The sequence below is a fragment of the Antechinus flavipes genome, chromosome 5, assembly GCF_016432865.1.
Source record: "Antechinus flavipes isolate AdamAnt ecotype Samford, QLD, Australia chromosome 5, AdamAnt_v2, whole genome shotgun sequence".
NCBI lineage: Eukaryota > Metazoa > Chordata > Mammalia > Dasyuromorphia > Dasyuridae > Antechinus > Antechinus flavipes.
In genome coordinates, this window is record NC_067402.1 from 296,143,544 (window position 1) to 296,280,289 (window position 136,746).

Sequence of the window (136,746 nt, forward strand, 5' to 3'; positions counted from 1 at the left end):
TTTTTTTCAAATTTGTTCATCTTATTGGAACTCTCCATGGTGGATTCACTTTTCCCCTTATTTGCTCATTGAATTTTAGTCTTTCATTGAGAGCTCAAACCTCTATGACATGGATTCATAACATCTTCATTGATGGGTTTTACTTTTCATTTGAATTTCGGGGCACATTTTCACTTTCCTTCGGGCTTTTTTGAGCTCCATTAAGAGACTATACTTTACTAGTTATTGTCTCAGTTTCTCATTCTTGTAAGATTTGATAAGAATTTCAAAATATCTAAATGTCTCTGAGGTTTAATCTTCATTCTTTTATTGTTGACTTTTGGACTAGGTTTTTTCCCCAAGTTTTAAATTTTATTTTAAACTTAAATACAAAATAAGAAACAAAACATTGCCATGTTCATAGCAGAATCTAAAAGAGGATTCAATATAAAACAATAAATTCCCATTTCAAGAAAACCTATATAATAAATATTACACATTGTTGCTGATCAGCTTTATTTGCATCCTTGTAGGTTTTCTTTTGTTTTCTACTGTGCACTTTGGACTTTATTTTCCACCTCCATCATCCCTCCCCGCCCAAGAAGGCTACAATTAAGTGCGTGTGAGTATATAGAGATATAGAAACATGCATATATATGTAACCGTACTATACTTATTTCCACTTTTTATCTATTTCTCTGAAGAATAACATCTTCCTTCATAGGCCCAAGTTTTTCCATGTTTTCCTAAATCAACCAGCTCATCATTTCCTACAACACAGCAATATTCCAACACAATCACATTCTATCTGAGAGACTGTCTCTGGAAGCTTCTCCTCTAGCTTTCTGCATTCCTGCTACATAAGCTTTATTTAAACAAGAAAATTTTAATTTAAAATAATCAAGAATGTCCATTTACACTTCAACAATAATCTCATCTTATAATATAGTTTAAGATCAAAAACTATAAATCTGATTCCTTTACAATCTACCACCCCCTACACACATACTGGTTTCTTTGAAGTCCTTGACCTTTTGTTCTTCCAAATGAACTTTATTATTTTTTCTAACTCAGATAATTTTTTAATAATTTAATTCAGATGGCATTATATGAATAGATTAGTTACATAGTTAGGTAAATTGCTCTCTCTCTTTTTAAATCATATTATCTACCCATGAAAAATAAACATTACTTCAATTATTTAAATTTTTTTATTTGTATAAAAAGTGTTTTATGCTTATGTTTGTATATTTCCTGTGTCTGTTTTGGCAGGTACACCCTCAAGTATTTTATATTGTTTCGTTACCTTAAATAGTCTAAAACAATATTGAATAATAGGGCTGACATACAGTGTAGTTTCCCTAATTTTTCCTCTTTTGATTAAATCTATTTTCATTTTAAATGTGACTGAGATATACTATTTTAAAAAATATATTTTTTTACCATTTTTTTTTTTTTTACAAATTTGAGTTCTAAATTCTCTCCCTGCCAACTTCATTTCCCCCATCCTTTGAAAAGGCAAGCAATATATCAATTATATGTGTGAAGTCATACAAAACATAACCCTTCAATCAGCCTTTTCTGGAGGGGGGAGGAAGGTCAGGCAGGAAAAACAAAGTAAAAAAAAAATGCTTCAATCGGCATTCAGAGCTCATCAGTTCTCTCTCTGGGGGCAGATAACATTTTTCATCATGGGGTCTTTGGAACTATCTTGGATCATTGTATTGGGGAGCAGAGCTAAGTCATTCACAGCTGATCACCATATACTATTGCTATTACTGTGTACAATAATCTGATTCTGATCTCTTTACTTTGCATCAAGTCACATGAGTCTTCCTAGGTTTTTCTGAAATCACTCTACTTGTCATTTCTTGTACCATCACAATTATACTACAATTTATTTGGCAGTTCTTCAGTTGATGAGCATCCTGTTTCTAGTTTTCTGTCACCACAAAAAGAGTTGCTACCAATATCTTTGTAACCTGTAGTTCCTTTTCTTTGAACTCTTTGAGCTCTGGGATACAAAGCTTGCAGTGCTATTGCCGAGTCAAAGGGGATTATGGTGGAGTTTTAGCTTAATTTTCTTCCTCTTGAAACTTTTGCTACCACCTTCATGTCTTTGCAATAGCAAGCTCTTATGTCTGGAACACTCTCTTTTCTAACCTCTCAATCAAATTGTTAAATGACTTGGGTGATGACATGGAAAAATAGAACACTGTATTGGAGTCAGGAAAACCAGGCGGGAATCCCACTCCAGCACTTATTAGCTGGGCAAATCACTGAACTTCTCTAAAACTCAGTCTGTAAAACGGGATTAATAATACTCCTGGTACCTACCTTGCCAAGATTGTGTGAGGATCAATCACCAATTAATAAGAAATTATTAAGTACCTACTATGTGCCAGGCACTGTAGAAAGGAAATAAGGCATATAATATTGTTCAAAGTGTTGCATAAAAGGCACTTATTAATGTTATTATTGTCCCTCAGCAAAGAATAGAGCATATATAACCCAGAAGTTCAGAGCCAGATGATATCTTTGTGATCATCTGGTCCAAATATCTCATTGTACAGAAGGGAAGGGACTTGTCCAAAGTTACCCATCCAGTCAATTAACGGCATAGTCAGGACTTGAAGCCAGATCTCCTGACCCCTACACCCAAGTTCATTCTATGATACTCTGCTGTGTCTCAAGGAAATAACAATGACCCAAGTCTAAAGTGTTAGAGTCATGACGTCTATTCTCTTGCTTGGTCTCTACAATTGCCTGATGGGTTGAGAAGATGGAAAAGATGGGCCTTCCTGATCACATTTTGAAGAGGAGGAAGCTGAGGGTCAGGTCAGTGAAAGTCAACTGCCCAAGAACAAAATCTAGTAGGTCTTATAGGTCTTGAATCTGTCTTTCCATATCTATCCTTCACTGAAGTCACTGGACAAGCTTATGAGACTTTTCTGGAGATTAAATGTGAAAACTCACCAGGGAACAAATGCTAAATAAGACATTTAATATCTTTGGTGGTTGCTTTTTTCCAAATGGACAGAAAGCTGACATAATTCATATAGTTCACTTAAGGGAGAAATGAGCACAGTAACAAATCTAAGGGATGAAAATGTGTCCTTCAAATATCTATTTTCAAATATGGCTGGTCTTAAGGTGTGAGTGGGATATGAAAAGGAAGAGTACCAGAACTTTGCACAGGATAATCAAGAAGGCTCAGATGATGTTTCACTTGGGAGAGAATACAATACTCCATAGATGCATGTAATGTTGGAGCTGGAAGGAATGTTAGAACATAGAACACTACAACATACAATGTTAAAACTGAGTGGGACCCTAGAACACGGAATGTCAGAGCTGGGCGTAACAGCAGAAGGACATAGAATATCAGAGATGTGAAGGGCCTTTAACTATAGACCATAATAATGGAGATAGAAGAGAGTTTAGAGACCATTGAGTCCATGTGTCTCCTCAAATAGTCGAGGTCCCACAAGGCACCACTCGAGAGCTGAAGATGTTCTCATAGAAATCAATCATCAGTTCTGTGAACAGGTTAAGAGGCACCAGGGCGTTGAGGGACGAAGCTCCGTTGGATGGCCAGATTAAGTTCAGCCCAAAGACACAAGCCAGATTGGAGCCCGTCATTTTATTAAAGATGCTCTCCCGGGATACCTAGGAAAGAGCACAAATGAGAACATAATATGGCACTCCAAAGATTGAGGCTTCTTTTACCCACCCCCTCTCCCAAACTCTGTTCAAAACCCACTTCTGCCGAGAAGCCCCCCCCAGTCCTGAGCTGGCTCTTCACTCTTCAAGTAGTCATTAACATTCAGCATGTTTGTTTCAGTCTGTTGTCCCCCACCCTACCACCATAAGCTCCCTGCAGACAGGCCCAGATTGGACTGAGTTACAGACAAGGGCTTTACATATCAGACTTCTTATTGCAAGGGTCCCCCGAGTCCCTACTTGGGACTGAGACAGTTGGGAAGGCACTAGTACAGCTCAAGCCCCCAGCCAGCAGTGCTGAAAAGAGAGCCTTGGCAAAAGGAAAGAGGAGGAAGAGAGGAAAGGAAAAGGAGGAGAACACTGTGAAGGGACAGAGAGACAACAGAAACAGGGACAGAGAGATAGAAAAATGCCTTGCACATAATAGGTGAAACAGTGGTTCAACTGTGGAAGAGACCTAAGAGACAGACAGACAGAAGAGAGGGCAGAAAATGATGGGGAAGAAAGAAGAAGTAGATGAGGAATGGAAAAGCAAAAGGAGGAGGGGATAAAGGGTTCAGAGAACAGAGGAAGGAGGATGAGAGAGGGCTAGGGGAGGCAGGGAAAAACCTCAGCTTTCCTTCCTGGGAGACGTTTCTGTCTAGTTCCTATAAGGGGTGGGTGAGGCAGTGATAGAAAATCATTTAGAACAAGTCTGTCTCCCTGTATCTCTCTCCCCTCTCTCTCTTCCTCCCTCCTCCCCCTCCTTTTCTCCCCATATTGTCTCTGCTCCAAATCAAATGCTACAGAAGAATGTTCCCAGAACACCTCGGCTTTGCCCCTCTGGTCTTTGCCCCAGCCAGGAATACCCACTTCCCTCTACTCACCACATGCAGGAAGCCCATGAGGTATTTGAGAACGGCATAATTGTGCTCTGGAAGGCCTCTGACAATCTCTTTGCAGCGGGTCACCCGCAGGCTGCTCTCTACATCTGGAGGGCCAAGAGGGCCGGGAAGTCAGTCAACGAGTATTAAGTATTAGGTGGGCCAGGCAGCCATGAAGCCTGGTCAGTTGATGTCACAAGTAGCAGGACTCAAAGCCTATGTTCAACCACGGCCTACATGGGTGCCCACAACATTCTACAGCCTCTCCAGGACATTTACTCCATTCAAGTTCTCTGGAGTCTTACAATAGTCCTTGGAAGTGGCTCAAGAGAAGCTCCCCCCACAATGTTAAAAGGAAGCCCAATAATTGGCAAAGACAGAATCTAAGTCGGTCAGCTAAGGTACCGTTGGGAAAGGATGGATGATGGGCTATGAACACACTTCTAGAAAACAGTTTGGCAGAAACACGGCACAGACCAGTATCTCACACTATATACCCAGACAAGGTTGAAATGGGCACATGATTTAGACATAGAGGGTGATACTATAAGCAAATTAGGAAAGCAAGGGATAGCTAACCTGTCAGAGTTTTAGAGAAGGGAAGAATTTGTGACCAAAGAAGAAATAGGCTATATTATAAAGTACAAAATGGATCATTACAATTATATTAAATTTAAAAGATTTTGCAAAAACAAAAACAATGCATCCAAGATTAGAAGGGAAGCAGAAAGCTGGGAAATAATATTTTATAGCCAATATGTTTGACAAAGACTCCACTTCTAAGATATCTGGAGAACTAAAATAAATATATAATATACGGATACATTATATATAATATATATTACACATAATGTATATTATAGATTTTATATATATATACATATATATGTATATACATATATATATGTATATTATATATATATATATATGGATACGAGTCAGTTCTTCAATTATAAATGGCCAGAGGACCTGAACAATTTCAAATGAACAGATGAAGCAATTATAGTCATATAAAAAAATGCTCTAAATTATTATTAATTAGAGAAATGCAAATTAAAACAACTCTGAGGTACCACTACATACCTCTAGATTGGCTAAGATGACAGGAAAAGATAATGATAAATGCTGGAGAGGATATGAGAAAACTAATACATTGTTGGTAGAGTTGTGAACTGATACAACCATTCTGAAGAGTGATATGGAACTATACCCAAAGAGCTATTAAATTGTGCATACCTTTTGATCCAGCAGTGCTATTACTGGGTCCATATCCTGAAGACATCATAAAAGAGGGGAAAGGAACCACATGTGCAAAAATGTTTGTAGCAGCACTTTTTATGGTGACAAAGAATCGGAAAATGAATGGAAGCCCATCAGTTGGGGGATGGCTGAATAAGTTTTGGTATATGAATGTAATGGAATATTATTGTTCTATAAGAAATGAACAGGCTGATTTCAGAAAAACCTGGACTTACATGAACTGATGCTGAGTGAAGGGAGCAGAACCAGGAGAACACTGTACACAGTAACAGAAAAATTATGTGATCAATTATGATAAACTTAGTACTTCTCAGCAATATAGTGATTCAAGACAATTCCAACAAATTTTGACTGGAAAATGCCATCCACATTAAGAGAGAGAAGTATGGAGATTGAATGTAGATTGATAAGTACTATGTTCACTTTTTTTTTTTTTTTTTTGCTTTTGCTTTTTTTCTTGTGGTTTTTCCCTTTTGATTTTTTCTTTCACGTGGAAATGTTTAAATGAATATATATATATATATACAACCTATATCAGATTGCTTGCTAGTGTGGAGAGGGGGAAGAAAAAAAAAACTGGAACTGAAAATCTTACAAAAATGAAAGTTGAAAACCATCTTTACATGTAATTGGAAAAATAATATATGATTAAGAAGTAATTTAAAAAGAAAAAAGAAAATGCTCCTAAACTCACAGGATACCGAGTTGGGGAGGGGGTTTTATCTCCAGCTCCTTGATAATCTTAGACCTGTCTCAGTTTGTTGGCTCTAAAATTTCTGCTTGATCTCATCTTTTCTCCTGCTCTTTGAATCTCATTGCTGTGGGGGGACCTTGTAGAAGGCCCCCTTGGAGTCAGACAAAGATAGGCTAGGAAAGGTCCTGAGACCCTTCATCCCCCAAACTGCACCCCCAGCTTTGTATCTGTCTTACATTTACCCCTCTGTGCATTTACTGTCTCTTGAAGGCAACAACTGGCTCCCTTTGCTGTTGGGTTCCCCAAAACCCAACAAAGGACAAGGAAATGGAGTCTGAAGAAAGAAGAAAGAGGGATATTTAGCTTTAAAGAGACAAACTTGGAAAGGAGGATGATGTAGTCAACTAAATGAAGGCAGCAGCTGCAGGGAAGAATCGCAAAGAACCCACAGTTTGATCCCTGACATGGGCCCCTGGATCACATTTGTCCCAGTGTGAAGCAGGGACCAACCAGCCCAGCCCATGAAGGCCTGACGTCCATCTGGGGCTGCCCCCAGGCAGTACTCACTGATGATTCCCAGAATCTGTTCATAGGCTTCGAAGGTCAGCAGTGGCTGGGGCAGCTCTCGAAGGAATGTCTTCAGGATGATGGCTGGGACATGGATATCATTGTAATCATCAAAATTCACCGGCTTTCCTACAGGACAAAAGAAGCCAAAATCCCATTGAGGTGGCTCCTCCCAAAATAGCCATCGTCCCTCCAAACTGGGTCACTTGACAAATAACATCAAGAACCCTCAGTCAATCTTCCCCTAGTAGGGGACCTTGACTAAGCCCTTTGGCTGGCCCTCAGCCAAAAGGAGACTACACTGGCCATCTTGGTCTAGTGCCACAATCTCCACTCTCACTTCTCTGTCCTTTCTCTCCAACTGCATCTCAAGAAGAAGCCAGCTCAATCCCAAATCATGCTCAGCTTCTGGATCCCTAACCCCTTGTCCTCTCACCTTCCTTCTGTCTTATCCCCTCAAGTTATTATCACTCATACTTCCTTTTTTTTTGCCAAATATCACAAACTTTGTATTCACTGCCTCCTCTTCCTCTCTCCTCATCCACCTTCAACTTCCTGCAGTCTGGCTGACACCATCATCACCTAAGGGAATCTGCCTTTTCCTAAGTTAGCACAATCTCATAATTACAAAATGTGACAGGTTTTTCCCCTTGGTCCTCATCCTCCTGGACCTGCCTTTTGTAAGTGGGACTGAGAACCACCTCTCTTCCAAAATACTCTCTGCTCTGGATTTTCATTACATGTCTTTCTCTTGGTTCTCTTCCTTCTTGACCACTTCTCACTAGGCTGATGGGTTGGCCACCTCATGGAGCACTTCCTATCCCTTTGCCATTCAGAAGGGTTAGAGCCCAAATTTGTCTCCGTGTCACTTCCCTCAGATGGATTCTGCCTCCTGGGACTAAGCACAGAGTCTAATCTCTCTTTCACTTAAAATCCCTCTGAGAACTTGAGATGTCTTCTCCCAGACAGGTTAACCAGTCCCCCTGCTCCAGCCACCACAGGTCCCAGAGCTTGGGATTGTGTCCGCTGGGGAAGATGGAGGAGGGATACTCACCTTGGTTATACAGTCTCTGGATTTCTTTGATAGTCTGAACACTGGCTGACCGACGGAAAAGGCCCTCGGAGCGGAGGCCTGGGGGGAGAAGACTACTGGAGTGAAGGGAATGGTCACACCTTCTTGCCCACAACCCTGCTGGTGACTGGCTAAGAAGGAATCTGAGGTCCAGAAGGGATTCTGGGGTAGTTGCTTTATCCTTAAGACTGACTAGAACAAGGATGAAGCAGGACCCAGCAGGATCAAGAAAGGTACCTACCGTAACAGGAGGCTAGTAGTGACAAGGAGTCCAATGGCCTCAGAAGGGCTGCTAAATGTTAGCAGAGCTCAGCATGATTAGTCATTATTTTGGACCAATAACCATAATCTAACCATCCTCTGGGGGTGCTGAGGCAAGATACCCTGAGAATCAAGGGACTATGACACCTTTCTCAGCCAGAATGTCACAAAGTCACAAAAAGAGTGACCTTTTGTGGAGGGTCCTCCTCCTACCAGGATAGACCCTGCTCCTATAGATCTTGGATAAACCCCCCAGGGTGACCCACCCAATTCTCTGGAGGCTTCCCTCAGTCCATGGTCCCAGTGTAGTGGAGGAGCCAGTCTTAGAGTCAAATAATAATAATAACAACAACAATAACAGTAAACATTTTAAAGCTGGCAAAACAATTTACAAATATCACCTATTTTGTTCTTCATAACAACCATGGGAGGTAAATGCTGCCATTATTATCTCCATTTTACAGATGAGGAAACTGAGGCAGACAGAGATAAAATGACCCATTGAGGTAGCTAATAAGAATCTGAGGCTGTATTTGAATTCAGATCTTCCTGATCTGAGGCCCAGGACTCTATCCATTGTACTCCCCTGTCTGAGGAGGACATGGATGCAAATCTATCTCTCCCCTGGACTAGCTGTGTGACCCTTGGCAGACCCCTTCGGTACCCTCAAGGACTCTAGCAGCAAAGCAGGGGGGTGACTTGTGAGGGTAGAAGGGGTTTCCTTACTGTACAGAGGGAATTCTAGGGGAGTTCCATCACTCTGGGCAGGCACATTCAGGGTGCTAAGCAGTGGACCACCCCAGTGCCACAAGGCTTCTCGTAGGTACAGTGGGAGTGGCTCTGGATGGAGGGGCAAAGCCCAACCCTCTGTGACCTAGGGCCAGCCATACCCCTTCTTTCTCCAGGGTTTCTCAGACTGAGCTGTCTTCCCTGCGGGCCATCCCTCTGCCAGAATCTAGGAGGATCATCCCCTGTGGGGCCACAGCTGATCGATCTCTCTACAGCCCTGTGCTGATGCAGGTACCACCACAGCAACCACTCCACTGTCACCACCTTTCTCCCTCTCTGGGCACAAAATGAGTTTAACTGTTTAATCATGGACGTTAATGGCACAAGGGCCCAGCAAGCCATTTCTTGGGAAAGGGTCCTCCGGCAGAGACCAGGGGCTAGGAACTGGCGATCCAGGGACAAAAACTCCTGCCACATAGAAGGGGTTCAACATATGTGGCATTTGGAAATCCCTGAGGTCAGTAGATCCTAAAGTCCATCTGACCTATGGCCCAGAAATGAGCATGATTAGTCATTGTTACGGAGTAATAACCACAACCTAATTTTCCTCTGGGGATCCTAAGGTAGGACATTCTAAGAATCAAAGGGACCATGATGCCTTCCTCAGCCAGAATGTCACAAGTCACATAGCGTTAGTGGTTCCCTCCAGTGCTCTCCCAAAGCTGGAAGGGCCCCTATCATCATTGACCCAGACCTTTAGGCAGGAGTTTATTGGAAGAGGGGACCCTAAATCTTCTTGGGATGAGGGAATTGTCCATCTGGGATGAGCCCAAAGCTTTGGGATCAGTGAGGCTGGGGAAGAATAGGAGAGTCTGGGAGACCGAGAGGAGGCAGGCAAATGCCTAAGGGGGGCTGTTTAATGAGAGATGCCTTTCTTGCTCTGGATCCTGGCAAATCACAGAGATCATCCTATGTCAGGGGTGATCTGCTCAGAGATTTCTTCAAATCCCTATCTGCAAGGGAACGGGGTGAGGATCACTGTCCAGCTTTCCCCCTGCCACAGATTCTCCATGGGCTGAAATTTCATCTCGTGCTGTCATCCCCTGTACTAAGCTCCCTCCCAGCTCTGACACCTCCAGGTCAGAAGCACTGACCAGGACTCTTCTCAGCTCTGACATTCTCTATACTATATCCTAAAGTCCTTCCAGCTCTTTCATTGCTGACCTGCTAGAGCCCAAAATGAAAACGTCTCAGCACTTGTGACCTTTTTCACAACCATATCAAGTGTTTCTGGCACCGAGTCACACATCAGGATGCAATATATAGTTATGGCTTCCAGACGTTACGTGCCAGTCACTCTAATGTGTGTCTCCTTTCTTTTGGGGACAATCTAGTCTCTGTGTGGGGACCTGAGCGACACAGCTGTGCAGGAGGGCAGGGGCACCCTTTCCAAGAGGCAGTAGTTTCTGGCAGAAGACCCAGGACCCGAGCTCTGCTTGAACTTGCCTGATGAGCATTTTCAGAGACTTCCCAAGACCACAAAACCCGGAGCTGACAAAGCCTGAATTTTAATTTATGGAAGAGAAGAAAAAAGCTTGGACCTGGATCCAGACACAGTGACTGTGTGACTTTGGGGAAACCACTCCCCTTGTGCCCTCAGCTGCCTCCTCTGTAAACAATCCTCTGGACTGGATGGTTTCTAAGGTCCCTTTCAGCTTTAAGTCTATGGTCCTCCAAACCTTCCTTGAGCCTCAGTTTCCTTCTTTGTAGAAGAGGAACATATCCCCCACATATCCCTTGGGGTTGCTGCTAAGTCTGGAGGCTTTGGGGAGTAGCCACGAATGTTCCACTTTTTTTTCCTGCTGTGACCACACTGGATTCTGGTTCCTCAGTTCCTTTGGGGGCTCACTGCTTTGCCTTAACACTCACCTTTGTCCTTCAGATAGGTCACAGTCTCCTTCATGACTGGTGGGATGAGCTCACCTTTATTTTTGTCTCTGATGCTGGAAAGGAGAGAGGAAAAGGTCCATTTTTTGGGCAGAACTAGGGAAATGAAACAGGAAGAGGTACATCCCTCCACCCTGCCCACTCATCCCTAGACCCTCAAAAGAAATGCATGACAGAAGGAAGAGTTTACAGATGTGAACTGCACCATGGCGTGAGAATGGCGAGGTGGATTGGGAGACAGGAAGACGGATCTTCCTGACTGGTATACATTATATGAGACCTGTCATGGTGTGGTGGATTGGGAGACAGAGGCAAGAGTCACATCCTGACTACTGTGTGCCATGTTCCTTAGGACAACTTACCCACACTCAGCTAATGGCCACAACCTAACCTCACCAATCTGGTCCGTATGTGCTAAACCTCTGCAGATATTCAGAGATTCAGAGGCACCTATTACTCTCATTATAACCATCTCCAATAATAATCCCCAAAGGCACAGAACAGTGCTGAATCCAGAATCAAAGACCAAAGGTCAAAACCTCTGAGTTCTAGTCTCAAACTCAAACAAACCACTGGACACTCCATTTTTTCCCACTATAAGATGCCTGCTCAATCTCCCTTCCAGGGACTTATGAACATTGAGACCCATGATGAAGATGAAGACTAGGAAGGTGTTATACATGTGGGAAAGGGTCAGTGCATTTATCATTATGAGTCCCTTGTCAGTTTTACAAAGGACTCAGAAGGTTATGCTAGCCCAGTGAAGATCAGATGGATTAAGGAGACAATGACTCAATGGGAAGCCCACAAGGCCCAGAAGTTGGGGCTCTCGGGCTGTGACTCTTGGCTCCGACATATCAAATGGAACATGTGTATTGAGAGGAGATCAACTCATTCTTCCAGATGCATGAGGTTCAACTCAAATAGAATTGGGGGCCACTGACTCAAAACAAAGGATCTCAGTGGCTACATTTAAAATAATCTTATTGATGTTTTATTCCCCCTTTTTGTTAAATATTTCCCAATTACATTTGGATCTGGTTTGAGCCCCACTCAGGAGTGCTGGGGGGGCTGCAAGCAACGTGTTTAACACTCTGAGCTGGATGGATGCTCCAAGAGGGTGGAGACCACACATTCAACACAGCATATGCTCCCAAGGATCCGGCCATGGTAGGAATAATACTTCCTAATAACAATAGTAACAACAATAGCAGTCAGGTATAGAACATTTGAAGATGTGCAAAGTGCTTGTCCTTATGGTAACCTTGGGAGCTAACTGAGTCATAGCGCCTTTAAGTAAGGATGACACAGCTCGTAAACCTTTGAGGTCACATTTGAACTTGTCTTCCTGACCCCCGGCCCAATACTCTGTACACTATGATACTCCCTAGCTGCCCAGAAACAACAGGAACAATCTGTTAAGATCTTACCCTAAGCAGCCAAAGGAGGCCAAGCTAGTTTTCTTAAAAGGTAATGAGCACCAGCTCTGGAGTCAGGAAGACCTGAGTTCAAATTCAGCCTTTGACACTTGATGCTTACTAACCATGTGGTCCTAGTCAAATCACTTAACCCCAAATGCCTTACAAAAGAAAAAGGTAATAAAATTGTCCCCAAGGCATAAGTGGCCCAGGGATAATGACCGTCCAGGCTCAGCGTAGTCAGGAGCTCCTTCCTCCCTCAGAGTTTTGACTTAAACACCAACAGCCAGATGGAGGCAAGCAGGCAGCTCCCAGCTGAGCCAAAGCAGCATCTGGTGAGAACCCCAACTCCCTGCGATGTCTGGTGACCACAGAATGGTAACCGCACGAGCCTCGCATTTTGCTCCACTCCTGAGCCAGAACCATGCTAGAAGCCCCACCTGGTTCCCAGCTAGACCCAACAAACAGTCCTTTGCAATTCAGCTCCAAGCCCAGATCAGAGGGTACCCGGATGAGCCTCTTGGCTCAGAGTTTAGGGCTCCTTCCAGTGCTCTGCTCCTCCCCAAGGGGAAGAGGGATGGGGGCCGACAGGGAAGGGAGCCCTTCTGACCGATTCGGGCCCCCTAGGAGGCAGGATCAAACAGAAAGCTGCCGCCCAAACTTCTACCCGTAGGCAAACGAGACAAATCGGCTCCTTGCGTCTGCTGCCCCTGACCCGGCCAGTCCTGCGGTGGCTACTGGGGAGGCCAGCGGCTATGAGGAAAGCAAAGGAGGAGATCGTACTTGGAAGACCAGCTCGGACCAGCTGGAGGATCCAGAGCTCATGAGCCCCTCTCCAATGCCGTCCAAACTTCTCAGACCAAGAAAGGGGCCATGGCTGCATAGGAGCCAGAGCCAGAGCTTCCCCCAGAAAGAGCCTTGATTGAGATACATTGTAGCCTGCCCCATCCATGTGCCATAATCCAGTTTAAATCTCATAACATTGTAGCAGCAGATCAGAACTCCCATCCAGAACAGGGACAGAAAAGTACCGAAAGATCCGCCTTTATTTCAGGGGAAAGCTCACAGTTTTTTCTTTCACTGACTGCTCTATCTTTCCACTCTTTGGATCAGTTTTCAGGAACGGCGTTGGATCAAACAAGACTCCAGCAGTTGACAGGGCTGTGTGTGGACAAGGAACTGGGACCAATTCCCTGCTTGGTCTCTTCATGCCATGGACACGTCACTTAACACCCCCTGGGCACCAGCATGGCTCACCTGGCTGGAGAGGGGGCTCCCTGCAGTTCTGGGTGTGTGAACCCTGGATTTCCACCATGTTCACGTCATGAAATGTAATTATAGATATGTAATATCTACTCAAAGCCTGTCCAGCTTGGTCATCTTCCAGCTCCGGGGACTTGCTGGAGCTTGAGCTGCTGCTGGCCTGGAAGGTCTGTGCAATCTAAAGTAGCCTCCAAGCCTTAAAGGAAGCCCTGAAAAAGAACAGTGGAAGGCAGCATGGAAAGGAGTGGTAGGGAAGGCTGAATGTGGAGTTCGAATCCCAGCTCTGCCTCTCACTGGCCCTGTACCCTTTCTGGCCCTCAGTTTTCTCACGGATGCGAAAAGGTTAGCCTAGATGGGCTCTGAATCCCATTCCAGCTCCAAACCTGCTCCTCATTGTTCCAATCTCCCCTTATCCGTGAAGCTTTCCTGACCCTCTGGCTAATACTAAGAGTCCTCCTCTGACCTTACACTGCCCTTTGTTTCCTCTCTGTGTTCCCTGGGCAACTCAGCACTTATTAAGCACTTACTGCATTCCAGCCGTTGTGGTTATTGTTTTGTCTTCTCATTAGCATATGAGCTCCAGAAGAAGAGGATGGTCATATCTGGTCCAAACTCTGTCTCCCCTCCACTCTCCAACCCTGCCTCTGCACACAGTCAGCACTTAATCAGTGTGTGTTTTCTTCCTGATTTTGTCACACTGCACCCTCAGAGTTCTGCACCCAGATTTACAGGAGACGGCACCATTTCACCAATTTCGTCTAAGATTTAAAGTTAACTAGCAGCAATTATAAGGCCACTGATTCTCCTAATTGTTGTTTCCCTTACATCTCTTAATTGCTTCTCTTAGACAGCTAACTCAACCAGCAACACAGTGTCATCTTCCATTAGCACCATTGAGGTGATTGCAATTATTGCTCACTCCTCCTGCCAGAGGCTTGGGAAAGGGGAAATGAATGGCTTGGAAAGGGGAAATGAATGGTGTTTGGGAAGACCATTAATTAATCCTCTCCTTTGGTGTGATAAGATCAAGCTGTCCCCAGGTCTAGAGAACCAAGAGGGCTGATATCCTATCTTGGGGACCTTGCTCTTATAACCAGAAGATGGAGTTGCAAGACAAGCAGAGTTTTATATTAGACTTGAGGGCATTTGTAACTCTTCAGCTGCAATGACTACCTCATAATGAGTTCCTTAACTAGGAAGTGGCTGGAAGTTCCGCTACTTTACCCTAAGCAGCTTTCATGGCTCCTCCTGCACCTCTGTCTGAAGATACACTTCATGCTGGTAGCCTTAGGCACAGCAGCTACTATTCCAGTATAAACAGGACTAGTTGGAAGGCAAATGCTCCCATTTTAAAGATGAGGAAAAAGAAGGTCAGGAGCTAAGCTGTCACAGTAGTTTCCATCCAGTTTCCTATTTAGTTCTGCTCTTTAAATCTCAGTTGCTTTGATCTCAGTGGCAGGGAGAGTCATCTAGTTCAAGTCTAGCCCATGATGCAATTTCTTTTCCCAACATTTAAGACAAGTGGCCACCCAGCCTCCATTTAAATCACAGAACATGGATTTGGGATTTCTTCAGAGAGCAATTACTTCATTTTACAGATGTAGAAACTAGGCACAGAATAGGCAGGGACATAAAGAGATAAACTTATTTGTCTGATGTTATGAAGAGATAAGGAATAGAGCTGGGATTTCATATTTGGACCAGTTTCTTTGACCCTAAATTCACCAGTATTATATCGCAAGCTTCTTAATCACAGGTTTGATTTTACACACACACACACACACACACACACACACACACACACACACACTTATCAATTACTATTATATATTCATATTATATATGTGTGTGTGTGTGTATGTATACACACATATCTAATTGGCAAGTATTACATGCTATTATACACATACCTATGGATATAAAATCTCCTCTCCCAGGACTCTATATACTGTATATATGTACTGTCACTTTAAGAGACAATAGAATTTTGAAGCATATCAATTTAACTACCTCTCCTGGGGATTCAGTGGGGAATGTTTGAATTTTTACTCTGAGGAACTTGTGAAGAGACAGATTTTTAATTGTTACCTCTAAAGAGGTTGAGTTTAGCTGTTCCCTGAAAAGAACTAAAGATAACGTCCTTTTGAAGAGTTAAATTTGTGCTAGACAAGATAGAAAGAACTTATTTCCTGAAAGGACTGAGTTTAGCCTTTATATTGCAAATAAATAAAAATATTCTTAAAAGAATATAACTGCCACCCTCACAGCTGAATGATGGGGCAGTTTCAGAATAAAGGAGAAGTCAGTTTCTGGATGTAATCTTTCTCATAGCTACCACATAAAAAATTGTGTTGTTTACATTTTAAATTAATTATATTGATGGTGGTTTTGATATCTTTAAGCCTCAGGAGATGGAGATTTTCATATATAGAGAGAGACGTTACCTACTCTTTTTTTTTTTTTTTTAGAAAAGAGTTTTTTTTTCAGTTCATTAAATGAAAAATAACATGGGTTGGGGGCTCAGAGCTAATTGTTTAATAATAGCCATACTGCAAACTTAGCAATTAATAATAAAATATTCAGTTAGATTTATAAGCAAAATATATCAAACCTTTAAAGAACAACCAATCCTAATACTACACAAATTGAAAAAAGGAAAAACAAAGCGTCACAAAGATTATATGCCTACACTGTATATATCCTATTGCATCTGGGGTCATTTCCAGTCATCCTTAACAATATATGGCCACTAGACCCAGATGACTCCACAGGGGAAATGAAACAGGTGACCTTGCAGGGCCCTCTCTTACTTAAATTTAATTAACTTGCATGGTACAGCATCACCTCACGATTTCAGGGTTCTCTTCTAGAGCAAAGGACAAATCACAACAATATTATATGCCAAGACCAAAAATTTATAGCAGAAATGCAGGGCTGCTTCAGTATTATGAAAACTATTTATAGAATTGATCATGTTAATAATAAAAGCATCAAGAGTCATATATCATACCAATAGATAATAGGAAAAGTTTTTTGACAAATTTTAACCTCCATTACTTTTTTAAAAAACACAACAAAACATTAGAAAGCATAGGAATAAAAGGAACTTTTCCTTAAGATAATAAGTAGTATCTATCTAAAATTAGGAACCAACATTATCTATAACTTAGATAAACTAGAGGTCTTTCCAGTAAGATCAGGAATAAAATAAAGGTACCCATTCTCACCATTACCATTCAATATGGTGCCAGCAAGAAGACAAGAAAAAAAAATGTGCAGGAATAAGGAATAGGCCATGAGGAAACAACAGCATCATTTTTTTGCAGATGATATGATGTTTTAGCTAGAGAACCTTAAAGAATAAGCAAAAAAAAAAAAAAACCAACTAAGTGGACAATCAACAACTTCAGCAAAATTATGGGGAAAAAACAGCAAACTATAATACAAATTCAGCACAAAATGCTTTCTTTGGAATTGATAACCCTTTATAACACATCTTCTTCCTATCTTTCAGTCTTCTCCCATCTTACTCCCCACCTTGTGAAGTCACCTTGTGACTCCAACGTCCAACAAAATTCTATCTCTGGCCATCCCCTATGCCTGAAATGCTTTTCCTTTTCATCTTACCTCCTGAGTCCCTGATATCCTTTAAGACCCAACTAAAATCCACTCTTTACAAGAAGCCTTTTCCAATGATCTTAATTCTAGAGCCATTCCTCTGTTTATCTTCTATTTATCTTCTATAACTTGTTTATAAAAAATTGTTTGCATATTCTCTTTCCCTTCAGAATGTGAACTCTTTTTCGCCTTTCTTCGTATCTCCAGCTCTTAATACTATTCCTGATACATAGAAGGTGCTTTGGTTATTGACTGATGGGCTGGAAGGTCTCAAAGGCCAGACAATAAGAGCTGTATTCAGCATGGAGCAACTGAAGGTATTTGAGTGGAAAAACAATGTTACCAGGACTCTGCCTAATAAAATTGACTTTACACAAATTGACAGAGATGAGAGACAGAGACTCTAAATCCTATCCATCCCTGACTAGGATGATGTTGATGATGGACAAGAATGAGACCCCTCAAGATAATGGAAATGCACGCTGGAAACTGGAAATGGCCGAGTTTGGATCTAGGAGAGAGGGAAGAAAGAAGCTTGTTCTCCCAACAGCCAAGTGGGTGTGGAGCCAGACTCTCTTCCTTTTTATCAGGAAGTTATACCCTCCTGGGAGGAGAGGACAGTGAAAAAGGCAGGGGTTTTCCAAAGCAATCCCAATAGACTTTGGACAGAATATGCCATCTGAATCCAGAAAAAAGAATTAAGGAGACTGAATGCTCTTTTCACTTCTTGGTGTTTCCCTTTTGCTCTGATTGATCTCCCCACGTGATTCATAAAACAATGTGTATTTAAAATTTTTCTTAAATGTATTAGGGAAAAAAAGAAAGGCATCTTTCTGATGAGGGACTAGTCAGTCTCTCCCGGGTGAGCACCCAGGGATGGGGTGTCCCCTACTTCCCTGAGCACTCTGGGGAACACTAGGATAGCTCTCCTGACCAGAAAGGCTTCCTTTCAGTCCTATGTGCTTTCCAATGTGCCACCCCTATCGATGTAAGCACAGGTACTTGCATGCACAAACAGCACACCCAATACCACTGACTTTGATTATCCAACTAAATAACAAACATTTATTAAGCTCCTACCATGTGCTAGTACTTGTGTCCAGTAGATTATACTATTCTTCCAGCATTTATGAAGCATCTACTGTGAGCAGAGCTCTGTGCTGAGAGGCTTAAAAGAGGTCTGTTTCTGCCAAGTCACTCCCTGGCTGGAGAGTGGATTATCAGCAGATCCGTTTTGTAAGGAAGGATATTGAGACCCACTGAGGCAATGGCACTGGCCAAAGTTAATCACGGGATTTTGAGCTTGGAGGGGCTTTCACATGAGCCAATTCCTTCATTTTACAAGAGAGGGAACTAAGCTTTGTTCACAGAATGGGAGCTTTGGCTAACAGCGGGTATCAGAGCTCCTGCCCTCAGTGAGCTTCTGGTCTAGTAAAGAAAGAAGGTGGCAGGCAGGCAGGAAGCCCCATGATCTGGTGATTAGAAAGAGGCCCATCTTTGGGGGAAGGAAACCAGGGAAGACTTCCTGGAAGTGATGAGCTTGAAAGGCCCATCCCTGATGACCTCCGATACACAGACATTCAGAAATTTAAGGAAAACAGAAAAATGAGCAATTCTTTGGCTTACTATTTCAGGCTAACACCAAACTGTTGGGTGGGCAGTGGAGGACGAGGGGGAGGCGTCTTCACTGAGGGCGGCGGGCGGCCCAGCCTCATGTTCTGCAGCTTTTCATCATGTCTGGGGATAGAACAAAGATCCTGTCATCGATAGCACCCACAGATGGCCCCAGAGCTCCCCCCTCCACTCGAAGTGGCAGAAGTTCCCAGAGCTCCCCCAAGCTCTGAAGTCGAGACTCACAGAACAAGAGGGAGAGGTGGATGCCAAGAGCTGGGCACGCCATCTCCCATCTTCGGGCTTGGAATGCCCTCTCCCTCCTCCCAGAAAAGGCCTCCCAGAACCTTTGGCTTCCTTCAAGACTCAGTTCCAGGGACACCTCCCACAAGAGCGTTCCCTGATTCCTTGAGTTGTTGAAGCTTCTTAAAGGTCTTCAACATTGTAATCAATGTCCCCACCATCACCATGACCACTATCACCTTCATTGTCAATGTCCCCATCATCATTTCTCCAACTCACCGAATAACCTCTGGAGGAATCATTAGTTGGTCATACTTGAGATGCTGCCTTAGCTCACTTAAGTAGTTGCAATATGTCACCTTTTTTCCAAACTTGTGGCTATAAAAAGGAAAGGATCAGGGTTAAGAAGAGGTATCTTTGGTGGGGTGAGGATGACTGCGGGAAGTCAGCTCAAGTTTCTGTATCTTATAGCACCCAAGTCCTGTCAAGATCAAGAAAAAAGCCACTACCACTATCATCCCATTTTATAGAGGAAGAAATTGAGGCTTTCAGAGGGGAATGGACTTGAATTCACACTAAATCCACACAGCTGAGATTCCTAGATCTCTGGGGCCATTGTGGTTACTGAGCCACAGAAAGGGCACCAACGTGGGCAGAGCAGGAGGGGCTGCCTTCCATAGTCAAGTTCCCTGACAACTTCATGTCAACAAAACCAAATCAACAAACTCTTTGAAAATCACTTCACACCTGAGAGGAGGCCACTTGGGAGTCAGGAGCATTGTGGGAAGCCAGAATAAGACCAGGGTGATGAAGGACTGATACTGGACACCCTCGGAGCAGATAGGTCACTTTAGCGAGAACTGACTGCACCTGTATCCTGTCAGGAACCAGTCAGTCAACTAACATTTATTAAGCACTAACTATATACCAGGCACCATGTACTAAGGACACAAAAAAAGGTAAAATTGCCCTCAAGAAAGTCACAACTGAAGAGTAAGACCATGGAGAAGCAGGTACAATTTCCACAGAGATGGGAGGGGATATGAAAAAAGGAAGGTACTAGCATCTGGGAGAGCATATGAAGGAAGAGGAAGAGCTTGGCCCTCCCCTTAAGGAGCCCACATTCTGGCAGTCAGCCCCATCCTTCAGCAAAGGACCACCTTTGTGCCTCAGTTTTCTCCTCTGGAAGATGGGGGTGAAAATACTTGCATTAAGAACTGGAGACCGAGCTAGGTGGAGCTGAGAATCTCCCTTTAACATCTCTGCTGAGGGACAGGTGCTAAGGAGGGTCTGCCCTGGAATAGCTGGCGGCCCCATGTGGAGGTGGAGTTGTCAGCTAACAAGGGGGGGGGAGAAAGCCAGGATGATCTGGAGGCTACAGACCCAGGAACCAGGTGAATAACGTCTCCTCGGGAGGAATGTGTCAGGTCAGAAGATGGAGCTTACAACAGAGAAGAGAAAAGGGGCTGAACCAGGCCACGTCAGGAAGGATTTTTCAGGAGAAGCCAGGACAAGAGGCTCACGCCTGACAGCAGGCTAGAGATCAAGATCACCCCTGTCCGCCGCCCTCTCCCACATACACAGAAAACCAAAAGCGTCCTGCTGCCCCTTCGGGAAACACTACAACTTTCCCGCTCTCTCGGGGATTGCAGGGATAAACTTACTAACGCATGACTTTGAACAAGGTGAACCTCAGTGTCCCTGTCTGTACAATCAGGGGATGATGGACAGCTGGCTACCTTGGTCTCTCCCAGGCCTGGTCTGTGACCTAACGTGGGCCTCAGTTCCCCCTCTAGCTGGCCTTTGGTCTAGCTCTTGGACTCTCACACCAGATGTGAACCAGAGGAGCCAACTAGTGGCAAACTCCCGAAGGATAGAGACTGTTTCCACCTTGCACACAGCATAAGGCTAATAAATGCTTAGTGAAGAGAGCGAACTTTTCTTCCTTTCCATGCCCATGCCCACCCATTAACTAGCTTTCAACAGGAGCAGCCAATTGGTGGGCGCTGCCTCCCTCTAGTGGAGGAAATGGAATCCAGTGTCTCAGCTGTGACCAGAGCCCTTTGCAGGGCTTTCCACTCCAGTCCCCTCAAACAGCACCGTGGGGAGGTGACCCCGCCATCCGGGGAGCCCACGTGCAGAGCTGGAAGGGCCCTCAGGACACCGAGCACAGGGGCTACGACTTGGAGCCGGGCCCTCTGAACCCAGAAGTTCTTCCCGCCTCACAGATCTGAGGTCAAACCCTCGGAGACCTTTCCCAGACCTGATCTAGAGTCTCTGCTCTGGCTTCCAGCCAAAGTCGGGTAGCTCGCCACCTCCCCATAGTCCCCTCACTTTTTTTTTGCCATTATCTCTCCTGGCTTGGGGGGCTCTGCCTCTGGGACAAGGAAAGAGACCAGCCCCTCCTCCATCGCACGGCCCTTTGTCAATGAGTTTTCCTTCAAGGAGCTAACCGAGGAGAGGCGAAGTACAGAGCTACAAATGATAGAAGAGAGGAAGAGGAAAGGACCAGGGAGAGCGCCGTGGGACACATGCCTCTTCAACTTTCAAACCCCTGAACCCGATTGATTTCCTACCCATTGACAAGATAGCTACATTCATGGCTCCGATACCAAATGGGGCCCCATATTGTTCTTAGCGACACACTGCCCTCCTCCCCACACACCTGTACCCACCCCTCCTCTCTGAAAATCACACCTCCTTCAGCAACCTTTGCCTTAGCTTTTAAATGTTCTTAAGTCAATTCATGTCTTGGTAGCAGAACAGTTGGGATCCTGGGATTGAGAACTCGCCATGCCTGTTTCTATAGTACGTGACTGTGAGTGTGAGTGTGTGTGTGTGTGTGTGTGTGTGTGTGTGAGAGAGAGAGAGAGAGAGAGAGAGAGAGAGAGAAACAGACAGACAGACAGAGACAAAGAGAGACGAAGACAAAGAGAGATAGACAGAGACAGAGAAATAGAGACAAAGAGAGGGGGGGAGACTCTCCTTGATAAAATCTCCTTGAGAGTCTGCATTATTTCCTTTTCCCCCATTACTTTATCCCGGTGTGCAGCACATATCTGGCACACAAGAGATGCTTAATAAGTGCTTATTGAAACATGAATGGATTACAGAAAGGGTGAAGAAGCACAACATATTAAGAGTCCAGGGACTGAAAGGGGAAAGCCCGATGGGAACCCCAAAAGGGAAAGGGATTTGCTCAGCATCATCAAGTAAAGAATAGGAAGAGTCAGCACTTGAAGCCAGGTCTCCTGGATTTTAAACCAAGGGTGTTTTCTCTGGGTGGCGGCTGCCCCCAGCTGCAGAGCCTAAAAACCAGAATAAACCAAAGTAAGCAGAAAGCAGCTCTCCCTTGTGATTCATGTGCAGCTGCTTCCAATCCCAGCCACTAGGGAGCAACGCCGGACTTATCCGGCAAAGGTGGACAGTAATGTCCATTCATTCTGCTACAAGCCTGTGGCGCCATTAGGTTCTGCTGGGGGTCCCACTGGGAGCAGGACAAATGCGAGGATGTGAGATACGAGGACACAAGGGAGGCTCTGGGGAGACTTTTTCTTGGGGCAACGGCATTGCCTATGATCCCAACAGAAAGAGCCCAACCGGCAGCCCCAGGGATGGAGACGCACCTAATGAGGGGCTTGAAAATGGCCCACAGGATCTTGATGAAGTTGGTAGGATGCACAACATAAAGGGCTTTCAAGTTCTTCTTGTACCTGTTGGAGGAAACACAGAGGGATGTGAGTACTCCGATGGGGGCTCTTCTGTGAAAGCACCTACACAGACAGGAAGGAGTCTGTCCCGGGCTTCCGTAAGAGACCCACAAGGGCGAGTCCAGACTCTAGGCTCTGGACTCCTGGGGCAACAAGGCTTCGGCTAGTGGGAATCAGTGAGTCACCGTCCTGCCCGCCCACATGGTGGGCAGCATAAAAAGAACCCCGAACACCCCCAAGTCATCCTGTGGCTCTGGACAAGACTCTTCAGTTAGGAGCAATCTCCCCCCAGCCAAGTTGGATCTGCCACAGTCCCCCCCGCCCGGCCAAGACTAGCCCCCACACGTACTTCCGGCCAAATTCTTTGTAGGCGCTCTGGAGCCAGTTGAAAGACGGCTTGTTGCGGCTCGTCAGCCCGTAGTGGAAGTAGACGATGGTGTAGTCGTTCTCGACGTACTGGTCAAGGGTGTACTTCAGGTATCTGGCCAGGGTACGAGGAGAGACGGGATGGTGGAATCAACTCACCATGTTCCCCCACACACACACCCCAACTGCAAAGATCTCCCTCCCATAGGCGTCCAAAAGCTATCAGAAAACTCAGCAGGGGAGTATCTTGCAGGAGACAACTCAGTTCCACTTAGGACCCAAAAAATCAGTCCGAGTGGAAGCCCGGATGGGCAGGAGAGATCCGAGGTACGGAGCAGAGACTGAAATGCACACAGGAGAGTGCCGGCTGCTACGGCTCCCTCGGCTGTAAGACCCATGAAGGCAAGACTAGCAGCTTTGGGAGACTTATTTCTACCAGGTTCCAGCACAGATCTTGGTATACAGCAGGCACTTCATAAATGCTTGCTAAATCCTGTGTTACTCGGCAATGGGAGCATCTAGGATAGCGACCTCTCTCGAAGAAGGCAGGAGACACAAGAGAGGCAGAGCGGGCAGATTTACCCCAGAAGGCGGCTGTGGTTGAGCTCGTGAGAGGGGGGCATTCGGCAGCAGCTGAAGGTGATGACTCGTCTTCCTGAGTTATCGTCCCCTGCAGAGCCAAAAGAAGATCTGTGGATCAGAGTGGAGCTGGGAAGCCTGAGCTTGTCCCTGAGGGAGCCTCCTTACCCTGCTCACCGGGGCCCCAGGGAGGATCTCAGTGACACGGCTTCTGGCTTGTGCACACCCCAGACGGGGGCAGGGATCCAGGTGGGAATGTGACCTGAGTGACGCTGGCAAAGCCGGCCCAACTCTGCTAAGCCCGCTCTTCCAGGACTGGGGGTGTCTGTCCTTTCCTTCCGGCCCCAAGGCCGGGGCACTGAGGGGAGGAAGAGGAGCACACAACTGCGGAAGCTCAGTGTCTTTATCTGAAAAGGGGGGACAATGAGAGCTGCCCTAATTATCCTGGACGTGGGGTGAAGGATAAATGACATCAGAATCCAAGTGCTTTGGCAACAGGACAGAGAGACCTTGGCACAAGGGCTTCCAAGGTCGGCACCAAAGTGTCAAGGACGAGAACTTAACCAGGGCCTTTTGTGCGCCAGACACTGAGCCGGGCTCTGGAAGGGAAGCACAGAGGACGAAGCTCCGTGTTCTCAGAAAGGGAACAAGTGACTGGGGAGACAGCAGGGGCTCTGCAGGGAGCTATGAACATACACATACGTGTGCGTGTGTATGTAGAAACACATCCATGTGCATGCACAGGCATCTAAAGACATGAAAGGAAGAGAAATAAAAGAAAGGCAGAGAATAAAACCTCATTCAATTCAAGTGGGTTCGAAGGAAGAAAAAGAGGGAAGAAGGAAGAAAGGGAAGGAAGGAAGGAAGAAGGAAAGGAGGGAGGGAGGAAGAAGAGAAAGAAAAGAGGAGGAAGAGGAACAAGAGGAAGAAGAGAGGCAAGGCAGGAACAGAGCTGGCTGGCTCGGAGGTCCTCCCAGCCTGCCCTGTCTGGCCTTGGGGGATTTCCCATGGGGCCCCAAGCTCCCACTTCTTGGACCCTGCCTTCACTGAGGGTGGGGACTCTGTTGTACCCGAATGCTCTGGCTCTGCTTATGGCCTATAACATGCTGCTTGTGGACTGGCCAAACTCTTGCTTCTCTACAGCGGCGAGAGTCTAGCTTTTCTCTGACTCAATGATTCTGGGAGGCCCCTCCAGCCCACCTACCATCAGTGGGCTCCAAAGATGAACTGGCCATCCCTCGGCGCCCCAGGGCAGCCCACTGCCCAACTTCCCGGTGATCGGCTCTGGGTGGCACTCACGCCCAGGCCGAGGAGGCACCTCTCCTGGGCAGCATCTCACCTCAACCCAGAGAATGCCGTTTGGGATAAAGGGGCATCCTGGAGCCACTCCCCTGTACCCCAGCAGTCACCATTCATCCCCATCCCCCGGGTCAATGATGACGGAGGCGTCCCTTGTGCACAGCAGCCAGCACCTGCACCGAAAGGTGGCCGGAGAAGATTCAGCCCTCTCACATTTCATCTGAGACCTGGGGGAGCCAGGCTGGGCAGGACCTGAGCCAGCAGCCACAGCAGGTGAGGAGGCCGGGGAGGGGAGCAGAGGGGGAATACAACCGGGTGCTCAGCTGGGTAGGAGAAGTGGGACAGGGTCTTGCCCTGAATGTGCCCTCTGGAGGCAGCAGGCCCTGAAGGGCGCTTGGACTCCCATCCAGGCCAGCTAGTTAGGAGACTCTCTCCACTGCACTGAGTCTCAGCCAGTTTCTTCCTCTGGGAGAGGGGTCTGACTCACACTCAGTACTGTTGTTAAAGGACCACAGGAGGGAATTTTTAAACACCCAGAATTGGTGGGTCTGGGGGTGGCTGGGTGAGGTTTGGGGGAGCTGGTGGGGCTGGCTGAATTGCCTTTTTCTCTACTTCAGGTAATCAGGGGTCTGGAGAGGGTGCATTTGCAGAGGAATAGGATATAAGAGAGAAAGAATTGGGGACCCTGGCTCCCCATGGAAGTTGGGTAGCCCTCAATCTCCATGGGATCATGTAACTGTCAGGGTGGGCCTTTCCTCCTTCCAGGACACAAATGGAAAACTCTTCTTCCTGCCAGACTTATAATGACTGTCTGCACTCCCGACCCAATTCATCTCCCAGCGACTCCCCCGGTGGAGAGAGGAGGGGAGGGAGGCGTTTAAGGTAGGCCTTGGGGTCCATGAGGTCCCCCCTCAGAAACTTCCCGACATGGCAGAGCCAGCCAAGATCCACCAAGCCCCTGGGGGTGGTTTAGAGGGAAACATTCAGAGAAGGGGATTTTAGTATGGGGCTGCTTCTGGCCTCTGCACTTGGGGAGCTCTTCTCATGGAAACGCCTTCCCCGAACATAGGATAATTTATCTCTCAGACTTGTGGAGGAGGAAGAAATTTGTGACCAAAGAGGAACTAGAGACCCCATTACTGATCACAAAGTAAAAAATTTTGATTACATCAAATTAAAAAGCCTTTGTACAAACAAAACGAATGCAAACAAGATTAGAGGAGAAGCAACAAACTGGGAAAACATCTTCACAGTTCAAAGTTCTGATAAAGGCCTCATTTCCAAAATATATAGAGAATTGACTCTATATTTATAAGAAATCAAGCCATTCTCCAACTGATAAATGGTCAAAGGATATGAACAGACAATTCTCAAATGATGAAATTGAAACAATTTCCACTCATATGAAAGAGTGTTCCATCACTGTAGATCAGAGAAATGCAAATGAAGACAACTCCGAGATACCACTACACACCTGTCAGATTGGCTAGAATGACAGGAAAAAATAATGATGAATGTTGGAGGGGATGCGGGAAAACTGGGACACTGATGCATTGTGGGTGGAGTTGTGAACGAATCCAACCATTCTGGAGAGCAATCTGGAACTATGCCCAAAAAGTTATCAAAACTGTGCATACCCTTTGATCCAGCAGTGTTTCTATTGGGCTTATATCCCAAAGAAATACTAAAGAAGGGAAAGGGACCTGTATGTGCCAAAATGTTTGCGGCTGCCCTGTTTGTAGTGGCCAGAAGCTGGAAAATGAATGGATGCCCATCCACTGGAGAATGGCTGGGTAAATTGTGGTATAGGAAACTCCTTCCCCAGGGACCCACCAGCCCCTGCTGAAAGCCTCCTAAAGCCCTGAGGCCCTCCTGGGGTCAGGGCACCAGCCTCCCAACCTCACTGAAACCCCATATACCTGCTAACTGGAGGATCCCATGCCGGGCCACATCATAGTAGGGATGGTCCCTGCCCAGGGCCGAGTCTTCACAGGCTGGGGTGGGCAAAAGCGACATCCTTGGCACTCCTAAAACGGAGGCTTCCTCATCTTTCCGTAATTCTGCAGCAAGAAATAAGCCTTGAAGGGTGGAAAGCTTCTGGAAGCAGAGGTCCTGGAAAGGACCATAAGCTCCACCACCCACCCCCATAGAAAGGAGGTAGAGACCCCATTCCAGATCTCAGGACTACTGCCCAGGGAAGGGAGGCACTGAGATAATCCTCATCCCGGGCATCTCTCCAGGATCTCCTGCACATGGATGCTTGCAGAGCATTCTGCACCATGGCCTCTTAAGGGATCCTGCCAGGGTTGAACCCTGGTCCTCAGGTTCCAAATTCAAGCTCTTTCCACTGTCTCTTTCTTGGGGCCCACCTGAAGAAGGATGGGTAAGTCAGGTAACAGGGAAGGCTAACCCAGCGTGCAGCGTGATGCAACATGGAGACAAAAAAGCAACCGAAAAACTCTCTGGTTGGCCCGTGCCGACCACGTGACCCTTTCCCAGATGAAGCAAGGGGGGTTTTCAGGCACCACCAGTCCTGGGAAGCCACTGATGACTGTTTAAGAGGCTTTTGAACATCCCTATGTCTGTGTCCAGGGGCAGGAGCATCCGTGACTAGAGAAGAGCTCCCTGGACTGGAAACTCCCTGAGGCCCAAGCGCTGCATTTTATCCAGACTACATGTCTCTCAGAGATCAGGGCTCAGCCAGGAGCACAGCATACAACAGGTGCCTCCTAAATGCTGGCTTAATTTGCTGAGTTCCATTGAATAGGCCTCTTAGGCAATCTCATGGGAGGATGAAGACCTGGGTTTGAGTTTCTGCTCTGGGCTAGACCCTCCCTTCTCTGACTCTGTTTCCCTTATCTCTAAAATGGGCAGAGAAGCCAAAGCTATCCCTTGGGAAAGAATGAGAGCTCCCTCCTATAAGTCCTGGCCCCATGGTTCCCATCAGGCACTCGGGGGATAGAAAACAGCAGAATGATACAGGTTCTGATGCTTATACCTGTCTGGGACGGTGGCCCTAGAACCTTCCAGGACACTGAGTGAAATAGAATCAGGGGCATTTACCAATCTCTGCTAATGCTTCCAAGTCAGTCCCCGACATGTTTTCAGCAGGAACCAGTCCAGCTTGGAGGCTGGAAGTGGAGCACAGGAGTCCTTCCTGGTCATCAGATCGCCTCTCATCGGGCAGCTCTAGAAAAGAAGCACATGGCCCATGAGGATCTAAGAAAACCGTGGGATCCCGGCTCTAGAGCTGGAAGGAAGGCTCCTGGGGGAGTCCCCTTAGTCCAATCCCTCCTTTTACAGGGGAGGACCCTGAGGCCAGAAATAACTTGCTGCAAGTCCCAGCTCTAATTCACATCCACTGACTTCAACCAAATTTCAATGTCCTCAGAACCTTGGCCGAAACTCTTAAAAGCTGAATATAGCATCAAAGTGCTCTCGACAGAAGCCTGATTAACACCTCCCGGGCTGGGATTGCTATTGGACTTCATCATCCAGCAGAAATGGGCTCTGCCACCCAATTAGAATTGTTAGGCCACCTGAAAGACATGACCAATTAAAAAAGAACCTCGATAGGGTTCAAGAATTTTGAAAAAAAAAAAAACAGCTGGGATCTTTTAGAATCGGAGGACAGAGCAGAACAAGAAATTATTCCCTTGGGGAACCAGTCTAGCACCTCTGATTCTGCAGGCCTGAGAAGCTCAGCATGCCCAAGGCTGGGACCACTTAGCTTTTGAAAGTACACTTGCAGGTACAGAGGAGAATAGTGGGAAGACTGGGAGAGAGGGAGGGAACACAGACCAAGTGACAAGGCCATTATATCACTTACTTAAAAGGAAGAAAATAGAATTTGCCTACTAGACAGACCCCATTTCCTGCTCTGTTTTGTATGTTGAAGTCTCGTTGCATATGTTTAAGTCCAGAATTTTAAAAGTAAAAATATCTTTTCAAAAGATCCATTTCCAACTATTTGATCCAATTAGATCAAAAGATCCAAATTCCAGTATTTACTCTTGCCCCCGTTCTAGCCCTCTCCATCGTCCTAACAATTTGAACACCACTACCCATACCCAACACACGTCTCGATCTTAATCTAGGGCTTACTTTTGTGCGATCACTGTCAGTGCACTCAATTCTATGATCAGGGTGAGCGTCAGACTCAAAATATGCCCTAATTGGAGCCTTCCGAGCAACTGTATGGTCCATTACGGATCGATTTCTAGATTCTCTTTTCCCTTCTCATTGAGCGCTAAAACATCCATGACTGTGACAGGTGGTGCAGGTGGGGAACAAGAGCGGAGAGGACATATCCCTTCCCATTTTTATTCAGTAATGGGGGTTAAAAGTGAGATGCTCCTACTTACTGAAAGATAAGTAAAGACAGAAGGAGAGAAGGGATTCAATGGGGCTTTGTAAACGTTAAAGCTGGAGAAAAATGCTTATTACAATGATGATGATGATGATTGGTGCCCAAGATCGCCAGAGGTGCGCCAGGACTGGCAGCTGGGACTCCCGATTTCCAGGGCCAGGGGTGCTTTTAGTCCAGTTTATCCAAAGTTCACTACTTCTTGATCTAATGTTTTCCGACAGAGCCTAGAACCCAGTGTCGATGGGATCCCACTTATGTTGGTACATTTCATTCTTAGCTTCCTCTGCCAGGCTGGCATGGCAGGGGTGGAGGTACCCCAGGGATCTCGGCCACACAAGCTCAGAGCAAGGCTGAGAAGGTGCGGGACTAAAGCCCAACGGAGCAACAGCCTTTTAAAAGACGGATGTGGGGGGAGCCATTTTACCATCAAAACGGTTAAGACACTCCCTCCCCTGGCCCAAGTGCCTTATCCTACCATCTGTGGGTGGAGATTGCTAGGAATTCAGGAAGCCTGGGGCCCCAGAGCCACCTGCTCCTTGTGTCACTAGCCAGGGGCCAAAAGTCAATGAGCCTTAACTGAGCCTCCATTTCCCGATCTGTAGAGGAGGGTTCCTAAAACCTGAAGGGCTAAATAATAGGCTCCGAGGAGATCCTGGATGGGGACGGCTCTTATTAGGCACCTACGGGGAGCCCGGTCCTCTGCAGGGCGCAAAGACGCAGAGACAAAAACGAAACTATGGCAGACTTGGTAAAGCTCTCGGCTGTTCCTATCTCCTAGTCTCAGTTTTCCCCCTCTGAAATGAATGGGACCATGTCTGCCGGCCCCGGCAGCTCTCTCCAGTCTCCTCGGACTCCCAGCCTCCCCAGGCTTTGGAAAAAGAGGTCGAGGTCCCTTGCAGCTCGGTCTTGGAGTCCAGGAACTCTGGAGGAGACCGGGAACGGGCCAGGGTCCCCCGTGGGAGGAGGGGAAGGGAAGAATAGCGGCGGGGACAAATGACCCAGCCAGATGACCACAGAAGAACGGCCCCTCCCTCTCGGGAATAATCTTCCAGCCCTCGCACCCGCTTCTGCTGAAGCAACAAGTGTGCCTGATCCCACGTCCTCCTTTCCCGGCCCAGCCCGGCCCGGCCCAGCTGGCTCACCTGGTCCTCCAGAGGGTGGCTCCTGGCCAGCCCCGCGAGTCCCAGAGGCCGGGACCTGAGGAGTGCGGCGGGGTCCGGGACAACGTGCGGGCTCGCCTACCTGGCGGACCAGGTGAGCGACGCCCCTCCCCCTCCTTCCCTAAAGCCTCGGGGCACGAGTTGGTCAGCGGATGGGGGAGGAGCGGAGCCCGGAATCTATTTCCTAGGCCGGAGGTGGGGGCGGGGGCGGGGTTGGAGATTGGAAGGAACTGTGGTACGACCGGAGTGAAATTTGGAAGGGGACGGCAGAGGAGGGGAGATGGCGCTACAGAGGGAGGGATGGAAAGAGGGGAGGGAGAGAACGGCTGGAGCAAGAAGTGAGGGAGAGAAGGGGTCTAGAAGAAGACAAAGGAAATTTTTTAAAAGGGGGGGATGAGAGGGGAAAGGGGCATCGAGAGACACGGGGCATGAGTGGGACCCCCCAGAACGGGGATTTCTTTTTAAGGACTCTTCTTTGTGTCTCTCTTCCCACCCCCACTCCGGGGGCTCCTCACCTGCTCCTGCGGCCCCGGTGGGGTGAGTGGGGACGGGACTGGAGGAGGATGGGATGGAGGAGGTGACTCCGGGGCCGGTCCGCGTGCACATTCCTGCATTCTGCGATAATGCCGAGCCTAGCTGGCTCAGCTCCCCCACATCTCGGGTTTCCTCCTCGCCCTCCCCGTGCTCCCCACCCCCACCCCCGTCTGGCCCAGTAACACTGCTCCCAGACTGCCCTGGCTCATCTCCTTGTCCCGATTTCCTTAACCTTGGAGAGCCCCAACCGGGACCACTCCCCTAAGGGTCCCTGGTCCAAGAGGGGAGGGAGACCAGACAGAAGGAGGAAGGCGGGAGAAATTTGAGTCGGAGATGCCCAGAAACTGAATGTTGGGACGGACCCAGAAGCCATTGAACTGCCCCCACTCCTAGAACCCCCACCTCCCACCCAGGCCAGCCAAGCCCCTGCTTCCTGAAGACTTAGTAAAGGAAGTTCTGTGGCAGCCCTCCAGCCTTCTCGGAGTATAAGGCTTCTGAAGTCAGCAAGTCCAACAGCCTCAGTTTACAAAAAATGGCATTTGGACTCAGGGCTCGGTGGGCTGCCCACCGTTCTCACCATCTGTCATGGCTGTGGACCTTTTTCTTGAATGTCTCTGAAATCAAGATCCCGGTAAACTACCTCCCCTGTAGTCCTTGGTGGGTTTTGGGGGGAGTCTACAGAATAGGGCTAATTCCTCATTCCTAGACCCCTTCCACATCTTTTAGATGAGGAAACTGAGGCTGGAAAAAAAGGGTCAGGGGGACAAAGCACGTGATCAGCAGAGCCCTCAGGAATAAAGCTTCCGAGCGTACTCCCGTCTCTGTACTGAAAGAGCAATATAAGTAGCCTAGGTGGGTGCCTAAGTAGGAAGCCTACCTTTGAGTTCCAACTCTGCTGCTGGGGAAAACCATTTATTAATCACCCAGTGTGTACATGACCCTATGTTAGCCTCTAGGATTAAAAGACCAAAAAAGGAAAACATTAAAGAACCAAAAAAGGGATATGCAGAGACTGCCCTCAAGGGATCAACACAAGCCCTCCCCCTTCCCCCAGCCTTAGCCCGGGGGATGCAAGGAGGCTGGAAGGAAGACCCAGTCAGTTTGAGTTAATGCCTTCTCTGAGAATGGTTGGTGGGCATCCTTCTGTCAAGGCTTTTCTTTCAGGAAGCCTGCCGGACTTCTGGCCACACTTGTTTCTGTCTCTCTCCTGAATTTATCCATGTTCAACGTATATTAAAGCGATCGATATTTTTGCTTTTTTCCCACTAGGGGCTGTGTGCGCCAAGAAGATGCTTCTGACTCAATGTTTCCTTTTGTGATTGCCAGCTCAGTGCTCTATTCTGCATGCAGTAGTCACTGCATGGACTTTTGAAAGTGGTCACATGAAGTTCCCTTCATGTCAGGGAGGTCATCTGGGCTTTTGAAGGTTAACCCAGAAGATCATGAGACACTCTGGCCCCATCAAAACGGACATCTTCCAGTGTCCATGGGCAAATCAGCCGGGTCTCGCGAGGGGGAAAAATATTCTGGCCACAAGACGTGAAATTAAAGAGATGCAAAGGATGGAGGGAAGATCTCACCGCTGGCCCTCTCATCCACCCCCACCCCCGTTCACTGAAGAAATCATGGATCCTAGGAATATGACAACAAGATTTAAAGAAATGAGAACCCCTGGGAATAAAAGCTTGCTCCCTTCTTCCCCAGGTTGCCTCATACAATCCTCAACCTAATGGGGGGAGGGGGAGCTTCTAGTCTTCAGTTGCCATTCTTTACCCATTATCCCCTGAGAGCCATTCCTTCAGAAGGGCCAAGGCAAGTTTTCTGATGGCCAGTCCACAAGCCTGATGTGCTAGCCGGTACTCCTCAAAGCTCCCACCCCTTTAGCCAAGCTTCAGGAGCTGGGAGGAACTCACTCTATCATTTTAGAGTTAAGGAAATTGAGGCTCCAAGAGATGAAATAACTGGGTCAAGGGGATGCTGTGAACCTTAGAGATGGGATGAGAGCCCAGGGCACTTCTGGGAACGCCTGCCAGGGTTTGCATCAAAGCAGCCCCTGTTCACTGAGGGCCCTGGGCTGCGTGATGTCTGTGGGGTGCTGGCATTCCTTGCTCTCAGGGCCTTTCCGACTTGGACCGTAATCGCTTCAATCAGGTTTGACCTTTTCCATGTTATGCAAACGTCATTTTATCCATGTAAAAATCAGCCCCCCTTGAAAGGGGAACAATTTGTTCATTTTCTTTTCTAAAACTCCCTTTGGTTACAGGTTGTGGAAAAACAGAGCTATGGTAAGACTAAGTGGTGAGATAATCAGGTCAATAAGGACATCCTGGGGTTGCCTCCTCCCCACCCCCATTCTCCATAATAGGACTCTGGAGCTGCCTCCAGGCCAGTGCCAGCCCATTCAATTACCCCAATGTTGAAGCGGTTCACAGGAGCTGGAGCCTTAAGGGGGAATCATCCAAAAGGAAAAGATCGGGGGCCTGTCCTATCATTGCCAATCCACCAAGATGCATCCTGGAGCCCGTGGGATGGAAGGGAAGGGGGCTTGCTTCTTTGCCCCATCTAGGGGGCTATCTAGGGGGCTCCCCTTTCCCTTCCCACCTGCCCTCATTCACAGTGCGTAATCTGTGCTTGCCGGGAGAAGTCTGCATTTCGGCAACCGCAGAAAAAAGGAAGCAGGACAGGCAGAAGGCAAGATTCGGGCTTTCTTCCTTTATCTGATTTGTATCTGCCAGAGTGTGGGAGGGGAGGCCCAGAATTACAGACTAAAAGAAAAGAGCAAAAAGAAAAAGGAGGGCGAGCCAGAGAGGCACAGGCGGGGAAAGAGAGGGAGTCAGGGTCTCGTCCAGGTGGTCCCCATTTTACAGTGGACTTTCAAATGCCAGCTGGTCTTCTTTCTCTTTGGGTAACCTTGGGCACTTCTGGAAAAAGAGGGAAGCCACGGGGCCTCTGCCATTGACCGCTGCCTGGGGTCAAGTTTTCTGGGGTTCCTGTTTCAGTCAGGGGCCCTCTTAGGTCAGGTGATTCCTCCTCCTCTATCTTTCTCTTCCTCCTGATGCTTCATGAACAGATAAAAAGTCCTGCCAGGGATCTCACCTCAATAAGACAAGCATTTATTAAGTGCCTACTGTGGCCCAGAAACTTAAACATTTGGGGACACAGAAAGTTAAAACAAAATATCCCCAAAGAAAACCCTCAAGAGGATTCAGTCTAAGGAGTGGGAGGCAGGGAAGAAGAGACCACTCACAGTGTGCAAACAAGATGCTATTTGGCATTTTCAGCCATGATCGTGACCCCATTTGGGGTTTGCTTGGCGGAGATTCCTAAGAGGTTTGACATTTCACCAATGGGGAAACTGAGGCAACAGGGTGACATGACTGGCCCAGTCTCACACAGCTAGGGAGTAGTCTTAAGGGGAAGAGAAGGGTTGTCAGTGAGGAAAACCTCCCTCCTGAGGGTAGAGTCGGGGGGGGGGGGGGCAGCAGAAAGGCCAGGCCATGGGATTGCAGGGGGCTTGGTGGAGATTGGGTAGTAGACTGGAAGGGACTAAGGAGCCAGGGAAGCTCACTGAATTGGGGTGAGGGGGGTGGCATGTGGCCAGCCTACATGATCCCTTTGACAGTTAAGTGGAGGGTGGATTGGAGTAGGGGAGGGACACCTGAGGCAAGCAGACAAACACCCCTCCCTACGGCAGATTGTGGCAGATAAAGGCCTCCTGAGGGAGAGGAGAGAAGAGAGGAAGATCTTGAAGACAGATAAGAAGAAGGGGAAGAAGAAGAAGGGGAAGGGGAGAAGGGAAAGATGGGGGAAAGAAGTGGAAGAAGCGGGGAAAAGAAGAGAAAGAAGGAAGAGGAAGAAGAGGAGGTAGAGGTAGAGGAAAGGGGGGAAGGGGAGGAAAGGGGAGGGGAGGAAGAAGGGGAAGAAGAAGAGGAAGAAAGGGGGGAAGAAGGAAGAGGAAAAAGAGGTAGAGGTAGAGGAAAGGGGGGAAGGGGAGGAAAGGGGAGAGGAGGAAGAAGAAGAGGAAGAAAAGGGAGAAGAAGGAAGAGGAAAATGGAGTAGAGGAAGGAGAGGAAGGCAAAGAGGAAGAGGAAGATGAGGGAGGGGAGGAAGAAAGAAAGGGGAGGGGAGGAGGAAAGGGAAGAAGAGGAGGAGCAGGAAGGGGAAGAAGAGGAGAGGGAAAAGGAGAGAAAGAAAGGAAGATGGGGAGAGGAAGAAGAAAAATGGAAGGCTGGAATGAAAAGAGGAAGAGAGAAAGGAATGAAGGAAGAAGAACGAAAGAAGGGAAGGAAGGAAGAAAAAAGATGGACAAGAGGAAGGAAGAAGAAAGAAAAAAGAATGTATGAGTTAGGGAGGAGGGGAGGGAGGAAAGAAGAAAAGGAAAGAAGAAAGAAAGAATGAATGGAGAGTGAGAAAAAAGAGAAGGAAAAAAGAAGAGACAGACAAGAGAGGAGGGAAGGAAAGTGAGAGCCATGGTTGAGAGCCAAGTCAGAGGTAAGAAGCTGTCTGGGGGGCTAAAGGAAACAAGTCAGAATGAAGATTCTGGATCAGAATCACAGAACAAGCTGGGTCACCAGCTGCTTTGGGCTCCTGCAGGGTCTGCCCTGGGCGAGTGGCAGAGCCTTCAGGGAAACAAATTGAGGAAACTTGAGTGTCTTATCATCTCTATGCCAGAGACTGGTCGCGTTTTACAGAGGGGAATGGATGGTAGGGAATAAGCATCTATTAAGTGGCTACTGTCTGCCTCCCTGCTCAGGGAGGGCTCCTAAGATTCCCTCCTTAGCTTGGTCTTGCCCCCAATCCAAGGTTTCCTTACATTAGGGATTTAATAAATGCACAGTAAATGCAAATAGCCGACTGATAAATGGGTCCGAAGGGTAAGGTCACTTTGAAATCCTGCTCCTAGAATTTCTCAGGATTATCATCACCAAAATATTTCCCTTGTTAGCTTCTTACACACCCCCCCCCCCCACACACACACACAATAACAAGCTTCCTGTATTTGGGACAGCTCTGGATGGATCAGACACTTCCAACACCAGCAGCAGGCATTTGAATAATGATGAATTCACATGTTCTTCTTAGTTGAGAGTTGCTATAGAAATGACTGCAATTATTACAGTCAATGTGTGACTGTTTTCAACGTGCTTGTGACAGACTTAATTTCTTCTAATTATCCCATAGCACTTGTGTATGTGAGTGTGTAAGTGTGTGTGTTTGTGTGAGACACAAGTTCTAGGCTCACCAGCAGCACTTATTAGCCATGGAAACATCCAGCCCCATGTCATTTAGCAGTTCTTGCTCTTTGGTTTCCTCCTACACAAAACAGGGATAATAATTAAAATTACTTCTCAAAACTGTTGCCATTTTATCTCACTTTTTGTTCTCAACCACTCCAGGGTGATTGCTTAATTGTCACCAGCAGCTAGAGAGGGAGAGCCCGCCATGAAAAGTAGTCCAGAAAAACATTGAAGTATCATCATCTAAATCTAGATGAACATGCTTTATCCAGAGAAGTTCAGGAACAAATTGATAGTCCCTGTCATTCTCTGATTTTTGGGTTCTATCTGTTGCAAATCCCATCTGATCAGGTGTCCTTCCTCAGACCCCCTCAGGGAGCTATAGCTGCTGCTTGGAGAGTTTGCTGGAGGAGGAGGAAGAGCTCCCTGGGCGTTCCACTTCCGCCTATCTGCTCTCATCTGGACATAGCCTCTCCTCCCCCTTAGCTAGCTCGTCTCATCCCAGCAGCCTCCACAAACACAATCCCAGACCTTCCGGCGCTTGGAAGACTAAAGGCTTCCAGATTAACATCAGAGTCAGTCACCACTTCTTACCCACATCTAAGAACCAATTTCTGAGGATCACACACTTAGGGGCAGAAGGGCTCTGCCATTTTCCCAACCTCGTGGGCACCGACCGACCAAGTTTTTGCTGTGGGGTCAGAACTTGCCCACCTTCCTCTGATTTCTCTCCTCCATCCGAAATCCTCCCAACCTTGATGCTTGTTTCCTGTTTTGTGATCCCTGCTCTTGGTTGGAGGGGTATCAGGGGAGGCTCTGGGTCTGGGTTCGAGTGCTGGCCCTGCTCCTTACTCTTCATAGCATGATGATTTTGGAGGTCAAGAATGGGGGTTGGGTCGTTCTTCCGTTTATTCCCCATGTGACCAAAGACAAATCCCTCTTACTCATTCATAAAATGGAGAGTTGGACAGCATTTTCACTCTGTTGTTGTTTGTTTGCATTTTGTTTTTTCTCATTTTCCCCTCTTTTTGATCTGATTTTTCTTGTGCAACATGATATTTGTGGAAATGTATATAGAAGAACTGCACATGCTTAACATATATTGGATTAGTTACCATCTAGAGTGGGGGGAAGGGAGGGAAGAAATTTGGCACACAAGGTTTTGCAAGGGTGAATGTTGAAGATTATCCATGTATATGATTTTGAAAATAAAAATCTTGAATAAAAAAATGGAGGGCTGCACACTGACCTCTGAGGTCCCCTTAAGCTCCGTGCTTCTGGTGCCCTTGGTCTAAGGCGTACTCGTAGAGCCCAGATGCCCCTTTCTGTCAACGTCTTTCTACCTCGTTTTGTTTCCCAAAATCCTGACGGTGGTAGTAATGACACTACAAAAGCATTTCTTCATCCTCTGGGGATGAGGAAACTGAGGCACAGCTGGTATCTGTATTTTGTAGAAAAAGTTCTTCATCCAAGCTCCTCAATCTGCTCCCTCCGTGTAGGTCCCAAAGGTCCCTCACAAGCTTGTATAATACAACTATCTGGAGAATGATCAACAATGAGGAGTCACTGGGGGTGGGGGGAGAAATGTCCCGCCCAGATCAAAACACCTGAAGTCCTGCAGTTGTAGGATGACCCTAGACAACTTTCCTCTCCTCAGGGGAAGTCTGGGGGGAGTCTGTTTCCTCATTTATGAAAGGAAAAGATTCCATTTTAGTTGTATTTGGAGGGAACCTGAGAGTTTAGTCCAAGCCACTCATTGTATCAAAAGGGAAACCGAGGCCCAGAGAGGGACACATGGAGCAGAAGGAAGAGCCAGGGGCTCAGGCACACCCTTTTCCCAAGAAGTTTACAACCTCCAAAGTCCCCTGCCTCCCCCAGATCTCACTCACAGTTCAGGGTGCCTTCTCACAACCAGGGCCGGATACTCAAACATTTATATTTCACCTACTTCTCTGCAGCCAGGAAAAAGGGGGACACACTGCCAGCTAAGGAGACATCTGATCGCCCTATGAGAAGCAAGAGGTGCCTTGTTCCCTGCCAAGAGCTGAAGAAGGGCAGAAAAGGAAGCGTGTTTGTCACCAGTGTCCACCCCTCTCTACCAGGATTTGTCCTCCCCAGCTACCCAGAACAACTTGACATCATGTGGTTTAGCGCTGGCTAGGAAGCCATTCGGGATGAGCCCCTCATTTTGGTAGCAAGCAGCCTGAATCCCCAGGAAGGGAAATGTTGACGTCAAGGTCACTAGTCTTCTGACTCCAAATCCATCCTCCCCTTTCCCCCCCAATGCCATACTATTCATTCTTCAGCATTTATTATGCATCTACTGTGTACATGAGAGGATTCAAGGGAAGGTGATTGGAGGTGCTGACCCTCAAATTACTTCTTGCTTGAGGATGATGTTAATCTTCAGAACGCCGCCTCAGCAAGACCCAGGGCTGCTCAAAAGAAACTGGACTAATGATCCACATGGGGAAGCTAAATGGATGAATAATGCCCATTTCCCAGGCAATGCCGTACAGCTGACTGACTGGTCCTGCAAGGTGACCTGTAAGCATAATAGTGGCTCAGCAGGCAAACAGGTGATGAGACAAATCTGGGATTGAAGGGAGTGAGCTGGATCCCATTTGGGAAATGGACTGTTTTTTCAAGCATCATTCAGAAATTCTCCTTTATGACACTTATATTCTCTTAGTGATGTGGGAAGGCCGTGCCCCTTGGAACACCAAAGATCAATGGCGAAGCCCACGGCGAACACCAGGTAATAAATCCCCAGGCAGTGCATGAGAAGGCTGAGAATGCATCGTTGGTGAGGAATGAGTCCGGAACTAGATGAGCTAGTTGTTCAACAAGCGTGAGGAGCCACAGATGGGCACCTGAGCATCTCGATGCCTGGGGGAGGCCTCTAGAGCGTTGGGTTTATGAGGAAGCAGGGACAAGGACTGCTCCAACTGAAAAGGTAGGGATCTACACCTGGGCAGAGAGTGATCTCACCCTCCACCGGGTGTCAGGGCTTCCCACCTCCTGAAATTAATTAACGATCACAGCCTGGGAAGACTCCCCCCCCCCCAAAAAAAAAAGTTTTGCTTTCTTTGGATGCCTACAGAGCTAGTATTCAGAGAAGATGCTTCATTGAACTCCTGTGGACAAATCCTTCCCTTCCTCCAAGGCTCGGTTCCAGTTGATGAATCAGCCCACAAGTAAGTCCGTATTAATCCTGTACTGTGTGACTTGCACTGCTTTCTCAAGTTTTCCATTTTTTCCAGGGCCTTTCATCTCTTTTAAGGTCTGTTCATTTCCTAATGTGTACCACTCATTTCTGGGTACATCTCCCACATTCATCACCTGGGATGTTTGCCACTTCTGGAACCCTCCAATGCTTTGCCCAGAGGAGGCAGTAAATGTTGGTAAAAGGAACTGCAGAAAATGGAATCCACAGGCAGGATTTTAACACACACACACATACACAATCATTTTATATTCATGGATTTTTATTTAAGTATCCAAGACTGTGGGGGACTTGGACCAGTGAGGGGAAAATCGAGAACCACAGCCTGAGTGCAGAAGGCAGGTGGGAAGGCAAGGCTCTGGTTCCCAGCCTCCTCATTTTGCAAACTACCTTAGTCCTGGATGGGGTTGGGAGAGAGGCAGGGAAACTCCTTCTGTGCCTAAATTCATGCGCTGCTCGCAGCCAGACCCAGGCCTGCTCAATAAATAAGGAGGCTACTCTGGGAACGTTCCTTCCTCTTTGTCATCGTGTGTCTAGGGAGCCTGGGAAGAGGCAGCCTGAGCTGGGGAGAGGAGGAAGGGGAGACCAGCTCCAGAGGAGCACCTTTCTTTAGCTGTTTCCAGTCACAGATTCAGCAACAGAGACCATTTTTGGGCTGAGCTATCACTGCTGGGGGTGGGGCGGGGGGCCCAGGCTGCCAGCATCACGGCCAGGCTACGGATAGGATCAGGAGGAGGCAGCAGCCCCAACGCATGGAGGGCACTTGTTTGGTGGGGATCGAGGGGTGGGAAATCTTGATTGTTACTGTCCCTGGTGACAGACGGGTGATAACCAGGGAGCTTTGGGGCACTTTTAGGGGAGTGACCCTGACCCAGAGAGACTGCTGTTCACAGGGTTTGGCTGCCCCGTTGAGAGGCTTCCCTCTCAACTTTCCCTGGGAGTCTCTCCTGGAATGCTGACCCTGAAAGGGGACTGAGGGAGGTGTGTGTGTTTGGGTGACCCACTTATGCTGGCCAGCCTCGGTATATTCCTATTTCCTGGGAGGTTCTGGGGTGAACCTGGACTGAGAACAAGGCTGCTCACCGACCCAGTGCCCAGTGGCTGAGCCTCAAAAAACTCAATCCTAGTGTCCTTCTGGTTGAAAACCCCTTTGTGTTTCTTGGCTAGCTTATTACTTGAATATAGTTCTGTTATATTCCTTTGCAGAATGTGAGCTCCATCGAGACAAGAACTGCTGGATTATTCATCTGTATCTCCAGGGCCTTGCCCAGTGCCAGGGGCAGGGAAAACACTTGGTGATCAGTTGATAGAGAATGCAAAAAAAAAAAAAAAAAAAAAAGGCTCCGAGGTTGAAGAGTCCCTGGGAGAAAGGGGCAGGAGCGCTGAGATAGATCCACTGGGAAAGCCCCTCCCCTGGGGAAGCCCTGCCCAGGGGCAAAAAACCTGATGGGAGGGGACTGAGAAATTCAGGGAGTGAAAAAATACATCCAATGGTTCCTGTATTTTCTCATATTCTCATTCTCGCTCTCTTTCTCGCATTCATTTTCTGTCTCTCTCATTCATTCATTCTCTCTCATTCACACACACACACACACACACACACCCTACACACAGTGCAGCAGAGTTCCAAAGTGCCTCGGCACGTATTATTATTTCCTGGGATCCTCAGGTCGGCCCCGGGAGGTCAGCAGGGCAGGGATTTCCCCCCCTATTTAACAGGAGGCCGAGGCTCACGGAGGGAGGGCGTTGTGCCCGGGCCCCTCCTCCCAGCGCAGGCTGCCCTCCGCGTCCTGGCCGCCTCTGACACATGTTCTGGCCTCGCCCCGAGCCGGGCGGTCCTTCCGCCGGGAGCCGTCACACGACGCTCTGTCTGCCCCCGTCCACGCCGTAGCCCGCGGCCTTCGAGCGTCCTCGGTCAAAGTTTATGAAGATCCCTTCCGAGTCGGAATCCATGGATTCCAGGATCTGGTCTACGAGGTTCTCGGGGCTGGAGGAAGGGGCTGAAGCTCCGGCCCGGGCCAGGCGGAAGGGCGGGCTGGGCTCGCGGTGCTGCCGGCACGGGCCCCCGGGCCGGGCCTGGGCCGCGGAGCGCTCGGCCTCGGCCGCCAGGGACGAGCCCTGGGAGCCGAGGTCAAGGGCGGCGCCGAGGGCCGCGAAGTCCTGCGCCTCGGGGCACGACGTCATCTCGGAGACGGAGTGTCTGCGGACGCCGGCGCCGCCCGCCGCCAGCCCCTCGGCCTCGTACTCCGCCACCGGGGTGAGCAGCGGCGTGTTGTAGCTCTTGGAGCGGACCACCGGGTTCTTGGCCAGGGCGTCGCCTGCCTTGGGGCGCCGGGAAAAGCGCTTTTCTGGGGGAGACAGAGCACAGAGGCACGTGAGGCCGGTGGGCCAGGACATCTCTCGGAGACCCCGGGAGGCCGGGGGCCAAAGATGACCTCCAGCCCACGCTCGGTGTCTCTGTCTGTCTCCCTGCCTCTTCCACTCTTCCCCCACCCCCACCACCCGTCTCTCTCTCCCTGTCTCTTCCTGGATGTCTCTCGCTCTCTGCCTCCTTTTATCTCTTTCTCCTTCCTTCTCTCTCCTTTCCTCCGTCCATTTCTCCCTCCATGCCTCCCTTCCTCACTCCCTCTCCCTCCCTCCCTTCCTCTCTCTGTCTCTCCCTCTGCCCTCATCTGTCTCACTGTCTCTGCCTGTCATTTTCTGTTTCTGTCTCCCCCTGCTGTCTCTCACTGTCCATCTGTCTCTCTCGGTCTCTCCCTCTCTCTTTCCTTGCATTTCTCTCTCCATGACTTCTCTTTCTTTCCATTTGTCCCTCCCTGCCTCCCTTCCTTTCTCTCCCCCATCTCTTCTCATTGTCTGTCTTTCTCTGTCTCTGCCTCTCTCTCCCTCCCTCCTTCCATTTTTTCTCCCTCTCTTGTCTCCTCTCTCTCCATTTCTTCCTCCCTGCCTCTCTTCCTCTCCCTCCCAAAAGCAGCCACTGAGACCCGGGCTTCGAGCTGAATCTGCACTGTGGAGTTCAGAAGGCCCGATTCCCACTTACCCAAGATGCAGGAGGAGTGTGTGAAGGGTCCGTCATCGGAATAGAGGCCGTAGGTACCCAGGTAGGGGGAGACCACCTTCTGGATCAGAGCCTCAAGCTTCAAATAGTCTTCTGTGATGCCTTTGGATTCATGGACACCCTGAGAAGGTAGAGGGAAGTTTGTTGGGAAGGGGGCCCATGGTGGGGAGAGCGAGGAGCCACCAGAGTGGCAGCCTGGCTTAAGTGACAAGCCACACTGGGAAGGAATCCCATTCCAACATGCCCTCTGATTGTGGGGAAACAGAAAGATGCTGAAACTTGAAAAAGGAAGAATACAGAAGGTAAGGTCAAACTATTGCTTGTCTGAAAAGGCTCTGGGAGTTTCAGTGGACCACCAGCTCTCCAGGATTTTGAGGGGTAGCTGACAGCACCAAGAACAGGAAGGTCACCTTGGGTTGTGCTAAGTTGCCGACTGTCCTGTGGCCTGGAAAGGTCACATCTAGGGTTCTGTGCCCGGCTCTGCACACCATGGCTTAAGAACAGTTTAGATGAGCTAGAGAGAATCTGGAGAGGGGCAGCCAGGTGGTCTGAGTGAAGGCTCCTGGTTGCTTTGGTCTGGACAAGAGGATCCCAGGGGAGGGGAAGGTGAGAGGGGCTATCCCTGGGCAGGAGGGTGAGAGAGGGGCTATCCCGAGGGGAGGCTGGAGAAGTACTGAGGGCTCCACCATTAATTACAGGGCTATTTATTAAATGCCCCACGCACCAGATCTCTGCCAGGTGCTAGAGGGAGGGAGGCAGGGGGAAAGCTGACCAGGAGTCTTCGAGTGAATACGGGCGCTTGGCCAGTGGAGAGCCCCTCTGTCTCGGGAAATCCCCTCCACCTTGGACTTTCTTTAAGTCTGCCTTCAGGGGCCCAGGGTCCGCTTCAAATCCCACCATGTTGATTAACCCAAGTCCCGACTCTGCATCCGAGACCTATCAGGGCAGGATAGGGGATGAGCTCCCTTTCACTAGACGTGTGCAAACAGGACCAAGATCACATGTCAGTGATATAGGAGGGGGAATTCCTGCCTGGGTTGGGGGGGATCAGAGCCTGTGCTCAGTGGGCATCAAGTTGCAGCTTGGCCACCCCTTTGGGCTTTTCCTGGGATCACAGAACCGAGATTTGGAAGGCACAGCTGTTGGCCTCCAAAGAAACCCCCCAGGTGGCCATCCTGCCTCTGCCCACAAACCTGCGGGTGGCGGCCGGGAGCCCACAGCCCAGAATGAGCCTCCTCGGAGGCCTTTCCATTGTTTCTGCTGTTCCTGAGGCCGAGAATGAGACTGAGTCGGGCCTCCCCAGTCCGGCCGCCCTCACTGACACCGTGATCAGAACACAGCCGAGCTGGGATTCCCCAGGGGCCTCTCTCACTGGCATAGCCAAGCCCGGTGCCATCCCCAGACCTGGCAGCAAGTGGGTGACGGGTTTATATGTGTACTTTAGAGCCAGTGGCGGGGATCCCCCACCCATCTCCCCTGAGTGCATGGCTCCCTTGGGACTCTCAGAGAAAAGTCTAGGGCACCCGGACTCCCTGACTGAGCACCTCCTGCTCGCCTCTCACCCCCATTTGTCCATCAGTCCTCGGATGGGCCCAGCAAGGCACCGGTGAGACGGACATGCAGGGGAAGGGCCCGGCCCCCGGGAGAGGGATCATGGGCAACAGCAGCATCGGGGTCACGTGCGGCAGCCAGAGCCACCCCAGGGGGAGCACTGACCTGGAGGACCAGCAGCATTTGGACAATGGAGGGGGGGATCCTGGCCCGAGACCTCGAGAGGGCATCTTCCAGCTTAATGTTGAGCGTGATAATGTTCCGAAAGTGCAGGAGGGCCAGCTGGCGGACGGAGGGCTCCTTCCCCTGCAGACACGAGGGCCAGAGTTAGGGGAGGTGCCGCAGCTCCCCCTCCCCCGAGGATCTCACAGAACCTGCTCCAAGGTTAAATGGACTTCCCCAAGTCCGTGCACAGGAGAGGCCCGAGCCCGTGCCTGGACCAGAGGCAGGGGACTGCCCGACTAGTGCACCGTGGCTGCTCCACTGGCCACAGCACTTGTTCCCTTAGAGCATCCCAGGAAAGGGACGGTGCCAGAATCTCTCATCCCATTGCCTAGTTGGGAAAGGGGTTCAAAAAGGTACACAGCTAGCTAGACCCAAGTGGCCCGTCTCCAAGTCACTGCATTGAAATTATTCACCTGAACGGGGTAGAAAATGGCTTGGAGTGTGGGCAAGACATCCCCGAAAAAGAAATCCCAGGTTTCGGCCAAAGAATCTAGAAGCTTCTGTCCTAGAAGAAGAGAAAACCAGTTACTGCCCGGAGGATTTCCCTTGGCATTCTAGAGGGAAAAGCAGCAAGCCCCCCGGAGAAGCCGTGAGGGGGGCTGGCGAGTCCCTCCAAGCTGGTTTTCCCCCTCGACGTTGTACCTGGATGGGACGTGCCAATCTCCATCCCACTCGCCATTCCTGTGGCTCTCCGGGACCAGAGGGCCCCCGCGTTGGATCCAGTGGTCTCTTGGCACCCAACTTAATACACTGTAAGCGTGTAATACACGTTTCCTTTCTCTCCCTGGGAGAATGGAGGGTGTGCTGATAAATCTAACTACTCATGGGATACATTTTGAGGTTTATTCTGCTTGGTTTGTGGGCCCCCTCGTCCCAGCCACCGACTCTCTTGCTTCTCTTTAATATACACATGTGCACAAAGGCACTGTCTCTTCTCCAGAAGGAAAGTGAGCCCTTTGGGGCGAGGACTGTCCCTGTCTCTGGCTCTCTAGTGGCTGGCGTACTTCAGGGGCTTACTACACGTCCGATGACTAATAATAATAAGCCGGAGAGCTGGCACCTACAGCCCTGAGGCTCGCTCCCAAAGCCCTTCCTGTGCGCTCTCATCATCTCGCTGGGGTCTCCAGGCCCCTGACTGCTCCATCCGGGACCGTGTGGGCACAGGGTGGCCACGGGCATCCCTTCCTCGGCCCTACTTCTGAAGGACTGGCTGTGAATCCTTCCTCGGGAGCCCGCCTCTGCTCTGATCGTGCCCTGCCGGGTCTCACCAGCTGAAGGAGGCCGGTGCTGGGCCCATGGGCCGCGGGAGGCGGGTCCTTTAACCAGGTCTGCTTAGGGTTCGAGTTGGCTCCAAGAGCACAAGTCACTTCTCTCCCTCCATCCTCAGGGACCCCGGTAGCATTTCCTCCAAAAGGCTCTGGCCCACAGGGTCCAAACTAGAAGGAACTTTTGGCTCAATCCTTTGACAGGTGAACAGGAGGCCCACAGGAGACAAATCAGTTGACTCAGGATACTCAATATCCCTGACACCACGCTCCCTAACTTGGACCTTCCTGAACATATTCTTGGCCCTTCCTCAGGTTCAGGACTAACTACCAAGGGGAGAGGTCCCTAAGGAGAGGGCAACTATGGAGGGGCAGCCGAGCAGGGGCCCGAGAGGTCAGGGCCACAGGGGTGGGGGGAATTCACCCACACCCAACTCGGTGCCATGGACGCCAATGAAAGCCGCCCAGTGCTGTCTGACTGAGCATCCCAGGAGGCAGCTTAGTGACAGCAAGACGGGAGAGAAACTGGGTCATCTCTGAGGGGGAACACACAGAGTTTGTGCCAGGCAGCAGCACAGGTGGTGGCGGCAGACGTGGCTGAGGCAGCAGGGATGGCAGAGATAGCAGGGGTGGCAAGGATGGTAGAGGCAGCAAGGGTGGCAGAGACAGCAGGGGTGGCAGAGGTGGAAAAGATGGCGGAGCTGGAAAGGATGACAGAGAGAGGCAGCAGTGACAGCTTTACCACCCCCAGACTTAGGACCCTATTCACCAGCCTTCCTGTCCTTCAGTCCTAGTAGGAATGACCCTCTCCAGTTCCAAAAGCAGGTCCCTGTGATCATTTTAGCTGAGCCCTAAGTCACCACTGTGGCCGTAAGCAGTCAGTGCCCAAATGTCAAGGGGAAAGAAATGGAGACATCAGTCCCTCTGTCTCTCCCATGGACAGAGACCTGAAATAGCTCCAGGCTTGTAATGACAAGGTGTTTCTGTACTTCCTAGCAGTCTCCACACACCCTCTGAATGTCAGTGCTGTGGGGCAATGCCCTAGACACACCACCTTAGATCCCAAGTTGTCGGTGGCTCGAGCATATAATCACCCCTATTTTACAGATGTGGCTCTCTGAGGCCTAGAGACAGGTCACGTGTGTGTGTGTGTGGGGGGGGAACCTCCAAGCCCAGGCTCTTTTCAGAGGACAAGATGGCCCTTTATGGGCCCATCTTCACCTGATCAGCACCCTACAGGGACAGTCTGAGCTGGGCCCTGTGGGGCATCTCAGGAACAAACACGCTCATCGCCATCGAGGCGCTGAAGAAAAGCCCCCTGGCAGGTGGACAACAAATGCAGACCCCACAGGGGACAAGCCTGACAGCAGCCCCTTGGCGCTGGAGCCTCTGGGGTGAGATGGCAGCTGGGGGCGCTGCTGTCCCTTACTCAGGGACATGGCCAGGACTTGGAAGGGATGGCGTTGGGCCAGCCCCGGTGAGCTCTGGAGGAAGGGAGGGCAAAGTGGAAGAAAGACAGCAATGGGGGGAACCCATGAGGTTCGAAGTTTGGGGGTGACCGGGGCAGGGGGAAGAGCTTGTCTTCCATTTTCGGAAGGGCATCCCCTGGCAGAGGGGTATTAGCCTGGGGGCCCAGCTCCTCTTAGGACTGAGGTGGGGGGGGGGGGCGATGCAGTGGGGAAGAGCTGCTTCTCTGGAGGGTCATTTCCCCATACCGGACACCTCCAAGCCAGATGGCTATTGGTCAGGGGGGTCAGGTGGAAGCCCCGGGCGCCCCGCAGTGGCCCAGGCTCACAAATGAGAGCCAGAAGCTCCCTGGGGTGGGAGTGGAAAGAGTCTCTCCTGTCAGAAAGGGGAAACCCCCTGATGTGGCCAGAGGCCCTGACTCAGCTTTCTCTACTGGCCCAAGGCCTGGGAGTTTCCTCCCAAGGGGTGGGAAGAAAGGAAGCTCAGTCCTTTCCGGAGGAGGACCCAGGGCCCCAGGCCAGGGCCCTGGTCCAAAGCAGAGCCACTGTTTTCATAGGCCCGAAACGGGAAGGAGAGCAGAGGCCCATCCCCAGAGCACTGGGGCCTGGGGTCCTCCATGAAGGCCCTGCCTTTACTTTCTGTTCCCTCCTACTCATTACTCTTCAGACCCTGCTTTGGGTGACTGCAAGCACAGTGCCTCCTTCCTCAGATGTCAGTGAGGGGGCATCTGGGGAAAAGCACCAGACCGAGGTGCAAAGGCGTGGAGGTGGGAGATGGCCGAGGGCTAAGGGAAAAGGTTCTCCTGACCTGCACCCAAAGGGAGCAGAGTGAAGTGAGCCTGGACAATGGGTGAGCGTGAAGCCGGAGCTGGGGACTCCGGGCTAGTCCAGTCTCTCCAATCTCTGGGAGGATGGAGATGGGAGAAGGCCCAAGAATTCCCTCTGTGAGCTGTTTCCTCATCTGGCACTTATAAAGCCCCCTGAGGTTTGCAAAGAATTTCCCAGACACCTCATTTTGCATTCACTGCTGCTCTGGGAAGGAGCTACTCTTTTTATCCCATTTACAGGTGAAGAAATTGAGGCAGAGGGCAGGTAAGTGACTTGCTCAAGGCCACATGACCCGTGAGTATCTGAGGCAGGATTTGGATTCAGATCTTCCTGACTTCAGATCCAACACGCTATGGACCGAGCCTCCCACCTGCTCCATCTGTAACCCGGGAGATGAAGATGCTCAGGTACCAGTTTTGTGTTCCCCTGTAAGTGCTCTCTGTATCCTATAATTAATATAATAGGATAGGATAGAATGTAGGGTAATATATAATACGTTATGTAATACTGACATAATACAATGTAATGTGATATAATATAATACAGACTGATATAGTATAATGCATAATGTGCTAATATAATTGATAGAATAGGATGTAACGTACTACAACAATATAGAGTTATGTAATTAGTGATATATAATATAATGCAATATATGATATAATAGGATAGAATGTAATATAATACAAAATGATGTAATATGTGCTCTACAATGTAAAGAGATAAAATGATACACTCTAAGATATGTGCTATAATGTACGAATATAATAATCTAGAATGCAATATATAATGTGCTACATTGTAATACATGAGATTATATGTGTTGTAATATAGTATATAGTGTGCTAATATAATATAAGCAATATAATAGGATGGGTTAAGCTAGAATGTAACATAATATGATACAATGCAAAGGGAGGTAATATAATATATAACATGAAATGTGCTAATATAACATAACCCATGCATCTGTATCATCAGCATCTTCTGTAAAATGGCACCATTTCTGCCTGTCATCTCTGAATACACTCCTTGTTCCGAGTGAAGTACCTACAGTTCCCCAGTTAGATAAATGAAGCACTGTTGCCATTCTGGGAAGCATCGTAATACCGAAGATGGGCAAGCAGCGGCCCCTCACCTTCCGTTGCCAGGGCCATCACCGTTGTCCTTTCCCGTTGGTTGTCCCTTCGGACGCTAAATCTTGTCCCACACCTGGTAAATCCACTCCCAGAATTCCTGCCCCTATCTCAGAAGCCCTACGAGCCAAATGGAGGGGTTTCGAAGCCCAGTGTCCCGAGCACAGCGCTTGACCTGGATTTGGGAGAACTGGATTCAGATCCTGGCTGGTGGCTTTTAGCTGTGGACTCTCGGTCAAGGCCTTTTCATTCCCGAGGCCTTTACTCTCCAAGGGAGTGGGACCTAAAGCCCCTTTTAGCTTTGAATCTATAAGACTATGGAATTATGCTCTTGAGAGAGACTCCAATGCTACTTGTCTTTGCTACCTTTACCTCCAATGGGTACACAAGGTTTTGTCTTCATGGGAAGGGATGCTGGGCTGAACTTCGGCCTTCTGGGAGGTCTTCCAAAGTTGATCCCCATCCTGGCGCCTAGACCCTTCCCTGACCCATGCCCTGATCCTCAACCAAAGGGAAGTTCTTGGACCCGACCTATTCTGTTTGGTGCCTGGAAATAAGCGACTGCACACAGTGGGAAGGCAGGGATTACACAGGATCACTCTGCTCTAGAATCATGGATGGGGGGTGGGCAGCTAGGTGGTGCAGTAGATAGAGCACCATCCCTGAAATCAGGAGGACTTGAGTTCAAATCTGACCTCAAGACACTTAACACTTCCTGGTTGTGTGACCCTCGGCAAGTCACTTAACCCCAATTGCCTCAGCAAAAAAAAAAAAAAAAAGGTTCATGGGGCACTGGATTAAGCTCTTAGCATGATAGCCCTGCCCTCAATGTGGTCACGGTCATCGTTTCTCAGGGGGATGACATGCCCAGACACAAAGAGGGGGTAATGTCTGAAAGGAAGCCCTAACAGCCGCAGGGACCAGGAAAGCTCTCCTGCTGATGTGGAATTAAGCCTTGAAGAAGCTGGGAGAGTGGGAAAACAGAGGCGAGGAGGGGCACTGGGGTGGGGAGGAGCGGGGAAGGAAGACACAGGCAGGGAAAATGCCCATAGTGGGGAGACGGAGGGCCATCATGTTGGAGGCCAATGGTGCAGGATCAGAGGATCAGGTCCCACAAATAGGAGACACTCAATAGACATCTGCCAATTGAATTAAGATGGTCAAGTGCAGGGCTGCAGCCCTCAGGGCTCCCTGCTTGGACTTACCTTCATAGAAACGAATCTTGTCCCTCAGGATCACCATGCCTTTGGTTAGCAGCTGGTTCTGAAAGCAGGACCCCCAAAGATGTCAGTGTTTCCCAGAAGCCCACAGGATCCGGAGTAGAGCTTAGAAAATGGGATGTCACAGAGAAAAGGAGCCTCGGACATCCCGAGCTCCCTGGTTTGGTCCCCAACCTTGGTCCCCCTCCCCTTGGCTTTCAACAAATTCTCATGCCCTCAGTCAATTGGAAAGGAAAGAAATTCTAGCATTTATAAGCAAGTGCAGGTAAAAACTAAAATACAGATTCATTGCTAAAGCATGGCAGATTATTGAGCAGAAATGTTTTTCCCTCTTACCCCTCCATGCTTACATCCCCCATCCACTCCCTTTTCCTAATCAGAGAGAAGACTGAAAGGGATTTAGATCAATTCTCTCAGTGGAGGTCAGAGGCTGGTACTTGAGCTTCTTTCCATCCCTTCCTCAAGCTGTCTCACCCCCTCCTCAGAAGCTCAGCTGTGGCCCCTTTATCACTAATCAAGGAAGAAACCACACTTTGGAGTTCTGACCCATTCAGCAAAAAGAAAGTCCCTTCACTTGGAAGTTGTGGCAGCATTGAATGGCACCCCCAAATGTGTGATGAATTTGGGCTTGGTTGGGCCCAAAGGAGGGAGGAAGAGGTGCGAGGTAGCACACGCTTATGAACAGGCCACAGGACCATTCGTTGGAGCCCCATGCCGGATTGGGGTGAGAGAATAGGCTCAATGGAGCCCATTTGAGTCACCAAAGGGCAAAGCTGCTGCTGAGGATGTCTGCCTCAGCCTGGGGTTAGGGGTGGAGAAGATGGGCCTGATTCTTGCAGGGTGAAGAACACACAGAAAATTAGGGCTAGAAGCACCCTTAAAACAGGGGATGTCAGAGCTGGGAGAGAGCTTAGAACAGGGGATGTCAGAGCTGGGGGGGGGGGCTTAGAACAGGAGATATTAGAGTTGGGGGGAGCTTAGAACAGGGGATGTCAGAGCTAGGGGGGGTTTAGAACAGGAGATATTAGAGCTGGGAGGGAGCTTAGAACAGGGGATGTCAGGACTGGGAGGGAGTTTAGAACAGGGGATGTCAGAGCTGGGAGAGAGCTTAGAACAGGGGATGTCAGAGTTGGGGGAGCTTAGAACAGGGGATGTCAGAGCTGGGAGAGAGCTTAGAACAGGGGATGTCAGAGTTGGGGGGAGCTTAGAACAGGGGAGGTCAGAGCTGGGGGGAGCTTAGAACAGGAGATGTTAGAGTTGTAGGAAGTATAGAACAGGGGATGGCAGAACTGGGAGGAGCCTCATTTTATAAGACAGAGAACGTATCTAAAAGCCAGCCATAACCCTAACCCCAGCTCTAAGCCAAGACATGGAGACTATAATGATCAGATTTTGGATTCAAACCCAGGAACTGCCACAGTGCCTACAGCATTGAACCTGGAGTCAAAAAGCTCTGAGTTCAAATTCTATCTCAGACATTGACACTTCCTAATCGTGTGACTCCTGGCAAATCACTTCATCTCTGACTGCCTCAGTTTCTTCATCTGTAAAATGAGGGTGAAAACAGTGCCACCTCCCCACCTGAATTATTGGGAGGAGTCAACATGGAGCTGGTCGTAAAGCCCCCGGCCCCAGGCAGACGCTACATCATTACTGTGCCAAGCTGTTCTTCTTGGTCCTGTCACTGTTGCCCTCCGCCCAGTCCCACCCTCGGGAGGGACACGGGGTGAGCACACTCACCTGGAGATATTCCGTGAAGAAAGAGCCCAGCTCAGTTTTCAGCAGCTGCCTGTGCTCAGAAGACAAAGGGATGCAGACATGAGAACAGTGACCCGCTTTGTGCACCCTGGAGACTGGGGGCTCCCTAGATGGAGAGCAGGAGCTCCTCAGGCCCAAGTCCTCAGGAGAGTCTCTGCTCTTCCAGCCAATGAAGTTGCCTGCTAATCGTTCTCTATACAGACAGCTTCCCTCTCTCTCCCCCCTGGCTCTAGAGAGTCTCTAGCTCCCTAGTGCCATCCCAAGTCCACTCCTGCTCCTCCTTCCCCAGTGGCACATTCCTGACTGAGGTCCCCGTCCTCCATCCTAGACAACTTTCCACGTGCTTCCTTCCAAAGTCAGGTTGGTGTTTTCTCTGCCTAGGAGGGATGGTCCTGGGGGCAGGGCTCTCATCTGTCACACCTGACTTTGGGGGAGGGGGGATTTCACCGAAGTTTGTTGAATCCGTTTATAACAGAAACCCAGAAGCCCAGTGACTTGTGGGGAGATGCACAGCTCTTCCTCGGCAGGGCCAGGATTTGAACCTTGCTCCTTGTATACTTCTCCACTCCCCCAAGTCCCATCAGTGATGTGATGAAGCCATTTTCTCTATTTTTCTAGCTATAACCACTTTGAATTCCCCAAGAAGCCCCGGGAGCTGGGGCCTGCAATCGGCACTTTGTGGATCACCTCCTAAAAGGCACAGGGATTTGAGTTGGGGACTTACTGGCTTCTTCTGGTGAGTTGTGTTCTTACCGACTACCCCTCCTCCCCCAGCTGCCTCCTCAGGACTAACGCACCTATTTGTGGTTGGGTCCATGGGATGATAGACTGAGGATACACATCCTTGAGAAATTAAGGGTCCTGCTGGAACACTCAGGGCCAGCACCGGGCTCACAAGACGCGGCCCATCTGCATGCACCCTCAGAGACCTTTTATGGAAACAAGTATCCCTTTCAAAGTGCTCTCTTCAGAATAATAAGCATGCGTCCAACCTTTACGGGTCACAAAGAGACTCACAGCCACTTGTTATTCCGTTCTAGGGACTTTCCCTTTTGAGAGACGGGGAAACTGAGGCTGAATCATTCAAGTGGCTCCCTTGGTCACACACTAGTAACTACAGGGGAGTGGAATGCAAATCCAACTCTCCTTTTCCTCGATGTCTTCATTTTTACGGCTATCTCCTATTTTAAAGTTGCCTAATATTTCTGTCCCATTTCTCCACCCAACAAGGCATCCTTTCCAACTGAAAATAAAAAAGAAAGAGAAGAGGAGGAGTTCAGGAAAGTTGTCCATTTCATCAGATCACTGTGATAGTGTGTTCCTCACCTCAGTAAGGAAGTCAAGGCGATGTCTTCTTATCTTTCTTCTTTCAGGCACAAGGTTCAGTTTGGATGTTTTCTCACCGCTCTCGGAAGTCATTGTGTCTATTGTTCTCTTGATCGTGCTCACTTTAAGTCTTCCCATGCTCCTTTGCATCGTGCACATTTATCATTTCTTAAGCACACTAACGGCTCCCGTGCATCCATGCACCCTGACTTGTTAAGCTGTTCCTCTGGTGATGAAAACTAGGTCTGCTTCCCGCAAATCCTTCGCGCAAATCATTTCCCCGGCCAGTTGTACTCTGACCCCTGGGAGCTGCTTGTAACACAAAGAGACTTCCCAGGCAATTTGGTGCCTGGGGAGACAAGCCCAGGATTTGGATTCAGGAGACTGAAGTTGCCCTCGGCTACTCAGAGTTCACGTGATCAGGTAAAGTCCTTCCTCCTCAGGCTCTCAGTTTCCTCAGGCATTGGACTATGTGCTAATTGGAGTCCTGACACTCTCTTTTATATTGTATTATAGCTACACCTCTGCCATTCCCTGCTCTAAGGTCCCTGCCAGCTCTGCCATCCCCCGTTCCGTCACATCTGCCATCCCACACATTCTGTATTTCCGAGAGTCTTATCCATTCCTTAAGCCTCAGCTTAGGAGGCTGTTAGAACACAAAGATCACGTTCTCCCTCGCTCTTTCCCCTTTCCTGCCTCAACAGCATCAGATATTCACACTAAGTTTAATTAATGACTAACATAACATGTAGCCCTCAGAAAGGAAACAGACCATGAAACTTCTGTGATCCAGCAATTCTCCTTTGCCATTAAACCATCCGGTAGAAAAGACTCGGATCCAAAGCACCATCACGGAGTAAGAACGGTACAGAAGTGTAAGTGCAGAGCCTGGAGTCTGCGCCCAGTTCCTTCTTTCTGGGACTCTGACTCCCTTGGACAACAAGGTCCCTGCGTGAGTTTAGTTGACTCAGGGGTCCCCATCACCTCCTTTCCTCTCTGACCAGCTGCCCAATTGGCTGCCCCCCAATCATCCCCAACCTTGCTCAATTCAGTCTCTCCCTGGCTCCTTCACTCCTTTCACTGTCAGAGGCCAGTGTCTTCTCCATCCTCCCAATAAACCTCACAAGATCCATCCGTCATCCCACCGCTCCCCTGCCCTTTGCCCTCCAAAACCCTATTTGTGGCCCTCTTTGTCCATCCCTTCTGAACCCTCCATGCTCTGGCTTCCAAGCACCTGAACCTGCCTGTTCTAAAGTCACCAGAGATCTCCTAGCTGCCAACCCTCACACCTTTTCCAACCCTCATGCTCCTTGATGAGGCAACAGCCTTCGATGCCCTCTTAGACCACTCCAGGGACCCTCCTCCCAGCTGGGGCGCCAGTCGGGGCTTTTAGGATACAGCCTAGAGGTGAATCCAGGTTTCTCTGGGTGGGGATGAATTCTCCGATGGGGGAAGTGTGTCCTCGGGCTCCTGCCTTGCTTGTTGGAGATTCAAAAAAAGGTCCAACATCATGGATGCTCAGGGTCCATTTGTGACACTTTCCACGCATAGAGACTCAGTGGGCTTGTGCCCAGTTTGGCGGGAGTCGTGACTGCAACGTATCGTCCAAAGCCATCCGCTGGTCAGGGACGCTCTCCTTTACGGGCCGACGTTGGGGCAGCTCAGTCGTCATTTCAGTCGTGTCTGGCTCTTTGTGGGCCCAAGCGGGGTTTTCTTGGCTAAGCTACTGGAGTGGTTGGTTGGCCGTTTCCTTCTGTAGCTTTTTACAGATGAGGAAACTGAGGCAGGCAGGGTGAAGGGCTGGCAGGGCTGAGAGGGGTCTTAGAACAGGATGGCAGAACTGGGAGGGGGCTTAGAATAAGGGACGGCAGAGCTGGGTGGGCCAGAAGTGGGTTCTCCTCGGGTTACTGAGAGACATCAGTGGCATAGCTGGGGCCGGTCCTTGCCCTTCTGTCCCTTCTGTCCTCCCCTCACCTGGCTGTGTAACTTCACAAAGCTCCCACTGGTTGCTAACGGGGCACTCTTGTCCTCAGCAGAATCGTCAACTTGTGATCTTTTCTCCAAGGATGGGGGGAGGAAACTAGCAACTCACTGCGTCAGGGAACCCAGTTCACCAAACCTCCTGGCCTGACTGGGGAGACAGGGCCCCTCCCGAGGGACGCCCCCCAGGAGGCGTCCAGGGCCCTGAGGAAGAGCCTCCGGGATTCTCCTCCAGAGGCCATTTAAGGAGTTCCCAGGCCCGGCCTCTGAGGCGCACGGGGACGTCTGGCCATCCTCGGCCAAAGCTAGTGCTTCTCTCCCTGATGGTCAAGATCGCCAGCCTCTGCTCGGGACGCCTCATCCTGGCCGTGGAGCCAGCCCCTGTTGTGATGCTGCCTAAGGAAGCCCCTGCAGGAAGGCCCTGAGGCCGGCTGCTGTTCCAGACCTAACATTTATGGAATGCCAAGGAGTCCAGAACCTTGGAATCCCACAATTCCAGTGCCTCGGACCCATCCTGGCTAAACTGAACACGTGGACTCCAGGAACAGAGACTCCGCCTGACATCAGGGATGTCGCTCCTGTGGTCCAAGGGATCCCCTGAGGTAAGTCACCCAGAACACCTCCTCCATGCAGCAGGAGCTCAGATGCCTCCTCCTCCAGGCAGACCTCCCGGTGTGGGGCTATGCTGCCTATGAGCTAGGTGACCTCCATGAGTCGGGTAATCCCTCGGACCTCAGGCTCCTTAGAAGGAAGGTGAGTGCACTGGCTTGGCGGAGTCCTGTTGCTCTGTCCCTGCCCCAAAGACCTGGGGGTTCTCGCGGACTGGGTCCAGGCTGGCACTGGCCAGAAGGAGCCGGCCAGCAGGCTGTGGCGGGGCAGGAGCCACTTGGGAGGTCAGAGAGGGCCCCGGGGGAGGCAGAGAAAGTGCTTCATGGACAATTGTTGATTGATCGCCTGAAACCCTGGCTTGCTGAGTTCCCCAAGGGCACTGACAAGACTCTGAGGCCCCGCCCCAGCCCCGGGCTGTGGGTCTGTAGCTGGCTATCCCTGCTCCAGGGAATGAGATGTGTCGGGGAACCGTCTGTAGGAGCAGTGACCGAAGATCGGGGGGTGGGAGGGGGGGACCAGGCGCCCCAGGAGCCAGGGAGGGCCCGGAGGCCCTGTGGGTGTCCAGCCAGAGCTGACAGAGAAGCGCATCCCCTCCCCGGGCTTCTTTTTTCGGAACCCCCTGGGGGGAAGCTTTCCCTGCTCTGACTCCATCCTGTTCCCCACGAGCCAGAGCCCCCGAGGTCCCGGCTGCGGGCTCCCACCCGGCGCTGCCCTTTGCTCCGGAAGGTCACTCACCTGACTCCTTCGTTCAGGTGGAACAGCTGGTGCTCCGGAAGGCCCTTCCTCTGGAACACAGCAATCACTCCATTGTGGATGCTGGGGAGGACAAGGAGGGGCCGCTTAGAGGCGGGGGCCCTGCTGGGGACGGCGGCCACTTTGGGCCCCAGTGTCCCCCTCAGCAGGCAGTAGGGGAGGCTACAGACCGTGGCCTTTCCCAGTCCCGCCAAGGAGAGGAACAAAGAACGGGAGGGGAGGGAGGTTTCCCGCTGGCTGGGTCCTGGCTCCCTGCGACCTTTGGCTTCTGCCAACACCCGGGCGAGTGTCCTTTAAGCCGGGACACTGGGGACACTCGAGGGGGCTCTGTCGGCTCGCCCTCCTCCCCTCCCCCTCCTGGACGCCCTAGGGGGCTGCCCCCACATCCTAGCTCGGGGACTTTGTCCAGAGTCTGTACATCTCCTCCCACTGGGATGCGAACCCCTCTGGCGAAGGAAGTGTTCATTTTTGCCCGGGCACACAGTAGGCACTTAAGGTAACAAGCTGCTGGCCAGAAGCCAGGGGGTGAGCCGGGGGAAGCCTCGGACCCGCTGTGGGAGTCCCACAGACAGGGAGCCCCGACTGCTTAGCCCGGAGAAGGGAAGGCCGGGGCTATTGGGGAAAAGAAGGATTCAACCTGCTCCCCCTGACCTGAGGGCAGCTCCAGAGCAATCAGTGACCGCCAGCTTGGGCCTGGCCCAGCCTCCCCCACCCCCACCGCACCCCTGACCAGACCCTGGGGCAGGATCTCAGTCCCCGGCACATGGACCTTTCACTTTCCCAGTGAGTCAGAGGCCAGTCCCTCTGTGGCCTGGGGCCATCCTGGCTGATGTGATCGGGTGTATGTTGGGGGGGGGGGGGCGCGCAGTACTTGGACAGGAAAAACCTGAGGGACAGGTCGATGGCCCGGGGCAGGGGGAGGGGCTTCCCCAGTCCCGAGGTCGGAAGCTCGGCTCCACCCTTTAGAGCCCCGTCTCTGGTGGGGCTCACAGCGAGGAGGACTCTGGGCTGCTGCTAAGATACTCCTTAGAAGGGGAGGGGGAACTGCTGTCAGTAACAGAGATACCTGAGGGGGCACCTGAGAGCAGCTGCCCTGGCTGCCACCAGGAGTAACCCTTTCTCCCCTAACTCGGGGACTGCGGTGGCTCAGGGCAGGGCACTGGAGACAGAGACGCCAGGCTGGGATGGAGGGGAGACCCCGAGCATTAGGCGAGTCTGAGCTGGACAGGGGCCCCGGGACCGTCTTCATGGGATAGAGAAGACACAACAGTCACAGAGAAATGTCAACAGGGATAATCCCCGTAACCTCCACTACCCAAGCCGGCCTCCTCAGTCTCCAGCTTTCACGAGCCTCCCTGCTTGGCCCAGGGCTCACAATCCCTTCCTCCCAGAATTCCCCCTCCCACACTGCCCAAGGGGCAACTCAGTGTGGGCGTAGACCTGCCCCTTCCCCCTTTCATTCCAAGCTCTAAGCCTGGAGAGCCTCCCCGCTCAGAAAAGAAGGGGGAAGGGCATAAGCATCTAGGAAGGACCTACTATGTGCCAGGTATTGTGTTAAGTGCTTTGCAATCTTGGTGGTCGGTACAGTTATGGAGGAAACTAAGGCAAAGGGTGAAACAGCATCCGGGACGGGCTGAGATCAAATTTAAACTTGAAGCTTGTGGACTCCAGGCCCGGGTGCTGCCCACTGCACCACAGCTGCCCTTCGGACCCCCTCCTCTAAGCTCCCTCCAGTTCTGCTCTGATGTTCTGACCCAGTTCCCTGCCAGGTGCCAATGGCTGCTACTTCGAGCCTCCCGACGCCGCTCTCCAGAAGACCAAGGAGAGCCCAGCCCCAGCTCCTTCTAGGACGGCCCGGCTAAAGAAGCCAGGAGAGTCGGCCTTGGGAGTCGTCAGAGACAAAGGCAAAGGCCACACGACCCTCTCCAAAAGGTCAGGGAGAAGCCAGGCCAGCTCCTTCCAGGACGGCCCAGCTGGGTAAGCCCCGGAGAGTCGGCCTTGGGAATCGTCAGAGACAAAGGCAAAGGCCACACGACCCTCTCCAAAAGGTCAGGGAGAAGCCAGGCCAGCTCCTTCCAGGACGGCCCAGCTGGGTAAGCCAGAAAGAGCCTTGGGAGTCATCAGAGAAAGGCAAAGATAAGGTGGAGGCGGGGAGCCTCCCGGGGCCCCTTGGCCCTAGAAGCCAAGATAAGGGTCATCCTCGGCTTTGCCCAAGGGCAGAAGGAACCAGTCCCGAGCCAGCCTTTCCGTGACGAGACGAGCATGAGCAGCCTCCCAGCCTCCCCCAGACAGTTTACACTGGTTACCTTTGATCACACAAAGAATGGGTCTGGGAAGGGGGGATTAGCTTTATCTGCTGGTCCCAGGAAGGCAGATTTAGGAGGCCCTTTGAGGAAAGCTTTTGTTTCTGAATAACCAAAATATTCACTCCCCACCCGGCCCCTGCCCGAGTCTGGCTCTTGTCAGCCTCTCCAGACTTTTCTGTACCTTCCCTTGCCCACACTTTCTCTGCTGGCTGAGGCCATTTTCCAACCTCTGAGACTGTGCCCGGCTCTCCCGGGGCAGGGTCCGAGCAGGCTCTTAGTAAAGGCATGTTTGCTGAAAGGAGACGTGTGGGAAAGCCGCCCAGGACAGTAAAGTCACAGACAAGGCTCCGGCATTCTCCTTTCCCGACTCGCAGGGTTGGGGGGCAAGGAGGGAACCTCCTGGTTCCGGACAGCCGGCCCCTGAAATATCATCGGGGATCTCCTAGCCTCTGCTGGGATGGGGGAATGGGCTCCCCCTTCCAGGCCTCGAGCTATAGAAGCAGGGCTGGGACAAGGGGAGGGTCCGGGCCCTCTCTAGTCCCGGGGAGTCCTGCTTCTATCACAGTTTGGTGACTGCTGTCACTGTGTCTCCCCGGAGCCCCTCTGTGCCAACCGGCTCCCTGGCACCAGACCCTGGCCTCCGGGGGCCCAGACCTGCCGGGTCAATCCTCAGACAGGTCACCCTTCCACCCCACCCCCAAGCCCAGGGTCACTCAGGGTGGGGCCTGCTTACACAAGGTGGGGAAGGAGACACAAATCTGAGATAATTGGAGTCCAGGTCACCGGGACCTTGGAGGCTGCGGATTTCTCCTCCACTCCCAGAAAACACCGCTGGCCCCACCCCTAAAGGTCAGGGGTGGGAATGAGGAACACCCACTGGAGGCTGGGCTGCACAGAGGGAAACAGGTGGGAGCTCTTCCCCACTAATGCCCCTAGCTGCCTCAGGGCTTGAAACTTAATGGAGGCAGCACATGCCAGCAGCTGGCCTTGGAGTCCCGCAAATCTCATCTCCTCTGTGACTACCTCTCTGAGCCTCGATTTTCACACCTGGAAAATGGGGGTATTAATACCTGTAGCACTGAAAGCACTTTAGCAGTTTTAAAAACGTTTGCTTATTTATTATTCTAAAAGCAGTTAAGAAACGAAATGACTGTGATCCCCGGGGAAGGAGCCGAGTCAGGAGGATCAGGAAAGGCCCAGGGGCAGGACTCTTTCCTCCACTTTCTGCAAGGGATCTCCCCATGACATCAGCCCACTGGGGATAAAGTCTAGGTTGCCAGAAAACTAAAAAAATCTATCCCCAGACACCCCATCCCCATCCCCCCTGTGCAAGCCTGCTCATGGGGAAGTGGGGTTTGGTGGAGGAAAGGACAGAGATTAAATTAGGGTCACTAGAACCAGCTCTAACCTTGCCCCAGGCACACTGCCCTGGGCCATGGTGGGGGGGGGAACAGTGTGGGCCCGGCTTCAGGACCCTGGACAAGGGGTGTCTCCTGCTTGGCTCAGTTTCTCTAGAGGTAAAATGGACCCTATGACCTTGTCTCCTCCACCCTCCGGGGAGTATCAAGACGATAGGCTGTCAGTGGAAGAACACTGTAGGGGAGAGCCTGTCTGACTGGCCCAGTCCCGATCCGGAGGGGACAGCGCAGCCCGAGATTGTGCCGCAGGTCACCGAACTGCCACGGTTGTTTGGGAACAGCCCCAGGCGCGCAGGACTCTGGGCCTGAGGAGACTCCCTGCATGGTCAGGGGAGGCCTAAGGCCTGGGCTTCAATATCCCCTTCCATAAAGTGAAGGGAATGGGATCTGGCTTTATAATCTTAAGTCACTTCACTTCTCTAAGACTCAGTTTCCTCCTCAGAGAGAAGAGGGATATAATAGGCATTTTGAAGGACCTACTAAGTGCCAGGAACTAAGTGAGGTTAGGCTGTCTGGCCTTTCGCTTTCCGTCCAGCTTTCACTTTAGGTCACAAGAGAAAGGGGAATTCAGGGTCGGTGGGCCCATTCTCTCTGAACGTCTGCCGCCGGCTCGGAGCGGAGCAGGGTTCTGGCCCCTCACCCTGCCTGCCGAAAGCCCCGGATCCCTCCCTTCTCCTCCGCCTCCCACAGGAGCGGCCCTAGAGCCATGTCTGCGGCTGCAAAGAGGAATGAATGGCCTCTTTCATTCCACCTGGAGGAGTGATGGAGGCAGATCCCGGGGCACCCCCTGGCCGGGCAGCTCCGGGGACAGAGGGAAAACGCCAGCTCAGCAGTGGGACTGAAAGCCTTTCGCCATCTGGCCGATTCAACCCCCGTGCCCGCGAATGCCCCGGGTTCCAGCCCGAGTCACGGGGAGAGCGTTTGCCACACAAGGTCCCCGCAATGACATCTCCTCACCTTGGGCTTCCCTCAAACAGCGCTGGAGAATCCCCTCCCCCAGAAAGCCTCTGCCCCGGGCCCAGCTGTCCAGGCTCTCCCAGCCCCGAACTGCTCCCTGTCTATTGGGAATCCAGCCATCTGTGCACAGAACTTTCCTCCCACCAGTATAATAGCCCCTGAAGAAAAGGCCTTCTTGTGTCCTTGTTTTAGCCCATAAAACATAGGAGCTGCTCCACAGAGCCCTGTCCAGTTGAATGGAAACCGATTCAGACTCGAATGGAAACAGTCCAGAGCCTTTATTCAAACACATCTGCCCTTTGGGAGCCTCAGTTTCCTCCTCTGTGAAGTGGGGATGCTGATCCCTGACCACATGCTTCCCAGAGCTAGTCAGAGGAAAGAGAAGCGTAGAGAAGGCGTTTTTACGCCACCTTCACTGTCCTCTCCTTTGTAACAAAGGATGAAAGAGGGAAGTTCTCTCCGTGTCCCACAAGGACCCGGTCCGGCCCACACCGGAGCAGCCAGGATTTCAAACCCGGCGCGCATCCCCTGCCTCAGCCGACTTCAGCCCGGATGAAAGGTGTGAGTGCCAAGGGGGAGGGGCCGGGGAGGTGTGCCCACGAATGCAGGGAGGGTGTGGGCAGAGAAACTGAGATAAAGGGCACCGCGGGTGTCTAGCCCAACCCAGCCCCCAAGTTTTCCCCGAGCCCGCTTATGGAAGGAGGAGGGCGGAGTGTTCGCTCCTAAGCAGGTTTGGGAAGCAGGAAGGAGCTCAGTTAGAGATCCCCGCTCCGTCCGTCCGTCCGTCCATTCTTCATCCCCCCTTCACCTCCTACTTAAGGAGCCCGCTCGTGTCTGAGGCGGCCATCCCGACCCCGACGCCCGAGCGGCAAAGCACTGTGGGTCAGCAGCGAAGCCGGGACCCAGGATGCAGTGCTCCAGGCCGGCACGCGGCGCCGGCTCCAGTTCGTTAGGACGTGAGCCGGGACGGGATCCTTGGCCCCGCCGAGGCTGTTTCTTCATCTGCCAAACGCACTCGGAGGTCCCGGCTCTGGATCTCCGGTCCCAGAGCAAGCTCCCGGGCCGGCGGAGCCGCAGCAGCAGCGGCCCGCGGCCGGACCGGGCCCCGGGGGGGCGGACAAGCCCTTACCTGTTCCAGGTGGCGTTGGAGCAGGCCTGGCGCTGCTGGGCTCCTCGCTCATCCAAGGCTGCCTGCTCTCTCTTGCCCAGGTCACTGAGGCTGGGTGAACTCATGAACTTCAACCTGCGGAGAGTCCTCATGGTCAGCCCTGTGGGGGTGGGTGGGGAGGGTCTCCGCCCCCATGGGCCGCGACGCTGCCCGGCGAGCGCCGCTCCGGCGGCTCCGGCTCCACCAGGAAGCCGCAGAGAGAGAGGCAGAGACCGGGGAGACCCGAGAGAGGACAAAGGGAGAGGCCGAGCGAGGGAGCGCTCCGCCCGGCCTCCGCGGAGACTGCAGCCTCTGCCCGCGGGCAGAAAGCAAACTTTGAAGCGGCCCCGCGCGCACGTCACAGACGGAGGTTAATCATTTCTTTTGCGCGCGCGCGCGCACACACACACTTTCTCAAGCACGCACACACTCTCTCTCACACACGGAACGATCGTGTGGCCTTCCTTCTGGCCCCCGAGGCAGAGGCCCAGCGGGGGCCGGGCGGGGCCGGGCGGGGCAGGGCGGGCTGGGGCGGGGCTGCCCGAGGACCTAGCTCCCTGCGAGCCCCGCGTTCCGGGTCCGTCCCCCCACCCCCCCAGCATTTCAGGCAGCTCCACCCCTGCTCCCCTCCCTGCCTGCAGCTGTCACCCCGAGGCTCCTCCCTCCAGCCTCGCCAGCTGTGGCCGCACCCGGAAACCGGCAGCCCCTTAGCACACTTGGGCACTGGAGAGTGAACCCAGACACGCACCTCCCCCCACCCCCCGCTCGCGAACGCCCCTGCGTCGGCACATGGAGAGAGAGTGCGCTCCGAGACGCGCCCGGCGGCACGTAAGGCGCCCCCGCGGTCCCGACAGAGCGCATTTGGAGGCAAACGCAGAGAAGGACCCTCCGTCAGGCGCCCACACACACACACACACACACACACACACATACATAACCCTTCCAGACACACCTCCCCCCAACACACACACACAACCCTTCCCCCCACAACATACACCCCCCCCACATAACCCAGGCGCGCGCACACACACACACACACACACATAACCCTCCCAGACACACCTCCCCCCAACACACACACAACCCTTCCCCCATAACATACACCCCCCCCACATAACCCAGGCGCACACACACACACACACACACACACACACACATAACCCTCCCAGACACACCTCCCCCCAACACACACACAACCCTTCCCCCATAACATACACCCCCCCCACATAACCCAGGCGCGCGCGCGCACACACACACACACATAACCCTCCCAGACACACCTCCCCCCCCAACACACACACAACCCTTCCCCCCACAACATACACCCCCACACACACACATATAACCCTTCCAGACACACCTCCCCCCAACACACACACACAACCCTTCCCCCCACAACATACACCCCCCCCACATAACCCAGGCACACACACACACACACATAACCCTCCCAGACACACCTCCCCCCAACACACACACAACCCTTCCCCCCACAACATACACCCCCCCCACATAACCCAGGCACATACACACACACACACACACACACACACACACACATAACCCTTCCAGACACACCTCCCCCCAACACACACACAACCCTTCCCCCCACAACATACACCCCCCCCACATAACCCAGGCGCACACACACACACACACACATATACCCTTCCAGACACACCTCCTCCCAACTCACACACAACCCTTCCCCCCACAACATACACCCCCCCCACATAACCCAGGCGCGCGCACACACACACACACACACATACACACACACACATATAACCCAGGCACACACGCCCTAGGACAGCACCAGCTTGGACCCCCAACCCTGGCCACACTCAGTCCAGGAGTCCCAAAGCTGGGTGTGCAGAAACTGCACAGGGGGCCCAGCTGTTAGCCCAGGGCTTCTGAGCTAGGGCTGAGGTCTTCAAGGTCTCAGGCAGAGACAAGGCAAGCCTGGGGGGCAGACCCGGGACGCCTGTCCGTTGCGGGCCTCGGCACTTGGGGCCGACCCATTTGGCCCCCTCCCTCGGACCCGACAGTGGGGTGGCCAGGACCAGCCCTAGCTCAGCCTCCTGCTCCCACCTGATGGATGCCCCTGGCCCTGGGCCATAGAAAGAAGGGAAGGACGCGGGGTTTTCTGTCCTGGGAATTCCTTATTCCAAAAGGCACAGCTCCAACACTGAACCGCCCCCCCTCCCTCCTTCCCCACGCTCCAAGGGTCCAGGGGACATTCAGAGGAGATCCGGAGGCAGCCTGGCTTTACCTGGTCTCCCACAGGGAGCCCACGGCCCTCTGTGCCCCAGCCAGGGTGCCCTGAAATCAGTGAGGGCAGAGTGCAGAGCTTTGTAGCCGAGCTTCTCAGGAAACAACTTAAAGCGCCCTCAGGGATCCTGGAGGCCAGTCTTCTACAGAAAGGGAACAGGACTGGATGATTGTCCCAGGCCGGATTTAACCCAGACTCCACACGCAGGGGGCCTGAGGCTGTCCAGGCCCACGACGCCCATGGGTGGGGATGACAATGAGGAGGACTCCCCAGGCCAGGGAGCTTGAGAGCCTCGGCTGAGTCTGGGGCCATCGGGAAGTTAGGGGAGGACCCCAGAGGAGAAGCCAGGTGGCTGGCCACCGGGGCAAGGCACCCTGAGCCCCTGACCCCCAGCCTCAGGCCATTCCCCACCCGGCCCACCTTACTGAGCTGCCGCCTCCTGGAAGCTGCAGCCCCCTCCCCCACAGCTGCCATGATGGCCCCCAGTCAGGGCAGCCCGAAGGCAGCGCCGGCTTCATTACTAAAGGAGGCTTTTCGGAGCTTTGGCCCCGGTTCCGTTCCAGGCTCACCTGCTCTCCCAGGCTGCCCTGGGGCTCGAGCCCAAGACGCTGTTCATGGTTTGATTCAGCTCACAGGCCTCTTAGGTTCAGGGAACTGCCAGGGGATCGATCAGGTGCCTGGAGACGGGCCTTGGCCGGGAGCTGGTCACATGCCCCCCTTCATCCGGAGTCAGCAGTGATCACTGGGGAAGAAAGTCGTTTCCCCCACCCTTGCCAGGTCCCGGCTCAGCTGGACAGAGCAGGGGAGGGCCGAAATCAGGAAATGAGGCTGGATTTGCAAGCTCCAGGCAGGCCGGAGGGCACGTCCAACTTCCCAGCCTGTTTAGTGGACAAAGGTCAGCTGACTGGAGCTCAGGGCCCAGAGGCCAAATCCCAGCTCTGACCATCACGCTCTGGGCCACCCTTCTCGAGGCCTCAGGGCCCGCCTCCTGCAATACCCAGGAGCGCCAGCTTCCCCACCACCGGACCCAACGGGGGGTCTCAGATCCCAAGCAGGGGAGCAATGGCCGCGGGCCCCTTCGCCACTACTGGCTGCGTGGTCGTGGGCATGGACTCGGCTTGGCCGTCTCTGAAGGTCCCCAAAGCTAAAACAGCCGAGCAGAAACCAGCTCTGTGGGGAGTCAGACTCCATTCGGGTCAGGCGAAATCCAAAGGGGCTCAGAGCATGGACTGTCGGGGTGGGAGAGGCTTTAGAACAGGGATAACAAAGCTAGGAGAGGGCTTAGAACAGGGAAGGCCAGAGCTGGGAGGGGGCTTAGAATAGGGAAGGTCAGGGCTGGAGGGGACTTAGAACAGGGAAGGTCAGGACTGGGAGGAGGCTTAGAATAGGGAAGGTCAGGGCTGGGAGGAGGCTTAGAACAGGGAAGGCCAGGGCTGGAGAAAGGCTTGTTCTTTATCTGATTATCAGCAGCACAGGACTAGAACACCACATGCCTGTCCCTCGGCCCTGTTCTCTTCTCACCGCGCCCCAGCCTACCTAGAGCTCCTGAAGCTGACTGGACCTCCCTCCCTCCCAGTGCCAGGGCGAGGCTGCCCGGTTGCTGGACATTCACACCCCTTGGCATGAGGGCTCAGGGCTCTTTCAGCAGCCTTAGAATAGAGAAGATGCAGGAGTTCCCAGGCCACCCCCAAACTCGGGCCCCAGAGATCCTGGTCCCGTGCCATCCCCTGTTCCTGGCTCCAAGCAGTTAGAAGGCCTCTGGTCAACACACAGGGCAAGACGTTACCTCCACCTGGCAGCTAAGGAATCTGGGGCTCAGGCCAGACTGGCTTTGCGGTTCTGGCTGTCCCTTCTCCCTCCATCTATGGGACCTCCATTCAGCCGGTTTGGGGCATCGGAGACCCGGGCGTTATCTCTGACCCTCCTTCACCTGGGCAGGCAGAACGTTAGTGGCTCCTGTTACCTCCTCGGGCCAGTTCCATCTCTTTGCCTGAAACTCAAGGCCTTGCTAACTGAGGACCACCCCATCTTTCCAGCTCTTTCTCAACTCACTCCCTTCCACAAACTTGGTTCTGGTCAAACGTTAAGTCTTCCTGATGTCTGAAAACACAGCGAGCGCTCTCAGCTCGGTGTCGCTGCCGGTTCTGCCCACGGATTCCCTCTCCATCCATAAAGCCCCCTCCAGCACCATTTCCCTGGGAAGCCCCTGCTCTGACATCCCATCACTCCCACCTCCTCCCTGCTTGGATGTCACCCCCTCGCTTCGGAGGGCTCTGATACAGCCTTACGATAATATGAATGCCTGCGGTTGGATCCCGTGACCCACTGTGGGCCACGGCAGAGATGGAGACGGCACAGTATTCCCCCTTGCCCCGCGGCGCAGCTCAGGTGAGGGAGGCTCTTGCTACAGCTCCAAGGACTTCCATCTGCGTTGGAAGGATGTCGCCTTCACGCTTAGGCTCTTCCCTGTTTTGATCTTAGGCCTGCATGCCCTGGCTGCCCTACGCCCCTGGGGTCTGTCTGACCCTTTGGATGCCCTGTTGGCAGCTCCGCAGCCTGCTGAGAGCTCCCCTTTGGGAGCTTTTTCTGCTCTGGCTGAGGGAACCAGAGACCTTTCAGGGAGGAAGAGACCCGTGCAGTGACCACGTTTCCCCTCTCTGACTCCATCCCTGTCTCCTCACTAAGACATCGGGGCAGAGGAGAAAGAATCAGGACCGGAACCAGAGGAGAGCTCCAAATCCCACTCTAGAGCAGGTTTGACCTAGGACAAATCCCTTCCTTTTCCGGATCACAGCTCCATCGTCTGCAAAAGGTGGGGCAGGGTGGGACTGGATGACCTTGGTGGTCCCTTCTGTGCCTATGGACTGGGACCTCAGTTCAAAAATCCTGGCTGTCTCTGCTTGGTCAACTTTGGGCAAGCCACATCCCTGAAGGGATGCTGATGGAGGCTGGGGCCAAGGGTGGTCCCGGGGTCCCCTGCCTTGCTTAGGGGGCAGCACCCCGGCCACAGGCCACTCATCAGCAGTGCTGTCATTAGGCATGTTTCCAGCGCACTTTTCTTACAGGATCTCGGGCAGGTAGGGAGACTGAGCCTCATTATCTCAGACTGGGGGCCCCTGCTTCTCCCCATTAGGTGCAGGTAAGCACAGACTGGCTGGGAGCCTCCAGGCCAGGGCTCATCTGGCCAGTCAGTACTCTCCCTGTCCCTACCTGCATTCTATCCTCCAATCAAACTGACTTCTTAGTTCCAGCTCCCAGTCTTTGTATGACCATCCTTCATGTCTGGGATGCACGGCCCTCCCCACGTCCACACCAGCTGCCTAGAATCCAAGCCCTCTTTTCTTTCAAGACTTCTGATCTCCCTCCCCCTTCCCTCCTCCATCCCAAACTCTCAGGTATTCACACTTTGCATATATTTGTATAAATGTTCTTTCCCCCCACTTTCTATATCCTTCCTTGCAGTGTTAACTCCCCAACAGCAGACATGCTTCATTCTTGATCCCCAGTACCTAGGACCTTATTCCATATATAAGAAGAAGCTTGATAAATTCCCGCTGATTGATTAATCTATACAGCCTGCTTGAGTGAGTGCTGGTCCTCGGCTGACCATGTGAGGTTCTGTGCACACAGTAGTTGTTTCCTTGGAACCTCATAGAAGGGGCCTGAAGACAATCAAGCTAGTCCCCCTTTTACAAGTGAGTAAACTGGCCCAGAGTCTTCCACTTTGTACAGTTGTCATCACTGAAGATGTCTGAGCAGAGGTCAGAGGGGCCACTTACTGGGACGTGGCATGGGCGCTTCCGGTATTGGATGGATGGATGGATGGATAGACTAATGGATGGACTGATAGGTGAATGGACAGATAGAAAGATGAATGGATGGATGAACTGACAAAGAGATGGATGGAAAAATGGAAAGATGAATGAATGGATGAATGAGTAAATGGATGGCTAGATGGATGGACTGACAGGTGGATGGACAGATGGAAAGATGGATAGAAGGATGGATGGACTGACAGATGGACAGATGGACAGATAATAAATGGATGGATAGATGGACAGATGGAAAGACAAATAGATGGATGATGGATGAACGGTTGGATGGATGGAAAAATGGACAGATGGACAGATGAATGTATGTATGGAGGATGAATGGATGGAAAGATGAATAGAAGGATTCATGGATGGATGAATAGATGGATGGAAAAGATGACCTCCAAGGAATGGACAGACAGATGGATGGGTGGGTGGGTATGTGGGTGGGTGGGAAAGATGACCTTCAAGGTCTTTTCTACACTTAAGGATTCTATCTGTCAATGAGTCAGAGATTCTCTAAGGGATTAATATTCTATTAGTTTGAGTCTAAGGTTCTGTGAGTATATGACTCAAACATTTCTGAGCCAAAGACAGTAATGATTTTGAGATTTTATGAATGTGAGACTGAAAAGTAGTAAAATTCTAAGACTCTAATCCTCCGTGCATCGAAACTCTGAGATTTTCTATGAGACAAAGAGTTGGGGGAGCTGGGATTCTCTGAGCTGCCGATTCAGTGACTGTATGGAGGGAGGGAAAAATAGTTCTTCAAAGACCTTCACTAAGAACGTTGATTCTGCCAGACTCAGACTCAGTTCATGTGTCTCCATTGAAACCAGCTGTGATCCCAGTTTCCTACGAGAGCCTGCCTGTTTCAGGGGGATAAATGCTGTCACTTTGAGTCACTTGATGAGTTCAGGTTCTGAAGAACTGGAGTGTGTGTGTGTGTGTGTGTGTGTGTGTGTGTGTGTGTAACCTCCTTCACTTCAGCTCATCTCAAAGGCAGATGACAAAAAAAGTCGGGGGAAAAACGGTGTTAAAATGCAGTGGGATTTCAGAGTGAGCAGCAATGAGCTGAGCTTGGCCGATCACAGGCAGCTGCTCCCCATCTGTGGTTTACAGACATTTGCAATCTGCCCTCTAGAACGCCCCATGCCTATTCATCTTGCTCCCCGGGGGCTTCCCCACTCCAGGGAAGAAGAGTTCACCGCAAAGCATGATGTCTGTGTTCTCTGGCTGGGGACTTAAGGGGTTAGACCAGCCTGGCTGTCTCTTATCAGCCCAAATTGTTACCCTCCGGGTCCCTTTGAAGTGACAAAGATAGGAGATCAGGCAGAGGCCTAAAGCTGACCTAAAGTACAGATGAAGTGGCCTGGGAGGGAGAGAGGCAGAGAGACGGGTGGGGGAAGAAGGCGCAAACTCTCCTGGATGCGGAGAGTGGGTGACAAAGCCTGGGCTCACGCCCATGCTGTCCCGTCTCAGATCTCCTCCAAGGTTCGGGTAGAGAGTAGCCTTGGAGAATGTGACCTTCTGGGTTTATAGACAACGAACCCAGGGCACAAACTAAGGCAGGAGCATCCTCATCTGTAAGGGGTCCCGCTTCCTACAGAAAAGCTTACATGAGACCCGGGAGGTGGCCAATTTTGGTGGGGATGGTGATAATGGTAGTCATGGTGGTGGCTGCTTGGGGGGTGACGTTGGTGGTGATGATGATGATGGGGGGATGTGATGTGATGGAGTGAGGGGTGGCGATAGTAACAATAACTCACGCCAAAGCACTTCCCAATACTTCTCCTCTCTAAATCTCTCTCTCCCACGCTCACCTTCTCTGTAAAATGGGGCAATTAAATGCTCTTCTCTTTCAGGTCCCTCCCAGTGCTGACATTTGGTCAAAGGCCCAGAGAAGCCTCCGTGTGCTAAGTCCTAAGGTGTCTCCTCGCCTCCTCCCAAACTTGACGTTCTCTGTTCTCAGATCTCTCCCAGAGCGGACAGTCTGTGTTCCCATTGAAGATGGCAAAGCCCCGCCATGCGATTGCTTGTTTTCCTCCCTCCTCATGTAATTAGAATCTTCAAGGAAAGCTGTTCTTGCCCTGGGACATCTCTGTGTATTTAATTTATAGATCAAGCAGTTCTTCCCACAGGATCTACACTCCAGGGACCATGTGCGCACACACACACACACACACACATTCACACATACACACACACTCACACACACTCATTCACACACATATTCACCCACACATATTCACACACACACACACACCACACACTCACACACCCCGTCTCTTTTTCGGGCACAGGACCACCATGGTGGTCAGTTAGGTTCAGAGCAAGGGGCAAAGGGGTGTCTGATGCTGCCAGGGATGGCCAGCTCTAGGGATGTGCAGCCAAGCTGACCAGGTGAGCCCGAGGAAGCGTCTTGGAGATTACTTCCTTTGTGGGTCACCAGGCACTCTCAGGATCCTTCAGCGTTCTGGAAGGAACTTCTCATCTAATCGGGCCCCCAGGACCCCTTCTAGGGCCCTCCCACCCCTCCTGATGGCGTCTTCATCTTCCCTGTCACCAGAGCTCGGCGTCATTTTTGGCCCCGCCCTCTCCCTCATCCCCCGCACCCAATCAGCTGCCCAATCCTATCCCCATCACATGGGATGCAACTTAAAGACTTGGAGCTCTCCGTTGGGCTTCTGTGCAGGCTCGCCTACAATGGAGGAAGGCAGAGACTGAGGCTACCTGCAGTCGGGTCCTTTAATTTCAGGTCCAGCGGCCCCCTCCTTACTCCCCTCCCCCACACGATCATGTTATGCAGACGCTTTCGCCCCGATACTTTTAATCATTTCCTAACTCCTGTTCCGGACGCTTTCTTGACAATCTGTCCTTGGCTCCGGACTATCTTCTCGAGACACGCCGCTTTCTCAGAGACCTTCCGTAGCTCCCTACTGCTCAGAGCCCAAAACAGGTATCTCGCACCGGCAGACGCCCCCTTCTCTATTGAGCTCCAACTCCACCCCTATCTTTCTAGCCGCTCCCCCCATCCCGCCCCCTCCCCCAGCTCCAGGCCCTGCGGGACTTGCTCCCCCTCCCGCGTTAGCCTGGAGAAATTAGTAAGTGATATCCTATCAGCTGGGAGTAAGTGAAAGCTTCCACCCTGCTTTCCCCAAGGCCCCTCCCGCCGCAGGGACGTATCGCGGGCCCTCGGGGATTGGTTGCAGGCGGCAAACCTCACGTCCACGACGCCCGGGGCCCCGGGCTATGGGCAATACCCGGGCCGCCCAGCGCAGGGAGGCGGAGGAGGAGGAAAGCCGAGACACAGCGAGCGCTTCCTCGAGGTCAGCCGAGGCTCCTGGGCGAGACTGCCCACCCCGCTTCCCAGCCGCTCCCCATCAGTTACCGAGCCCCACCGGGGTTTCCTCAAGTCCCAGAACCTCCTCTGTAGGTAAGCTTCAGCCTCCCCATCTGTAAAATGGGTGACTAAGCCTATCATGTCTGATGTCACAGGTTGTGGTAAACAAAGCGAGACTAGAGTGCTCAAACCCTGGATCCTAGAAGGAGCTCCCGCGGGAAGCAGGCGTCCAACCTGGGGCTAGTGCCCTGCCCACCGGGCTCCCGGTCCTCGGCTCTCACGCCGGGCCCTGTCCTGACACAGGGTCCCAGCACATCCTCTGTGAGAGCCGCCTGAGGGGCAAGGGAGCCCAAGGGCCGCCGGTCTTACCTGCTCAGAGGCTGGAGGAGTCTGGCGGAATCTTGGGCAAGGGGAGCCTGAGAGGGTTCAACCACACTTACTGAGGCTCACGTGGGCCCTGCAGGGGAAGGAAAGGTCGGGGCTTAGAGACAAGAAACACAAAGAGGCCCTTTTAAGAAAAGTGCATTTTCCTGATGCGGCCCAGAATTGTGAGGAGAAAAGTTCTCTTCCCCTCCCCTAGGCAACCTTTTCCTGTAACAAAAAGAAGAGGAAGGGAGGGAGCAAGGGAAGGAAGAAGGGAAACAGGAAGGCAAGAAGGATGAAGGAGGGAAATGAAGGTAAAACATCACATCCCGTGATTCAGTCTGCCCCGCTGTGTGCTGTGTGACTGCTTGGGGCCTGCAAGGTCTTAGACATACACTGAAAATCTGTGAGGCTGTAGCCCCAGGAGGCTGGGAAGGTGCCAGGGAAAGGACACGTCCTTATCTGGCTCTGGCCCCATGAGGGACCTGCTCATTTCTTGGGGCCCAGCCTCCTCACGGCAGTGGACATTGCAGAGGTCCCTGGGTCTGGCTCCTTTTTCTCACGTCCTCAGACATCATTTTTTTGTGCTCATAAGACTCCCGCGCTCCCGCCTGGCTCCCGCGCCGCTGGCCGGTGAATTAAGATTGGGACGGAGTGGCCAGGGCAGCAGCTGAGCAGTCCTGTGTCACCTCTTCCTTTCCCACCCTCCCAGCCTGTGGCAAGAGGGCAATGGGGGAGTCTGGGTAGCCCAGGAAGATACAGGGACTTGGGAGAAGTGAGCCCCAGCCTCCAGGCAGAGTAGGGCAGAGTGGGAAGCTCTGGGTGTGTGGTGTTTTGGGGAGCTGCCTCCTTGCCCTAGGATGGAAATATTGAAGCCCAAGCCGGGGCCCTGCGCACCCACAGTAGGTGGTACTGGACAGGGCCGTTCTCTGGGAGACAGAGGGACACCTCTGACGATCGTTCCCCATGTCCAGTCTCAGGTCTCCCTGGGAGGAGGGGGATGGTGAGCAAAGGAGAGGAAAGAGAACATCTTCCATGGGGGCCCAAGTGGGGAACTTTTTATATACTGAGGAGGTTCATAGAACCATCGATTTGAAACAGAAAGGGGCTTCAGAAGCTGAGTGCAAGTGAGCAGGAGCTTTAGACAGGGAGGGTCAAAGCTAGGAGAGGCCTGAGAATAGGGGATGGCAGGGCTGGGAAGGGTCTCAGGAGAGGATGTCAGGGCAGCGAGGGACTTGAGAACAGGGGATGGCAGAGCTGGGCCATAAGAGCATGGAATGTTAGAGCAGAAAGAAGCCTTGGGCCACATGCCATGGAACATCATCCCCAGGTGAAACCTAAATTTCCTCCCATCCAAAACTTTATTTTAGAGCTGGAATTTGTCCAAGGTCCCAGGGAAAGCAAGTGCTTGGGTCAGTTGAATGACTACGGTTATTTGGTTCTGACGGACGTAACGCCCCTCTCCCCATCCTGCAACGTCCTCCCAAAGTGACATCCGTAGGGCACCTGCCTTCACCCTGAGGCCGTGCCCAGGAGAGCAAGCGGCTTCCCCAAATACAAGTTACTCTGGGGATCTTCCCCTTGGCAAATACACAGCAACCCATTCCTCAGCCTCCGAGTCCCATTTTCATTGTGAAATGAGCTTACCAGAGTGGGTCCCCCCAACTCAGAGGGCTGACGTGAGGTCAGCACTGGGCAGGCCACAATGTGAGTCAATTGCTAGGGAACTCCGCTGCCCCGAGGAGAAAGGCTCCAATTGGAGTGGCAAGACAAGTGAACTCATTTGGGCCGGGAGTGAATCAGCCAGTCCTTCCATTTCCCACGGGGCTTTGTATGCAGTTGTTACTTAATTCGTGCTTACCAAATTGCAGTGACTGGCTCTGAAATGACACATGAGCCAGAACCAGCAAGCTAGGGGATCTCTTTGGAAAAGGGCTTTTGAAGACTGAGGTCCTGAGTGACATAAGGCCCTAAAGCTCAGGCAAGTTCAAGAAGTGCAGAGAACAAGGCCAGAAGGATCCAGGCTTGAGGGATAAGCAGGGCCCTAGTGTCCCCTCATGCTTCCAAAACCTACGGAGCCTTCATCCCTATAAAGGGGATGATCCTACAAAGTGATGGGTCTGCTCTCCACTGTCTTGTCAACTGACACGTGGAACTTCTTGCTCAGCTAGGGGGCCATGGACAAGATGGAAGGTATCTAGGGCAGTGTGGTGAACAAGACAGGCTCAGGGAGAATGGTGCTCATGCCCGTCCTCTCCTCCCTTGGCTTCCTCCAGAACTGAGACCTATCAGTGCTTGGCCTGCATCCTTTCCACACTCCAGAGGGACACTTCTAGCCCCTCAAGAGAAACGGCATCAGGCCCCCCATGACAGAAGTCTGAAAGCCTTCCCTAGCTCTGGATCACTGACTGTTCTACATCTCCCCCTCAGGCTCATGGCCTCGATGCACTTTCCAACCCCAGTCCTAATCCAAAAGCCAGCCTGGTAGGCTTTGAACCGAAAGGCTCAGTCTTAGACTCTCACCCCCTGCCTCCCCTTCCCTCTGGTGTTGTCCCAGCCTCATGGCTAAGGTAGACTTAATAGAAGGACTGAGAAGTAACAAAAGCAAGTATGATGACTTTTCCTGGATGGGCCATGTGCCTCAGTCTGGTCCGACTGTCCCCTCCCCTAGCTCTGGTCTTCCTCTCTTTTAGTCCTAGTGGGGTTCACAAGGAGGAACAGATGAGCATGGATAAAAGTGTCCTTCCTCTCTGTGGCCACTTCTACCACACCGTTAAGGTCTGAAAGAGTTTGTTGTCAACTGGTGAATTGTGTGGGTTTCCTGTATATGTCAGAAAATCATTTCCTAATCCTCCCACCACCAAGAGCATAGGGTGCTAAGTGAAGGGCCTCTCAGCTCTGAAAAAAGGGTTGCTTGAATAGGGCAGACATTTGGACCCCCCCATACTCACACTTTTGATCCACCTGAAAGCTTTGGGGATAGTGTCAAACTGGACCCCATACTTGTACCTAAAGTTAGGGGAGGACTTCAGGATTAGCCTGAGCCGTGAATATCTAATTCCACTCATGGGAGGACTTCAGGAGCAGCCTGAGCTCTGATATCAGGTGAGGAGTGATGAGGCAAGACTCAGGAATATGTTTAAGCTGGAGTCCATTTATTCTAGGAAGCCTTCCACTTTATATACCCTATGCACTTACATAAGTGGAGTCCGTTTATTCTAGGAAGCCTTCCACTTTATATACCCTATGCACTTATGTAACTATTCAGTACTGTGCATGCACCAACTAGTTATTATGGACTTCAGGGTAACCCTGCTTCAAGTAGGCACAGGTGATCATACCCACCCTGACTTCTCAGGAAGGCTGAGATGCCCTTAGCGGAATGGTGAGCCAAACCAAATATGGGCAGTAAGTTTCCTTACTCGACTAAAAGGTTTTATACCCCACTATCTGCAGTCTTCAACAACCTAACACCAAGGAAAGTATACTTTAGCCAGAGAAGCTCAGTACCAGGAGCACTGGATTGGACATCTTAGGAACATCAACTGAGACTTGGAAGGAAACCTCAAAGGCCTTCGCATCTAGCTTCTCCATAATCCAACACTCCTCATTCAGTGAAACTGTTCTCTCCAGTGTTACCAATTATCCCTTCATTGTCAAATCTAATGACCTTTTTTCAACCCACATCTCTATGCAGATATGAGACCCAGATCTTTATATCTAGCTGTAGGGTCTCTCGAGTTCCAGGTTTGTATCATCAATTGCCTCTTAGACATTTCCATCCAGATTTCCTGTAGGCATCTCAAACTCAACACATCCGAAACAGAACGTATCATCTTCCCTGCATAAACTCTCCTCTCCTCATTATTGTAAAGAGCATCACCATCCTCCCAATCCCTCAGGATTTCTCCTTAGGAATCATTCTGAATGCTTATTATCTCATTTCCCCTCACATCCAAGCTGTATCTAAGGCCTATCAACTTCATCCCTGTAATATCTCTTGTCGTATTTCACCTCTGCAGCTTTTTCTCTTCGATTTCATCTCTGTACCACCTCTTGTCATCTCATGTAGATTTCACTTCTGCAGCATCTCTTGTTGATTTCACCTCTGCAACATCTCTTGTCGGATTTCACCTCTGCAGCATCTCTTGTTGATTTCACCTCTGCAACATCTCTTGTCGGATTTCACCTCTGCAGCATCTCTTGTTGATTTCACTTCTGCAACATCTCTTGTTGGATTTCACCTCTGCAGCATCTCTTGTTGATTTCACCTCTGCAACATCTCTTGTCGGATTTCACCTCTGCAGCTTTTTCTCTTTGATTTCATCTCTATACCACCTATTGTCATCTCATGGTGATTTCACTTCTGCAGCATCTCTTGTCAATTTCTCTTCTGCAGTTTTTCCTTAGTTTCATCTCTGCAATATGTCTTGTTAATTTCACCTCTGCAACATTCTGGTTGGATTTCACCTTTGCAGCTTTTTCTCTTCTATTTCATCTCTGTAACATCTTTTGTCAATTTGATCTCTGCAATATCTTTTGTCAGTTTCATCCCCTGCAACTTCACCTCTTCCATATCTCTTGTTGATTTCACCTCTGCAACATCTTTCGTCAGATTTTGCCTCTCAACATCTCTCCAATATTTCCCCTTTTCTCCTGTCCCATCTCTAGAGCAGACCTTTAGCACCTCATATCTGAACTATTGCAAAAACTTGCTTGGGGGTGAAGGGGTCTGCCTATCTCAAGTCTCCCCAACCCGGGGCCGTCTTCCTTTCAACCTCCTAAACCACATGTTGGACCACGTTACCTCATACTTCAGTGGTGCCCTATAGCCTTTGGAGTCAAGTGCAAAATCCTCTGTTGGGCATTCAAAGCCTTTCATAACCTGCCCCCCCTTCCCATATTCTGATAATTGCTCCCTTCCAGATACTCTATGATCTGGTCACATCATCCCTCCATCCCTCATTACTATGCTTCTACATTGACTGTCCCCCATAGTGAGAACACTATGTCCCTTTATCTCTACTCCTTGGTTTACCTGGATTTTTTCAGGACTCAGTTTCAAACCCATTATAAGAGGCTTTTTCTGGCTCCCTCTACCCCCAAGGCAAAGGACCTCCCCTCTTAAATTCAGTAGGTTCCAACTACTCTGTCCATATCTATTTGTACAGAACTGTTTCCATGTGGTCTCTCTCACTAGCTTGTGGGCTCTTTGAGGGCAGGGACTGATTTCTGTTTTTCTTTGTATCCTCAGAGTTTAGCAAAGTGTCTGGCATATAGTCATCAAGTCAAAAACATTTATTGAGTGCCTACTGTATTACTGTATTCTAGGCATTGAGTCAAGAGTTAGCACAAGAGAGGAGAAAACATGTAAACAAGCTTTTTGTATCTATCTAACGATACATGTACATATACTTGTCATTAGCCAGGAGGTCATTAGAACATAAGAAAGAGCTTTCTAGGCGTGGGGGATGGCCAGATAAAATGCTTAGAGCTGAGCAATGGAGGCAGGAGTCAGTGGTTTGAAGAGTAGGTGATAGAGTAGGGGGTGAGGGGAGGAATAAGATAGCCTAGGTGTCTAAATGATTGTTGATCTGGTCTGGGTTTCCTTTCTGCCGCTTTGGTTGTTTTGGGCCAATCCCTTTACCTCTCTCTCGGACTGTTATATGAAATGAGGAGGTTGATCTAGATATAGCATCAGCCCTGAATTGGGGCTTCAAAGGCCCTTTCCAGCTCTAAATCTGAGCATCTCCTTGACCAATAGGAAGCCAGATCATGGAAATTTGGTCCCCAACCCCTGCCTTTGGAGAAGGTAGGGCTGATGAAGGGGCCAGATCCTCTGGCACAGACTATGTGATTCTGGCCCCGTGCCATCGGAAAAATGAGAGGGTGGAGCTTGGACCCTTTCCACTCTGGCATCTTGTGCTCTATCAGCCTGCAAAGCCAGCCGCAAACAGGAAAGAATTAGACTTTCTGACCACACACGAGAGGCGGCCCCATATTGGGGAAGCTGTGGACCCCTGGGCCCCAGCATGTGGGATGGGGGAGGGGTTTCCACCCCGTCACATCTGCTGATCCCCTTCCCCTGGCTCTATTCCCACTCCCAAGGAACTGAGCCTCATTAGCATTTCTCTTTATCTGGTAAGGTTTGGACCTCAGACCATACCAGCAAACAGCCTTCTAATGGGCCACTCTCAGAAAGCGGTTCCAGCAGCCTGGTGAAGGGGGAATACCTTGTGCTACCTGGGCCTGCTGTGGACTCCTCACTGCCCCAGCTAGCAAAGGCAGCTACGGGCCGGGTTACAGGGGGGAGCCCTAGAGGAACAAGCCCTGGACAGCAAGTGTCAGCCTCAAAAGCAGGGTTTTTTACCACAGATTTGCTCAGTAGTCAAGTAACTCCATCCCTTTAAGTTGGTTTCATTCTCAGTAGCATGAGGGGAGGAGATAAAGGAAGTTGGAAGAGCTCAAAGGCTCCTCTTAGCGCTGACATTCCCAGTTCTAAAGCTCCTCCCAACTCTTGACGCTCCAAGTTCTGAGGTCTTCCCAGTGATGCATTTCATGTTTAATGCTCTTTGTTTTATAGATTTAATTTTTTGCTCTGAACTTAATGAGTCCCCCGAAGGGAAAATATTTCCATATACAACACAGAACAGGAAATGGCTTAGAGGTGAAACTGTGAATCTCTACTATGTAGTTTGCTTTTTAAAACATAGAGATATTTGCATTATTCCTTCAATCACATCTTGCTTTTCTGTTTCCTTCTCTATACTTCAGTGAGCCTCTTTTCCTTTTTTTTTTTTTTGCTCCCCCATCCCCAGGGACCTAAGAACCAGAGGCTTCCTCACCTCAAGGCAGTTTCCCCACTGCCCACGTCCAAAATTAGGGGTTTCACACTCAGCCCCTGAACACTCTCTCCATCTCTGGAGCTCAGTAGCTCTTCCTCCTCCATCCTCTGGGATTGAAGGCCCAGTTCTGCTCTCTGTTCATCCGCATCTTCCTAAGTTTCTCAGACTCTACCTCTTGGAATCTTAAGCACTCTAATATCATCCCAAACAGAGGCTTCAGCCTCTTCAGCCAGCCCCTAACTGATGGACACCTCTGCCATTTTCAATTCTTTGCCACCACAAAAAGAGCCACTATGTAAGTTCTTGGACAGACCAAACGTGGCCTCAAATACTCACTGGGACGCTGGGTAAGAAACTTGTTTTGCCTCAGTTTCCCCAATTGTAAACAAGGCAGATAATAAGATCTCCCTTCCTCTCGGGAATGTAAAGGTTCAGTGAGATATCTCATTATTATCGATATTATCAATGAGATATAAGCATAAAGTGCTTAGTATTGTGCCTGGTACACAGTAGGTACTTAATAAAATGGGTAAAAAAAGAATGCTTCCCTTCTTTCTTGAACACATGGTTCCTTTCCTCCCCCCTCACTGCCCCTTCCACTTTGCTCTCTTTAGGCTGCAGATTCTACCCAGCTTCTGTTCTGAGTCTCTTCCAGCCAGAAATCCATCACTACCAAGAGTGCATTAGGAAAACAGTCTTCTTGCTGTTATTATGCCATTACTCTGACATTCCAGAAGCCCTTTCCGTGACTTTGGGCACTCAAATAGCCGAGGAAACATTAGTCAGCCCTCGTGGGAACATGGCATCAATCTGCCCATTTCAGAGGTGAGTAAACTGTTGACTCAGAAGCCAAAGGATAGAGATGAGTCTCCGGAGTGACTCAGCTGAACTCCAAGAATGCTCATCGACCTTCTCCCGTTCCAAGGCCTGCAGCTGAAGGAAGCAGCCTGGAGAACACGGTAAGGAAATACTCCTTCCCCCACCCAGCCCAGAAGGGCCTCGGCCTGGCTCCCGGCCAAGCTTCTGATCAATCTTTCATCAGGAGCTTCTCCACAGGGACCAGTAGCAGCATCTCCTGTCAGTTAAACCATCCCAAACTCTCTGCAGGAAGGACAGGGTCGGGGGGGGGGAGGTTACTGAAGGAGCCCCTCTCAGAGACATCCTGGAAAAGAGGCGGGCCGAGAATCAGAGAGCCCAGCCAGAGAAGGGAAGGGTGATGGCCACGAGTGAGAAATACTCCTGTTCCCTAGGAGAGCTCCTGAGGTCAATGTCAAAAGTAGGATTATCCCCATTTTACAGATGAGGAAACTGAGGGCCATCCAAGAGCACAAACATGTTTTCTAAGGCTAAATTCCTTGCTCTTTTCACTACTGCCTCTTAAGCTCTTTGGTATGTGATTATTGAATTATCTCATTGGAATCAACTGTAGAAATAAATGAACAGGGAAAGTCAGAGCTGAGAGGGATCTGAGAACAGGGGATGTCAGAGTTTTTAGGGAGCTTAGAACTGGGGGATGTCTGAGCTGGAGGGGCCCTAGAATAGGGAATGTCACAGCTGCAGGGCCTTAGAGGCAAGATAGGAGAATCTCTTCTAGGTGAGAATACTTTCTTTACCATCTCTTAGGGATGCGGCCATCCAGACTCTGCTTGAATAATTCTAGGGACAGAGAGCTCACTAACTTACATGGCAGACAGAACATTTCTTTAATACTCATGGTTCCCATACGCAGACAGTGTTCGATGACAGTTATCATTACCAAGAGATTTGCATATGATTCAACAACCATTTCTTAACTGCCAGATTTGTGCTGGCTACCCTTCCCTTACATCACCTCCCTGCATGTTCTCAGGAGGGTGGGAGGTCAGTTCTTGGCCCCAGTTCCACAGGGGATCCAAGGTTAGAAGTGGTTCTCAGACTATCCACAACCATATGAAAATTGGTGCCAAATCACAAACAAGGAGGAAAATAAAAACCGAACCAGTCCCGAGGCTTCGAGGGGCTCCCAAAAGGCGACGGGACTAGCCGGACCCTGGAAAGAGAAGCTACGCGGCCGATGACACTTGCAAAGCAATCCAACCACCGAGGAAAGAAATGGGGAGAATTTTTCTAAGGCAATGACTCAAATGGCCAGTCCCTCTGAACTCGAGGTCTGCTGCTGGGGCCATAGACCAAGCAGGTCAAGGAAGCTTCCGCCAACAGCGAGCCCTGACTTACGGCAGCAGAGATAGCTGCCCAGTACCAAGGAATGACTGATGAGAACTGGAACGGGAGGAAATGTCCCTGGGCTGTGAGGAAGGAGCGTGATGAGGACCGAGAAGCAAAGGGAGTCTTAGGACAATTGATGGAGGGTGAGGTTAGCGGAGCCCAGAAAACGGTGATCACCATCATGCACACACAATGCTCCACTGACCAGTAAGGAGCTACCCTTTCTTTCTTCCGGAGGTGGGGGACTATGGGTTGAAATGCTACATGCATAGCCAGACTCGATTCAGCTTTTGGTTAGTTTTGCTGAGCTGCTTTTTTGGTGTAGCTTAATTTCTTTTCCTTTCTTCCTTGCTTCCTTCCTTCTTTCCTTCCTCCTTCCATTCCTTCCTCCTTCCATTCCTTCCTCCCTCTTTCCCTATCTCCCTTTCTTCCTTCCCCCTCCTTTTCTCCTTTCCCCCTCCTTACCTCTCTTCCCCCCTCCTTTCTTCTCTTCCTCCTTCCTTCCTTCCTCCCTCCCTCCTTCCCTTCCCTCTTTTCTTCTTTCCCTCCCTTTTTCTCTCCCTTCCTTCCTCCCTTGCTACTTCCCTCTCTTCCTTCCTCCTTCCCTACCTCCATTTTTTGCTCCCACCCTCTCTGCCTCCCTTCTTTCCTCCTTCCCTTCCTCCCTTTCTCCCTTTCTTCCTTTCTCCTTCTTTTTCTCTCTTCCTCCCTCTCTTCTTTCTTTCTGCCTGCCTCTGAGTGGACTTCTCCAGGTGCAGTACATGAAACCTTGCTCCTTCCCCACCTTGGTGCCCTTGGGCTGCAATCTTCTTCCTCCTCCACCTTTGCTTGCCACCTTTGAAAGGCCCCTGCCTTTCCTTTCTCCTCCCTTGATCTCAGCATCGACCATCCCAGCAGACCCCTCCCCCCCCACTCCCCCGAGCGTCTCTCCTCAACCGACCAAAAAATCGTGATTCCTAGTGTATGTTGTTCCCGTCATGGGCAGCCAGCTCCCTTTGGGCACTGACCAAGGCACAAGGAGGCACAGAACAGGCCAGGCTAGGTATATCCACACCACAGGCTGCTAGTTAGCACGGGCAGGAGACACAGGGGGCAAAGGAGCAGAGGGTCGGCTCACCGAGGGCTGGGAAGGGCTCCCCTCCTTCCTCCCTCTCCCCACCTAAACAGCCCTGACAAGAGTTTGCCTTAAACAGTCTCTGGGGGTTCCCTCTCCCCTGGGACCCCCTCTCACTGCTAGAAGCCCCCTCCACACACATCAGCTTCCACAATAGGGGCATCTCATCATTTTAAACAAATTCGAAAGTGGGGCTTCTCCCCACAGAGTCCAAATGGGCTAATGAGCCCAGGGACGGGGGAGAGAAGGACAAGAGGGATTATTAACTTTTTGGGTTTTCAGTTCTATCACCTTGGAAATTCATGTGGAGATAAACCTTGAGAATGGAGGGCTCCCAGAGGTGGGGGGGCAGGACAGTCAGCTGAGTGAGCTCCCCCAGATACAGAAGCTCCTTTCTCTGCTGGGGCTTGCCCAGCCTCCTGCAGAAGTTCCTCTGTCATGGGACAGGGGGCTGGGGGGAGGGAATGAATGATCTTGAACGTTGTGCCAGGCAGTGAGCTGGACTTGGGGGACTAGAGCCCGACAAACAAGGCCCCCTGGGAGCTTACAATCGATGAACAGATGCCTAGGCCAACGAGCATTTATTAGGCACCTACTCTTTGCCAGACTCTGGACTTAGAAAGACAACAACAAAAAGCACTTCCCTCAAGAGTGCTCAAGGGCTCCCTTTGGAAGGTCCCCCACTACTGCATCATCCTGTCCCCCAGGGAAAACTGTCTCTCGCCTCAAGGGGCAGCTTAGGGCCCCTTCCCTGATGCCTTTTCCACCGCACCCCCGGCTACCAGAGGGAGATCTTTCCCGCCCAAGTCTGCTCCGGAGGCATCCTTGGGCTAGAGGATGGTCTCTCTCTCTGCCTCATTGACCCATTTGTCCTTCCCCCTCAGCCTGTGATCCCCCACCCCCACCCAGTGAGTTTTGTGTTTGGATTTCACTTTGGGGTCAGGGGACCCAGAGCTGGTCAATAATTGGTTGCAGACCATTAGCTCCAAAGTGTTCCCTCAGGGGACTTTCCCCTCAAATGCAGGAAGGTCTGGGGCCTTTACTGAACTCCCTCGTGCTTCGGCAAGGTCACCGACTTCTCACTGTCCCAGGCGGGATTCAGGAACCCGACGCATCCAGCGAGAAGCGGGGTTGCCATTGGCTCCCAGACACCCGTCAGTCGGTGGGGACCGAGCCGAGGGCAGGGCTGGAGCGCGGCGGAGGCGTCTGGGGCCGGTGGGCAGCCGGCGAGCTCTGGGAGGCAGCGAGGGCCGCGGGAAGGTCTCCGAGTCGTGGGTGATGGGAGCGAGAAGGGGCTCCGCTCCAGCCCGTCACACCCGCAGCAAGACTCGTGGAGGGCTCCGAACTGCACTGCTTTGGGACTCCCTCAGCCCTGCCCAGGGGCAGTCGGGAGCGCTTCTCTCGTTTCACAGATGGGGAAAAGTGAGGGCAGAAAAAGTGACTGGGAGGAAGCTCCCCGTGGAGAGGCTCCCCGGCCCAATCCACATCTGCCCCTCGTTCCCCAAGGATGTGGGGAAAGGGGGAGGGGGAGGAGCCAGTTCCACGGCGCCGTGTCCCACGTTTTACGGAGGGCGCCTGCACAAGCCCCCAGAGGGGACAGCCTCTAACTGGCCGCGAGTCCCGCCGGGTCTCTCCAGTTTAGAGCTCCTCCCCCACCCCTCTACAGATTAGGGATTCCCTACGGATCCCGCCCACACCCGCCCGGTGAGCGGCACACACAGGAGGCGCACAATAAAAGCTCACTATTGAAGGGAAGAAGAAAGGCTGCTCCGAGACACAGACTTCATTTTGGACTTGATGCGACTGGCCTCTGGTTCCCAGCTCAGCTCCCCGCCAGCCCCTCTCAGCGTTTAACAATAGCAGGACTCGGACCGGAGAACGGCACCTCCGGGGGCGGCCAATGTGAAGCCGGGTGAAATCACCGGGCCCGAGGGGAGGGAGGCTGCGGGGGAGAGGAAGAGGAGGGCCCCGCAGGCCCAAGAGCACTTGTCTCCCTCACCCTGCAGCAGGCTCACAGAGGCGGGCTGCGAGGGCGCGCAGCGCACGCACACACATAGCCTCACAAGCTACACACACAGCCATACAAACTACACACACACAGAGCCACGCAAGCTACACACACAGAGCCACGCAAGCTACACACACACAGAGCCAGGCAAGCTACACACACAGAGCCATGCAAGCTACACACACAGAGCCACGCAAGCTACACACACAGCCACACAAACTACATACACACAGAGCCACACAAGCTACACACACAGAGCCACGCAAGCTACACACACAGCCACACAAACTACACACACACAGAGCCACACAAGCTACACACACAGCCACACAAGCTATACATATGCAGCCACACAAGCTACACACACACAGCCACACAAGCTACACATACACAGAGCCATACAAGTTACACAGCCACACAAGCTACACACAGAGCCATACAGGTTACACACACAGCCACACAAGCTACACACACACAGAGCCACACAAGCTACATACACAAACAGAGCCACAAAGGCTACACACACACAGAGCCATACAAGCCACACATACACAGAGCCACAAAAGCTAAACACATAGCCATTCAAGCTACACACAGACAGAGCCATACAAGCTACATATACAGCCATACAAACTACACACATAGCCATACAAGTTACACACATATAGAGCCATTCAAGCTACACACACCCAGAGCCATACAAGCTGCACACACAGCCATACAAACTACACACACAGAGCCATGCAAGCTATACACACACATAGCCATATAAGTTACACACACACAGAGCCACAAAAGCCTCACACACAGCGCCATACCAGCTACACACACAGCCACACAAACTACACGCACAGTCATACAAGCTACACCCACATCGAACCACGTAAGCTATACACACATAGAGCCATACAAGCTACACACACAGCCATACAACAGCTATACAAAAGACACACACAGCCATACAAGCTACACACACAGCCACACAAACTACACGCACAGAGTCATACAAGCTACACCCATACCGAGCCACGTAAGCTATACACACATAGAGCCATACAAGCTACACACACAGCCATACAACAGCTATACAAAAGACACACACAGCCATACAAGCCACACACACAGCCACACAAACTACATGCACAGAGTCATACAAGCTACACCCACACCGAGCCATGTAAGCTATACACACACAGAGCCATGCAAAGCTACACACACAGCCATACAACAGCTATACAAAAGACACACACAGCCATACAAGCTACACATACAGCCACACAAACTACATGCACAGAGTCATACAAGCTACACCCACACCGAGCCATGTAAGCTATACACACACAGAGCCATGCAAAGCTACACACACAGCCATACAACAGCTATACAAAAGACACACACAGCCATACAAGCTACACACACACAGCCACATAATCTACACACACAGCCACACAAACTACACACACAGAGTCATACAAGCTACACCCACACCGAGCCAGTAAGCTATACACACACAGAGCCATACAAGCTACACACACAGCCATACAACAGCTATACAAAAGACACACACAGCCATACAAGCTACACACACACACAGAGCCACAAAAGCTACACACACAGCCATACAAGCTACACACAGAGCCATATAAGCTACACATACACAGAGCCACAAAAGCTACACACACAGCCATACAAGCTACACACACACAGCCATACAAACTACACACACAGAGTCATACAAGCTACACCCACACCGAGCCATGTAAGCTATACACACACAGAGCCATACAAGCTACACACGCAGCCATACAACAGCTATACAAAAGACACACAGAGCCATACAAGCTACACACACACACACACAGCCACACAAGCTACACACACAGAGCCATACAAGCTACACACACACACACACACATACACACACACACACACACATACATCTGTGCACATATGCACATCCTTTGGGTCAGGAAGCCTAGCTACCCTGCAGGTGTGTCTCCCAGAGCTCCACAATGTCACCCACCCACCCTGAGGTTTTGACCTCTCTTGGCCCCTCAATCCTCAGGTGCCATCTGGGACCCTTGGCTACTGTCCCGCCTGCCCCCTACCCTTTCTCTTGCTGGCTTTCAGACTGGGGGCACCCAGGGACAAATGAGCAGAGGGACACCAAGATGTGGGCTGAGAGCGTGGGGGCCAGCATAGAGACACAATGCTAAAAGCTCACACTTCTCCTCCAGTCCAGAGGCGAGACCGGGGATTCGTGCTGGGCCTGGGACCTGAAAAGGTGGGGCAGCCTGCTGGCAGAGGAGGGGCACTGGTGAAGGGGAATGGGGAGGGGCGAGCTTCCTTCCTGCCCCCACCGGGAGGTAGATGTGGGGTATCCGTCAGGGAGATTCAGGTAGCCTCATCTCCCGCTGTGAGCTCTCAGGAAGCGAGGGGATTACTCAGGCTGGGAGAGACAAAGGCACACACACACAGCAAAGGGCAGATTCAGAGATTCCCACTGAGACAGAGACACATCCATGCTATGGATCAAGAGATTTATAGACAGACAGTCTCTCTGTCTCTGTCTCTCTGTCTGTCTCTCTCTCTCTCTCTCTCTCTCACACACACAGCACACAGACACACATAGAGTAATGGGTAGATTCAGCAGAGACACAGGGACAGACATATAATGTGCTATGGGCAGATTGAGAGATCAGACATATACATACAGCGACATACACTCACATTCAGGGACACACACAGAGTCTCACACACACACACACACACACACACACACACATACAGACAGCTAAGAGCAGAGAAGAAAAAAGAGGCAAGATGAGAGACCAAGGCTGTGAGCCAGAAACAGAGATAGACTTGGGGAGCCGGAGCTGGGGAGGGGAGGCGAGGGGAAGGAGAAACCGGCGGAGTGAGAGGAAAGGGTCGGAGCCGAGCCAATCTGAGACCCCCACCCAGAAGCCGGCAACTGCAGATCCGGCGGCCGCCCTGAGAACGGCCATCGCAGCTGGTCCCCGAGCACGGAGGGGAGCGGGCAGCCGAGGGGGCCCTCTTCGGACCCCGCAGTCCGATCTCCCCCCTCCCCGCATCTCCTCTCCCCCAGCCTCTTACCTCTGTCCTTCTGTCTTCGTAGCCCAGGCGGCAGGGGAGCCGGAGGCTGGGGGAGGAGGTGGGGTGTGAGGGGGAACAGCAGCAGCAGCAGCAGCAGCAGCAGCAGCACAACCTCAGCAGCAGCGACGGGGGCAGGGCGAGCGCAAGGAGGGAGGCCCGGCGGGGCGGGGGCGGGGCGGGGCCCTACTTTCCAGAACCCGCCCCTGAACCTCCCGGTGGGACCCAGGCCGTCGCAGCCCCCCGCCCTCCATCCACAACACATATTTGCGCTCGCACACACACACACACACACACACACACACAGTCGATTTACAGAATCATAGAGGCAGACATAAGGAGACACAATTTGGGTCCAAATTCCAGTCGGATTCAGCATTGGATAGAATCCCTCTGTAACGTGGGCCTCAGTTTCCCTCTCTGGAAAGTGGGGATTTGTCGTGGCTTCCCTCTAAGGGCCTTTCGAGCTGTGGATCTAAGATCCCAGGATACATGTGGGCCAGGAAAGCTGCTCTTCCTCTTGGGGGGAGGGAGGGGTGTCTTCCCCTTAAAATGGAAGGGAAGCCAGACAAAAACCTGGAACATGGGAAGTCTGGACAAACGTTTTATTGATGCACTTCATTAAATTCGTTCACAAACATATTTTTTCATACTCTAATTTTTTTTTCATATATAAAAAGCATTTTAAATATGCCTATTTTAAATGGGGAGTTCTAAATTCTCTCCCACCCTCCCTCTCCTCCCCACTTCCCAAGAAGGCAAGCAATTCGATTTAGATTATACATGTGCAGTCATGCAAAACATATTTCCATATTAGTCATGCTGAAAGAAAACACAGACCCAAAACAAAAACATAAGAAAAATAAAGGAAGAAAAAGTCTGCTTTGATCGGCATTCAGAGTTCATCAGTTTTTTCTCGGGAGCCAGATAGCATTTTTCATCATGAACCCTTTGGGATTGTCTTGGATCATTGTATTTCGGAGAAGAGCTAAGTCATTCAGAGTCGATCATTCTGTAATATTGCTGTGACTGTGTACAAGGATTAAAGAAGGGATCACAAGGGTTTCCTAAAGGAGGCCACATTTAGATGGAGCCTTGAGAAATGAGTCAAATTTCTTTCTTTCTTTTTTTTTTTTAAAGGAAGCTTTAAGTTTATTTATTTTTAATACATATTGCTTTATGAATCATGTTGAGGGAGAAAAATCAAAGCAAAAGGGAAAAACCATGGGAGAGATTAAAAAAAAAACACAGAAAAAAGAAGTGAATATAGCATGTGTTGATCTACATAGTCTCCTTAGTTTTCTAAGGATACAGATGCAGATGGCATTTTCTGTCCAAAGTCCATTGGGATCGCTTTGGATCACTGAACCACTGAGGAGAGATAGGCTTTTTATAGCTGATTATCTCACATCCTTGCTGTTATTGGGTACAATGTATTCCTGGTTCTGCTCGTTTCACTCAGCATTGGTTTTCAATCTTTCCAAGCCTTTCTTAAATCAGCCTGTTTATCAATTTTTTAATAGAACAATAATATTCCATTATCTTCGACCAAAACTTGTTCAGCTACTCTCCAACTGATGGACATCTACGATAAGTAGAATTTCAATATATTAACATGGATGGTAGGCAATCCAGATGTAGACAATGGGCAAAAGCACATTGAAAAATGTATGATTCATAAAGCAATGTGTATTAAAAATAAATAATATTTTTTATAAGACTGATTTTATGGCATCGTGGGAGAGAAGTCCCAAAGCTCACTTGGATGTCAAATTATGGAGGATGTTGAATCCTCATCTGAAGAGAATGAATTTTATTCAGTAAAAATGTCAACATATTTTTTATAATCTTGGTTTTCAAAGTAGTTTCCTTATAGCCATCAGTGTATGAAACTGACTTCCAGCTAAGGCTTCCTCTCTCTCTCTCTCTTGCTTCAAGCCTTATGCCTATTTTCTTGCTCCATAGGCAGTGAATGAATGCCTTTGGGGATAGCCAGATTGTGACCAGGTCATAGCTGGATGTTGCCTGGGAAGATAGCATGGTCAACCTGGCAATCAGCAGAGATGCCCTTGTGGGGTACAAGAACAAGCCACTTTAGGGGGCGAGGAAGAAGCCGTTAGGGCTGGATTCACTTGTTGCATTCCTAGCTGTGTTCCCAAAACAATTCTCCCTGATCTACTACCTTGATTAGTCCTATTTCTGCTCAGGTGACTGTTTTGTTATTAGGAAAAACAAACTTGTCATTGACCAAGGACTTCATCTGAGCCAGATCTTGCCTCTTAGAAGGGAAGATCAAGGTCAGGCTTAACATACACAACCTGCTGGGGGCCCTGGTCTGAAGGCTCCTAAGGACACTGCTCATCTTTCTAGGTGGAGATTTTGGATGATGGTGAAGAGGGAGGATTTTCAACAGAAAATTCACTATGGCCACAATACTCTCCTATCTGAGAATCATCTGTGGCTTTCAATTGGCTGAAGACTGAAGGATAAAGTCTGGATGGCAGCTGAGGCTTTTCAGAACCTAATCCTGATTTTGAGACCGATCTCATGCTCTTCTCCTCCCAGCCTGCATTTCAGTCAAATTTCCCAGCTCTAATATTCCTCTCTGGATGCCTTCTTTATATTGTTTCTTCTTATTATTATTATTAAAGCTTTTTCTTTTCTTTTTTTTTATTATAACCTTTTTATTGACAGTATATATGCATGGGTAATTTTTTACATTATCCCTTGTACTCACTTCTGTTCCGACTTTTCCCTTCCCTGCCTCTACTACCTCCCTCAGATGGCAGGCAATCTTATACATGTTAAATGGTATAGTATATCCTTGATATAATATATGTGTGCAGAATCGTGCAGTTCTCTTGTTGCACAAGAAGAATTGGATTCAGAAGGCAAAAATAACCTGGGAAGAAAAACAAAAATGTAAACAGTTCACACTCATTTCCCAATGTTCCTTCTCTGGGTGTAGCTGATTCTGTCCATCAGTTGGAACTGATTTAGATCTTCTCTTTGTCAAAGGTATCTGCTTCCATCAGAATACATCCTCATGCAGTATTGTTGTTGAAATGTATAATGATCTCCTGGTTCTGCTCGTTTCACTCAGCATCAGTTCATGTAAGTCTCTCCAGGCCCCTCTGCAATCATCCTGCTGGTCATTTCTTACAGAACAATAATATTCTATAACATTCATATACCTTACCCTACCATTCTCCAATTGATGGGCATCCATTTATTTTCCAGTTTCTAACCACTGCAAAAAGGGCTGCCACAAACATTTTGGCACATGTTTTCCTTTAGTATCTCTTTGGGATATAAGCCCAGTAGTAGCACTGCTGGATCAAAGGGTATGCACAGTTTGATAACTTTTTGGGCGTAATTCCAGATTGCTCTCCAGAATGGTTGGATTCATCCACAACTCCACCAATAATGCATCAGTGCCCCAGTTTTCCTGCATCCCCTCCAACATTCATCATTAATTTTTTCCTGTCATCTTAGCCAATCTGACAGGTGTAGTGGTATTTCAGAATTGTCTTAATTTGCATTTCTCAGAACAATAGTGATTTGGAACATTTTCATAGGAGTGGAAATATTTTCAATTTCATTATCTGAAAATTGTCTGTTCATATCCTTGGACCATTTATCAATCGGAGAATGGCTTGATTTCTTATAAATTAGAGTCAATTCTCTATATATTTTGGAAATGAGGCCTTTATCAGAACCTTTAACTGTAAAAATGTTTTTCTAGTTTGTTGCTTCTCTTCTAATCTTGTTTGTATTAGTTTTGTTTGTACAAAGGCTTTTTAATTTGATGTAATCAAAATTTTCTAATTTGTGACCAATAATGATCTCTAGTTCTTCTTTGGTCACAAATTCCTTCCTCCTCCACAAGTCTGAGAGATAAACTATCCTATGTTCCTCTAATTTATTTATGATCTCATTCTTTATGCCTAAATCATGGACCCATTTTGATCTTATCTTGGTGTACGGTATTAAGTGTCAGTCCATTCCTAATTTCTGCCATAATAATTTCCAGTTTTCCCAGCAGTTTTTGTCAAATAATGAATTCTTATCCCAAAAGTTGGGATCTTTGAGTTTGTCAAACATTAGATTGCTATCGTTATTGACTATTTTGTCCTGTGAACCTAACCTATTCCACTGATCAACTAATCTATTTCTTAACCAATACCAAATGGTTTTGGTGACTACTGCTTTATAATATAGTTTTAGAACAGGTACAGCTAAGTCACCTTCATTTGATTTTTTTTTTCATTAATTCTCTTGAAATTCTCGACCTTTTGTTCTTCCAGATAAATTTTGTTGTTATTTTTTCTAGGCCATTAAAATAGTTTCTTGGGAGTCTGATTGGTATAGCATTAAACAAATAGATTAGTTTAGGGAGTATTATCATCTTTATTACAATCGCTCGGTCTATCCAAGAGCACTTACCATTTTTCCAGTTGGTTAGATCTGACTTTATTTGTGTGGAAAGTGTTTTCTAGTTTTGCTCATATAGTTCCTGACTTTCCCTTGGCAAATAGATTCCCAAATATTTTGTACTATCAGCAGTTACTTTAAATGGAATTTCTCTTTGTACCTCTAACTGTTGGATTTTGTTGGTGATGTATAAAAATGCTGAGGATTTATGTGGATTTATTTTGTATCCTGCAACTTTGCTAAAGTTGTGAATTGTTTCTAATAGCTTTTTAGTAGAATCTCTGAGATTTTCTAAGTATACCATCATATCATCTGCAAAGAGTGATAATTTGCTTTCCTCATTACCTACTCTAATTCCTCTTAATCTCTTTCTTGACTCTTATTGCCGAGGCTAGCATTTCTAATACAATATTGAATAAGAATGGTGATAGTGGGCAACCTTGTTTCATTCCTGATCTCACTGGGAAAGGTTCCAGTTTATCCCCATTACACATGATGCTTACTGACGGTTTTACGTATATGCTCCTGACTATTTTAAGGAAAAATGCATTTATTCCTCTCAAGTGTTTTTTTTTTTTAATTAGGAATGGATGTTGGATTTTATCAAATGTTTTTTCTGCATCTATTGAAATGATCTTATGGTTTTTGTTAATTTGGTTATTGATGTAGTCAATTATGCTAATAGTTTTCCTAATATTGAACCAGCCCTGCATTCCTGGTATAAATCCTACTTGGCAATTTTTATGCTAATATTTTATTTACGATTTTAGCATCAATATTCATTAGGAAGATTGGTCTATAATTTTCTTTCTCTGTTTTCAATCTACCTGGTTTAGGTATCAATACCATGTCTGTGTCATAAAAGGAATTTGGTAGGACTCCTTCAATCCCTATTTTTTCACATAGTTTATATAGCATTGGAGTTAATTGTTCTTTAAATGTTTGGTAGAATTCCCATGTAAATCCATCTGGTCCTGGGGATTTTTTCTTAGGGAGTTTGTTAATAGCTTGTTCTATTTCTTTTTTTTAAAGTGGGACTGTTTACTTCTTCCTCTGTTAATCTGGGCAAGCTATATTTTTGAAGGTATTCTTCCATTTCATTTAAGTTATTGAATTTATTGGGATAAAGTTGGGCAAAGTAATTCCTAATTATTGCTCTAATTTCCTCTTCATTAGTGACAAGTTCTCTCTTTTCATTTTTAAGACTAACAATTTGAGTTTTTTTCTTTCCTTTTTTAAATCAGATTTACTAAGGGTTTATCTATTTTGTTGTTTTTTTCATAGAACCAACTCTTAGTTTTATCAATTAATCCAATAGTTTTTTTTTTTACTTTGAATTTTATTAATCTCTTCTTTATTTTTAGAATTTCAAGTTTAGTGTTAGACTCGGGGAGGGGTTTAATTTGTTCCCTTTCTAGCATTTTTAGTTGCAAGCCCAATTCATTGACCTAAAGCTTTGGATTTTCAAAACATGTGCACAGATAATTTTTCAACATTGATCCTTGCATAGCCTTGTGTTCCAAATTTTTCCTCCTTCCCCACACCCCCTCTCCTAGATGGCAAGCAATCCAATATATGTTACACATCACACTGTTTCCAATGCCTAAGAGGAGTGTATTCTTCCCTGCCCTGAACCCCTCCTCTTCCCACCAATCTTTTGTCAGTTGGAGTTCCTATCTTCCTTCAAGCCCAGTCGTTAAGATACCAAACCTTCCCTGCCTCTTTCCTGGGAAAGAGTTCTGTTGGAATAGACACCGGAGACATATAGTTCCAACCTGTAGCTGAGCAAGCATCCCGATAGGTGGATATTCAAGGGAAGTGAGCTCACCACTTCCTGAGATGACTCTTGTCTTTGGGGAAGCTCTCCAACTTAACAGATTTTCCTCACTTTTGTAGAATGTCAGGAGTCTGGGACTGTTGGGAGGGCCTACCAGAATGCCACATCTTACTTTGAAACAGCTCACCTACTATTTCTTCCAGGAAGTCTCCCTAGATTGCTCCACCCCACCAGCATCTCCCCCTCTGCCATAATCTACCATGGTGCCCACATCCTAAGTGATACAGCCTGGCACTTACATAGCATGCTGGATATCCTCAATTAGCTACAAGCGAGCATACGGGTGACCATGGTTCTGTTCTGCGGGAACAGGATTATACATCGATGTCTTTCATGTCCTTTGTAGCTCAAAGTGGAATACTTACTGTTCTTCACACACAGAGTTCTCCATCTTTGGCCTCCGTGCCTTTGCTCAGGGTATTCCCCCATGCTCAGGGTATTCAGGAGGAATGCCCTCCTCCCTCCCAACTGCTTCCATTCAAAGCCCAGGTCTTGCAGCACCTTTTGAAGGAAGCCTGTCTTTCTGTCCTTAAGTTCCCTTTGCTTTGTTTTTATTGAGAGGAGCACCTTTAGTTTCCCCAGAGAGACTGTAAGACTCTTGAGATCAGAAACTATTGCTTTTGGCCATCTCACTAGCACCTGACCTGGCATACAGTAGGTGCTTAATAAATACTATTTGATCAACTGACAGGTAGGGCTTTGGGTTCATGTATTCCATCTTTTTACAGATATAAAAGTTTAGAGACAGATGGAGAGAGGGAGAGAGAATGAGAGAGAGACAGAAAAAGAGAGACAAAGAAATACAGAAAAAGAGAGAGACATAGAGAAACAGAGAGATAAGAGGAGAGGGAGGGAGGGAAGGAGGGAAGAAGGGAGAAACAGAAAGAGACAGAGCTAGAGAGAGACAGAGACAAAAACAGATACAGAGAGACAAATCTCCCTTCATTTTTATCCAATTTAAAAAGCTTCTGTAGCTCCCCCTCCTCCATTTGGCCTTTCAAGCCCCTCCCAGCTGGGCTTGGTCCAAGCTTTCCAGACTGAGTCAGCAGCCTCAGGGTCTGTACACTTTGGGCAAAGTGGCGCACTCATTGTCACCGTATTCAACAATGACCATCTCCGGCCAGTGAGGGCTCTGCTCTTAGAGACAGCTCCTGCTGCTTACTCTTCCCATCATTCATATTTTTTTTTTAATAATTAGAAAATGCTTCAGAGAAAGATGAAGCAGACACAGGGTTTGGTGACATCCGGCTGACTTCCTGCCAGGTTCTGGATGCCCATTCTCTAGAAGGCAAAGGCTCAGCAGGGAAGTGAGTTGCCCACGGTCACATGACCAAATCAAACATCTCCCAGGGCCAAGAATGTGCGGTGAGCTTGGGGGAGGGGATGAGTGACTGCCCAGTGACGCCCCTGGGGGGGGGGGGGTTGGGGCTGCTTCTCAGTCCATCTTTACAATGCTGAAAGGACTCCTTGACTGACAGGCAGTTTCAATGCGTGTGGGCTCCCACAGAACAGCGGAGAAGCTCCAGACCTTCTCAGCCAAGCAAAGGCATGGGAAATCAGCCCACCGGGGCAGGGGAGGGATCTGTCCCGGGCTGTCTAGCTTGTCAGTTCCCGCAAAGTACAAAACCTGGACCAGAGGGTCCAGAACTAGGAAAGCGATGGTTCCCTGACCCAGACCCCACCCAGAGCCAGGGCAGAACATGGGAATATCTTTAAAATCTTATGCCAGAGGTGGGGAGCACACTGATGACCTGGAGGATGATCAGAGCAGGGGGAGCCCCTTGCAGGAGTGGAAGAGACTTGGGAGCTGTCCCAGGTCCTTGACCTTGTTCTTCTCAGCCCCATAGAAGAAGCAAAAGAGGAGAAGCAGCTGAGCCATAGACTTAGATTTCATCATCTTTCCCCCTCCCAACCTCACTAGCCTCCTCTGAGTCCCAATTGAAAGGCCATCTTCTCCAGGAAGCCTTCCGGATCCCTCACAGCTCAGTGCTCTGCTCTGGACCGTCTCCAGCTAGGCTTATCCTTCGGCTGATTGCCTCTGTCTCTCCCATGAGATCTGCTCTCACCCACCCACATTTTCTACCACTCTGGATGCTGTTCTCTCTCCTGTGCTTATCCTGAGAGGGATGCTCCCAGTTCATTAGCATAGGGGCCATGGACAAACTTCTTTCCCTGCTTTCCATCTTTTTTTATTCCAGCTGTAAGAAATGAGTCTGGCGTGGCTCTATTTGAGAACAAGGTGATTCAGGCCAGTTAACAATGGTCTTGTGATGGAGAGCGCCATCTGCACCCCAGAGAGGACTGTGGGAACTGAGTGTGGATCACAACACAGCATTCTCACTCTTTTTGTTGTTGGCTTGCTTGTTTATTCTTTCTCATTTCCCCCCTTTTTGTTCTGATTTTTCTTGTGCAGCATGGTAAATGTGGAAATATGTATAGAAAAAATTGCACCAGTTCAACACATATTGGATTAGTTTCCTTCTAAGGGAGGAGTGTAGGAAGAGAGGGAGAAAAAAAAATTGGAACAAGGGCTTACAAAGGTGAATGATGAAAACTATGCATGTATTTTAAAAATAAAAAGCTAAAAAAAGAAAAGAAAAGAAATGGGTCTGGGGTATTTGTTCTGCGTTGATCATCCTCCCTGAGTTTAGGTGAGCCTCCTATGCCAACCATGACAACCTTGGAGCCAGGATTACGGCCAGCCCCAAGAAGCCGAATGATTACTTGGTTTAGACCTCCTAGACCTGCTCCAGAAAAAGCCCCTTCCCCTATGAGGGAAGAGCTGCAGGGAGAAGCTTCCCTTGGTGGAGGATTCAGAACTTTGCAGGGAACTCTTGTCTCCCATCAGAAGCTCTGCTTGGTTTGGGCTCCTCACAAGCATCATGTCCTCCTCCGAACTCCACAGTGGCTACTGCTTTTTCAGTTCCCTGTTTTGCCTCATTAGATTGTAAGGTCCTTGAGGAAGGTTCTGTCTTTTTCTTATTTTTATCCCCAGAACTTAACACAGTGCCTATAAAATTTTGTCCAGGAGTTATTAGGGAAGCTAAAGACCACACAGGAAAAAGTACTTCATGGATCCCCGGACCAGGGTCAAACAGCGTGGGTTCCGGGGGCTGGCTCTTGCTCTTGCTAGATGGGCAAGTCCCCTCCTCTCCCCCTGCCATCCCACAGGTTGGAATTTCTACTCTGAGAATGGGGGCATATGCCAAGAGAGGGCAGTGTGTGTGTGTGTGTGTGTGTGTGTGTGTGCATGTAATAACTATAATGTAAAACTAAAAGACTTCAGTAAATTGTGTTTTATAATGATAGAAAAAATGTAAGGGCAGCTAGGGGGGCGCAGTGGACAGAACACCAGCCCTGAAGTCAGGAGGACCTGAGTTCAAATTTGACCTCAGACACTTTACACTTCCCAGCTGTGTGAGCCTGGGCAAGTCACTTAACCCCAGTTGCCTTGGGGGGGGGGGGTGCGGAGAGAAAGAAAAGAAAAGAAAAAAGAAAAGAAAAAAATGTGAGCTAGTGTCTGAAGTTCCTTCTGGCCCAGTTGTCTCCCCGGTTTCCCCAACTATGTGTAAATCTGCTTCTGTTTAGTGCTGAGCTGGGTTTGCAGAGATGCCCTGACTGTGGTTGCCCAGATGAGCCTCGACTCTTTATTGGGGAGAGGAACAAGGTACTACCCTCTGCGCTGGCGTGAAACCAGGTGGGAGGGGACAGTCTGGCCTCTGTGGGAGACGCTCAAGAGAGATAGGGAGGGGGAAAGGTGTAAACGAGCATCATCATCCCCCATGTCCCCAGAAGTGCAGCCACTGACCCAGAGTGCTGGGGGTCCGGGCCTGCCCTTGGCCCAGGGATTCTCTGCCTCTGTCTCCCTGTCTGTGTCTCTGTTTCTCCCTCGATGTATGTGTCCTGATTTGAGCGGAGATCTCATCTTGCTTTGAGCTGGAGAGTTCATTTCCCTTGTGCATTATTCTCCAGTATATTCTGATTTAGAGAACTCCCATCTGTTTCCTGTAATAAATGGGTTTACTATTTATGATTTGGTTGGCTTTTTTAAATGTGGCTAGCATTTGGTGGGAAGGAACTCAGCTAGGAGAGTAAATGTAGAGCTGTCACCTCCCTGTGGAATGACTGGAGAAGCAGCTTTCCTTTGTGCTTCTAGACCAGACAGATACTTGAAGTGAGGTGGGAAAATGGAATTCTAGGCTGGGACTCCCCTTGGGATTGGAGAAAAACTCTCCCAGCTTTTTTGGTGCTCCTGGGCCTGCCCACCTGCCCTCCTGCCCTGTTCCATGTTTTCCCTCACTCCTCATGCCCTATCACAGGCCCTCTTTCATTCACGTGAGCGACCTGTCCACAGCAGGTGACACCCGTGGGGCCCCTCCTATCCCTGGCACCAGGCACTGGCCCCGAGTTCTTGCTGGGTGCGCCTGGGTAAGCCGTCAGCAGCTCCCCCTGAGTGAATGTTTGTCGCTGGTTCCTCATCACCGGCTCCCTGACGTCATGGGATCGCAGCTGGAAGGAGTTGGGAAACTCCTGTCCTGACTCTCTTCTGTTTCCCAGAGTCCTGTCATAAAGGAAACCTCTAGCCTGGGAGGGGAAAGCCTCAGACCACAGCTTTGTTCCTACTAACTGGCGTGGGCTGGGGTTAGGTTCAGGAACCTCTGAAAGACTAGCTTGGCAGGGATTTGAACTCAGATCCCTAAACCCATCCCTTTCCCAGCCTTCCATGCCATCTCTGGTCACAAACAGGTCTGGGGACAGATGGGCTCCCCTGTCTCAGGCTTACTCACTTCAGGGGCTCCATCTGCTTTGCAGGTACAATAGAACCCGGTACGTTTGGTCTTTCCCTCCCGGCCCCCCTCCCCTGCCCATCCCCCTCACTGAAGGGCTTCAAGCAGAATTGACACATCCCTTTGTCAAGGAAGCTGTCCCAGTAGGCACTGGCCCAGATGGCAGTCCCCATGCGCCTAGTTCAGAGGCTTTGGGATTCAATGTTGGGACACTCTGGCCAGACTAAGCCCCCTTTGGCAACATATCATGGAGGGGCAGAGGGTTTGGAAGGCTCCGAAAAGCTCCATGCTTCAGGGTGCCTCCGGGTGCTTCCCTGCTTGGTGTCCACCCAGAAAGGTGGTCAGGGGCTCGCGTGGCCCCCCTGGGCGGACCAGCTTGGGCCAGCTCTGGGGAGCTGGAGCTCGCGTGGCCCCCCTGGCCGGACCAGCTTGGGCCGGCTCTGGGGAGCAGGGGCTCGCGCGGCCCCCTGGCCGGACCAGCTTGGGCCGGCTCTGGGGAGCTGGAGCTCGCGTGGCCCCCCTGGCCGGACCAGCTTGGGCCGGCTCTGGGGAGCAGGGGCTCGCGCGGCCCCCTGGCCGGACCAGCTTGGGCCGGCTCTGGGGAGCTGGAGCTCGCTGGGCCCCCCTGGCCGGACCAGCTTGGGCCGGCTCTGGGGAGCTGGAGCTCGCGGGGGCCCCCCTGGGCGGACCAGCTTGGGCCGGCTCTGGGGAGCAGGGGCTCGCGCGGCCCCCTGGCCGGACCAGCTTGGGCCGGCTCTGGGGAGCTGGAGCTCATGGGGCCCCCCTGGCCGGACCAGCTTGGGCCGGCTCTGGGGAGCTGGAGCTCGCTGGGCCCCCCTGGCCGGACCAGCTTGGGCCGGCTCTGGGGAACACATTGTTAATTACTCAATGGGAGCATTTGTGTCTTGGAAATCAGCACAGGCTAAAAGCAGGAGCCGATCTATTGTTTGGATAATTGTCTAGACTTGTGAAGGTGAAGGAGAAAATGTTCACATTAAGTTTATGGAAGTGAAAGGGAGAAGGCGCATTTATTTGTCTTTCCCCCAAGAGCTGATTGTTAAACATTTACCAGCATCCCCCAAGGCAGGGTCCTTCAGGGCATCTCTGTCAAGGTCACTCGGGTTCTGCAAACGTGGGTCTGGCTCCAGGCTGGGTGCCCCCGAACCCAGCAGCGGTCCGGACCCTGCTGCCCAGCCAGGGCCTACCTGAGCTGGCTTTCTGAGAGATCAGAGATCCCGCAGGGACAGGGACGCCTGAGGGAGCTCCTCAGGGGGGATGGGGAGATGCGGGACGGGGGATGGGCAGGGCCAGCCCCATCTGCCACCCATCCGTGTTGTGACAGGTCTCGTCTGGCTTGACGCGAGGTGAGAACTCGGCGCACCAGGGCTGCCAATCTACGTCAGGGTCCCTGCTGGCCGCCCAACTGCCAGGGCAGCTGGCCCCAAGGGTGCCCGCGGAGAAGCGTCTGCTTTGAGTTACCGTGCCAGGAATGGCGCCCGCCCTTGGGTGGCAGACTGCCATGGCTGCACCGTCCCCCGCAGACTCCCAGATCCAGCCCAGCCTCTGAAGACGAGCCCTCCCCCGGGGCAAGGAGCAGCAGATGAGGCTCCGCTGCCAGGGTCTTTCTGGGGCTAGCAGAGTCAGACGGCGGAGGGAGGACCCCACGGTCCGCCTCAGCCTGTTTCCTTCTCCATGATGTGAGGGGAGCTGTCCCACCGACCCTCCTCAGGGCTGCGACTTTCCTGGGGCAGCCCCCAGCCCTGCTTCCAAGGGGAGCAGCCACCTCCAGGGGAGCAGCAACAGGGCTGGGCAGGAAGGCCCCAGGCCTGGCACCCTAGACATTGGCTGCAGCTGACTGCAAAACATTAGGGGTGGGGGCTGTAAGGGCCTCTTTGGAAGGGCTGAGGGATCGTGGGCGGGTCCGCCATCTCCTCCCATTTTAATGGGGCTCCTTATCTGATGTCTTCCGAGAGGGTCGAGTTCCATGCCCAGTTTCTGATGATAAAATAACGGCACAAAACCATTTTCCCTCTGGCCTGGCCTCTGAGACTCACCGGAGCCCACAGAGCCAGGCCCAGCCAGCCTTCTCTGGAGGCAGCAGCTTGGCCGAGCCTCCCGAGGCCCTTAGAGGCCGCCGCCAGCTCTCTGGGCCCGAGTGGTCTCCCCCCAGCCCCTGCCCCATCCACGCAGGGGCCGGGCCTTGTCCATCCCACCCCACGTGGTCTTTCCCTTTCTTCTCCACTCACAGTCACCGCAGCAAAGCAATCCCTCAGCCTCCAAAATCTTATTGTTCAAATGAGCACAACGGTCCCAGCATTCTGCCCACCTTTGCTCTGTTCTCTCCCTCTCCCTGTGTCTCTCTCTGTCTCTCTGGGTCTCTGTCTCTCTGTGTCTGTGTGTTTTGTGTGTCTTTCCCTCTCCCACCTATTTCCTGGACACCATAGCCGATCATTGCGATTCCCTGACTGACAATAAGAACCAGAGTTTCCCAACCTCGGAGGCCTGCAGGGCTACAAAGCTTTGCCTTGGGAAGGAGCCCATGGGGGCGGGGGGAGCTCACTCCCAGTCCCATTTACAGGAAATTTCCATAAAATCCCCTAAGAGAAAAGACGGCCCAGTGGTCCCCACATTTACGGCCTGACTCCAGCCTGCTTTTCCCCATTTCCTCATTCACCCCTTCCTCTAGTCAAGCCAGGCCCCCTCCCCCTGAGTCTTGCTCCTTTCAGCTGGCTCACGGAGGACTCGCCTTCCCACTGCCACCTTCTTGAGTCCTGCCCTGGCCCTCCTGGAAGCCTTCCTGATTGTTCCGGCCCAAAGCACTCTAGCCACTGTCCGGACCCCAAGGCTATGGCTCTCCGACCTTTGCCAGAGTCCGGGGCTTCTGAAGGGCCCGCTCAGCCAGCCTGGCTCCTCAGCCCCGCCTGCCCTCCCATTCACAAAGGGAAGGGCAAGTGCCAGGCTGGAAAGGCTCCGGGTGCCGCCCTTCACCAGCTTACGCTGTGCCCACCTTTCCTCAGTCAGAAGTTAGGAAGGAAGTGGCAAGCAGAGAGCTGGACAGATGTAAAAACTGGGAGGAAGTTTATGCTGAACGACAGATCTGGGAAGATTTGCATCCTAAGATCTTTTAGCTGAAGGCCCCCCTTCTTACTGGGGATCTTGTGGCTGTGCAGGTGCCCAGCAGGGGTAAATACTGGGCCACCCACAGAGCCGAGTCCAGCCCATCCACTTGTCACAGGCAGCCAGTCCGGGCCAGTGAAGAGCTCACTGTCCTGCCCTCACAGAGGGGCTTCTGTCCCTCGGCTCCCCCCTTTCCAAGCCTGGGTCCATGGGCACTTCCCCAGCACCTTGGCTCCTGCCCACCAGGCGTGGTCCTACAGACGCTGACCTCCGCCCATCTCAGACTTTCCTCTGGGCTCCCAGAATCCTCCCCAGTTCCTGCCTCCACCAGTGTCTCTACTGGTGACTCCGAGTTGAGGACCTGTCCGCCTTCCCTCTCCCAAAGAGATTTGCCCCAGAAGTTTCCTTTTTTGACTTGAAAACAAGACAGCGAGCCAGCCACTCCAGAGCAGGTCTTTATAGGGTTCACTTTTGATGAGAAGGGAGAGCGCCCAGGAAGTGAGAGGGGTGCCCAGAGTCACCCACCAGGACACAGCAACTTCAGCTAGAGGCTATTGGAAAGACGGGCACCACATTCACAGGCCCCCCCCAAACTCTCCAAGGGCTCTGCTCTCCTACTGTGATCCCGGAGCTCCTCCCCAGGACCCAGAAGTCTCCACCCTGTTCTGGGACCCTCCCCAGGCCCCCTGAGGCTCCTCATCCTGGGACAGCTCTGCAGCCTTGGGACCCCTGCCCTGCCCTCTGCTTTAGGGGGGCCGTGACTCCCCCACCTCATTTCTCACCTGACCTGCTTCTCTATCCTGTGCCTGAAGAGTCAGAATTCTTCCCTGCCTCCCCCGGCCTTCTTGCCCTGCTTTCAGCTTCCATTTGTGGGTTGAACCCCCTCCTCTGATTGGAAGCCTTCCAATACGGGCAGGACTCGTTTTGGCATTTGGAGGGGCGCCTGGTCTAAACAGTAGGTGCCTAATAATGACTTCTTCACTATTGGCAGCATCTCCAGCAACATCATTCAGGCAGCGAGGGAGAGGAAACAGGATTGTGCAGGGGGTAGAGCGCCAGTGGGCCCAGAGTCTAAGGTGGCTTTGGACACATCCTGGCTGGGTGACCCTGGGCAAGATGCTAACCCTTAAACAGAGGGGACGAGAAAGTGGCAAGACCCCAAGTGGGGCAGAGAAAGTCGGGCTCGGGCAGGAATGACCAGAGAAAAGTGGGAGGGCTCCAGGCCTGCCTCAGACACAGTCCCCTAGCTGTGCAATCCACATGGAGTTTTTGGGTGCCTCAGTTTTCTCATCTATAAAATGGGGATAACAACTACTCTGAACTTAGAGGGCTGTTGTGAAGGAGCCTGTGCAAGGCGAGTGCTTGGCAAGCCTTGAAACCGCTGTGAAATGTGGGTTATTACTCTGGGCATGGCCGTAACTCTTGTCCCTGGGCCCGTGCTCCCATGGCTCCTGTTGCTGCCCCCTTGATATCAGTGAAAATCGCAGGACCCGGGGTCTCGCCTGAGCAAGGTACTTTTACTGACAAGCTTTGGCAAAGCTCAGAGATGACGGTGTCCCAGAGGAGGGGCTTTCTTAGCCTCCGACACCTCCCGACTCCAAACCGTCCCCATCATTTTGGAGCCGAGGTCATTGCCGGATATGCTGGATGAGCGCATTCGCTCCCTGCTGAGCTGGGGCCTCGGGGTCACTCCTTAGGGTCTCCACGGGAGAGACCACTGGCTCTCCACCCTCCCCAGAGGGCCGGCTCTGTCTCAGGTACAAGGGCCTGGCCACCCTTCCCCCAGATCCAAGTTCTTTGGAGCACAGGACATGGCCCAGTGATCGCTGTCTGCATCCCCCCGAGGCTCCTGGGACTCTGGCTGCCGTGCTGCTCCCCGGGACACCCGTGCACTGATCTCTCCCTCTGCTCTCCGAGGCAGGCAGGGGAGCGAGCCCCGAGCTCAGAGAGTCGGGGCCCAGGCTGTCCCATTGTCAGAGTCCGAGGCCTGCCCGCACAGGGCACAAAGAAAGAGACTCTGCGCTCTCCAGACTGTGAGGATCGCTCTGGCTTCCTAGTGCTGCTCTGCTTCCTCGCGTAAAACAAAAGCATCAGGCCGGGTGGTCTCTGAGGTCCCTTCTCACTCTGTGTCTGCGTGCCAGCCGTGACAGAGGCTCGGGAGGACGGAGCTGCTGGAGAGGCCCCTCGGAAGCTTGGACCTGGAGCTCCAGCTCGCCTGCTCACTTCCCACTCCCCAAACCTTCTCAGGGTTCTAGGAGCTGAGAGGGTCTGGACCGTTGCTCACATCCCCAACTTCGAGCTTCCCACGGACAAGCAGTTTTTTGAAAAAGGAATTACTAAGAAGGGATAGTTAAAAAGTCCCTCCAAAAAAGGGGCTTTCTCCCACAAATTCGGGCAGCATCTCCAAGAAGAGGGGGCTCCGCTGTAGAGGATGAGGGATGAAGTTCAAGCACTGAGTACTTTAGGGATGTGTGAATGTCTCCTCCGAGCCCAGGAATGGGGCCTGGGAGTGATTCAGGGGGCGTCCTTCCCCAGGGCGGGTTGGCGGTTTCTCTGCAATGTGCCATCTTTGAGATCTGGCTAGAGCCTGGAGAGGTCCCGCAGCCAGACCTGAAGCACGGGGCTTTCTGGTACCGAGGCCGGCTCTCCATCCCCTGTCCTCAGCTGTCCGGGTGTACGCTTCGTGGGCATCAGTTGGCTTCCCCGGCAAAGAGTACCGCTCAGCGGCAGGTCACTGAGTTCTCCCCTTTCTGAGGAGGCGACGCACTGGAGGAGATGGGGGAGAGATGGGGCGGGCTGCTCCATTGAGAACCCAAGAGCTCCCATGTGCCAGGCCCAGTCCGAGGCGCCAGAGGCATGGATACCAGGCTTGGGCTCTCCCACGTGATGAGCCTCCGCGGATGTCCCATCCAGTCCAGGTCAGCTCCCCCCCAGCTCTCCAGAGCCCTCGGTCAGTCTGGGGGAGGGACGCCTGCCCGTGAGCTTGCACGGTCTCACCCGGTCGGGGGGGGGGGTCTCAGCGACCCCCGTGACTCTTAAACGCCAGCTTCTTCACCTTTTGCACGGACTGCTCCCACAGGCACCACGTACCGCGTGAGACTTTTGAGTGGCAAATCTTTAGTGGAGCTCAGTAGGCCAATGGGATGGGGGCCACTTGGGTTCTCTCTGGCGCTGGCCATCATTGGCCCGGAGAATTCCCCCCACATTCTCTTCTGGCATCACAGAGGCCCAGGCCTGTGATTGGCCGGAGGAGTGGACATTGGGAATTCTTCCAGGCTTCCAGTGCAAGCTGTAGGATGGCAGGGACTGGTATGCTGTGGCAGCTAGTGCTGCTGTCCCTTTTGGGGACTGTTGGGTCTAATACTGACACCTCCTGCTCGTAAGTGAAGGAGACACAGGGGAGGAGGGCCTAGGGGGCCTAGGCCCATTAGGGGAGAACTGGGTGGACCCCTCCTCCTCCTGTCTCTCCCAGGGATCCCGTTGGGAGCTGGGGACAGCCAGCCTGTCTCCCAGAGGAGGGAGGGGGCCCATGGTACCTCATGACTTCTTCTCCCGCCAGGGGTCTCTGTGGACAGAGGCCATTGATCAACAGCATTGGCCATCGGGTCGTTGGGGGCATGAATGCACGCCCAGGGGCGTGGCCCTGGATAATTAGTGTGCAGATCGTGTATTGGAATGGCAGGTACAGGCACCACATGTGTGGGGGCTCTCTCATAGCTCCGTCCTGGGTTCTCACTGCTGCCCACTGCTTCAGTAAAAATGAAAGGTGAGTGAGCTGGGACCAGGGGGTGGCGAGAGGGGGTCCCCCCTCCAGGGGTGCTCCCTTTTTCTCTGCCTGCCTCTGGAGGAGCCCTATCTGTGCACACCCTTGATGAGGGGGCCTGATTTCTCTCCCCTCTCTCTTTCCCTCCCCTCCTCCATTTCGCCTCTGTGTGTCTGTGACTCTCTCTGATAGCCCTGTCCAGGACACTCAGGAAGGGGGTCACAGTTTCTGTTCTAGTCTCTTTCTTTTCCTCTTCCCCCCTCTCTCTTTCTTTTCTTCTTCTTCCTCCTTGTTCTCTCTCTCTCTCTCTCTCTCTCTCTCTCTCTCTCTCTCTCTCTCTCTCCATTTCTCTCTTTCTCCCCACCTCCTCTCTCTTCCCTCCCCCCTTTTCCTTCTTCCTTCCTTTCTCTCTCTCACTCCTCCCTCTTTTCCTTTCCTCCCTTTCCTATCCTTGCCTTCCTTCCTATCTTCCCTTCTGTCTCCCTCCCTCTCTCTTTCCCTTCCCCTCTTCCCCCCTTTTTTCCCTCTTTCTCCCCCCCCCCTTGCCTGAGCTATCTGTGGGTAATCGGTGGTTCTTTTCCCAGTGACCTTAACAAATGGCGATTTGTGGCTGGTGCATGGGAGATTCAGCACGGGTGGAATTATGGCCCTATAGACCCCAAAATGCAGGAGCGAAAGCCCATCAAGATTATACCACATGAACGTTACCATAGAGCCTTTCAGGAAAATGACATTGCACTAGTCCAGCTGGATAGTCCGATCCGGTGTGGGGATGTGATCCGTATCGCCTGTCTGCCTCGACCTAGCGAGGGCCCTATCAAGACGACGGAGAAGTGCGCCGTTGCTGGCTGGGGCTACACGAGGGAAGGCGGTAAGCCTGCGATAGGACATTGGCAAACCCGAGGGGGACTTCGGGGGCATGAGGCAGTCACAAGAAAGTTATGGTAACGCGGGGGACCCCTGGGATCACTGAGGGTCATAGGGACTGTGGGAGACTCCACACCTATGAATACTGACTCTTTGGGTCCAGGCCAGCTTCTTTGGCAGACTTTGTAGACCCCGAGGTCCACCACTGTTTTCTTTACCTGCCAACACCCAACACTTTCATAAGACGGAGCCATCTTTCTGAGAAACCATCATCCTCCAACACTTCTTTTGGAAAATGCATCTTTTGTTTTTCCTCTTCAAGGCCCTTACTCCTAATTCAGGCATGGACAACAGACCCCATTGCTATAAGGCTCAAGTCAAGGCCTGCCCTGCAGTCAGAAGGCCCTAACGCTTGAGGAAACCAGGGCAGAATATGCATGTGGCCTGTTTTCCTCCAGAAGGGAGAAGATTTGGGTGTATCAATTCTGCCACCCCCCCCCTCCCAATACATTTCCTCTTCTATCCCTTACCATTCAGTTGGTTCCAGAGCTCCTAACCTTAGAAAACTCATTGGCATCTCAGAAACCTGTCCTAGAGTCCCAGTCTTGCCTCTGTCTTCCAGGGCAGCCTTGGAAATCAGGATTCCCCCCTCTGCTTGAGTTCTCTTCCCCCAGTGTGGGGCATCTGCACATCCCGAAATGGGGATAGCTTTTCCACTGGACACTGCCTCTGATATGGACAGGATTCCATTCCCAGGGTCAGTCAGATTAGAACTCATCTAATGGAACTTGGCATAGGATTTTCTCTCTCCAACTTATCCAGAAGGATAGCTCATGAAATCTCCTGATGGACCCATTTTGTATTCATGTCAACAAAGGAAGCATAGCTAATTTGTCATGACATTTTAAAAATAATATTTTCTTTTCCCCCAATTACATGTAAAAAGAATGTTTCACATTCATTGCTTTTTTAAAAAAATTTTTTGAATTCCAAATTCTACCCCTCCTTTCCTTGTGATCCTTCTTCCTGAGATAGTAAGCAATCTGGTATAGATTACATGTGTAAATACAATTGATAGGCAACCTTGTAAAAACATTTCTATATTATTTTTTGTGCAAGATAAGAAGGAAAAAAGGAAGGAGGGAAGGAAGGAAGGAAGGAAGGAAGGAAGGAAGGAAGGAAGGAAGAAAGAAGGAAAGGAGGAAGAAAGGAAGGAAGGAAGGAAGGAAGGAAGGAAGGAAGGAAGGAAGGAAAGAAAGAAGAAAAGAAAGAAGAAAGGAAAGAAGGAAGGTAAAGAAAAAAGAAAGGAAAGAAAAAAAAAAAGGAAGGAAGACATAGTATGCTTCAGCCTAGATTCAGACAACATCAATTCTTTCCCTGGAGGTGAAGAACATTTTTCATCATGAGTTCTTTGGAGTTGTCTTGACTGTATCACTGTGAATTGTTTAAGTCATTCACAGTTGATCATCACATAATGTTGCTGTAACTGTATACAATGTATTCCTGTTCTGCTCATTTTACTCTGTATCAGTTCGTGGAATTCTTTCCAGGTTTTTCAAAAACCATTGGTCCTGATTGATACACAGTGAAAGCATGCTGGCCCTCAATGATTGCTGCTTTTCTTTCTGAATCCTAATAAACCAATGCCTTACTGACACGTTCAAGACTTCTGTAAGAATGCAATGCCCAGCCTGCTGCTCTGCACCCAGAAACAATGCTTGTCTCATGTGCGCCTCCTCTTTTCATGTCTTAGGGGGCTAAGAGTGATTTGTGCAAACACTTGTGAGGAGGAGAAAAGCTTTTGCAGATGATGTTATGTAGCAATCAACATATTGACAGCAACCGGCCTGACAAGATAAAAAGACAAAAGATGGGGCACGTCCCTTGTGGATTAATGCCCAATCAGGGAGGAGGGATAAAATGCCCCCTCGGAATGTTCAAATGAAAAAGGATTTACTCTGTGGATTTTGGTTTTTTCATCGCAGAGATAGATTTCGGTCAATGGAACACCGAAGGTCACCATCAAAGGAGGCCTAACAGAGGGTCCGATCACGTAGGGCGTTTGCCAGTGTCACTGATGATGTTTTGGATGGATCCTAAGTAGAAGAGAGTTTCTTTGGTTGTGGCAGTTCTCCAAACGCCGCCCTTTTGAGAGAGTGGTGATCGTAACCAGTAACATCATGCAGCCTTTGGAATGAAATCTGTTGAGGCTGTTTTGGGATCATTTTTCAGGCATGTCGGATTCCTCACAAGCCCATTTGGGATTTTCTTGGCAAAAATACTGGAGTGGTTTACCATTTCACACAGAATGAAATCTAGTCATTTAAAAGGGATTAGCCTAATTTTCTAGTAGGAAACACAAAGTGGATGATAAATTCATGGCACCCAGTTTTCACTATTCAGGCAGATGGATAATCCAACCAAACAATTCATCATTAGTTATGTATGTCGGGGCAACACTGAAGTAAGCCCAAAATTCAAAAGGAGTTGATTCCCTATATCAGGTATAAGAGATTTTGTGGCACCTTTCAATAGCCAATAGCCACGCCTCTCACAATCCCAAAAAGTGCTTTCCTAAGTACCTTATGCTCCACATACTCTATTTTGTGGGGGGAAGTGGAGCTCCACAGTCTCAGAAGAAGTGAAATGCCAAGCAGCAGCAGGGAATGGCTTGCTGTGAATCCACATCCCCATGTTCGTGTGAGTAGTGGAAAGAACAGAATCCCTGTTTGGGCTGGGGGCACGGGCTGGCCGTGGAGTGAGCTCAAAGAGAACAGCCAGCCAGCCAAGAGGTACCAGCCACGGAAGATCCCAGGCAGCTTGGCAGGATGAAAAGTTGGGGTAGTCTCCAGCACCTCTCTCCAGACTCCTGATGACCAAACTTAGAACTTCACAGTGAGAGGCTCTTCAGTTGTGGTTGAGCCACGATCTCCCAACCATAGTCTTCCCCTCCACGGAAGGGACTTAGGGCCTGAGGATCTGTTCCTCAAAAGCTGGCCAATGTTGACAGGAATAACACGGACAAGCCTCTTTTCCTTAGTGTCACGCCTTCCTCAGATGCCTTAATCTTGGTGGAAGGTGGATGGGGAAGTGAACATCAGGCCAAATGGGCAAGTCTGACAAACTTAGAAACACTAGCTGTTCACAAAGGCCACAGCCCCCATTCGTCGATGGCTTGGAGAGAAAAGCTAAGTCTTTCTTAACAACTCTGGGAAGCCGGCTTGCTTACGTTTTCAGTAGACTCTGAAGAAAGTCATTCATCGCTTTCCCAAGTATGGTTTCCATACTTGATGGTGTCCTAGGAAGAAGTATTTGAGAATGATAGTCTACTGTCTACAGTTGTCTAGTGGGATGCAAACTTCCTGTTTAAAAATAAGTGGTTACAGGAGTCAGAAAATAAATCCATGGATCTCAAGACTCTTGCTATTTTTAAAAATTAACTTTTCTTTTTCAATCAGCAAAGATAAAAACATATGCCCCCCACAACCTACCGCAAACATGCGTGATCACATACATCAAATGTCCATATTGGCTGTGGCCAAAATAAAACAAAGGCGGCCTTCCTCAGTCCATTTTATGATTATTCTCTTGTCATCATGACGGATGATTTTTGCTGATGAGGGTTCTCAAGTCTTTCCAAGCTGTTCATCTTTCCAATATCATCATCATTATATAGTTTATTCTTCTGGCTCTGGTCACTTCACTCCTTCGTATCCGTTCATACACATCTTCCTAGGTTTTTCTTAAAAGCATCCCCTTCATTATTTCTTACAATACATTAGCAGTGCTTTACAATCATAGATCACTTGTTCAGTCAGTCCCTAGTTGATAGACACACTTTCCCTCAGTTTCTAATTCTTCGCTCTCACCAAAAAGAGAGAGGAAATTGTTGTACTTTGTTTTGCTGAAGACTAAACCCTCCTTGAATCCTGCCTTCCTCCGTTCTTCATTCTTACCTTTTCATCCTATTTCCATGTTGAGTGAAATGTATTTGTTGTGTGTGTGTGTGTGTGTGTGTGTGTGTGTTCTTTCCTCATTTGCCTAGTTTAGATAACAATGAAGTTCACTCATCACTCCCACCATCCCTCATTTGGATAGATTTTAACTTGCTCACCCTGATTCTAACCTTCTTTTCCTTGGCTCCACTCCCACCCCATGTTTTGAACTTCCTCTCTCCTTCCTCTCTTAAGGTCATAAAAACAAGATGGAACTACTCCCTAACCTTCTGTCCAATTAGCCTTCCGCTATGACCCATGGTGGAGAAACAAGCATCACTTCCTCATATAGAGTGTAAATAATGGGGCGGCTAGTTGGTGCAGTGGATAGAATATCAGCCCTGAAGTCAGGAGGACCCGAGTTCACATTTGGCCTCAGATGCTTAACCCTTCCTGGCTGTGTGACCCTGGGCAAGTCATTTAACCCCAATTGCCTCAGCAAAACAAAACAAAACAAAACAACAAAAAAAGAGTAAATAACATTTCATCGTTTAGCCCCTTCTGATTGTTCGTGTTTACCTTTCCATGTTTCTCTTCACTCCTGTGTTTGCACTTCAAAGTTCCTATACAGCTCTGGTCTTTGTATCAACAATGCTTAGAAATTCTATTTCATTAAAGATTCATCTTTTCTCCCCCCTTCCCCCCCCCCAAATAGGATTATATTCTATTTTCCTGGGTAAGTACTCTTGACCAGAAGCCCATATTCTTTGCCTTCCAGAATATAATATTCCAAGCTCTCTGTTTTGACTACTAAATTGTGTGGTCCTGACTATGGCTCCTTTGAACTCTTTCTGGCTACTTGCAGTAATTTTTTTTTTTTTTTTTTTTTTTGGCCTGGACGGTCTGGATTTGGGCTGTGATGTTCCTGGGATTGTTTTCATTTTGGGATTTCTTTCAGGTGACTAATGGATTTTTTCCTAGTTTACTTTGTCCTCTGATTCTAAGAGATTTGGGCAATTTAAAGATTTCTTGAAATCATGTATCTATACTCTCTTTTTCAATTGTGCCAAGCTTTTAATTTCTTTGCTAATTCTTAAATCCATAACTCTCATTTCCCTTTCCAATTTTTTTGTGTTCTCATTTCATTTATAAATTTAAAAAAATATATAGTTTAAATTTTTTAAAAATTTCATCTCTTCTAGGAATTCTATTGAATTTATGCCCAAACACTGTTTGTTGTTGTTGTTGTTGTTGTTGTTGTTGTTGTTGTTGTTGTTGCTTCAAGTCATTTTTTTTCTGGGTTTGTGTTTTGAGTGTCCCTGCACTCAAATATAGTTTTTATGATGAGATTTTTTTTTTTTGCTTGCTAATTCTTCCAATCTACTTCCTAGCTTTGGACTTTGTTGGAACCAGTCTCTGTACAATTTTGAATGGAATGTCTGAGCTGAATTGCTTTTTGACATATATATATATATATATATATATAGAGAGAGAGAGAGAGAGAGAGAGAGAGAGAGACAGAGAGACAGAGACAGAGACAGAGACAGAGACAGAGACAGAGACAGACAGACAGAGAGAGAGAGAGAGACAGAGAGAGAGAGAGAGAGAAAGAAAGAGAATTATATTATTTCAGAATCTTAGATCAGCCTGCAAAGTTTTTATTGCTCCCAAAGCTGTCTGATATCTGGGTTGGGGTTTGAGCAACACCCCTGTGAACATGCCCTGTTTGGAGTTCCAGTAGACTGCTATTCCCAGCCAGTTGGGAATCCCTGCTTTTTCAGAGGGATGGAATTTCAAACTCCCTTGAAGTCTGGGATTCCTGTCTACAGAGGTCTGTCTGAGCTGGGGGCTAAAGCTGAGACTCTGCTTCTCAGCCTGGAGCGTCCCCTGGGGCATAGCTCCCCTCCTGAGTCGACCCTTGATCAGTGTCCTGCCTCGGGCTGGCATCTGTATCTTCTCAAGTCACGAGAAGTCCTCTTGCTCTGTCTACTGCCTTCCCCTGGGATGGAGAGCGACACATGGAGGGCTTCTGGCCGCGCTGTGTTCTCAGTGTCTTTGGACCAGAAGCTTCCTCTCTCTCCCCGTGCAAATCTAGGTTAGAAAAAGGATCTGTGAGATTGCTTTTTGGCCTAGTGGATTTTCCAGATCTCTTTGAAAGTTTCTTCTTACTGCTGCTCTGCAGAAGCTCAAGCTCCCCTTCCACAGCTTTGGTAGAGTGAAAAAATACAAAACACAACGCAAACCACACTTTTGTGTCTTCTCGGCCTCCTTGAGATGCACGGGATCTTGTCACGTGCTTTGGGGCAGGACCCCCCCCCCCGAGACCCCTCAGTTACCCTCCACCTGGTTGATGCTGTTAAGATGGTTTTTCAGGGTGCGGCGAATGGGCATGTTTCTTGAAGTTGGGGTGTGCAGGGCCCTTGCAGAGCCGCTCATCTCCCTTTGCTGTATACCTGCCGCCCACCTCTCCAGGAAATAACTCCCCAGGCTGACTGCCCAGCCTGCCCAGAGCCTCCCTCGAGATCCACCCCGAGGCCTTGTGCTTTCCCAGGGAGGCTGTATGTGGTCGCACTCACCACGTATCTGTGGTATGTGCTTTCCAAGGCATCCTCGTAAAACCATGGAAGATGGAAAGTAGGGAAAACCTTAACGCTGTCCAAAGAACTGCAGGATCTCCCAAATGCAGCCTAGTCCCTCCTCCCCCTCTGCGACCCCTCAGATGTGAACAGCACAATGCCCCCTGCCCGACAGCCGCAGGGGGCCTCCCTCTCCCCTCGTCGTGGCTTCTGAGTCGCGTCTCTCACACAAAGGTGACACAAAAGCATCGGGGAGCGAATACACATTTGCCCCTTTGGAGGAATCTTGTATGTTTTTTTATACTGGGAAGCCTTCCGTGGGGCATCTTTCCCTGGCAGAGGAAATGTGTTCCTGGAGCCCACAAACGGCCCGGTGGGATCATCTCCCCTGGAGACCGCTTCGGCCCTGCCCGTGTCTGCCTGTGCCGCTGGGGCTCACGCTCTACCCTCCGCTCCCAGGACTCTGAGTCTGGTGCACGTCCCAGTTTGGGCTCCGCAACCCTTCAGGGAGGGGGGTCTCCCCCTTGTACCTCGTATACCTCCAGGCTCTCCCCGCACCCAGGGGCACTGCCCCCAGCTTCCTCCTCGGGCTCCTGGCATAGATAGGCCTTGGGGCACGGTCTGAGGGCAGCTGTTCAGGCCCAGAGAGCCCAGGCCACTCCTCTGCTCTCAGCCCCGAGAAGGCCTGCTGGGGCTGGGGGGTATCCCCGGATGGCAGTAGTTGAGCTCAGGCTGAGATGGGCCGGCAGGCAGCTGGCTGATGGCGGGCCTCTGGCTTTGACAGGCTCCTCACCGCGGATACTGCAGGAAGCCATGGTTAACATGATAGATACTAAGATCTGCAATGGAAGCCGCTGGTATTACGGGTACATTCACCGACACAACCTTTGTGCTGGCTACCAAGAGGGGAAGATCGACACTTGCCAGGTAAGCTGGCTTTTGGGGGCTCCCCTCAGGGTCTCACGCCCAGGACCCCCCTCTGTCCATCCCCCCCGTACGACAGAGGGGCATCCTTGGGTGCGGTCTCACCCCTAGGCCAGGGGAGCTCCGCCAGGACCTTCCCCCCTGCTCCAAGTTCCAGGCCGGCCCCCGCTGATGGAGTGTCCTTGTGTCTAGGGGGACAGTGGGGGGCCGCTCATGTGCAGAGACAAAGACACCGGCATCTACGTGGTACACGGCGTCACGAGCTGGGGGACCGGCTGCGCCCGGGCCTTCCGGCCGGGCATCTACACATCCACCTGGCACTTTCTGGACTGGATCGCGTCCAAGATCGGGCCCGGCTCGGTCATCTCCGACCTACCTCCTCGGACCACGACCCCGCCCCCCCCCACCACCACGATCGCCCCCCCTCCCCTTCCCACCAACATTCCCACCACTGCGGTAACTCAACGGCCCTGGAGCTGGATCCCCACTAACAGACCCTGGGAATACAAGCCCTGGTCCTACTTCTTTATCAGGACCACCACCACCCGAGGCTGGGTCACCCGTTACAAGCCCTGGAAGAGGAGTTCCTCCAACAGTTGGTCTCCGAGCTTCCAGCCCTTAGCAGGCCCCCTGCCCACTGGCCCATCCATGTACACAGCTCTCCGGCCCTGGATCTCCAATCCGGTGATGGTCAAGTCCCAAGCTGTGGGCCCCGGTCAGCCCGTCTCTCTCTCCTTCCCCAAGCGCTTGAAGTTGCTCATGGAATCCATGAAGAGCAGCAGATCCACATAATGCTCTGTCTGGAGAGAGCTCTCCATGCGCAGGCCTGGTGCCCGGCTGCCGCCTGGGCCCTCTGCCCTCCACCCCCCGGGGAACAGGTCAATAAAGTTGTATATGAAGCTGGGCCTGCCTGCTCGCTCCTGCCTGCATCCTTCACGGCCTTGGCGGGGACCGCCCGGAGGGGCTCAGGGCCCGGGGGAGATAACCCCGATACACACGGCTGTAGGAAGACCACCCCTAATAAGCTCCCCCCAAATCCTGCCCTGCAAGACTCTTGGACAACCTCAGGGCTGGATGGGGCAGGGGGCAAGGCAGCCTTTGAGCCCGGAGTTTCCAGCTTTCCGGGACGACCCCGCTCCTACCACTCCCTAATGGCCACCCAGGACCTGCAGGGATGGCGGATCCTCAGAAGGTCCTTGCGGGCAGCTTGGGTGGCCCTCAGATGGGGCTCCACCGGTCAGGAGGCCCGGTCCCGTCCACCTCCGGCCGGGGGGCCCGGTCCCTCCACCGGTCAGGAGGCCCAGTCCCGTCCACCACCGGCCAGGAGGCCCGGTCCCGTCCACCTCCGGCCGGGGGGCCTGGTCCCATCCCCTGCTGAGCCTCCGCCCCTTCCCCTCAGCCAATCTCCTTGCTCCAGCCTTTCATCTTTGTTTCCCGTCACTGGGCTTCCAGGCTCTCCTCCCCGCTGGAGGAGGCCACGTGTGGCGGCTGCACGCCCTGCCGTGCGCTGTGCTCACAACGGGGGGGCTTGCATCAAGCTGCAGACTCTATCTTTGGGGGAAACTTGAACCCAAGCCGCTGGAGCATGAAGATAGCTCAGAAAATTCCCGAGAAACCTCCAGAGAAATGGGGAGCCAGAGGAAGGCCCATGACCCCCGGGGTGAGGCTGCGGGTTATATGGGAACCCAGAGAGACTGGGATATGGGCAGAGACCAGTGCCCGGACTGCGGCTCCCCCCAGAGCTCGGTCCGGGGATGTGGTTCGCCCCCCTCGGCCGCTCTGTCTTGCCGACATCTGCCAAAGGCAGCCCCAGACACAAAGCCGAGGCCGCTGGCTTCCCCAGGACATGCCCTGCTGTGGCGGCTTTCATGGGCCTCGGTGGCACCTTGGCAGATCTTCGTTGCCCGGCGCAGACAGGAGTGCCCTGCCCCGAGCTGGCTCTGTGGCCGCTCCGTCGATGCGGAGGAGGGGCACGGGGAAGGCCGGCCGCAGGGCTGCCCCCTTCAATGATCCTGCCCTTGACACCTGGGAGTTCTCCCTCATCCCCGCCATCCCAGCGCCCTCGCTCTCCGCTACGCTTCTGCCCTCCCTTTGGGGAGCAGGACCTTCTCGTCCCCTTCCAGCTGCAATCCCCGCTTCCTTTTACCATCGCCCTCCTCCTCGGACATGTCTCTGGCCCGTGTGCCAGCTTCCAGCCCCTACATCCGGATGAGTGAAAGCCGGGGATGCCCAATCTGGAAGCTGGCACACAAGTGGCTACTGTGCTGGGTGCTGCCCAATGGGGCGGACAATAAGCAAACCAGAGGCACAAAGCCAGCCGTTGCCAACACCCCTCAGGGGCCGTCTCTGAAGCTCGTAGACAGCCCACCCCCGGTGCAGCCATGGACCAGCGACAGCTTCCTGCCCCCGTCTCCCCGCCCGTGGCCATCACTGCTTCCCGAGCCACGGCAGGACCAAATGGGCTTCAAGCCCCATCCCTCCTCAGCTTTACTCCCTTCCTGCCCTCCGGGGTGCTTCCTGCCCCAGATCTTGGCCAGCTCCCGGTGCCTGGAGGAAGCTTCGTGACCCAGCCCAGAGCCAGTGCCGGGCACTGCCAGCCATTCGGGGGCTTCAGCATTGGGACCATGTGACCCCGTTTGGGGTTTTCTTGGCAAAGACCCGGAGATGGCCGGCCACTTCCTGCTCCGGCTCATGAGGAAGGGCTGAGTGACTTGTCCGGAGTGCTAGGGCCTGAGGCCACAGTGCAGCTCTTCCTGACCCTGCCTTACAAAGGGCCGTGTCCTGAGAGACCAGAAGCCTGGGGGGAGGAGCACTTTGAATGGCCCTGTAACTACAGCACTTGGCACAGGGCCTCTCCTGCTCCACGGATCGGGGGTCTCAGCTCTCTGACCCCAACCGGCAGCCTGGGCACCCGGGCATGTGGACTGGGGAGGGGAAGGGGCGGCAGACCCGTGCCCAGGCCCTTCCCAAGAAAGCCCGGCTGGGCCGCGGTGGATGCCGCCGAGCTCTGCCAGGCCATAACGTGGCTCCCGTGGACGGGGGCCAGCATCCGTGTGTGTTCTGGGGGACATAAGTGGGGGAAGCAGGAGCTAACCAGAGTCACAAGGAAAGGCCAAGGTCAATGTTGACAAAAAAATATTTATTTTTTCTGTTCCTCAGGTGGATGCGTACATCACCTCATTGCCCTCGCTGCCCCCGGTTCCGAATGGGGGGATGGTCGGCCCGGGGCATGTCCCAACCCTGCCCCGGTGGGGGATGGCTGCCCTCTCGGTCACCGCTCTGTCTCTGGGATGGCTCCGCGGCTGCATCCCTTTCCGCTTGGGGTCTCGGGCCTCCTGCCGCACCCCAGAGCCGAGGGGGAGCTGGGCGAGGGCAGCAGGAGCTGGCACGGAGGGGAGGTGGGGGGGCGGGGCTCGGGCCGCTTGGGACAAGGTGACTCAGGGTGCTGGGGTGGTGAGGAGAGGGGAGGGCAGAGGGTGACTCAGGGGGATGGAAGGTTCAGAGAGGCTTCGCTCGGTTCCGATTCCGTCACGGACCCCACCTTCTTCTCCAGCTCAAAGTTCTGCCAGAAAAGCCGTAGGTGAGACCGGCCTTGGCCAGGTCCCAAGTCAGAGGGCGCCCAGAGGAGGGGGCCCGCCCCGCCCTCCCCGCTCCCCACCACCCACCTCGAGTTCTTGTAAGATCTCGTCCATGAAGTCTTGGGAATTCTGTTTGTAAGAAACCGCCAAACGGATAGCATCATTGAAGAGCTGGGGGGAAGAGAAGGCGGGTCCTGGAGGGCAGGGGCGGGGCTCCCCGACATCCCTCGCCCCGGCCCGGGCCCGGGCTCCCCCCTCGCCCCCAGCCCAACCCGTTACCTTCACCACGTTGGTGCCGTCGGCGGCCGAGACGAAGTACAGAGGCAGTGAAAACTTCCTGGCAAAGTTGAAGCTTTTCTGGGTTACCTTGGTGTCGGCTGCAGAGGGGGAGAGGGTCACGGCAAGTAGCGGAAGAAGGGGGTGCAAGCCCAGTCCCCCCCAGCCTCCCCTCCCTCCACGAGGGGCGGCTCCCACCATCAATCTTATTGGCCACCACGACGCAAGGGATCTCGGGGCGGAACTCTCGAAGCTCCGCATACCAGGTGTTCAGGTTCTTGTAGGTGACTTTTCTCTGCACGTCAAACACCTGGGGAAACAAGAAGGCGGGGCTCTCCACCAGGCCCCGCCCCCAGCCCGGAGCCCTCGGGACCCACACCTTCAGGACTTTAAGGGAAGACGGCGGATTAAGGGGCCCGGGTGCTCCCGAGCCGCAGGCACCGAGGACTCCCCCCTTTGTTTCTGGGAGCGAGCCCCAGAACTCTGGGGAAAGCGCAGTCCGTGTTCCGGCTCTGCAGGGGGCAGGAAGCCCCCGATTCAGCAGGAATCGCCATAATCCCAGCCCCCCACCCCCGGGGCAGAAGGGAGCGGGAGCGCAAGGCTGCTTGGGAGGCGGACCCCAGGAATGACTAAATGCCCAACTCCCCGGCTCCCCCCTGAACAAGGGAGCTCCCAAAGGGCCCCCCGGGCTGCTCCCTTACACGCCCAGGCTCCTTCTGGAGGACAAAGTGGCCGGTTCTTCCCGGAACCCTCTCTCCCTCTCCCTCCAGGGCACTCTGCTGGGTGCTTCCGCCCCTCCCGGCCAGTCTGGCACCGGCACGGGCATCTCCCTCACCTCAACGTCAGCACTCGCACGGATGAGCCACCCAGAACGGTGCCGGGGATCAGAGCCAGACCCGAAGGGATGGGGCGGCCTCAGCTGGGGAGGGCCGTGCCAGAGGGAGCCGGCCCCGGGGGCTTGGGACCCAGGCAGGAGAGCTCCCGCCAGAGCTGGCCCCGAGGGGCCTTTCCTGAGCCCCGGTAACTACCTTGCCCGCGGAAGAAACTCTGTGAGAAGGGGTCTTCGCGGACAGTTCTGCAGGTGGGCGGAGCCACATTTAGAGCCCGGAAGAACGCCTGCTCTATCTCCCAGGAGCCGCCTCCTTAGGGGGAGTCAGGGGAGGGGGTCCTGACCCCGGATGCCATGATTTTCCATGAGCCCCTCCTGGGGCCACCCCCAGGGTCCCGGCTCTAGCCAACAGGCTGTGGGATACTTGGGACCCCCTCCGGTGGGCGCCGCCTTTTCACACTAAGAATGGCTTCCCTGCCCTTGGGAAAGGCACCACACCAAATGGAGGCGTCGCCAAGGAGCCAAGCCTATGAAATCGGGAGGTGACTTTTTCCCATCCAAGACCAGACTCCCTAAAAGCTACCCGAGAGCATGGGGCAGCAGACACGGGGAGACGGCCTCACTGGACGGGGGAGAGAGCCAAAAGGCTTCAGGGAACCCTTGGGTCCGGGCCCTGCCCCCTGACGGCCCCATCTGAGCCCTCGGGAAGCTCCAAGCCGGCGCCTTCCTGGAAGGATCCAGCCCCTGGTAAGGCTCTCCCAAGCTGGGGAGCGAGGGCCCGGCCAGAGCAAAGGGGGCTGAGGTGAGAGGGGAGGCAGATGGGCACCGCAGACGCAGCCTGAGACCCCAGCCCTGCCCCAGCGGGCCGCCCTCCCAGGGCTGCAGCTCTCACGCCTCGCTGCCCCAACTCCTCAAGCTCAGAGGCTGAGGGGTGGGGGCCAGCCACCAGTGAAGAACTCTGGGATGGGACGGACCACTCCATCCTTGGTCCCGGCCGGGGCTGGAGGGACGGTGGGACCCTGGGGGAAGCCGGGGCCCTGCCCGGCCCAGAGCAGTCCCCAGGACGCCTCGGTCACCTACCATGATGCAGGCGTGGGCCTTGTGGTAGTAGGAGGCGTGCATGCTCTGGAACCTCTCCTGCCCCGCCGTGTCCCAGAAATCTGCCACGAGAAGGCGGACGTCAGGCTGCGCCCGGCGGGAGCAGGAGCCTCCGGGAGCAGCGCACAAATGCAGGGGCGGAGGGGGGTGACACGTGCACAGGGCCCCGGGCCCTGCCTGTGAATCCCCAGGGGGGGGGCAAGCTCTGCAGTGACGGGGGAGGGGGCGCTGTCTGCACATGTGCTGCTGCCCGGAGACCTTCTCTCCCTTCACGCCTCCTCCTGCCCCCCTTCCCCGTCACTGACCCCCCGGGCAGGAAGGGGGTGCACAGGGGGGCTGCAGGAGGCAGGTGAAGGCCCCAGTCTCCCCTCCCGGGGCGTCACTCACCCACAAGGATGGTTTTACCGTCGATAGTGGTCGTGTGCTTGTAGAGGGTCAGGGCGTAGGTGGAGAGCTGCTGGGGCCGGCTGCACCCCCGTTAAGGACGCGTCTAACGGGCGGCGGGCCGGGGCCCAGGGGAGCCGCAGCGGCTGGGAAACAGCGCGGGGAGCTCCCTGCCTAGGAGACGGGGGAGCCCGGGGGAGCGGCTGAGGTCACTGGGAGTCAGGCGGGGAGCGGGGAGGGACAGAGACAGAGGTAAAGGGAGACAGAGACACAGACAGAGACAGGGAAGCAGGGCAGGGGAGGCAGGGACAGGCAGGGACAGGCAGGGGCCGGGCCGCCCTGGAGCCGTCAGGGGTTCCCAGCTGCCCCCGGGGCCCCGGCCCCCACTAGATCCCTGGGACTTTTCCAAGGGAAGGACTCTGTTCTGTGCCCAGGGCAGCTGGGCGGGGGGAGGGGGGAGACTGGCAGACGGGGTGCCGAAGGATACAATCCGTCCATGAGGAATCTCTCCATGAGCCTGCAAGCACAAGTGGGGGTGGTCGGTACACGCCCCTCCCCCTCCCCCCCAAGGCTCCGGCAGCCCCGAGCGCTGGGACCCCGGCCTCAGTTTCCCCCTCTGCCACAGGGGCCACTCCCGGGCACCAGCTTCTCCCTACACTCCCCGACTCCCGGGAGAGGCTGGGGGCCAAAAGCAGCGGCCCTGGGTTCCAGTCCTGCTCCGGGACCCGCGAGCCTCCCGGGACCTGCAGGGAGGGCCCCCTTGCACCATCGCACGAGAACAAGGGGCCCTTCAGCCCGCTGGAATTCAGGCTCCTCCCACCCACGCCTGGCCCCGGCGCTCAAGGCTTTTCCCTCTCCCAAGCTCAGCATTCAGGTCCTCCTGGAGCTCGGCGTTCAAGGCTCCCCTGTCCCTGAGCTCGGCGGTCAAGGTCCCGTCCCCCCCACGCACTTGGACTTGCCCACGGCGCTGTCCCCAAGGCAGATGATCTTGACGTTCTCGGCCGCGTCGTACTTTTCCTGGTCGAACTCCGGCTCCACGTCCGCCCCGACCCCGGCCCCGGCGCCGACCCCAGGCCCGGTTCCGGCCCCGGCCCCGGCCCCAGCGGGCTCCCCCGCCATGGCGTCCCGGCCTCGGGCTCGGCAGCGTCGTCCCTGCTGCTATGCAACCGCAGGGGCTGCCCGCGCCGGACGCCAGATGGACTGCGGGGAGGCCCCCGGGGCTGCCTTCGGCGCCGCCTGAAGGACCTCGCTACAAGCGCGCACGCGCAAATCCCCGCGCAGAGCGCGGGATGCATAGGGCCACACTGAGGGGCAAGGAGTACAGACACGGGCCGCAGGGGGGCGCACGGGGACTCAGGAGCACGCATAGCTGCGCAAGGGCGGGACGCACGGCGGGTGGGAGGAGGTGTGTGTGGCTGGGGAGCAGTAGAACCACGAGGGACGTACAGGACCTCAGGAGCGCGTACGCGAGCACGTCAGAGCACGCCGGGGAAGGTCCCGGCGAACTTTACTCTGAGTGGGGAAGCGGGGGCCCGCCGGCGCGGTTCAGACCGGCTCCCCCGGAAGATGGCGGCGCTGGGGCGTGGGGGCGGCCGCCTGCTGCAGCTCACCCTGGCTCTGATCAAGCCGGACGCCGTGGCCCATCCCCTGATCCTGGAGGTGCCCGGGCCGGGCAGGGAGAAAGGAGGGATGGTTGGGGAGGACTGTCCGGCGGCAGCGGAGCCCTGAAGGCCGTCCAAGGAGGCGAGCGCTTCTTTCCGTAGGGAGCCGTGGAAGGCTTCGGAGCGAGAGCGGCAGTGACCTAGCGGGGTTAGGAGCACGGCTGGGATGGCCCAGACCCTGTGCATGTGGGGAGGGGAGGCGCCCCCTCTGCCCCCAGCCTGGGACCCTTCCCTAGTAATAAAGCAGGACTTTGAGTTTGCCGAGGGCTCGCGCTCTTATAGGCAGGAAACAGGCAGAGAACGCGTCTGAGCTTTGGAGCCCGGGAGTCTGGCTGCCGGAGGGCCGAGGGGTGTCGCTGCCGGGCGCCCCCTGCAGGCTGAGGCCGGAGTTACCATAGGCAGGCGCTGCAGGGATGCTCATCCTGGGAGGCCCCGGGGGAGGGGGTCCCCCGGACTGGCTTTTTAGCCGCCCCGGCTTCCTTCCAGGCCATTCACCAGCAGATCCTGAGCAGTCAGCTCCTCATCGTGCGCGTGCGAGATCTGGCCTGGAGGCGGGAGGAGTGCCAGAGGTTTTACCAGGAGCACGCAGGTGGGCGGGGCCCGGCCCCGGGAGGGGGGCGGGTGGGGCGCCCCCTGCAGGATGCCAGCTCTGTCCGTCTGTCTCCCACAGGGCGCTTTTTCTACCAGCGGTTGGTGGAGTTCATGGCCAGGTACCCCCGCTTCTCCTGGGGAGGGGGGGTGGGTGTGGAGCTCATGGGTCACCCCCTTTCCTCATCCCCAGTGGCCCCATTCGGGCCTACATCCTGGCTCACGAGGACGCCATTCAGCTCTGGAGGAACTTGATGGGACCAACCAAGGTGTTCCGCGCCCGCTACGTGGCCCCGGACTCCATCCGTGGGCGCTTCGGCCTCACGGACACGCGCAACACCACCCATGGCTCAGGTGGGTGCGGGGAGAGGGCGAGGGCGGGCGGGGCCTTCCTGGGAGCACTGACCCCCCCTTCTCTCCCCAGACTCCGTGGTCTCTGCCCGCAGAGAGATCGCCACCTTCTTCCCCGACTTCGATGAGCGGCGCTGGTACCAGGAGGAGGAGCCCGGCCTGCGCTCTGGCCCCGTGTACTATGACCCCGAGGGAGGCATTCACTGCCCCCAACCGGCCGCCCCTGCCAGTGACCTGGCCTGAGCCTCGGTTTTCTCCTCTGGGAAAGGCCCCATGGTCCTACCTCACAGCTTTGTGGTGAGGATTCAGTGAGAAAAACACCTGGTCAGCCTCGGGGTAATGTCTGCCCTGGTGTCTGACTGGCTCTCCCTCCTCCTTCCTCCTCCTCCAGACCTGCCGGAGGGGCTCCAGGCTCCCCCTGCAGCCCCCTAAACTCCCACTCCCCTCCACCTCAGTCCTGTGGCTTTGGCCAGAAAGTCCTTCTCGGGCCTCCCCTGCCCCAGCCCCTGCCCTTGTCCGGGACAGCATTTTAGAGCACATCAGCTGGAGGTTCCTGCCTCCCCCCATCGGCCTGTGCGGAAGGCAGCCGGTTTTTGCCTTCCGGGGGAGCTACAGACCTCTCCCACAGCCCGGCTGCCTTGCTTTGGTCCCTCAGGCTCATCCTGTCCTTCCTAACTCCGGCCCCTTCCTGCAGCTCGAAGCCTGGGAAAACCCCTAAGTCTTCTCAGGTCATTTCTCCGGCTTGGGAAATTGGTGTCTCAGGTCCAGTTAGATCTGGCCTTTGGATTCCAGTCCAGGTAGACCCGAGTTCAAATCCTGCTTCAGACGCTCTAGCTGTGGAGACCACGTCCATATCCTTGCATGGGAAGCTTTCTCTAAGGCCTCTCGAGGACTTGGGTGAGATTCTGCAGCACCCCCTGCAAAAGCTCTGATCTGACACAGTGCCTTCTGGGAGTCATGCTGGCCCTTGGGTTCCCCAACAACGTTATTCACTCCTTATTCGCTCCCTGTCATCGGCAGATGGAAGTTTCTTTGACGTTGAGCCCTGGCCCGTCCCTGTTCCTTGTACTTTTCTTATCTCTTTTCTCATCAAGCGTCCCCTTGTCCTTCCTGGCCCTTTTCTTTCTCTCTCCCATGTGGGGATCCCCGGTGTCTGAGCCCCCCACCCCCCGAAAAGCTTTTTGCTGAGCTCCCCCACAGGATGCTCCACTCCACAGTTGCCTGTCTGTTCTTGCATCTTGTACAGACTGGTCAGCTTTTGATTTCTGCCTTAGCTGCCCCCTCGTTTGGGGTCGCCTCTCCTTGTTGCCAGCTACCTCTCCCTTCCAGCTGCACCTCCACGGAGGACTTGGGACTAGGAGCCAGGCTATCACCCCAGTGCCGGCCGCCTTTTCTCCCCAAAAACCAATTTAATCGCGTGTGCCCTTGGTTGGGTTCTCCTGTCACACTCATCCCTGAGGGACAAAATTTGCCCCAGGAAGCTGGGGCGTTGTGTAGACTCAGTCTGCCAAAAATTCACCACAACATACCAAGGTTGTGCCTCTTAGCTGCTAGCGGGTCTCCGCCTTCAGTTTCCTTACCTGTAAACTGGACATCCAGGTGTGGCCTGGAGCTTAGTACAAAGTGCTTTTTAAACCTCCTGGGATCAGGGAAGCGGGGCAATTGGCCTTCAGACATCCCCTAGGAGAAGCAACGTAGCTGCGCCCTGAGAACTGGACATTGTTTATGTGGTTTAAGCCCTTTCTTCCATTTTCCCAATGAATCCATGGTTGAGGCATTTGAACAGGCAGTATTCAGTTAAAGAAAGCAAAGCTATCTATAGGCATATGGAAAAGGGCTTTAAATTACTTTTGATGAGAGAAATGCAAATTTAAAACAACTCTGAGACACCCGTTGGCACCTCTCAGATTGGCCAAAATGCTGGAGAGGATGTGGAAAAATGGGGACTAATGCATTGGTGGTAGAGTTGTGAACTGATGGAGCCATTCTGGAGTGCCATTTGCAACTATGTCCAGAAGATGACCAAACTGTGTACCTTTTAACTCAGCAATACCACTGCCAGGTCTGTAATTCAAAGAAATTATAAAAAAGAGGAAAGGACCTATTTGTGCAAGCAAGTGGTAGCAAAATGCTGGAAATTGAGAGGGTGCCCATCAATTTAGAAATGGCTGAATAACTTGTATATGAATGTAACGGAGTACAATTGTGCTGTAAGAAATTACGAGCGGGCAAATTGCCGAAAAGCTGGAAAGTTGGGTACAAATTGATGGAAAGTGAAATGAGCAGAACTAGGAAAGCAGTGTACACAGTACCAGCGACATGGTGTGATGGAGCTGTTATGAATGACTCGGATCTTCTCAGCAGCACAAGGCCCAAGACAAGTACAAAGCACTCCTGAAGGAAAATGTTGTTCGTATCCAGAGAAGATAGATGGGATCTGAGTGCAGATTGAAGCACATTTTTTCACTTTATTAATGGGTTTTTTTTCCCTTTTGAGTTATTTCACAACTGATTAATATAGAAATGTCTTGCATGATAGCACATGTATAAATTAGATCAAACTGTTTCCGTTTGGAAGAGAGGAGAAAAAGGAAGGAGAAAACTTTGAAATTCAAGAAATTGTAAAAATGAATGCTAAGGAACTTTCCTGTATCAAGGAGAAAAAATAAAATACTATTTTATATACATTTTTAAATCGTTTTCTCTGGGAGTTGGGGCCTATGGGAGAACAGATGGAATGATTCAGATAGGTCTGGCCAAACCTACTGACTAAGGAAAACAGCCTCTGTATTCCTGGTTGCCATCTCTGTCGTCCCTTCCTTGGTCCCCTGGAGGAGGACTGCATGAGCCCAGGTGGAACAGCACTGGGAGGTTCTGGTTCTGGGGAGTAGGTGCAGGAACAAGGAATAGGCTTTTCTGGGTGCTCATTAAGGTCTGGTATGTTAGCCCATGGGGTGTTTTACTCAAAAACAGCTCTCAGAGGCCCCTGAGAAGGGTTGCATGACATTTCTGCATAAAGACTTGTTAAGGGGGATTTGTTATTCTGCTGAACATTCAAGGACTCAGACACCAAAGTCTGGAAGCTTATTAGTGAGGATGCTGAGAGATGATGGGAAGCAGAGAGGGATTTTCTGTGTTGAGACAGAATGGGAATTGGGGAAATTTTCAAGACAATCTGACATGAAGTTTCATAAAGCATAGATGTTAAGTCCTGAATGTCATTTAAAAGAACAAAATGCAGAAGTGTTCACTATGCATTTAGGAAGTACCTACTGTATTACTGGATAAGGGGCCAAGTGCTGGGGATACAAAGGAAGGCAAAGGACAAGCTATAAAGAGAGCTTGATCTCAGAGGGAAGGCATTGAGATTAAGGATGAGAAAGTCTCAGAGGGGAGGAAGGGCAGGAGGAACAATTAGAGAATGTCCAGAGCTGGAAGGGACAGTCTTGTTTGGGAAGGCCTAGGTGGGAAAAGGCCATGATGGGTGGAGGGAGGACATTACACAAAGATTGAGAGGGGGCAGGTTATGGAGGGTGGGTGCCAAGCAGAGCATTTTGTACTGGACAGAGGGTGATAAGGAGCCACGGGGGTTCACTGAGTAGTGGGGTGATATGGTCAGATTGGCATTTTGGGAAAGTTATTTATGGGATGAATCATCAGTCTGACACTTCAGATGTGGAGAAAATATAAAGGGTTTATCAAAGATTTTCCAGAATTTATGTATGGGCAGGATGCAAGATAAACAGCTAAATCGCCTCTGTTTTTATGCCCTTTCTTAAACTGCTCTGGCTGCTTCTTTTTACCCGAATTGTTCCCCACTGACATAATTAATGTTGACATTGGCCCTTTTCTTACCTGGGAGATGCTCTGTTTTGTGAAACTCCAGTGGTTTTCTATACAAACAATCCTGCAGTTTCCCCACCATCCTATTGCCTCCATTTTCTGTTTTGCAGCCCTCAGGTAGCACAATTTCCCTTATACACATACTCAGAAATGCTCCCTCAGAGTCAGCAGCATGGCCAATGACACCTTCAGCTCTGAGGCTAGAATGCCATTGTACAAAAATGACAGTCCTACTGTTCTCTGCTCAGGTCTGGGTTCATTCCTCTCCTTCTTCCTCCTGGTTTTTGTCCTCTTCCGGTTCTTTGTCCACATGAATAAGTTCACCTACTTTGGCAATATACTTTAAAAAAAATTTTTTTTACTTGCTTTTTTTTTGTTCCTTTTGTTCCAACTTTTTCCCTCCCCCATCCCCTTCCCCCAGATGGCAGGTTGACCAATAAATGTTAAATATGTTAAAGTATAAGTTAAATACAATAACTGTATACATGTCCATACAGTTATTTTGCTGTACAAAAAAAATCGGACTTTGAAATAGTGTACAATTAGCCTGTGAAGACAATCAATTTTTTAATTATACTTTTTATTTACAAGATATATGCATGGATAATTTTTCAGCTTTGACATTTGCAAAACCTTTTGTTTCAATTTTCCCTCCTCCCCATCCCCTTCCTCCAGATGGCAGGTAGACCAATACATGTTAAATATGTTAAAGTATATGTTAAATACAATATATGTATGCATGTCCATACAGTTATTTTGCTGCACAAAAAGAATGGGAGTTTGAAATAGTGTACAATTAACCTGTGAAGGAAATCAAAAATGCAGGCGGACAAAAATAGAAGGATTGAAATTCTATATAGTGGTTCATAATCATCTCCCAGAGTTCTTTCCCTAGGTGTAGCTGGTTCAGTTCATTACTGCTCTATTGGAACTGATTTGGTTCATCTTATTGTTGATGAGGGCCATGTCCATCAGAATTGATCATCATACAGTATTGTTGTTGAAGTATAGAATGATCCCTTAGTCCTGCTCATTTCACTCAGCATTAGTTCATGTAAGTCTCTCCAGGCCTTTCTGAAATCATCCTATTGTTCGTTTCTTATTGAACAACAATACTCCATAACATTCATATACCACAATTTACTCAACCATTCTCCAATGGATGGGCATCCATTCATTTTCCAGCTTCTGGCCACTACAAACAGGGCTGCCACAAACATTCTTGCATATACAGGTCCCCTTCCCTTCTTTAGTATCTCTTTGGGATATAAGCCTAGTAGTAACACTGCTAGATCAAAGGTTATGCACAGTTTGATAACTTTTTGAGCATAGTTCCAAATCATTCTCCAGAATGGCTGGATGTGTTCATAATTCCACCAACAATGTATCAGTGTCCCAGTTTTCCCACATCCCCTCCAACATTCCGCATTATCTTTCCCTGTCATTCTGGCCAATCTGACAGGTGTGTAGTGGTATCTCAGAGTTGTCTTAATTTGCATTTCTCTGATTAATAATGACTTGGAGCATCTTTTTATATGGCTAGAAATAGTTTCTATTTCTTTGTCGGAGAATTATCTGTTCATATCCATTGACCATTTATCAATTGGAGAATGGCTTGATTTCTTATAAATTAGAGTCAATTTTCTATATATTTTGGAAATGAGGCCTTTATCAGAAACTTTGACTGTAAAAATGTTTTCCCAGTTTGTTGCTTCCCTTCTAATCTTGTCTGTATTAGTTTTGTTTGTACAAAAACTTTTCAATTTGATATAGTCAAAATTTTCTATTTTGTGATTAATAATAATCTCTAGTTCCTCTTTGGTCATAAATTCTTTCTTCCACAGATCCAAGAGGCAAACTGTCCTATGTTCTTCTAATTTATTTATAATCCCATTCTTCATGCCTAGGTTATGAACTCATTTTGACCTTGGTGTACGGTGTTAAGTGTGGGTCAGTTCTCAGGCAATATACTTTTAAGGGATGTACATATTTATGATCAGACACATCCATTGCCAAGAGCTAGCCCAGTGTTTGAAATGGTGAATCCAAGGAAAAGTGTGAGAGAAAAGAGGTTAGATTGACTACTAAACTGAAGGGCTGCAGAGCTGTTGTGTTGATCTCATGACTGGGAGACAGTTTACCAGCACGATACCAGGAAACCGAATTGCTTCCATTTGAATTGTCTTAGGAAGACTCTGAAGATCGCCTGGCAGGAGAAGGCACCGAACACTGAGGTCTTTTCTCCCACTAACCTGCCAAGCATTCCAACTCTGCTATTCTATTGGCTGGCCACAAAGTTCAAAGGCCAAAAAGACTTTTATGGAGAACTCACACAGAGCAAGTGCTCATGTGATGGTCAGAAAAAAAAAGATACAAGGCCTCTTTGAGGAACTTTAGAATTGATTGAATGACGTGAGAGACACTGGCATAGGACCATCCAGCATGGAGTACCCTCATTAGAAGGTGCTGTGCTGTATGAGCAAAGCAGAATTGAATTAGTTCAGAATAAGTGCAAGATGTGCAAAGTTAAAGTGTCTGTTCCTAACATTCATAGGGACGATTTGTGTCCAACCTGTGGCAGAGCATTCTGAGCAAGTATTGGTCTGATTAACAGAGTCAGACACGCTGTAACTTGACTTGAATATAATGAGGTCATTTTGGTCCTCTTTGAGAATGAAGGGCAACTTTATAAGATATCTTTGAGTTGGGGATCTAGATTTTTTTTCTTCTCTTCTTATTCTATCATTAAAAAACAAAAAACAAAACTGGAACAATTAACATCTTTGTCTTAAATAATTTTCATTTATAACTAAAAAACCAGGCTTTGATAAAGTTCAGTAGGACTCCAGTGGAGTTACTTAACTATCACCCTGGGTCTCACAGACTGGCCAATAATAGGCCTCAGCCCAGGCTTCACTTGGATGGCTCACGTGAGTGGAAATAGCAATAGTGGAAATAGACACAAGCTCTGAAGATCTTTCCCTCGCTGATGGATTCTCATGTGAAGGCAAATTAAGATGTCTTTTCCCTCAATTCTTACCTTAATCACTGAATGGATGTTGCCGCAGACACTCTGAGACCTAGCTAAGGAAAAGGCCAAGGTGGCCCACCAGATCTGGACCACCACACTTGTTCTGACCTGTGTCTTGTACCACTGGAATGATTCTGGAGGAGAGAGGGAGGCTAGTGACTTTGCACAGCTCTGCTTCACTTAAACCCAATTCCCTGACAAGTAATGTCATTTATCCTCTTTGAGAAGGAAGGAATAACAACAACAACAACAACATCAGTAGCAGCAATACTTTATGATTACACTCTAAACTTTCTGTGGCTTCAATGGAGGTGGAGGAATGTCCCCTTTTATAGCAACAATCACCTTAAAATACTATGGAAATGCTAGCTGCTTATGGTCATCATCATTTCTTTCTTTCTTTTTTATTTTTTCATCATTTATTTCTTTACCTGTTTCTCCATTTGTTAAATGCCCATGCACATGACACAGCAGGACTACAGTATTCGGACATAGCTGATGAGCAGCACAAAGGGGCTGATGGCTGGAAAGCAGAGCATCAAGATAGTAGACACATAATGAAACCAAAAATCAGGCTTCTTCAAATAACGTTTTCCTAGTTCAAGGCAGATATTGATAAAATAAAAAGAAAGAAAGCTGCTCATCAGCAGCAGGATGGATATGGAGGCCCTGATCTCTGGGGAGGCTCTGGGAGGGAGGCTGATTCTGTGCAGGTACTGGACTTGCCGGGAGTGTTTCCTCAGCAGAATCACCATGTAGCCACTTGTCCACACCATCAGTCCCACAAAGACCGCATCTCAAAGATAAGTGATGATGATATAATCTGCCAAAGAAGGTTCCCAGGAGCAGTAGAAGAACTCAACAGCCCCCGTCTGAGTGGGAGGGCCTGGCCTCGGGCCCATCACATGGATGGGCACATCGATGTCTACAAAGAGACTGCCGAGCCAGCAGAGTAGGCAGGAGGGGAGCACGTATGTTGGGGCACCTGCTTTGAGCCTGGCAGCCAGGGAGCCGCGAGGACTGATGATGATAGCCTGGAAGCAACTTAACAGGCAAATGGTGCAGATGGAAAGATCCCGGCTGACACACTGAAGATACAGGACCATTTTACACCCCAAGTCCTTCAAGAAGTATTTCATCCTCAGCACTGCAATATTCATAGGGATGCTTCTGGACATAAGCAACATGGTGTTTGCCAAAGTCAGCTGAATGATAATGAGGTTAACGCACCTCCACCGATGGCCTGTGAGATAAGGAAAGCTACACAGACACAGGAGAATGGAGTTCCCCAGGACCCCAAATGCTATCTGCAAAAGGAAGATGGTCCCCAGAAACAGGAGGCGAGGAATCATTCTCTTTGTTCTTAGGGAGGAGAATTAAAGCCAGAGTCAGCAGGACCTGTGTATATCACGGAGGACAGAAGAAAACGAGAACCTTTAACATTCAAACTGAGTGGAAACCAGACAGAAGTACTAATTATTCACCCTCTGTGCACTCAGCTAGCCAGTCTGAATGGAATTTAAAGACGGGGCTCCAAAGGGGAAAGCACAACAGTAATAGCAGTTCTGGTGTGAGGACCGGGCAAGTTTGCTCCTTGGTACCTCAAGTGAAGGTTGAAGATCATTTGAGGACCAAAAAGCTGGAGAAATAGTGATGCAAAATTGTGTAACTTTAGCGTATATATACACCAGAAGGGCAAGGATTTATCAGTTTTTATATCCTCCAATATTTAATACATGTCTGTGCAACAGTGAGTATTTAATTTATTAAATTTATGAAAAGTTTATTCAAAGTAAGCATGTCCAACACACTCATATACACGTGCACATATATCGCTCATTACTCATTTCCCATCCTTCCCACCCCTTACCCTGCAAAATCCCATGGAGACGGAAATGAGCAAAGAGATTGATTTATCCCAGAACAATATCATAAAGACAAAGAGCCATAGGAGTTCCAATCGACGCTATAATTCCAATGCAATGATCAACCCCAAACCCAGACAAACTTGCCATTCCCCTCCAGATAGAGAAGATACACTCCCCAGAGTGTATGTTGACATGTACTTTGTTGGATGGGGTCAGGGCAGGGATTTGTTTTGTTCAGTTATACATATTTTGTTTCTCATTTTCTCATTATGATTGAGGGGAAGTGGAGAGAAATGTGAAAGGTAGAAAAGATAAATTTTCATTGGCTGAAAAAATTTAGTTGAAGAAAATCTAATGTAGGCACTCTCCTTTCCCATTCTGCCTTCCCAATCAAGAACTGTCTTTGAAAGCCCTTGGTTCTCTGAGATATGGAAGGGGAAAACCATGACCTTACCCCTCCTAGGTTTGACTCAGTGCCTTTCCTGAACGCAGGCCCTGGCACATTTCTTCTAAAACTGCTTCCTTCAACCTAAGTTTCCTTCTTTTTTTTTTTTATAATAACTTTATATTGACAGAATCCATGCCAGGGTAATTTTTTTACAACATTATCCCTTGCACTCGCTTCTGTTCCGATTTTTCCCCTCACTCCCTCCCCTAGATGGCAAGCAGTCCTATATATGTTAGATATGTTGCAGTATATCCTGGATACAATATATGTTTGCAGAACCGAACAGTTCTCTTGTTACACAGGGAGAATTCAACCTAAGTTTCTTAAGTGGTCCAGGCACAGGTGGCAACCTCTGTGGACCTTCAGAAATAAATCGGGCTTGGCAGCAGGTTCTGTGAAACATTCCCTTTGCCCTTCTGTGATTAAGAATGAGATGCACCCACCTGTGCACTCCCATAAATTCACAAGAGAAGGAATATAGAGATGGAACAGGTGAGCTAGCATTTTTATAGGAAAATTCGTGGGGTTTGTTAGGAGAGAGGAGATGGGGGAACTGAGGCAAAGAGTAAGTTAATGTGCTTACCCCCAATGCCTCTGAATTCTCTCGCTCCTCATACCCCACTGCTGGATCTCAGGAGCCCTGTGCCTTCATAGTGTCATCTTCAGGAAGACAGAGATTTACTTCAGTTGCATTACAGAACCTGCTCCTGAGGAAAGAGGATGTTTAAAGCTTTCTTTCCTTTGGCAAAGAATGGTGATGGAGGCTAGGTCTGGGATTTCAGTGATGGAGGGGATAGCCAGAAGAGAAAGAACTCTACCAATGCAAACTGGCAGCTTCTCTACAGCTTGCAATATGAGAGTTGCTTAAAGCACTGAGATGTCTGTATGAGATAGAGGCGGGATGTCCTCCAAGCCAGGCCTTCCTACCCCAAGACCACTTCTGAAACAAAGCCATCCATACTGGCTCTTGGGGGTAGAGAAAGAGGAAAAAGCGTGTGTGTGTGTGTGTGTGTGTGTGAGAGAGAGAGAGAGAGAGAGACAGAGAGACAGAGAGAGAGAGACAGAGACAGACAGAGAGACTGAGACAGAGACAGACAAAGACAGAAACAGAGAGAGACAGAACAGAGACAGAAAAACAGACTGATAAGGGGGGAGAAAAAGACAGGTGGAGAAAGACAGAAAAACAGACAAAGAAAGAGACAGACAAAGATGGAAAGAGAAACAGACAGAGAGACAAAGAGACACACAGAGAAAGAGAGACAGAGACAGAAAAAAAAGAAATGTCTCTAGACAGACAGAAAAATGAAAAGGGAGAAAGAGATGGAGCTGGGGAGAAAGATAAAGAGAGCAAGATTGTCTCCATATTCTTGTTAGCTCTGTAACATGAATTCTCTATTGCCATTTAGATCCCCATTTAGCTCCAAAGGATCCCAGCCCATTCCTGATAAGCTCTTATTGAAGGATACCTGCAGAGTTCTAGGGGAGGGATCAGTCATATCCTGTTAGAATCCTTACAAGCTGCTAAGTCATTAGAATTGATAGAGACAATAATTATCTAATTTAGCATGGTCCAGTATGATTGATCTGATCTTACAAGGAGATGTTATGGGCCAGAAGAAACAAGGTACTAAGTGGAACTGATAGAAACAATGCTTGTGTTCACACCTTTAGAGAGCTCATATAAGCAAGAAGCTCTTAGGGCCAGAGAGGACTCTGGGAAGAAGCCCACAAGCCCACTCTAGGAGGAGGAGTCAGATTCATTCCTTCTTCCACCTTTGTGCTATCTGGAGGCTGAAGAAAGCAGAGGCAAAGGACAACTGCAAGAGCTCTTGGAACCAAGCAGAAAGACAGGCCTCTAAGAAAAACTATCTGGGCTATTTTGGAAGGAGAAAATAAACGTTTGGATTTTATCAACTGGCTACATTTGAGGTGATTATTACTTTTAATTGAAACTAAGGCTGCCTCCAGAAAACCTCCCCTCCCCAAGAAACCTGCTCCCAGAGAACCATCATTTATATTATAAAAAAAGAGAACACCACAATATCCCTGAAGAAAGCTCTGGTTTTCAGGCCATCAAGACTAGCCTCCTACTGGCGAGACTTACATGAACTGATGCTGAGTGAAATGAGCAGAACCAGGAGATCATTATATACGTCAACAATGATACTGTTTGAGGATGTATTCTGATGGAAGTGGATCTCCTCGATAAAGAGAGCCTTAATTGATCAAAGATGGACAGAAGCAGCTACACCCAGAGAAAGAACACTGGAAATGAATATAAACTGCTTGCATTTCTGTTTTTCCTCCCGGGTTATTTCTACCTTCTGAATTCAACTCTCCCTGTGCAACAAGAGAACTGTTCGGTTCTGCACACATATATTGTATCTAGGATATACTGCAACCCATTCAAGATGTAAAGGACTCTTGCCATCTGGGGGAGGGAGTGGAGGGAGGGAGGGGAAAAATCGGAACAGAAATGAATGCAAGGGATAATGCTGTAAAAAATTACCCTGGCATGCGTTCTATCAATAAAAAATTATTAAAAAAAAAAAAGAAAAGAAAAGACTAGCCTCCTCATTTCTACTTGTGAGAAAAATAAAGAAGAGACTCATGAAGTAGCTTGCCCAGAGTGAAACAGCTGGTAAGTATCTAAGGCAGGATTCAAAGCCAGATAGTGTGGAATCCAAGCCCAGTGTTCCATCCACTACACCACACTGCCTCAATGAGGACCATTCTCCCATAGGAAGTTTCTTCAGACAGGAGCCCAACCCAGCTCCCATATTCCATTGGAAAGCAGAGAATAAGTGACATTTGACAGAGCCTGGAGGGGCTGGAGCAGCTGCTCATCCCCCTGTCTGAAACAAAGGGCATCTTTTTCTCTTTAACGAGAAGAGGCTATCAAATTGATATCATTAATTACAATATGAAGTGCCCTTCAGTGTGCAGGGCACTGGGTTAAGTAGCCACTGACTTGAATTCCTGAGTTCCTGATCCCAGGGACTCCTGGGCAGAAGTAACCAAGCTTTCTAGGTTCCCATTACAAGGGGAAGGACTAGAACCTGAGATTAGAACCCCGTGTCACAAGCTCTCCCTGCACAGAAATATGCTCAGCTCAGATGGAGCAAGGTCGGACACATATAAAGTGCCCACTGAATGAGCAGTATCATGGTAGACATCCCTAAGATACCCTTCCCTTGTGGTACTTACAGAATAGTCCGGTGATAAGACATCATAGCCAGGGGGCTAGGGAGGCAGGAAGACCCAGGAAGAACCTCTTCTTACAACACAGCTGGGGAGCCGCTTGACATTTCAGGGCCCCCAGGCCTTTCTACAAGTCCCCCACTCTGGTAGAGTTCTTTTTTTTCTCCCAGAGGTATCAATTTGTATTCTTTTTTTTAATGTTAAATATATGTTAAAATATATGTTAAATTCAATGTATGTAAACATATTTGTATAATTATTTTGTTGCACAAGAAATATCGGATCAAAAAGGAAAGAAAATGAGTAAGAAAACAAACTGCAAATGAACAACAACAAAAAGAGTGAGAATGCTGTTGTGATCCACACTCCATTCCCACAGTCCTCTTGCTGGGTGTAGATGGCTCGGTGGAGAGAGCTCCTGACCAGTGGGTCACTATAACAGAGAAAGCGCAGGTCTGCTCTCCATCCACTCTATCCTGACCTTCCCCGAAGGCAGCACCCGCGGTCACAAGCCAGAACCCTCTCCTGCTGTCTGCTCCTGAGGAGGCAGGCAGGGCAATGGGAGGGGATAGTTATTGGGGCTGGCTCCCTGAGCTCCCCTATCCCAGGGCAGTGATTATCTTGTCACCTGCTGGATTAGTGACACTGATTGCAGAGGGAGTCAGAGACATCTCCTAAGGACCCGGCTTCTGTATCGGAAACAAATTACCATTACCAGTGACTGGTGATTAATTACAATCATCAGTTAATGAATAATGAAAACTCAGATTTAACAACTAGGAACATCGAGAGAGTTGGCTATACTATCTATCTTTAACTATCTGTATTCTCTCAATCTATCAGCTGTATCAAGATCTATCTATCCTTTATATCTGTCTTTCTCATAATCTTCTCCTCTTTCCTCTTCTTTTCCTTCTTCTTCTTCTCCACTGGCCTAGCACCAACTCTCTATAATCTATCAGTCTATCATCTTATCTAGCTAATTATATCTCTAGTGTATCAGTCTCTCTACCGCTACATACATCTATCCACCATTCTCTCTACTTGTCATTTATATCTCTCATGATCTGTCTATATATAATGATCTGAATAGTGTATCAGTTAACAAGGAATTGAGTACTTTGTATTAGATAGAAACGGATCCACTTGGGAAGGAGAAATCCTGGCTCATTTCAGGAGCCCATGGAACACACCAACTGCTAACCAAACTGCTCTTGCTGGAGAGAAGATTGACCTTTGCTTGAGAGCTGGACCTGCCTCTTAGTAGCTTTCTTTTCTCCCTTGTAAACTGGGGATAATACGATGTTTTCTATTTCCTAAGGTTGTTTGGGGATTGAAGTAAGATGATGCAGGTCAAGCATTCTGAAAATACTCAAGACCTAGAGAAGAGTCAGCCCCTTCCTTTCCTCTGCATACTATGAGAAGGTGCTCTAGCTGAGAAAAAGTATATTTGTCTGCATTGATCTGCTATATTGGCAGAGGGATTGAGCTAATAGACCAATAGACTGAGGGATGACCAATAGATCAGAAAGTGTCTCCTGATTTC

At 50.9% G+C, this 136,746-nt stretch overlaps 5 protein-coding genes and 1 long non-coding RNA gene across 11 annotated transcripts; 3 read left to right on the forward strand and 3 right to left on the reverse strand.

The window, feature by feature from the left end:
* Positions 1-478: 478 nt before the first annotated feature.
* On the reverse strand, positions 479-30,824 carry ARHGAP8 (Rho GTPase activating protein 8). 2 transcript variants are annotated; one of them, XM_051962912.1, is made up of 13 exons: positions 30,714-30,824; positions 28,266-28,391; positions 27,122-27,262; positions 23,907-23,994; positions 23,308-23,439; positions 22,875-22,961; positions 19,528-19,626; positions 19,021-19,131; positions 11,078-11,151; positions 8,141-8,218; positions 7,087-7,215; positions 4,569-4,672; positions 479-3,648 (listed from the first exon to the last, which is right to left on the reverse strand). In XM_051962912.1, the coding sequence occupies exons 2-13, from the start codon at positions 28,300-28,302 to the stop codon at positions 3,448-3,450; spliced, it is 1,281 nt and encodes a 426-aa protein (XP_051818872.1). In that variant the 5' UTR covers positions 28,303-28,391; positions 30,714-30,824; the 3' UTR covers positions 479-3,447. The 2 variants fall into 2 exon arrangements, with proteins under 2 accessions (XP_051818872.1, XP_051818873.1); XM_051962913.1 differs by lacking the exon at positions 4,569-4,672 and having other exon boundaries at positions 3,534-3,648.
* Positions 30,825-30,837: 13 nt separating this feature from the next.
* Positions 30,838-32,968, forward strand: LOC127539004 (uncharacterized). Its single transcript, XR_007947805.1, has 2 exons — positions 30,838-31,268; positions 32,535-32,968. It is a non-coding gene; the product is annotated as an uncharacterized LOC127539004 (long non-coding RNA).
* A 7,004-nt stretch (positions 32,969-39,972) lies between these two features.
* PRR5 (proline rich 5) lies at positions 39,973-87,903 on the reverse strand. 3 transcript variants are annotated; one of them, XM_051962915.1, is made up of 10 exons: positions 87,808-87,903; positions 72,528-72,615; positions 62,714-62,827; positions 56,886-56,966; positions 52,218-52,266; positions 50,463-50,520; positions 44,976-45,067; positions 44,503-44,643; positions 42,769-42,907; positions 39,973-42,076 (listed from the first exon to the last, which is right to left on the reverse strand). In XM_051962915.1, the coding sequence occupies exons 3-10, from the start codon at positions 62,815-62,817 to the stop codon at positions 41,583-41,585; spliced, it is 1,158 nt and encodes a 385-aa protein (XP_051818875.1). In that variant the 5' UTR covers positions 62,818-62,827; positions 72,528-72,615; positions 87,808-87,903; the 3' UTR covers positions 39,973-41,582. The 3 variants fall into 3 exon arrangements, with proteins under 3 accessions (XP_051818875.1, XP_051818876.1, XP_051818874.1); XM_051962916.1 differs by lacking the exon at positions 72,528-72,615 and having other exon boundaries at positions 87,808-87,884; XM_051962914.1 differs by lacking the exons at positions 72,528-72,615; positions 87,808-87,903 and adding an exon at positions 65,573-65,702.
* Positions 87,904-105,264: 17,361 nt separating this feature from the next.
* Positions 105,265-114,947, forward strand: LOC127564929 (acrosin-like). Its single transcript, XM_052001775.1, has 5 exons — positions 105,265-105,358; positions 105,539-105,745; positions 106,327-106,613; positions 113,905-114,047; positions 114,237-114,947. The coding sequence occupies exons 1-5, from the start codon at positions 105,276-105,278 to the stop codon at positions 114,834-114,836; spliced, it is 1,320 nt and encodes a 439-aa protein (XP_051857735.1). The 5' UTR covers positions 105,265-105,275; the 3' UTR covers positions 114,837-114,947.
* A 2,215-nt stretch (positions 114,948-117,162) lies between these two features.
* LOC127539007 (rab-like protein 2A) lies at positions 117,163-121,343 on the reverse strand. Of its 2 annotated transcripts, none has more exons than XM_051962922.1 (8): positions 121,159-121,343; positions 120,697-120,726; positions 120,213-120,292; positions 119,808-119,887; positions 118,097-118,208; positions 117,902-117,999; positions 117,710-117,751; positions 117,163-117,606 (listed from the first exon to the last, which is right to left on the reverse strand). In XM_051962922.1, the coding sequence occupies exons 1-8, from the start codon at positions 121,326-121,328 to the stop codon at positions 117,526-117,528; spliced, it is 693 nt and encodes a 230-aa protein (XP_051818882.1). In that variant the 5' UTR covers positions 121,329-121,343; the 3' UTR covers positions 117,163-117,525. The 2 variants fall into 2 exon arrangements, with proteins under 2 accessions (XP_051818882.1, XP_051818881.1); XM_051962921.1 differs by having other exon boundaries at positions 117,710-117,793.
* A 344-nt stretch (positions 121,344-121,687) lies between these two features.
* Positions 121,688-125,496, forward strand: NME6 (NME/NM23 nucleoside diphosphate kinase 6). 2 transcript variants are annotated; one of them, XM_051962924.1, is made up of 5 exons: positions 121,688-121,868; positions 122,357-122,459; positions 122,541-122,580; positions 122,652-122,812; positions 122,883-125,496. In XM_051962924.1, exons 1-5 carry the CDS (start codon positions 121,776-121,778, stop codon positions 123,050-123,052), a joined length of 567 nt encoding a protein of 188 aa, XP_051818884.1. In that variant the 5' UTR covers positions 121,688-121,775; the 3' UTR covers positions 123,053-125,496. The 2 variants fall into 2 exon arrangements, with proteins under 2 accessions (XP_051818884.1, XP_051818883.1); XM_051962923.1 differs by having other exon boundaries at positions 121,776-122,459; positions 122,541-122,812.
* The last annotated feature ends 11,250 nt before the right edge of the window (positions 125,497-136,746 follow it).

What these genes read in the sequence shown, in the direction of transcription:
- ARHGAP8 (XM_051962912.1), bottom strand. Translation starts at nt 28,302, where the DNA reads ATGTCGGGGACTGACTTGGAAGCATTAGCAGAGATTG. An exon ending in CCAGAGACTGTATAACCAAG is followed by an intron (nt 7,216 to 8,140) that starts GTGAGTATCCCT and finishes TTTGTCCTGTAG; the next exon opens with GAAAGCCGGTGAATTTTGAT. An exon ending in ACAGATTCTGGGAATCATCA is followed by an intron (nt 4,673 to 7,086) that starts GTGAGTACTGCC and finishes TTGGCCCTCCAG; the next exon opens with ATGTAGAGAGCAGCCTGCGG.
- PRR5 (XM_051962914.1), bottom strand. Translation starts at nt 65,619, where the DNA reads ATGAACAGCGTCTTGGGCTCGAGCCCCAGGGCAGCCTGGGAGAGCAG. An exon ending in CCATTTTCTACCCCGTTCAG is followed by an intron (nt 44,644 to 44,975) that starts GTGAATAATTTC and finishes TCGTGTCTGCAG; the next exon opens with GGGAAGGAGCCCTCCGTCCG. An exon ending in AAATGCTGCTGGTCCTCCAG is followed by an intron (nt 42,908 to 44,502) that starts GTCAGTGCTCCC and finishes CTACCTTCTCAG; the next exon opens with GGTGTCCATGAATCCAAAGG.
- LOC127564929 (XM_052001775.1), top strand. Translation starts at nt 105,276, where the DNA reads ATGGCAGGGACTGGTATGCTGTGGCAGCTAGTGCTGCTGTCCCTTTTG. An exon ending in AATACTGACACCTCCTGCTC is followed by an intron (nt 105,359 to 105,538) that starts GTAAGTGAAGGA and finishes TTCTCCCGCCAG; the next exon opens with GGGTCTCTGTGGACAGAGGC. An exon ending in GGAAGATCGACACTTGCCAG is followed by an intron (nt 114,048 to 114,236) that starts GTAAGCTGGCTT and finishes CCTTGTGTCTAG; the next exon opens with GGGGACAGTGGGGGGCCGCT.
- LOC127539007 (XM_051962921.1), bottom strand. Translation starts at nt 121,328, where the DNA reads ATGGCGGGGGAGCCCGCTGGGGCCGGGGCCGGGGCCGGAACCGGGCCT. An exon ending in AGATTCCTCATGGACGGATT is followed by an intron (nt 120,293 to 120,696) that starts GTATCCTTCGGC and finishes ACGGGGGTGCAG; the next exon opens with CCGGCCCCAGCAGCTCTCCA. An exon ending in AGATCTTACAAGAACTCGAG is followed by an intron (nt 117,607 to 117,709) that starts GTGGGTGGTGGG and finishes CTTTTCTGGCAG; the next exon opens with AACTTTGAGCTGGAGAAGAA.
- NME6 (XM_051962923.1), top strand. Translation starts at nt 122,284, where the DNA reads ATGCTCATCCTGGGAGGCCCCGGGGGAGGGGGTCCCCCGGACTGGCTT. An exon ending in GTTTTACCAGGAGCACGCAG is followed by an intron (nt 122,460 to 122,540) that starts GTGGGCGGGGCC and finishes TGTCTCCCACAG; the next exon opens with GGCGCTTTTTCTACCAGCGG. An exon ending in CAACACCACCCATGGCTCAG is followed by an intron (nt 122,813 to 122,882) that starts GTGGGTGCGGGG and finishes TTCTCTCCCCAG; the next exon opens with ACTCCGTGGTCTCTGCCCGC.